A 124,542-nucleotide genomic window follows, 5' to 3' on the forward strand; every position below is an offset into this window, starting at 1 on the left:
TGGAGCTAATTAGAGCTTAAGCATGTCAAATTTATTTTTTTCTGCTGGTAAAAGATAAAAGATATTTAGAAGGATATAATAAATTATTTTCTAAAGAGAATAAAGTGTGTTAACTGAGGGAGATTTGCTCTCCTACGTCTCTGGCTCAATTAAGACTCAGGCTCAGCACTTCATGTTGTTTGATTCATAGAAATTCAGAAAGAATCCATCCATTAAGCCAAACAGAGGCTTGAGGCTACACCAGGATTATACCCAGGATTGTGATCTGATCATCAGGACAGAAGAGTAAGAATGTTAGACCCTGTGGGAGGATTGCTAGTTTGGGTTGCTTTGGCTTTTTATCCTTCTCTGTTTTAAATTAAAGAATTGCACTTTAATATAAAGTTGGGAATTTGTGCAAAGAGGCAAAACCTAGAAGTCCATAGATTGAGGCAGAATTAAATTATTTGGACTGCCTTTGTATACATGTATGATAATTGAAATGATTGAAAAGTTGGACCCTCACCACTTTGCGAAAACTCTATGTTCAGCCTGTAACATGTCAGACTGCCTACCTCAGAAATAAAATGCAGCTCTCTGGGGAAAAGAATGTGAATTTTAATATAATTAAAGTATTCTGCATAAAGTATTAAGCTTTCTGCAGCTTATGTTCTCACTCTGGGCTGTGAGTTTGCAATTGTACATGAAAGGCTGTCATTCTCATAACAGAGGACCATGCTTTGCTTAGAGGAAAGGTAGAAGAGCCCATCACTTGGAGCCAGGATTACAAGCAGTATTTCACTTCAAAATTACAATGAAAGATGTGTTTCAGCAGCCTGGCTCAGTTCTCCTGCAAACCGTGGAGAAGGGGGACACCTGGTGGCTACGGGTCTCTTGGACTTGTCAAGGATAACCTTGGGGTCTGCTGCGGAAAGCAGGGATGCATCCCGAAAGGATGAGACCAGCTGGTGTTGCTAATGAAAACTGCCACTGGTTTGGGAGTCAACAACAGCGGGGGAGGCCAGAAGCCCAATTTTTAAATGTATCTAAATTTTTATAATCATTATGGCAGGGCCCAGCCTCCTCCAGGACCTTGTGTGCTTTGTGTAGATATACAGTGCAGAAGAAAGTTTCTCATCCCAGACTTTCCAGTTAAGTGGGAAAGACACGAAGGATGAAGGGGAGGCCTTTTCTCTAGTTAGCACGCAAGACACTAAAAGCTCAGACTGTATGAGCAGCTTCCTTCCCACCACACACAATTTGTGGTAAGCCCAGGAAATGAGGCATTTCTCTTAAGTCACCCTAAACAACCTTAACCACCAAGGCTCTTCTCCTGCTCCTCCTCCTGCTCCTCTCAGCTTTACCCTTTCAAGTCCGCTGGCTTCAGAGGATCGTGTTGCAGAGGAAATGAAGCAAAATGCTTTCTTTTCAGAGAATGGGAGGGGTCTTAGGCTCCATGAAAGAGAGGCCTTTAGAGAATAGAAGGACAATGAGCCCAGGGAAAATTATGGTCTTGGGAATGGTGATTATTTGCTCCACAGAGAAGTTGCTCTCTGTGTATGATGCAGATTTACTTAGGACAGTCCTACTTCCCCTGATTCCAAACCACCTTGTTTTGGGTTATGGAGTGGAATATGGTGGAATATGGCTTTGCATCTCATCCTTCACCTGCACTAACCATTATTCAGTGTTGCTGCCAAAACTTTCCTTTTCCAAGCTGTAGTGAACATTTCTGATATTCCATATCAGAGTGAAAAAAGCCACAAAGAGATCAGTGTATGTAGCCCATGCAAAGTGACAGAACTCCAACTCCATCAAGAGACAAGAAAGACAAGGAAGACCAGTAGTGACTCCGTGCCCTGGCACAGACACACACAGACACAAAAAAAAAAAAAAAAAAAAAAAAAAAAAAAAAAAAAAAAAAAAAGAGAAGCTTCTGCTGCAACCTTCAGCTTCAGGCCTGTCAGAAGTGGAAGGGTGGAAAGGGAGCGGGAAGGGCAAGGGAATTGTTTTGAGAAATAGGAAAAGCCTCAAGGCAGCTGTGCACTGTTACACAAAGTTCTTTGAGGTTATCTGTGTTCTTCTATTTAAGCTTATTTGGGCTTATGGTTCATGGAAGGACCTGATGTGTTCTTGCTTTAATTCACATTTGTTCAGCATTTTAAACCCTCTCCCCAACTAAAAAAACAAAAAAATCTCTTGAAATGCAAGTGCTGAACTTTACCCAGCTTTTCACCATTTCCATGAAAAGAGGTTTTCCAGAGGTTTTCCAGATTTACCACGAGGGGGAGGCAGCTGAAAAATTATGAGTCATCTGTTCTTAGAACTCATTTTTAAATGAAAAAAACACTGGGACATCCACAAAAAGAGTGCAAGCAATTCTGTTTTCAGCCTTAAGGAAAATATTAACTTTTTTATGTCTCTTATCAATTCATATACTTTTGAGTAAAGTGGGGTTTTTTTTAAATCTTATTAACTGCAGTTAGGATAAATTTCAGCATTTCCCAGAGGAATGATATGTGCTAATGAAAATGATGCTTTTGCTTTTATATAGAAAGTGAAATAATAGAAATTACTTCTTCAGAACTGAAATGATCCCACAAACACATGCTGCATGATTCATATGAAGTAGATAAAAAAATCTGTCTAATTTTCACATCTTACACTTCACATTGAATTACACAATTCATGCTTGTGCTGAAAAAGCAGCTGTTTTCTCTTTCTAATAGAATATTCTACACACTCCAAATCCTTTCCTCAAGCTAATTAATTTCCCGTGTGTCTTAAACAGGATTTTTAAAGACATATCTATCAAAACCTAAGAACATGAAAAGTCTTAAAGTGATAACTAAGGTAATCAAAAGCCTTCCACTGCCCACAGCATGACCAGACAAGGCAGAGAAGAAAGCCAGATGAGGCAGAGAAAGGTCAGGTCTCCAGCAGATCAGTGGGAGATTTGAAATACAAGGGACTAGTAATGTGTCTCTTGGATGACTTTTCTTGTTGAAGTGATGAAAATAAAAGGAGGTTTCTCTCTCAGTTTCTCTGATGACTGTACTTCAACAGCCATGAAGAATTTGAAGTCCAAGGTCAATGTGAGCAAAGAGCTATGAAAAGCAGCTGGGGAACCCTTTGGGAACACTAATTATGAGCCTGTGAGAAATGGGTCTTTTCCCCTGTGTGAGTCATGAATCTGTCAAAGATTGGTATTCAATAGCAAGCCTTCAGAATAGGCCACCTTTGAAAGCTATAATGAATAACCTCGAAAGAAGCCCTTATAAAATCTTAAACATGCACAAGATACTAGCCAAGGGCTTAATAAAATACACAAGCCCTGCATGCAAAAAAACAGGCAAAACAAACAGAAAGCTATGGCAACTCCAAACATAACAAGATGGACCTTATAAGGAGGAATTAACAGCAAATCTCTCAATAACTTGCCTTTTGTGGCCAGAGGTCTGCTATCTCCCCAGGGTACAGAGCACAGAGAAACCAAATTAAACTGTGGTTATCTGATGTCTTTAGTGAGATTCACTTCGTCGCACGTCAGAGCTCAGTGGGTAGCTGAAGTCCAGGACCGGGAGTCAGAAAGTCTGTGTTTGGTTCCCAGCTCTGCCACAGGCTTGCTGTGTAGCACTGCTCTACTTACTCAGCCTTTGTTTGCCTCAGTTTCCATGGCAGAAAGAGACAGGGATTGCAACAGGGCTGCTGCACAGGGCAATGCTGCAAAGCCCAGAGCAGGGCTGCTTGCATACCACCACGTCAAGGGGGGTAACCACTGTCAAAATGTTAGTTTCTAGATGTTCAGCATCACATATTTTTGAGTTGTTAGGATTTCTGGCAAGGAAGGATGACTTTCAGACCAGCCTCACTCTATGGACAGTGGATTAAGTGAAGATGTGGCATTTCTTAATTGCAGGAGGTTAGTGTGCCCAGATGCTGAGCAGTGTGGTGAGGGGAGACCACACAGCAGTACCATGTCCCAGGAGCCCGAGGCCACATTGCACAGCACAGCACTAACAAGGCTGGAGATGGGCTGTGGTCTCTCAGAACCCTGCTGAGCTGCTGGACTCTGTTTGTCCAGACATTAGTGACCATGAGTTGCTCAAGATGTAGATATAGGAGCAGTCTGCTGAGCAACAGACAACTGAGACCATATCATATGGCAGTGATGATAGGGAACAACTGTGCAACCTTTGTAAAATGCCAGCACTGAAAAGGTGTCCTCATCCCCACAGTCACACGATACCATCTGCAGCAGAGCCAACACCAGACAATGCACATTTTTGGCCTCCTGTGATCCTTGCAGTTTATGCATAGTGTCTTATGGCCTGGGACAAACTCAGTTTCATAGAAAACAAACCTTGTAAGAAATTCTGAGACCCTGGTGCAGATCTATAGTGCCACTTGCAAGGTCTCATCCCACCATGCACAGTCATCTCCCATATTACCATGAAACAAGCATTCTGCATCCACCCTGGTTTCTGATGGAGAGAGAAGAATTTGCAGGAAGCCTGTGGGAAAAGAGAGCTGTAGCCAAAGGCAATGGGAATGCACTTGGAATGTAGGAACATGAGATAAGAGTGAGCTAGATCCTGGCACAACACTGGGATTTAGCCCAATGCTTATTCACTACACGTGGAAGAAAGACAACAGAACCTCTCTAATGCCAGGAGATCAGGCAACCAGCCTGCAAAAATGACTGCCACAAAAGGAAACATCTGAATTAAAAACTAAATCCATTTAAAAGAGAAAAAATAGTATTATTGCAAATTCAATCCTTCCCAGCCTAGAAATGTCACTAATAAAGCTGCCTGTGTGAGGTGTGATTCACACATGTTCCCTTATCAGACTCACTCTTTATCTGCTTAAGAGTTGAATCATTATCATCCTAAAAAGGTTTGTGTTAGAAGAGGCCTCAAAGATCAGGTTCCACCAGCCTTCCATTACAAGGTTTCTTGATGTCATGAATTATGAATTATATGATTAATCTCATTGTTCCAATCCCCACAGAACAAAGTAACCAGGACATCACATCTTACTTGGGATCTGTGGTCAAAGCAAGTACTGTGTGACCCAAGAGCCCACCTCTGAAGAGGCTGGGTGTGCTGGCTCTAGCAGCTGGAGGAGGATCCATGATGGCAAACCAAAATGACAGGGGCCAAGGCAGTAGGAGCTGATTTCCACTTGCAGACAGACAGGGAACTAAAATGTATGAGCCAAACAATCTAGGCTTACTCTGAAATAAGATTAAATCAGCCTGGCAGGAGTGGAATGGCTGCAGTGGAGATGTGCTTCTTGACTTCAGACCAAATATGGAAAGGTCAGTGGATGCTACAGCTGCCTTGGAGCATCACAGGAACACCAACCTCTAGGCATTTCTCTCTGCCAGATCCAGTTTGCACCTCCAACATCTTGACTTCCTATTAACCCTTAGAGGAAGGGTTAAAGGAAGCCAGTGAGTAACTAACTCATTTACAAAGTTCTTTTCATCATTCTCAACACAATATCCTTGTACACAGACCTTACCTGGTTCAAAGCACTTCAAGTTTCTACAGCTTTGAGACTTGTGTACTCTCGTGAGAGTATAAATTAAGGCTTGAATTTGTCCCTTTGGGAAAATAATTAATGAGTGAAGTAACTTCAGGCAGTTTTCTTTCATTTAAATAGCCAAAATTACTTTCAATTGTTAATTATTAAAATAGGCAGTGGTTATATGGACTGTAATCCACCAACTCGTGTCACGGGAACTGCTTTCTTTTTACATGTAACATCAGCCACATATTAGCTGCTATGATCCCTCAGATCCTCTTTTTACCCTCTTGTGGTTTTGACATGAGCTGCCATAGAAGCTTCCTGGGGCTTTGCTTTCACAAAGTCATTTTTAGCTGTTTCTGTATTTCAGATGAAAATGTCATTTGCATTTCACTTCTAGGAATAAAACAAGTATCAGAGTACAATAAGACAAGACAATACGATAAGACAATAGAAATACAATAATACAAGATAATACACTTCTGGGAAGCCAGAAGTGACAGAAATTTATTAATAAGTTATCTGTGTCATGACACAGCAGAAAAGATCCCAAAGATCACAGAAATCTTCATAAATTCTTCTATATGCATAATGGAGCTCTGCACAGGGGACAATTCTCATAAGTGACTTTGGCAGCTGAGATAGAGGCAGTGAGGACCAGTCCTCCAGCCTCCAGGGTTTTCTCTGTTGTGTGCCATTTGCAGGTCTCTGTTCCACTGTTTGAAGGTTTTGAAGTTGTTTCAAATTTGCATCCAGAAAATCATTACAAGAGAATTGTATCAAGATGTGTTTTAATAGACTTTATTTTTCCAGGCAGTCCTTCTATCCACCTCCCAAGTTTCAGAATTGTACTGAATACACAAATAAGAAACAGGGTTGTGAAATCACCTCCACTGTGATGCAGCCCAGGCCAAGGCTCAAAAGACTGTGTTGTTCAGCCTGACCTACATCAGAAGGAAACATAAAACCTGATTCCTGATGCCCTCACTGTGCTGTGGCAGTGAGCCAGTCTGAGCACAATCCTGTCACTGCATCTTACAATCTCTCTGCAGAGTGGTACTGCTTTTGATCTGCTTCCTTTAGGTCTTGAGAGATCTGAATAAAAGCCAAATTTACCAATATTTTTTTTTCATGTGAAAATCTCAGTATTTTAATTGTGATAAAGACAACAGCATGAAAAAAATCTATGTTCTCTTAAATTATACCTGTAATACATAGCCAAAAAAAGTTGCACAGCATCTCACAGGCTGCAATGACATTGCCACCAGGAGAAAATTGCCCCTAACAAGACCATGTAGCAGACACTTCTAAAGTTTGAACTATTTTGGCTCTGAGTTCTTCTGTTTCAGTTATGAATTTTACTGTTTCAGATAGAGAGGCAAGAAATATCAGATGGCACACACAAAGCACGTGCTTACCTAAAACAGAAATTGGAAGACTTAGAGCAAATGGTTTCTGACTAAGAGAAAGGTTAAAATCTCAGCATAAACTTTTCCCAGGTGTTTATAAGATACTTATATCACCACTTGGAAAGCAACCTAATTACATGTGCTTAGCATGATGGTGCTTGTACTTATAGCTCTGGTGCAATATAGATCATGATGAAATATAATAATAATAGATCCAATGTGGAATTAGCCTCCACACAAACACCTAGCTCTCTTGTAATTGGAATAGCACTTGTGCCTAGCAAACAGTAGCTGAGACTGTCCAGTATCTGGGAGTTTGAAAGTTGCAAAGCCATTCAGATCCAGCAAGAAAACCACTGTGTTTGGGCCAACCAAAGAGCATTCTGTTTCGGGGCAAATTAAAACAAGATCTTGGTCTACATGGGGAGTCCATACAAAGTGGTTTTCATACAGCCTTACTTTACTGTCCCTAAATGCTAGGACATGCCACTGTTTTTCTTGCAGGAAGGTGCAGATGCTCAGTGAGCCTGGCCCTGGCTTACATAGCACAGGGAGAGCCCCAGACATACCAGTCCTGGTCAGCCTACAGAGAGAGCAAAGCAGTACCGAGGGAGACTTGGGTTGCCTGGGGACTGGAGGAGCAGAAACAGGCTGAAACTTTATGGTACAGGATACAAAGCTATACATCTTGGGGATTAAGAGTATTTGGCAGAAACATGATATTGTGATTTGAGAACAACAGAAGAGGAGAATAACTGACATATATTACAGCTGCTACAGTGAGCCAGCCAGGCATACACATGTCATACAGAAGGATAAACATTTCTGTGGATACAAAATAAACCTGATATTCCAGGTTTTAATCAGTACAGGTAAAGGATTTTTGTTTGGAGGAACAGGATTTTATATGGATTTTTTCTTACATATCCATTTTCATTAAGGTTGACTTTACAGCTAGAGGAGCTATGAAGGAAACAGGCAACAGGAATGCCTGCCTTACAAGACAATATTAGAAGCATCTGTCTTAGCCTGGAGCAAACACTCGTGGAGAAAAAGCTATGATTACTCTCTATAAACACAAAGAAGTAGAAAAGCTCATTCAAGAGCATGTGGGCACAGGCTAGCAATGAAGTTTAGGCTGAAAGTTTACAATAGGGTCCCTAATGGAGAAAGCAGTATATTCTAGTAGGAAGGGGAAAAGCGCCAAACCAAATTTGTTTCTAGGACAGTGCTTGTTAAAAACCTCTGAACTTTCTGTTTTACTGCAATGGCAAAGGACTTGAATTTAAAGTTGGGTTACTTTACAGACCTAGGCATTGGAGAGTCCTGGCTGTGCACAGTCTTATCAAAAGAAGCAGCTGGAGACTTCACTGACACCTAAAATTAACTGGGATGCCAAAATTGGGATTTGCACCTCCTAAACTATTTCAGAGGTGCCAATTTTGGTGTGGGACCACCAGACAGCAGATTCTGGCACCTCTACACAGACAGTAACGATTCTGCTTTCCTTCAGGTGACAAGGGTAGGGGTGCTGCTCTCTCATGTGTTTTAGCTTTGCAATGAAGTGTGTTTAGCTTAGCAATCTGTCTGGGGAACACAGTATCAGCACCTGCTGGGAACTCACCCTGTTCTATGTTCAGTGGGGAATAAGTAAAGTAAGAGGAGGTCAGAAGTCTCTGGACAGATGGAACCATCCCTGCTGTTCCCGCTCCTGTCCCTGCTCTGTCATGTTACCAGGCATTGGATAAAATAATGAGGACAGCCCTGATAGTAGAGACTAGAGTCCAGGCCACTTCCTTGCCAGCTAGATGCCCTCTGCCCTGAACTGAAAGGTCATGTTTGTGTTCTTCCTCTCCTGCAAGGAATCCTACAGTTTTCCCAAGAACAATGCAGTTTACACAGTCCAGAGCAGTCTAGAGCTGGTCCCTAAAAAGCTGCTGTTTGAGGGAGCCATGGTTTTGAATGACAGACGCTGTTGTAATCACCAAAGTATGGGAGGAGAACCAGCCCTACACCCTGCATCTACCCAACTCCCACTTTTCTGAACAAATTGTGAAAAACATCCCTCTTCCTTTCCTCCCAAAATACTACAGGTTTTTGGACAAATACTTCTGATATGTGAATACAGTAGTGCATACGAAATGATGAGCTAAATAAATCATAAACTGGGAAGACAAGACCACGAAGAAACATTTATAATACTTCATAATACTCTTAATTTTAAAACTGACAAGCAGAGCAGGCAACACAGCTCCCAGCACATGAAAGGAAGGGACATGCTGTAACATTTAACTTCAAACAACATAACACAAATGGACTGTTGATCTTCATAATTGTTTAAGCCAGTGTTTTCAAACTTTTAGAGTAATGGGACCACCATTAATGCTAAGACCCTCTTGTGGACCACCATGTACCCTGTATCATCAAACTTTTAATTGAAAACACAACTGAAAGCTGTTCAGCTTGGTTCTGCAGCCCATCTGTGGACCACTTACCATAAGATTGTGGACCACCAGTGGTCTGCAAACCACAATTTTGTAATTATCAGTCCAACTGACTCAAGACCAGGCATGTGCCAGAAAAAGCAATGGGGGGGGGGGGGGGTACTAATGTCATTACAAAGATATTATGCATAACTAACCATATGGATACAGAGCTCTTTATACCACCCACAGCATTCCATGTGGGAACACTATTCCAGTTCCTGGTTGTCTTCTTGCTAATGTCTCCCATACAGTGTATTTTTTGCAGCATATCCTGGGATTTGTTTATCTGTATGAGCTTTGTGCCACAGCCAGTAGCTACAATTAAGGCATAATTATAAGTGGTAGGGAAGGGAGGAGAACTTGGCTACCAGTAAATTTCACAATCAATGGTTCTCCTGCTACTCATGAAAAAGTTTAATTGCTCCCTGTCTTGTTTGCTTCATTATTTAACTAGTTATGGGCCAGGCTGGTTTTTTAAAGTCTCTGAGTCTTGTGAGTCTATATTTAAAGTCCTGGTTCTCCTCCTCACTTACAGGAGGTGGAACAGTGCAAACCAGAGATCTCTAGCCACAAATGACTACTCCGAGTCTTGCCCAAATACAGTTTTCTTATATGTTTTGGGCATCCTTGAATTCTTGGTTTATGTTTTCAGGTTCATCCAAACTCTAATTACACACTGAATAGCAGATACTTGTTTAACCTGCTGTAATACATGTACACACACGTACTCACATACACAGAGGGTTTATCTACAGGACACAGTGAGGTGCTGTGCAGAAATGCCTTAACTATCTATAGATGACCTTGCTGAGGACTACACAGCACTGCACAGAGCCATACTCAGAAGCCCAGGGCACCTTAAAAGCCAACATTTTTGTTCAGGGTGTAGGTGGATACCACAAGGTAGAAAAGCCCAAGTTGTCTCCAAACAAGTTTACTCAGTACAAATAGTGTAGCCATGACCCCATGAAGCAGTGTAGGCATATTGTAGAGGACATATTCTTTAGTACTAACACACTTGAGGTTTCCATGGTGCCTTTGCACAGGAAAACTCTCATTCTGTCCTTACTTTCTAGTGGATGGATAAATAAATGCCAGGAAAGTCCCCAAGGCAGCAACAGGCTTAGTTCATGCAAAGACCTAAGAGGCAAGAAAGCAGGATTCTAAATGCCAGAAGGAGTAAGTGGGCCCCTTTGGGGCTTCTTGACCATCCCTAAGGTGAACTCTTGCAAAAGCATTTAAAAGCGCAGAAGAAATTGTATGTGAAATTAATCTTTGGCACTTTCCAATTTGGACTAGGTAAGGCCCTTTGGACAGCATTTGTAGCTGCTTGGGAAGCAAATGGCATGTTATTGTTTGGATACAGAAAGGTTGGGTCAGTTGCTCTAACTTGCACAGAAAATCAGTGGCAGGGCCAAAAACCAAAGCAAGGAGTAATGATTACACGTTTTGTTCTCTTAACCCTACGCCTCCATCCCAGTGCTGCAAAAGGCAGCTCACTTAGGCAAACGCAGAGAGGGAGGGAGCAAGGAAGAGTAAGATTAAAAACTCTGGAAAAGAGATTGCAGAGAGGAAGATATTGCATACCACCCCTAAAAAAATGACACATGGAAACAGCAGCAGTACTCCCAGGCCAAGCCTGTGGAGACAAATTTATCTCTTGTGCAACATTAATGAAGGGAAAAGACTAAGTTATTTCAAGAATGGACTTAAGCCAATAAACCAACTCAAATTTGCTGTGTTGTAGCAGAAATTTTTCTTATTCTTATCTTTGACCTCTTATTGGAAAAAAAATACAACTGAGTACAACTGAGTACAATATCTGTACTCTGGTAAGAAAAAGAAATCAGTAGCACGTGGCTTCATGGAATAGAAGAGCCATGGATGTGTTTTATTCAAGGAAGATCATGTAGATATACTTGGTTTACACAAACACTGAGCTGATGCTAATGCTTGCCCATGGCACTCCATGCAATGTGCTGCTCCAACACTGCTCGGTCTCCGTGTCTGAGAAATGAATGTGACATCTGATTAAACAATCCTAAGTCCCTCCAGGGGAAAAGAAAAAAAAAAAATTCTCTTATTTTGCTTCCAGTGCTTCAAAGTATGTGTGAACCAGTGATGTTCAGAGGCATTCACAGCCTGATCCCTTGCTCGGGCCCAGCCTGCAGGAAGCTGCTGGGGCAGACACTGAGCTTCCTTACACACGTGGCACACGTGGCACAGGAGTGTGTTCCTCACCACACACCAGCTCCCACAGCTGGGCTGGCACACCTCCACTGGGGTGAAGGCAAGGCAACTCAGCTCCCAGGGAGCCAATGGCTCCGTGTCCTTCTGCAGCCTTGCAGCTCTCTGAGAGGAGAGAGCCAGCTCTTATGTTCTTGACAGGGCTGTGTGTGTGAACAAGCATTTATACATTTTTTCAAAAATCTTTTTCTCAGATTGGTTTTGGAATATGGGAGCTTATGGGTCTGAAATAACACAAAGTCTGTTTTACTCATGATACCTCAGGTCCTGCTTGGAGGAAGTGCAGAAAGAAGACCGGGCCTAATCTCATTTTATTTCATCTTGGAAGCTCCTTGAGAAATTTAGAAAGCCTGTGAAAACTCAAAAATAGAGAAAGAAAAGAGAAAAACCTGGAAACAAAGAAATCCAACTTTATTTGAGTTCCTCCTAAATACGTTTGTCAACTGCACAGCACTGCTTACTGATGATATTTCCTCAGGTATCTTATGACTCACTGAGCTACATAAACTGTTTGCCAGTCTCTAGGACTCTTAAGTAGCTCATATTTAGTTCACCTCTATCCCCTTGCATTCTTCTTCTTATTTACTCTTCCCAGCTTCCTTCCATCTCTGACTATGCCCATTGTGACCCCTCAGATAAGCAGACTTACAAACTGTTTTTTGGGCTGTTTCAGGGCAGGTTTTGGGTGCATGTTTCTTTCTTCCAACTTGTCCCAGCAGCTGATTTGGTGTATGGTGGGGCCTCCCCACACTTTGTCCCCCACGAACAGTTCCTCTGAGGCCTGCCACAAATTTTCACAGTAGAAGCAATGGAACAAACTCCCAAGCTCCATTTAGTTTTCACTACACCAGAGACCTTAAAAGGAATTCTTATTTTAAAGTCCCTCTGAGGAACTTACTGTCCACATCAATGTAGGCAGGATCTTCAGATACCACTCCTGTCCCTAACACTAGAAGGTTAACTGATGTATTGCCATGCTTACACTGAGATCCTCCTGTGTCTTAAATTGCATAAATATCCTTGAGCTCATGTGTCCAAGAGGTGCTGCAGCTGAAGGACCACCTCAGGGATCTCTTGGACTGAGCCCACCAAACAAAGCTGTGGGCAGCAGCCCCAGGGCACTGGATCCCAGGCCACCCCAATCTCCTCGTGCTTGCCCTCACCTCGAGTGTGTGGCAGTCCAAGGCAGCAGGGAGGACCTTGACCCAGCACTCCATGTCTTTCCCAGAAACAGCAATGGTGGCCTGCCTGTCCATGCCAGGCAGAAAAATTCAGCAGCCCTGATTCTGCCAAGGTGGCTTGGTCAGGAGTCAGGGACTCAAGAGCCACAATTCAACCCCTGCAGCTGCTGTGGTTAAACAATCTTCTTAATTACACAGGAAAATGTGCTTGAAATCATGGGTTCCATCGGTTCAGTTCACCCTGCCTGAAACCAGAGTAAATGGGCAAAAGAAAATCATAGTTCAGAGCCAATTTTGCCTATTTGCACCAGCCCTATCAGGATGTGGGGACATTTGGAGACTGGGAACCAAGGGTTTTTCCTGAAACAGAGAGAGTCATAACCAAGACATTTCTTAAACCACACAGATTTTTTTTCACAGTTTGTTGTGGTTCATTTTAGTTGTTTAGGTGCTTTTTACCCCACTCTCTAAGAAGCTACTGGCACTGTGTTTAGCAAGCATTGAAGGTTTCTCTATCATATGCACAAACGATTTTTGTCATAGGTAGCTACGTCCAGAAATTTGGGACCAAGAACAAACTCCAAGACAGATCAACTTGCAACTCTAACAATTGCCCTTGCGGTGCAATGATGTTTAAACCATCCAAAATAATCTTTGCAAATGTAGGATACATTATTTCTGCAGCTGTGCTTTTGAAGATATTGTAGACTTACTGCAAGAAGACTGAAAATTACTTTCATCATACTGGAAAAAAAATTTTGGAAAAAATAGACAAACTTCAGGGATTACTAATAATGTGTAAATAAACCAAAGTGAGCATTCTGGGGAAGGAGTAAACAGCAGCAGTGCTTGAGATCCAAAATTGTGACCCAGGTAACAATACTGATCAATGCCTTCCCTGAGGAGGGAAAATTAGAGCGTGTAGAACTAGAGACACCATATAGTTTATAATTAAGAGAGCCTTAAGCTAAACAGAAGGAAACAACCTCATAAGGTTGTAAAGGGGCTTTTTGCTCAGCCTGTGCCATGCCTCCTTTCATTGTGCAAGGCTGTTATGAACTTTCATTAGTAACTCTTTTGGAATAAAATTTTTCTCCCATGAAACATGCAGATATTTATGGACCAAATTAAGATTATTAAATTAAAATCCTGGATGCTTGGCAGTGAAATGTGGCTGAGGAAAGAAGTCTGAAAGCACACAAGAAACAATCAAGTCCCTTGGCAAAAAGAATAAGCAAATACATACTTTGTAGCTGGATAAATGTTATGTTGCACTAGCTTTCAGGAATATCAGGGGCATAAGCTCACAACAGACACAGGAGAGCAAATTTAAATTCTCTTCTAACTCAGAGGCCACATGAGATGGGGTTTCATCTTTTCTTTAAAAACATGTCAATTTATTTTACTGAAGCATTCACTACATCTGGAACCCAAGACACGTAGCCACAACTACTAAGCTGTGGAATGCTTATTGCTTCCTCTCACTGCAGGAATCCTGCGGAAGGTAGCAGCATCATCAGGAGTACAGGAGATGTTCCAGACGTCTGCTCATACCATGAGAGCTGTTGTATGTGCCTGGAGAGAGGCACAGAGGAGTAGCAGACCTCCTCAAATGGAAGAGTGAACTGAACGTGGGTCTTCTCAATGCCTACAGCTGTCTCCACCACCAATTCACAGGGACAGGCTCCCACACTGACCCCTTTCCTGCTTCCTGTTGGCTCTGTCCTTCCAGACCACACTTCCTGTGGTTCTTTGTGATAGATGATCAAGAGGGGGTAGGAAGAAAATAAAAATTAAACCAGGTTAATGCATTAAAGCATAATGATGATATTAATCACTTTGGTGAGTCTCATGGCAGATCCCGCTCTCCTGCACCAAAAGGCTGTGCAAAGCTGGAGCTCTCTTATGAAAAGAAACAAGTCACAGTTTCTTTTACTTGTCCACAATTAGGCAAGGAGAAACACAAGGAGAAACATATGATGCTTGTATCCCCAGATGTCTGCTCTGTTTATGCTGGATTTTAAGTTCTGCAGCTTTACGACTGGTTCCAAGAGCAAAGCGGGGAGAAGAAGCGCGCAGCTTTTTTCAGAAACTGCACTCGTGCCCCACATCCTCCTCCCGGACTGTGTTGTCTGCAGCATGGACAGACAGCAGGACAGAGCTCTCCTTTGCTTTTTAGTTAGTTTTTTTTTTTTAGCTAGCTGAGGCAGAGATGTTCCCCAGACTGTAGCTTTTCTTTTTCTTGGAGCTGATTGGCCCTGCTGTGGACTGAAAACCCAGACAACCACCGGGAGCTCCCACCGGGGCTCAGGCCGCGGCATTTCCAGCACGGGAGGGACTGGTAAGAGACTGAGCGAGCTAAGCTGCACCCCATGAAAAGGACTTTTTGAGTTTGCCATCTCTTCAAAACAACAAGGGGTTTCATTGTTTAATATTATTCTCTTTTTTATGCTTGTGAATACTTTGCTTGTTAAATAAACAGTTTGTTTCCACTTTTCTCCAAGGAAATCTTTTCCCAAACCAGTAGGGGGAGGAGCCACTTGAATCTGCTTTCTAGAGGGTCCCCTATGGAAGTTTCCTCCCAAATTTGCCCTGAACCAGGACAAATATTAATTTGGCTTTTAACACAGATTTTTTTTCTCTTCTCTCAGTACTCTTTACTAGTAATGGAAAAAAAGCAGGCCACTTGATTATGGTAGAGAGCATCAAGAAACACCTTCAGCTTGAGAAGCAAGAAAGGGAATCCCCACAGACAAGAAGGAAAATACAGCATGGAGGACTAGAGAGCACACAGTTCCTACAGGAACAGGCATGTAACAAAACCTGCAGAAACTCTTACATAAGAAATACAGACCCAACTGGAGGCAGTACCAGCACTGGGGTTGTCTTGACAGTTACAAAGGAAGGAATTGGAGAAGCTGGTTTGCTTTAATTGCATGCAGACAGAATGAAATCCACACCAGCAATTCTATGTACTTAGTGCTTTCAAGAAGTCAAATTACACAAAGCTGAAAACAATTATGAGCCAAATTATTGCAGAGAAAGAATTTAAACAGGAAAAATGTGAGTGATAATTGGGAACTATTTAAACACAATTTACTAAGTGCCCCAAAAGGAACATTCTCACATTGCACAAAAGAGGTCAAGTGGAGTTAAAAACAAAAGCAAAGCAAAACAAAACAAAAGTACAAGCTGGCTTAGAGAGGAAATTAAATCAGCTTTTGTAAAAAACTCCACAAACAATCCCCCTTCACAATTCACCCAGCAACAAAATATTAAACAAACAAACCTCACATATATCATCATTAATAAGGAAGGAACTGCTGATAACAACTGTGTATCAGATACCAGCAAAGGCAGATGAAAGGAAACAATGGAATACAAAGAGGGGGGGAGGTTGCCCATTGAAATAATAGCAGAGAGGATCTTTTATTTTTTCTAAGCATATCAGAAGACAAAGGCTTCCTAAGAGTTGTAATTATTCACTGTTAGATGGTAAAAATGGAGGAATCTAGGAATTTTTTGTTTTGATAAAGGTCATAATATTTTCACTGTGTTCTTAAATCTCCATAAGGAGATTTTGATTTAGAACTGAAGAGTGGGGGGAAAGTAATGCAACAACAGAAATTCAGTTAGTTGTATGTTAAACGTATTTAGAAATGCTGATCCAAAGGAACACTGCAGTGCTTCTGAGGCAGGCAGCAGGGTCCAGGGGACAGTGCAGGTCAGGGAAGACATTAAACTGGACCTTCCTGGCTGCATGCACAGACCTGTTCAAACCACAGACCCCAAGTTGGGCATAGAGCGCTCCCATGGTCTCAGAGCATGCATGTGAGGAGGAAAAGGCCACATTGTCAGCTGTGCAAGGTGATGGAGATGCTCTGTAGGAGATCCCTCTCCCATGTCACAGAATTGCCAGCCTCTATGCACCATACCCACAGCAGCACAGATTTAGTTACAAAGCACCTCTGGGCACCTTGGGAGCCTAAAAATCACCACAAATATGACCTAACCAAGGCCATATGTGTTGAAAAATGAACTCAGGCCTCTGGACTGCATGCCAGTGCCTGGGTAGCAGTGGATCAGGCAGAGATGGGCCCTACATGGGGCCAGCACAAAGTGACTTTTACCCTTCACATCTGTCTCCCCAACTTGGCAGGACCTGGGACCTTACACAGACACCCTTGGGTTTTGTAGGCTTTCTGCCAGTTCATTTAGCCTCTAATGCAGCCTGATACCTCCCCCTTGAAAGACTATTGCCAACAGTGCTGGTGCCCTATGAGAGGCATCTTTTAAATGACTCTGAAGTCCAGACTGCTATGGTAACTTGATCAATGACACTTATGATGATTTCCAAGAAGTCAGGCCATGAGAGCAGTGGTTTTCAATTGCTGTGACAGATGCTATGTGCTTGGCTCACAGCTGGTCGAATGTGAATATGTTGCATCCATTTGAAAGGATTTGGCTGAACAACTGAGAGAAATGCTACCAGTTAGCCTTGTCCTGCTGTGCTGTGGATCAGGCAGAGTCATTTGTGGGAAAGGCAGATGGCAGGTGACATTTTCTCTGAAAATCCTGGGAGAAAACTGTGGGCAGGAGTATGTGGTGAGCAAAGGGAATATCCTCCCTTGGCAAAGCAGGAGCCCTTCAACAGAGCAGAAGGTGGAACATGCAGCCAGGTGCTTCTCCCAGATGCCAAAAGGGGACTGGCAAGGCTGGGTGCACCTGAAGAAACTGGTACAACATGGCAGGACTAAGCCTAGGCTTGAAGTAAAGGACCCTAAGGACCATGAGGACACAATGAGCAGGAGTGAGATTTTTTACAGACTTTTTAAATTGAATCCGAAATTTCCTTGAAACCTTCTTGTCATGATTTATCTTCCAGTAAAGCCTGGGCATGGAGTTCACAAGCTCCTCTGGCATCTGGATACATTTATTTTCAAAAAAAAAAGCACAGATCTTCCAAGAGCATATCAGCCACTCTTCTGACAGCCAACCTACCTCAAGACAAGGCTCAAAACCAGACCAAGGCCTTTTCACCCATTGCTGCAATTCCACCCTCTCCAGATAAGTTTCTTTTGCATTGAATATTACTCATAGATAAAGAAAAAAAAAAGAACTTTCACCTATGAGAAGCCTTAAAATAATATTTTCATGGCACATCCTCCTCAGGATCAAAAAAAACCCCAAAAATTAACAACCAAAGGACATTAAGATAGTTGCTGGCTAGAAAAGGAAGAAATGCAACCATAGAAGCATTTCTGCAAAACAGAGTTTTGCTGCCTGATTCTGCCACACTTAAAGGACAGCCCAGAGGGAAATAGTGGGAAATGACCGTTATGTTTGACACAATGATCTTAAAGGTCTTTTCCAACCTAAATAATTCTATGATTGTATGACCCCACAGAGCAAAGCTGAAGCTGTGCTTGAGGCTGTATCTGGCTGAAGCTCTTGCCCTGGTCCTTTACTGCCCTGGGCCAATAGTGGCCTGGAACTGTGGGTTTCCTACAGGCTGGATGCAAAATCCTTTTTTCGTTTTCTGTACAAGATGGGTTTTCCAAATTTTGGTAGAGAATCTGTAGAGAAAATTGGCAAACATGTACCCAAGCTTGGCTTGATCCAACTCCTCCCTGCCTTACTGCCCCACTGGCCCGGGAGTCGCTCCTGCTGCTGCCGCCCCAGCAGCTCCCAGGGGGACCCTTGGAAGGCACTTGGGAAAACTTCTCAGAGGGGCGTGCAAGCCCTGCAAACAAGAGGGTCTGGGTATATAGCCCTATTTTTATAAATTTCTACACAGAAATAGAGACTGGAGAACAAGCTCACCAAGCTTTTATTTGCAGCCAATGTGTTGCTCAAGGAGTGATGCTTCTGGTGGGGTCCACAGTAGGGGCTTCCCTGCTCTTGGGATTTTCTTCCCTTCTTATGACTGGTCTCTTCTGTGAGCTCTCTCATCTCAGCCTTGTAGTCTGCCAAGGTGGCTACAACAATATTTCCCAGAGGAAAACAAAGATATGTGGGAGCAAAGTAGTTGGGCATCTCTTTGGAAACTGTTCAGACATGCTTCCAGGTTTAAGTTCTGTCTAGGCATACAGTTATTTCTCACTCTAAGAATTATTTCAAGGAACATTACTAATGAAAACTTATTACTTTAAAATATACCTTGCATTGCTTAATAAAATTTTAGCTGTAGGACTTTCTCTACTAAAAAGTGTAGAAAAAAATAAGGATTTTAATGTGCTCAATTAATCTTCTGAGGTGAGAAACAAAAGGGACTTGATTTGAGCTTCTGCACTAAGAAAAAAAATCCCATGAGCTGCTGCATGATTTTTCATATTGTGAGGTCATCTTGTTTTCCCAACATATTATGTTTACTGGTACATTTGAACACAAAGGTCAAAAATAGTCTGAGCTGTATATGTAAAACAGATTAACAGGTATATGAAAAGATGTCAGCTTAATATTTATATCTTTGGCCTAGATGCTACTTAACATTTTACAACTTTACATATGTATTTTAATTTTTACCTCATTGAAAAGAGAGATGTTAACTTAACATTTAAAGATTATTTAAGAACTATTTTAAGTGTTAAGTGCTTAAAAATCTTCCAAGCTCAATATGTAAAGTTTCATTTATACTAAGAAATCAGCTGAGATAAAGGTACCACTTAAAATACAGGGTAAAACCATATTTTGTAAAGCACTTCCCAGTTAAATGTGTGGGTTTAGAACAGATAAAGAGGTTCTTTAACAAGCTTTGAAACCTTTGAGTTAAACCAGCACCAGCAAAAACACTACAGGGCAGTCAATGTCCCATATGAAGATAGGAATTAAAATGCCAAAATCTATTTTGCCCATTTCCTCCCTCCATCCTTACTTTGCAGAAACATTTTTTTTCAACCTCTGGGACCTCAGACCAAGGCACCTTATCTAACCAAAATAAAAGTCAATTTTTATATTGTTCAATAATTTGTAATACCAAAGATCCCATCAAGAGACAAAGATTGCTTCCTTTGTTTCTTACTCAAAGCTCACTACCTGGTAGAGCATGAACTGCTAAGTTCACTGACTATTAATCACTTCTACTTTGCAGGCAGTCCTAGAGATCCATCTTTGTTTTCTCATTTCCTTTTGTATGCTATTTTGGATAATCAGTGAATATAAGAATTTATTGCAGGTGAGTACACTTAAAGAACAAAACAAACAAACAAGAAACCCCATAAATTCATGCATTTGGAAATCAACTTAAGTTGATGGAGCAAAAATTACTATTCCAGCAAGCAGAAGTTATACAGAATGCAATGAGCAAGTATATAATTCATAGACAGACATAATACTTACATACAGAGATCAAGGTTATTTTCAGCTATGTATTACCATTCCTGGAAAATCAATCTACATTATTTTTAGCACAGGTTAGGAACTGGAGTAACGACTAAGTGATTTGCCAAGGACATGGTTAGACAGACTTGGAAAATGGGAAACAGTGATTTCTTTCCAAAGGGAACACGTAGTTTATAGTCACAGCTGGTATCACTATGTAGAAGAGTTCAGTCTTATAATCCATGGTGTAAGAGATCAAACAGATTTTAATACAAAGCCTCCTATTACCAGAGTAACAGGAATTATCTTACACTTCAGTCAGGTCTGGGATCCACTCTGAGGCTGCAATAAGACACAGCAGGCAACCCAAAGGATATGGAAGGATTCACAGTTTGTAAATACTTTTTCCTACACACCAGTGTACTTCTCCCCCAAAGGAAAACCCAATGTTGAAAAATACTTTGCAGCTTTAAACACATGATCAAGTGCCCTCAAAAATCAAAGGGATTTAAGTATAGCCATGTGAGATAAACACATATTTAAGTATCCTGTTGGATTACACACACACAAATTTGATATGACTGATGTAACACACATTCCAGTTACTGGAATATGTTTAAAGCTAAGGCTGTTGGTTGGTACAACATATCCATTGTGCAATACCCCAGTATTTTGCCAAGGAGTAGTTCTGTGAAGTGTTACGTGTCTATTAAAAAGATTTGGGGAAGAATAGAGATGATGAGAAGGGTTTTCTCATTTTCTAGCATCCAACTTTATCTAGAAAAACACTTCTTAATTTCACTATAATTAGATCTACTTAAGGTCATGTTTCCTCTTCTATTTTCAGCCGAGAAATTTGTCCAGGCAGCTTCCATACTACAGACTTGTTCTGTACTGCCCCTAGGTTCTGGCTTTCAGAGGCTCTGGGGCAGCTCAGGTCCCAGCAGATGGCAGATGTGCCGTGCGATGTACTTGTACTGGAGTGCTGCCGATGGCTTTGGCATGTTCAGAGAGTCACTGGGTGTGCCACAGCCAGTCTGTCTCTCACTGCACCCATCTTCTCAAATGCCAGGCTAATTCCAGGAGACTTTCCTGGAAATTAGAAGTATCAGATGAATAACATTACTGGTTCTTCCTCTTGATTCAACCAGCCTTTGAGACTCCAGAGTTTTGAATAACTGGCCAGGCCAAAAAGAACAAACTGTTATTTAATATGATTCAATTTGTTTTGCTGTCGCAATCAGAGATCATCTATCCTTGCAAAAAAATTATACTGTGTGACATTAAATACCCATCTTTCTTAGAAAGGTCTGGAGCACTGAAATTCCTTTTGGTTTAAAAGGAACTTCTTGGGACTGTTTTACACTTATAAATGTACTAATTTGTATGGCTTGGGTAACCAGGACAATGCCAAGTTTAAACCACAAGTAGGACCCAGTGTAAAACTAATCTTTTCCCCTCAATAAATTTGTTCATAAATGTCTTGACAATGTCAAATCCTTCCTAGATAGGAAGGACAAAAAATAATCACAGTGGAAAGAAATGATCTAGAGATGATTCAGCATAAGACCAGGATGAAAGGCAGGAAGAGATTAAGCACCTTTCAGAGGGAAATACTGCATTTTACATTGCAAATGGAGGGCATCAAAGAAAGCACAGATGACTCAGATAATAGCAGGAGCTTTTTCATTCAAATGTTAAAAACATTTTGAAGAAGATATCCTGAATACACTGACACTTGCAGTGAAGCACTGCAAAAATGGCTTCTGTTCTTTCAGCCTTAAAATATACCCACTGAAAAAGAAAAAAAAAAACAAAAGAAAAAAAAAGTGAACAGAAAAAAAAATGGCATTGCCTAAAATGGGTTTGTGAGGATTCAGTGAGAGGCTCCTCAGTTGGAAGCAGCAATGAAAATGTTTGATGCAGAAACAAAAGTTCCAAGAAGAGGCCTTTGGGAAAGGGGAACAAACTGCCAGTGAAGTGGTTAAACCAGCTTTTGGCTCACTTAAAGTGAAGTGAGAACAGGGGACATTTGCAAAGGCAAGAATAATCTAACAAGGATTTTCCATTAATAGTGTCTGGTGTGATGGAAGATGCAGAAACTGCATTTCTATCAGGCCCGCATCTCGTCAAGGCCGGATGTTTCCTTTCACAAAAGTGCCATATATAGGACTTACAAAAGCATAGAGATTTTTTGTCAAATATACACCCACCATTTGCATCTTCTGCTTTCTCCTGACTAGAAGGTCTATTGATGCATCTGTGCAGGTCCCTCCAAAAGAGAACACTGAGCAGAACATCACTTCTATTTATTGCACCTGTTGGGCCCAGATTTTCACCCAATGATTATATGAGTTGAAATAAGACCATGGAGACAAAGGCTGTTGAAGGTGGGAAATCACACAAATGATGCAATCACATCATTGGGTCAGAAATATGTGTCACTCCTGAGAAGAGTGTATTTTTCACACACAGAGCATTCCCAGCAGTTGCATTAAACAAATATCTGGACCTAGGAAGCTGCTAAAATGCTTTGCTGAACAGAGCTGTGCAGTGTCAGGATGTTATTTTCAGGCCTATGAGCAAGTAAGGAATTTTATTGGAGTCCAAAGAAACAGTCAGCACCATTAAAAATCAAGTCATGTGGCTAATTGAGCAATTAGGTATTCAGGCCACTGCCTTAAAATGATTATTTCAACACATGCAAAGTTCTCATGATTTGGACTGAAGCTCTCTTAAGCAAGAGAAAGTTAGAAACATAGAATCAAAGAATGGTTTGGGTTGGAAGGGAACTTTCGAGATCATCCCCCTGCAATGAGCAGGAACAGAGCTACTTAGAAGAAAGCACAGCAAAACAGAAAGTTTCTTAGCTCTGGCTCTGTTACTTAGCTCTGTTCTTAGCTCTGGCTAAGTTACTGCAACTGGTAACACATATCTGTAGAGAAATCCTCTACAGACACCCTCATTTCTACTTTTCATGAGAGGTTCACTTTGTTAACATCTGAGAGCCCCTCAGCTGAGCCCCCAGTCACCACTTTTGGGAGCAACCCCAGGATGAAGTGCCAGGGGATGGGCTGAGCTGAGAAGACACATGTGCCTAAGTGGTAAAGATGTACTTTTGGGTGGCAATGCATTGTTTAACAGACTCAGCTGTCTCATAGCACTACACGGCAAGCCTGTACCAATATGGGTAACTGAATTCGTTTGAAGCATTAGTAAAGGCTTCTTTGTGACTTAAACAGATAAGGGCTGTGAAGGATCACCTCAACTAATTCCATCTGTCTCAAATTAAAATATCTTTAGTCCCCACTAGATCATCTCAGTCACTCTATAACTGTCACTCTTTTTTGTTTTCTAACTAGGCATATTCTGTGTTACTTCCTAACCCATTTCCAAGTAAAATGAACCGCAGGAGTAGAATGCTAGCTTTTTAACCCTTTAGTGAAATAAACTGTTCCTTCTCCTCCTGGAATGGATTAGAGGGAAGCAATTCTGCAGCTACTGAGGAAGCAATAACTGAACTGGCTGAAGATACTGTCTCCTCTCTTGCCAGGAGAGGAGACCATATCTTCTTCAGCCAGTTCAGTGTAGCTGAGAGTCTGTGTCCAAAGCCCAGGGATATCACATTATGTGCCTCTGCCACACCAAGAAATTTAACCTTGGACTGGAGGTGGTGGCTTGTTAAATCACCCTAGGAAGTCCCCCAATACTATATCCTTAGGCAAAAACTAACACTAAATTATGTGGGGATGGACTGAGTAGCTGATGAATAATTATCTTCATGCAAGCTTTATTTGCTAGAGTACATTTAATTATGAGTGGAAAATACAGTCCTCTCTATGGCATCCATATTATGAAGCTAGAATTAAGCAAGGGCACCCAGGGCATAAATGTAGGCATGTGCTCACATAAATCTAAATCCGTAAGATAAATACAAATATTAATTGAGCCTCTTTTTTAAGGAATCAGTTTCAACAGCTTCTTTTCTTATTCAGAAGAGATGTGCTTGCAGATTTAAGAAAAAAACCAAAACAACCCAAAAAAAAGATCCCAACCAACTAAAAAAATATTTTGGAAAGGAGTGGTTGGATTATTTAAATACCAATGAGGAAGGAGAGCTTGTTAGGATAAGAATGATGTTGACACAAAAGGGATAAGAAGGATAAGAAGATATAATCTGACCATGAACACATTAAGACTTGCCATTTTTTTATAATTTCAGTTCTGGATTTAGTTTTTCACTTAGAGCAGAGAGGCCAACAGCTTAACCCCAAACGCTTGTTTCAATTCATACTAGAGGTTTCCTAGACCTTCTGTGATCTCAAAAACTCACTACTGAAATTATTTGTAAACTCTTTTGAGTGAAATTCAGAAATGCAACCTCTAAGACTATGGAGTTTAGGATACTTCTTTTTCTGTCAGGTAATGCTTATGGGAAAAACAAAGCTCAAAAAGCCCCATCCCTTGGGATAATTACACAGCGCATACTTGATGCTGAAATTTTGGGTGAATTCATGGGAAATTCATGGGATTTTCCATGAACCTCTTCAAATATATATCTTCAAATGTTTTAACAGTAGTGCAGCCTAGAAATTTCAAATCCTTTTCAAGCCCTTGTGGTATGTGCTGTGTTATCTTACAAATGACAAGCCTTGAAGTATTTACCCTCATGAATATCCAACTGCCTTTACAAATTCCTGGGCAGAGAGGGGCGAGCAGAGGCTCTCAGCCCTTCTCTGTCACTCTGGGTAGCAAATCCAGCATTTCCAATGGACCACGCTGGGATCTTCAATGCAGCCATGAGCAGCTGTGGTGAATGTGTGAGATAGCACAGCTGGGGGTGCTCTCCCCTTTAGTTATACAGCAGGAAAGAAACACTCAGCATTTGCCCCACAACAGGTAAAAGCAAAGGAGCTATTTCTCCTACTCCCCTTCCTCATTTTTACCTCACCCTTTCCTACTCCCTCATATACCTGCTCACGATTGCTGATGCTTTTGCTTCTCATGCACAATGAAACACTGTTGAAAAGGAAGCAATTGCCCATGTGGAAACAGAATTTTCCTGAGGAGCTCTACAAAGGCCACAAAATGAAGGAAATGTAACTTCAGCACAAGGTTCAAAATAAACACACCAAAGCCCTCAGAATCACATCTCCAGCAAGGAAGACAGTAAATTTGAAATTTGTGTTGATGAGATTATTTAATGCACAGCTGGAGGGTTCTGAGACAGACTGATGATGAGAGCCTGACTAGATCAGAGCAGAAAGGGAGAAGCCCACAAAGGACAGCAAACAGGGGAAGTAAGAAAGATGAAGTAATGGGCAGATTGTAGGCAATACTCCCCCCAACCTTGGAAAAGAGATGTGGACAGCATCAGATAGTGGCCAAGGGGAGTGAAATGTAATGAGATTGACCCATCAAAAACTCCAGAAACTATCTAAATTTTTTTCTTCCTTAACTGATTGAAGTTTTCTCAATGAATACTCCAAGGATAAAGTTTAAAATAGAATTGACTGCATCAGATTTTGGGTTACAATTGGAAGAATAGCTCATGATTTTGACCACAGGAGGGCTCCAAGGTTTCATTAATGCATATGGAAACCTTTTGAGAAAGGCTAGAATTAGATGAGGAGGCACAGAAGGTGAAAGCCATTGAACTCTTAGTTCAATGTAAAAGCCCAGCTGAGCATGCTGCATATAATGGCTTTTTTCTTAAACAAAGAAGAGAAACAAAAAGAATTATTTTTCTGCAAACTTCTTTTTTTCTCTACTGCCCTAAAAGGATCATAAAAATATCAGTTGTTAGATCCTCAAACATCAGTGTTTATTCTGCTGTTACCAGTAAGGAGAATCTTAGATTTTTTTTTTTTTTTCTAACAAAGAATGTGTGGGGGTTCAATGTTGATCACATGGGAAAAGACTGACCACATTTGCCCCAGCTGCAGCCCACATAGGTTAGATACAGCTCAGGAGAAGATAACACATCATCTGTAACCTGCTTCCTACTGTCTTTTTCTCTAGAGTCTGCAGAGGTGTACAGTAAGTGTACTACAGTCCTGAGTCCAGCAAGGGGCCTGTGGCCATGGGGCAGCAGGGACAACTGTTCATGTGGCACTACAATGGAGGAGGAAGAGGAGGATGCAGTTACTGTCAACCCAGAACACCATGCCCATGCACCCAAAACACATCCCAAAAGCCAACTAGGAACATGGAAAAGACTGCAAGTACAAACGACAACGTGCAACTATAGGTTGAAAACTATAGCCAGGTGAAACTATAGCCATCAGCAATGTCCTAGAGGTGAAAGTGGACCAATGAGCAGAGGTGATCTGTCACAGTCAGTGCTGAGATAGAACCTGAACTCTGGCTCATCTGGATTGAGTCTGAACTTTCTAGTCCCAGAAATGAAATACTGACATTATGAATAGTTAATTTTCTCTGTTGTTAGCAATGGCCTAGCCAGTCATGGCCTGGGTGGAGAAGTTCTGGTTGATTCATCACAGCTTTGGCATTCTACCCTCAGTGACATTAAACGCCTTCAGACAAAGACACATACCTGCATAAAGGCCACCAGATTAAATACTCTGAAGAGGGTTTTTATCTGCAAAACTGGCCCTGGGTTTTAAGTGCACTGGAAAAGAAAATGGGAATATATCAGGATCTTCCACATCCTCTTCTCTTCCGAAGAAGTGCATAAGACTTGACAGAGCTAAGAGCTGGTAGGCTAACACTAAAGCTATTTGCAGATGATTAACAGATCAAAGCTGAAATAAAGCAGGGAGGTCAGCAGAAAAAAAAATTGCTGTGTAAGGAGATAAGAGAAGTTTCCTATTTCAGGAGACAGAAGAGGTTGAACAGGTTGAAGGTCCAGGAGTTGCTGCCAGAAGGGGACTGGGGATGGAGATTTATTTGGTGGGTGTGCAAAGTTCCTGTTCCCTCTTCATCCAGCCTCTTCTGATATATCAATCCTCCCTGTAGAAAAGAAGAAATAATTCCCTACTTGCTGCACACAGCCAAGAAAAAAAAAATAAAGATGAAAATATCCCCTGAAAAGGATTTAATCCTTTTCTGTTGACAGTTTATGATGTCAAATAATCCCACGCTTTTCTAGTAAATTCCAGTTTTAGGGTCAATCAGTTACAGCTGTGCTAATCCACAGTTATAACTTCTTTGCCTGCTGGTGTCTCCATGGTGAAGCTCGCAGATGAAACCTGGGTGACCTCCCTCTGCCTTTCCCTACCGTGTTTAGAAAACAACACATAAGGTAACGCAGTAAGGTAAGGCTCCACAACAACTGTGCACACACCATGGATGCTGGAAGCAGGGCAGGGATTTTCCTTTGTGAGGGCAGGTCTGGATAAGTTACCTCCCAAAATTTGACTTGTAAAGGGAAAGAAACCGGTGGGTTTTTTTTCCCACAGCTGACTGTTAAAGCAATGCTGCTTTTTATGTCAACATACATCTTAGTAAATGTTAGTTTGTACTCTGTAGTGACAGGCTGTTTGCAGTAACCTTGGGAATACTGCTCTTATCTTGTATTTACACAACAAGTGCAAAGAAACGAGATTAGGTATTTTTCCACAATGTTTAAAAACCCCTTTTTTCTCCTCTTTTGAACAAGGGCTGAACTTTAAACATTTCAAACACATTTCCTTCATTTGGAAGATGTGCAGTTAACGTGGTATTACTCATTTACTGGCACATCTATCCTGGTCAGGTTATACTTATATTTTCATGACTATACCACATCTCTTCGGTCAAATGCAACAGTGGTCTGAGACTGCAGTAGGGGAAATTGAAACTAGTCAAAAACTGACCTTGACTAGGACCACATAAAGGATGGACAGACAAGTACTGTGGCATCTCTCTGGGATACAGAAGGACTCTGGTAAGGAACCAGGCCTCCAAAAGCATTTTGATGCATGGGATTGATAGAGAACCAATTCAGCATTATTTATTGCCCCCAAAGAAAGGGAGTTTTGCTTCTCTTGCCCTGTATTCAAATTTTATTTCAGCCACATGATTCTTTGGCTTTACAAAACTTACCTTGTGCTCTCCTGTCAGTGATAGCACTACCAGAAATTATTTCAAAATGTCACATACTAAGCCGTGCACAAGAGCGCTGTGAAAAGCTTTACATGCCATACTGTATGGATGCCCTTAAACAGACTATCCAACCTCTCCATGCCACAGTTTCCTCCAGGTCTGTGGTAACAGCAGCCTCCCAGATGTGTTGTGAAGTTTCATTTGTCTCTCTGTGCCAAACCAGCAGAATGAACCCGGCTGCCGTAAGTGCCAAACTCATTGGAAGAGCACCGTACTGGAGCAGAGAGGAAGTGGCAGCTCTGCAACACCACACCCTCCCCTGCTCTGGGAAAGCCCAGCTGTATCCCTCTCTCTCAAGGCAGAACAAGTCAATTTGCCCCTCTGTTGGTAAGGGCTTGCAGGTTTTCTAAAAAAAATGTGTAAAGGGGGAATTTACTCAATTGCACTGCAAGCAGTATCTCCTCTGTCTCCAGCAGAAAGGAGCCAAGGTAATCTGCACAAAAGTGTCATACAAATTTAAAGGTAGTTAAAGATGTTTGTTGTGGATGTGAGACTGAAGGGAAGGATTGCTGGAACATCAGTTCCTGCCGCTACAAACCTTTTTCTTTCAGTCAGGTCCTGCACTCTGTCCTCACTGTCCAAGACGGACGCTGCCCAAGTTCCTGTTTTCTCCTGCAACTAGCAACACCTTCAGAGGGAACCTTCTTCAGCTTTCCTGAAAAGGTTTTTGCTTCCTGGCTGTGTGCAGGAGAGCTATTTCACCATTAAAGAGCTATTTCAGCTGTTGTACCTGACAGACTGATGTATAGGAAGAAACCAAATGCAAGGGAAACAGGGGCTTCATAAACCTGCCATGCAAGTGTATTTTCATTTGTAAAGTCTTAAAAATCTTCAGACATTCAGCTGACCAACTGTTTGCATACACTGTGAAGCAAGGGATCATGGCAGGACTGCTATGGAGCAGCCTCCAGGGACACAGCAAGATTGGCCTAATTACACATGGTTATTACTCACACAAAATCCATGTGAATTCTGGAAAAACCTTCACAAGATGGCACAGACCTGACAATTAAACCTTTTAATTTTTTTGTTCATCTGGAGATGAAATTGCTTTATAACACAATCCAAACTCATCTGCTGTTACCAAACCAGAACCAACATTCAAAAAAGTGCAGAAACTGTTGAATATTATACCTAACCCCATAAAGAGGCTAAAGGCTGGACATGGAGAAGAGGGAAACAGCAAGTAGAAAGTCTCTAGTCAAACTGTTAGCTGACCAGGACAGAACATAATCAAAAGTCATTAAGTACTCTGGTACTGTCAGAACAGGACGAGGACTTTTGCTATAATTTCACTATCACAACCATTCTGTTGGTCAGGTTACTTAAACTGCTTTCAGTGCTTATCTATTAAGGATATGTGACTGTGGAAAAGGGGTTTAAAAAAGTAACAGTTTCCTGTAGTAAGGTTATTCTAATTGCATAACTACATCTGAAGGATTTTTGCCAGAGCAAAAGGACTTTTCCAGGTGTGCAGGACACCACAGCTTTTGTTGTTGTGGCAGTTGCTCAACTGAACTGCCTCTAACCCATTGAACATGCCTCAAGTTTACATCACCAAGTGCAAACAGTAATTACCCAAATCCTCAAAAATAGTGTTTGCTTGGCAGAAACATTCAGTGCTTGTTCTCCTCAATGGACTTCTTGCTGAAGCCAGAGAAATATCAAGAAAAAGCAATACGTAACAGAAACAAGTGGTATTTCATCTTTTCAAAATGGTCTAACAGGATTGGAAGGCAGAAGGGTTCCTTCCCTCTGCCCTAAGCTAACATTCACCCTGAAGACTTCCAGAGGCAAATTACAAATTTCCTTTAAAATACCTGTTGTTCCTGCAGAGCTCATGTTGCTCAGAGGGATTTACAAGGCTTTAGCGTTGCATTAGAACTTTTGTCTTGATAAGGCATCTTTCAATGGGAAAAGTACCCCATGCCACGTGCAGAAGTCACCACAAATATTTTTCAGCACAGTTATTTCTGCTAATGCAGTAAAATAAAACAGCAATACCATGCAAGAACGTGGAACCAAAGGTAAGAGAAGTAGGTAAGACAGAAATAAATTACTAGTATTTACTGTCAGAGTAAGAAATTTAGTCAAAAAATTGATGTTTCCCTACACAGTAAGCATCACTGTTTAGTGAAACCAAGAGTTAAATTGTCTCTCCCAACCATTTTCAATCACTAATTACATTTCAGAAGCAAACTTCTTGGAACACAATCTCATTTTTCAGAGCTTAAATGTTCCGTTGGTATAAATTTCATGTTATTTTGGGAGAAAATAAAAGAATTACATAATTTTTTCAATTTGATTAAAAACCCAAATAAACAGAGGAACAGATTAATGTGAAAGTAAAACAGCAGTGGTGGTCTTTAGTTTATGAACCACCACATTAAATCATTGCTAAACTTCATGTTGAAGGAATTAGGTCTTAAGAGAAAGTTCTTTTAAATCCAAAGGAAATACATGTAAGAAGATAAAGTTTATCATGGCAAGAAGCCCTGCTGAAAGCTTACAGGAAAATATTTCTGTGCTACCAGACAACCACAAGAGACAATTTTTAATTTGCAAGAATAGGATGTTTCCCGTAGCTTTGTGCAGTTATTAGAATTTCCATACTAATATTTTGGAGGGATTAAAAAGTATTCAAGTTTTGCACTTTACTAAATTAAACAGAATTAAGCAGATAGAAGATTAAATTTTTGTCTGGTCACAAGAGCTTTATTATCTATGTTAACATGATTAATCCCACTTTACAACTTTATCTTAGATGGATGCTACAGGGATGCAAGTTGCTGTTGAGTTAGATTAATTTACTTAGGAGACCCTGGCTACTCGTCTGTGTACATGGCTGAAATGCTTTCCAGCCCTTCCCTCTTCCCTTCAGCAGTTGCAATCCTCAAGGTAAAAATAGACACAAACAACTTTCATAGAGAGAGGGAAATGTGTAAATCCAAATGAAGGCTTTACAATACTGTCATTAGTGGGTTCAGCCTCAAAGGCATACTAAACAATAATTTCTCTTTTACATCATCTAGGTACACTAATGCTCCATAACATATGTGTTCTATAAAAAATCCTGTCCACAGTTCTGGAGCAGGGCCAAGTGGCATCAGGCATAGGGTACCCTGCTAGCTCATGACAGCAAGCATCCTCCTGTCCCAGCTCTCCCCCTGTAGCAAAACCTAACCAGTAATCACTGCTGTGGGTATCTATTTTTTGCTGAATACCAGGGCAGGACTCCTGGGCCCCTGGCAGCCTTCTTACCAGCAAACCTAAGCTCTTGAGAAGGGCTCTACCCAGTAAGAGATCTGTCAGCACTCAGCTGCCTGCAAGCCCCTCTGAACATCCCTGTGAAAGGAAATCAAAACACATTAAAAAAACTGAATGTGTGGTTTATTATATTTAAGATGCTATTTGTCTATAGTGTTTAAATATGTCTGTCACACAGTTATCAGTAAATGAGTGTAATTTTACATGTTCAGTATTTTGATACACAGTACAGGACTACAAGTGTGGTAAAGGAGCATGAGAAATTAATATTTCCTTGATGCACGCATCGAACCTTGCAGCACCACTTAAAAGCTCAGAGTAAGGACTCAAAATGCAGTATTACAAGCACTACTAAATCAACCAAGAGACATACCTATATTAAACATTAGAGAAACAAAACAAATGACACAAAGGTTTAATGTTTAAGATTTGATACAGGATTAAAATACTAATATTTTTAATGTCCTGGCTTCAAATTAATAAATATAAAAACAATATAAAAATATACACCAGTTGATAAAAGGATGCACTGAGTAAGTTTAGAAAGCTAAATTTCACTTTCAAACGTATGCAGGTATGTCTTTAGGGAGAGGATTTCTGTGTAGCTGCGACTGGTCTTTCGGAAGAAGTCCAAGCTAGTGAGCTGTTCGATGTCACGGACACGTGCAGTGTGCATCTTAAGAAGATCTTCAACCCACTTTGATTCATCCTCTGAGCTCTGGGCAAGAGAAAAAAAAGGTTTTATCACAAGTCTTGTCAAAAATCATCTTCAAAAGCAAATGCAACTTGTCTACACGTTTGTTTCAGATTTGAAGAATCTGTGTGCCTTATTCAAGAATGAATAAGGTAAATGAATTCCAAGAAAATAAATTTGACATTTAAGGTGCAAGATGAATCCTGCAGTTTTATTTCAGTACCCATTTTATGATGGGGTTGACACAAAGACCATAATCATCCAGAAAAACCTAGCCTCAAGTTGCAGGTGTTTCAGAAGAACAGCCATAGGTTTTTTTTGATCCACTGGTCAATCTATGGTTTTTTATCTCACAGAAAGAACTCCATATTAATCACTTTTGAATTACCAAAGCCCAAACTCTAGGCTGTTTGGCTTTGAATTCTACGCCTACACATTATTCTCAACTGACCTTCACGTCATCTAACACAGTAATATTTTAAGCTTTCCATTTTACTTCTAGGGGACCTTTACAACTAATTACACAGCTGGAACAATGGTTTATTATGTAGGTACCTAAAATCTCTTGTGATTGGAACATACATATTACTCACTGATAGAAAAAAGAATTTCACCAAGCATAATCAGGAAAGTTATGCTGCCAGAGTGTTTGGGGTCAGGTTGTGTTCTCTTAGGGGATAGCTGCTGCCTCATGCCTTGTGCCAGCACCAGCACATGTTGCAGTCATCCACAAACTAAGGTAACTTGCAAACACATCAGAAAATCAGCCCTGCAAAACACTGCAGTGACTGGCTGTTTGTGTGTCTTAACCAGGCCAGCAACATGTGCCACGAGCAATGCACCCAGGCCTGGGGACGGCACAACGGGGAGCAGACGTGGGAAAAGGACAAAGCAAACAGGACTCTTCCCCCTTTGGCCCCTCTGCCTGGTACCTGTACACCACTGCTGGGGAAGAAAGGAATGGTGGGTTCTATCTCAGGTATTCATGTGTGTGACTATTCCTGGAAATGAACCCTTTCCTGATTATATACTGAACTATTCATGACTCAGCAATGTCCCCCTACCAAATTATCCTCTCATGGATCACAACTCCAGCAATGCCAAAACCTATCCAGTGCAGTAGTTGAGCCACAGATCAGGAAGTGGGTCACCTGACAAAAGGCAGGAGGGTGAGGTGATCATTTGCAGAGAGGACACAAAGTCCCAGACAGATCACAGCTGGCTGCTCTAAAGCAAATGTCCATGACCCAGTCAGCACCTGTTTGGTTCAAAGCTCTCAGCCCCAAACCAGCTTTCCTGTCCATAGCACTAACAACCTGAGGACCAAAACCAGGTCTGGAACAAGAAAAGAAAGATGCAAATTAAGAGGGAAGAGGAGGGAGTGTGTCCTGCTCACTCCCCTTTGCCCGCAGTGCGTGCTCCAGGGATGCCACCTGGCAGCATGCGGCTGCAAACAGACCTCAGCAGGGCTGCCAGTGCAAATGCAGCCACTGTGATATTTTTGCTTTCTTCAAGCCTTTCTTCTGAGCAGGAAATCTGCAGAGCTCAAAAGGAAGTTATGAGCAAGCTACAAAGCTCACTTTTCTTGAATACAAGCAGTTTGCAAAGGATCTGCAACATGAATAAATCACAGGATGGGGAGGCTTGTTTAACCTAGTCCAGCAAGACAGCATTTTCATGACTCCAGAAAATCAATCAACTGATCTATGTTTTATTTTTTCCAGTCCACAACTGGCCCATGAATCCTCAGGCTCAGCAGCAAGGATTTTAAATAGTGATCAACTAACACAGTATTACTACATAACAATGAATGAAGTGTATACATTTAAAATGACATTTAAGTTTTCTCCAGCTTTAGTGCTTAGTCTCACCTCAAAAATAAGGAGAGTTTTGGAAGAAAAAAGTAACAATCGAAAACATGGGGATAAATAGGAAGAAGTGAACAATTAGGAGGCTAACACAAAATCCAGTGGAAAAAATACCAGATATTCTGCACAATAATCTCTCTGTATATCAATTAGAAAGCTGAACATGATGCATGTAGACAGGTGGGTGAGGAACTGACTTAAGAAAAGACATTTAAATGTTTTGCTGAAAGAGAAAACAGTGGCCTGGAGGAATTTTCTAGTAGTTTCTGGGTTCCTTCAACTTTGGTCTTAGAAAGGAGTTTTTGTAATGTTTGCACACTCGCTTCTTGTGCCAAGGTAATTCGTTGCTAGCAAAATCACCAAGAGTTGGGAGCTCCTGTCAATGCAGAGGAAGACTGGAATAGCATAGTGGAGGATGCAGATGCAGGAGCTCCCAGGATAGAATGAAGTTGGGTTATCCAAATTGACAGGCAGAAGAGAAGTGCTGAGTGTACCAGCTGTGCATGAATGTGAACCACCATTGTAACACAGCTATGGAAAAAGCAAATTATAAGTAGTATCAGAGGAGTTGTGTCCAGTGGAAAGAAAACCATTTTCATTTTGAGATCTAAGCTGCAGTACTTAATCTCATTCATGATCCAGGTGAAAAAACAGATTGGACTGGATGAGATGCATAGGAAGTCTATTTCTACCAACAGTCTCATTCTCTCTTATATGAGCAAAAAAGATCCCGGGTCTTCCATGAATAGAGAGAAGTTATTTGCCTTGAGAATCATCATAAATCATCTCTAGGGTGAATCCAAGAGAAGGGCTATTTAAGACATAGAAAAATGTTGACACAAGAATAAATGGGCATAACCTCACCATGAATAAACACTGTTTAGAAAAGGAACAAATTCAGATGAGAAGAGTGGTGGTGTTCTTCAACGGCTGTGAAGAGAATGTGTGTACAGCTAGAGCAGAGCAGAGGGAAAGCTAATATTTCTTCAAATCTTAAAAGAAAACGGTGGAGAGGTTAAGTAAAATTCTTATATTATGCCATGCATTTCATCCATGAAGTATGGTGAGGTTTTACGCAATTACTTCTTTGAACAAATAAGATGGAACAGCATATGCAAAAGTGAGGCTGATGATGGATTTCAATGGCAAAAATTTGCTTAACTGTATTTTCATTCAGGAGTGGTTCTTTGCTATATAAAAAGCATGGACCGATATCTGCTAATGACCTTGCAGAAGCACTGAAGATTCTCTCAAACTGTAAATACATACACCATATGTATTTACAAGTAGCATGACCTACAGAGAAAAGAAGCTTCATTTGAAATGTAAGAAATCAAAGACTGAAACAGACCATTATTGTAAAGAGCTCATAAAAAAGATTTCAGCAGTTTAAGAGAACTATGACACATGATATAAGGAGGAAAAAATAAATTACTTTGTTTTAAAATTACATATGGGCACAGTTACAGGGCAGAGACACTAATAACTACCAAAATAGTAATTTCCAGATCACTAACTGGATCTTGATTCAGAGAAAAGCAGTCCAGGAAAAAGTCACAATGCAATATATGTAGGACTCCCAGAGACTTCTGGTGAAAGACGCCTCTGCCCAAAACAGTTGAGATCCAAACAGAGCCAGACCCGCTCAAGAGAGAGGGATACTTCTCCAAAAGCATGGACCCTGAAAGTAAGCAATGTTTGATGAATGAAAAAGAATCAGTGTTCAAAGTCAATTGTGCTCAGAGTTGGAATAACTATTTCTGCTCGTAGCTGGAACAGGAGTCTTAACTGTTTTTGCCAATACAAAATTTATAACATTAATGCCTTCATTCAGGAAACGGTTGTTTGATGAGTGAGAAAGAAACAGTGTTCCAGGTGAATTGTGTACAGAGTTGAAATGACTATTTCTGCCTGTAGCTGGAATAGGAGTCATAACTTCTTTGCCAATACAAAATTCATAACAGTAATGTGTTCATTCAGGAAACAGTCTCCTGGCAGCCCATAGTGCAGTGTCTGTGTGCAGGAATCCACACAGCTGTGTAATGGGAGAACAAGTTCAGGCGGAAGGACAAGTCTAAATACAGCTGCCTGGGAACTCTGCTGTCCTCATGGAGTGCCAGAGCCCACGGGGGACCCAACACCCTCCTGCCACACAATCAGCTGCCAAGTGTGCACTTTCTGCAATGCAGGCCAGACCAAAGCCTTCATCAAGATTCTTACAGTAGAGGATCTTGTATCCTAATGGAAGATAGAAACGAAACCAGGAGGGTATTTTGCCATCTCTGTAATAAGAAGCCAAACTTTTCCCTTGAATCAAGGTGTTCTGGAAACAGCAAGAATTGGCACTCTACCCTTGGCAGGTTATAGCATATACTTTCAATACTGTGTGGGTTGGATCTAATCATGCTGACCGATGCATCCAGACTGCTGTAGCAGACAGATTGCATTGTATCTGCAAATGGAAACTGACCTCCATAAAAACATCAGGCTGGCTGCCAGCATAGTATGTTTATGCATACAGCCTCCCCGCAGACTGCTCTGAAGTTACACTGTAAAATGTAGAATCCTACAGGCAAAAAACAAGACTGCCAACCTCTTGTATGGCAGTCCTTCCAGACAATTTTAGGTGCAGTAATAATTCCATACTTTTGCTGCTGTCATGGAGGAGTGCATTTGTCTAATGAGCTAATGACACTTCAACAGAGGCACAACCCTGTGCTTCCCATTCAAGACATTACTGAACACTTGCCTCTGATAGTAATGGGTTTTCACATGTGTCAGGAACATGTTTACCACAGGGTTGCAGTAGTGCAACTAAACTTACATTGCAGCTCTCATCGTTGTCAGGCCGGTGGGGAAGTATGTATGAGAGAACAGAGAGTGGTCCATCACACTTGTCAGCTGGCTGAGTGAAATCTAAGCAGCTGGTGATGATGGCATAGTAATGCGTTGGAACAGGGATTGCACTGCCTTCCACAAACCTGGGGGAATACAGCAAATATTTATCCACAAAGGATGAACTTGTTTGGAAGAAGGTTACACAAACAACATGGTCTTTCCTCTCCTACGTGTGAGGACACATATACATTGTTGAAATGTGTTTGATTCCTGAACACTATTGAAAGTGAGGATCCAAATAGCTCACACTGTGCTGCTGAAATACCTCATGCAGTGCTGAAAGGCTTCTTCAGTTCAGAGACATAGAGAGAATGCACTACTGAATTAACAAAAGACTTGAGCCTGTAACTCAATAGCACAGCTCTTAAGTTCCTCCTCCTTCTTAAATTCTCCTTAAATAAGGAGAATTTTAGAGACAATAGACTATGTGGAACCAAAATGAACTTTGTCTGGAGGATGAAAACAATTTCGAAGTCAAGGTGAACAGCTAACTGCTGAATTGTAATTTCCTTATTTTTACCACTGTCCTACCTACATGGGCATTCAGTCCCAGTAACTTTAGGAAGAGCTAGAAAATTATGTCACCTCATAAAAAATTAAATAATGTGCAGGTAATTAATTGTTTAAGATAATGTCATCATAAAGAGAAGCAACAGCAAATCAATTTAAAGACAAACTCTTACTGTTTTATTTTGTCAGGTGTGTCATGTAAACCATCATAGTCATAGTCAAAGATTGGTCCACTTATAACATTGACTCCATTTCGTTCAGTGGCATATCTCTTCACCAAAACCCTTTGGAAATAGTTCCATACCTCTGTGGGGAAAAAAAAGAATCAAACCCAAACCAACCAATCAATCAAAAGTAATAAAAAAACCCAAAACAAACAGAAAAAACCCAACCAAACAAAAACCTCACAACACACCAACATTTGGATAAGTCAAAACATGTCAAGATTTTTTCTTCCTCAAGATAAAAATCCAGAGGATATTATTCATATGACAGTAGGGGAAATGAAGGACTAAGCATTACACAGTTACTGCAGCTTCATTCAGTTTTGTCAATAAAGCCTATTCAGACTTTGTTCTCTGTTGACTTTTTTCCCCCAACCACTGATAAAGGAAATACATGCTACCACTTCCAGGACAGCATTGCCATAGGCCTTGCACAGAGACTCTGCTGTTCCTTCAAGAAGCTGTAGAAGCAGCTATTCACAGGTTTTTGATATCTCTTTAAAGACTGCCTTTATCTTTGTTATCTGCTTACAGGGAACTGTGCTGGGGTGGCTGTTTAGGGGGTTTTATTAATCTTAAAAAGGATACAGTACTGCAATTACAAGCTAAAACCAAACATTTTAAAAGAAAGAAAAAGACAAATTCATTCAGTTAAATTCTCCTTCAATACAAAATGTTTAACTTTTAAATTAGGTGCCATAAAGGATGACCAAAGTCATGTCATTGCAGCAACCTTTGGGAAGAGCATGATACACTTTCTCCATGTGTATCCTCCTCAAAAAGTTAAGATTCTCACAGAGATGGGAAAGACACTGGAACCTCCAGTGATATAATTTCTTTTCTTCTTTTTCTTTTTATTTTAACTAACTGAAGTGTGGGTAAACAAAACGTCTCAGACTTGTAAGAGTTTAACTCTTGTTTTGCCAGCTCAGACCATTAAGTCCCTGGTTCCCTGGGGCTGGTGGTAAGACAGCCTTAGAAAACCCCCTTGAACACTTTGTTCTAGCACTGCTCAGTGCCACATGCAGAACCAGCTGGGGCTGATGCCCAGGCCCCACCAGCAGTGGTCTAACAAGAATCTCAGCCTAATCACTTGGCAATACCACTCCTCCAGCTGCTCACTCCTCCAGTGCATGTGCTTTATCAATAAAAACAGTTCAAAAAAGAAAGACTCCCTCTTGTACCACTGCCTCGAGTTTTGTATCTAAATCAGGTTGCAGCTCCACTTCCCACTGCAGCCACACACAGAGCAATGCCAGGGCAATGAGGGGCCAGCCCAGGGGTATGATTTTTGGAGCTCCAGCAAAGCAGGAACTGCTTAAGCCAGTCTCATTATGGAAAAAGTGGATACAGAATTATTGCCAGGGAGGATGGGACAGTGAATTATAAACACAAAGCAGAGGAGGGGGCCTCTGCAGCCAGCACTACCACCAAAGCCAGTGCAGCATAGCACTGCCACCTCCTATTTAACCTGTTATGGAAAAAGATCCATATAATGAGCTTATACTTGGCTCTCAGCAGTGCAACCTGTACACATGGAGTGGTTTGTAATTCCCCAGGAATGACATTAGTACCAGAATTTTTTTGTAAGGAATCTTTCACCCACATGTGATGAAGAAGGCCACTAAACAAAATGAGCTGCTAGAGGTGGGTTGTTCTCCTGTGATTAGCATTTCAGCCAAATACTTAGATTAACATTAACATTAAGAACATTTTTATGAAGTGATTCAGGAGTGGGAAATCCCCAATAATTTTTCACTCTTTAATCAGTCAAGTGATTTTCCTCAAATTTCCAGCAAACATCACCACTTGGTCCTACACAGAGGTTTTTCAGTTAAAAACACTCCTTCCTGGTTTTAAAAAGGAAAAGGCTCCCATAGGCTTTGATGTTTATCCAAACCTCTCTGGCCTAAAATCTGAATTGGAAATCTCACAACAGGCTCTTGAGATTCTTCCAAGTCTTGTCAATCCCTGCCAAGCCAAAAATGCCACCAGAATAGCCTGATGGTTTTCCTACCTCTTGGCAAGACTAGAGAGAAAAGGGATGTGCAGACAAAAGAAATTTTAGTAATATAACCCTGCAGCACTGAAAGTTTCAGACAGGTTTAAATCATCCCTCATTTCCAAAAAATGAGTTTTCTTCTCTCTTTTTTTTTTTTTTTAATTTTTTTTTTTTTTCCTTAATAGGTAATAAATATGTTCAGTCTCCCTCTAAGGACATGGATAGAAAAATAAAATGCAATCACTTGTCCCTGAACTACGAAATAACAAGGGCACACTCCCAGGCTCCAATTGTTGCCTAAGTATGTTCTGCACTAACTTCAGCTACAGACAAGAGAATCTGAATGGTCTTACAGAAAGTGAATTATTATGGCACAAAGCACAACTGGACCTACAGTGTGGCTGTGCCCTTACATTAACCCAGCACCAAGGAAAATAAACCTTTCTTAAAACTTAAGACTTTCTTGTGGTATTTTGCCTGCCATTACCTAGCACTATACAGGTGTCCACAGGTACTAGCTGCCAGCTACAGGTAACTGAATTTAATGTTCTAAACTTATCCTATCAATTCATTCCATAATCCAACACAAAGTAAAAAAAAAAAAAGCTTGCTGGTAAAGAGAAGCATAGTCATGGAAAGAGCACTTACTTTTGAAGGCAGGATACATTGGAATGATATTTGTTATTAGAAAAGCATCATATTTTGCTTCTGCAGAGGAACTTAATTCTGAAAACAGGGAAACAGAAAAAAATTAATAAGATTAAATATAAGAATTTCAGAGAATATAAAAATGTTTTGAAAATGGATTCAGAGATTAAACAAGGGGAATACCATAATCTAAACAGCAATCTGAGTGTTATATTCAGAAGTGCACACTACATGCACAAAATCTGTCTTTAATGTGACAGGTGAACATGGAAAGGAAGAATTTTATCTTTGCTTCAACTTCAATCAGTTCAAAATATTTTCATATAGCTTATCTATTTTTGCTGTCTTAAAAAGCAGAGAGCTCTGCAGGCTTTTATAAAAGACGTCAACAATTTCTTGGAAGAGGAGTGTGGGATTATCTTCTAGTTCTGAGTGAGCCTCTGCACCAGTAATTCCTTTTCAGAAATCCACCATAAAATATTTCAGCCACTGAGTGAGGAAGACAGAGCAATGAAGTTCTAAACTGTGAGACAGTTGTGCCCCTTCAACATTTACTAATCCCAGAAGATCATAGATCCAATACTGCAGCAAAGCAAGCACCTCAGGAGAATCGAGGATGCTTGTTTTACACAGGTTTTCTACTATCACTATTTCTATAGGATGGTAAAAACTTTTACAGTGTGCAAGAGTCTAATTTGGATTTATAAATTAAAAATATGTTTATCTTACTGGTTTTTGAAATCAAAATTAGTCTGTTTATATCTGATGTGGTTTGCCTGAAGTATGTTCACACCAAGGGTTTTCCCTAATAAAACAAGAAAATTACAAAATCCCTAGATACTAAAAAGCTATCTAAACTTACGAGGAGGAAAAAGGAATCCATAGGAGAGCTGTTTGTCTCCTCTGTAGGCGGCGCAGCTCTGGCTGTTTCCTGGAGAAATGCGGAGGTCAGGCCTCACACAGCTGGCCAGGTGCTCCGGGACACCTGATACCTCTGCCTGCATTGAGGAACATGGAGACAACAAAAAAATGTACTTTCAGCTTTTACAGAGAAAAGGAAAGTAGGTCATACCATTGACAGACTACACAGAAGGCCTTGCATGCAGCAAAATAAACCACTTGGCTGTACAACCAAATCCTGCTCCTGCATTGCTGCACCCCTTCTGCCCCTTCTTCAGGGAGCAGAAATCCCCATGGGAGAAAATTCAAATGAAGTCACTCATAATAAAACAAACCCCCGTTGAACAAAACTTAAAAATAAAATTAAAACAGGAGAAGAAATACACAACCCTTTCCCTTAAAGTTGTTCTCTCATGAGGAAATAAAAGAATTTGGGCATTGTTTACAATGATGCTTGACATAATTTCTGGTGGGAAAATTTCCCTGGGGAAGGGAAATTTTAGGACTTCAAGATTATAGGTACCAAAGAAATCTTCCCAAGATTTTTAAAGCACGTTTCAAGAGTAGAGAGAATACTAACCTGTTTGGAAATAGTGTAGGATGTCCACAGAGGCATCAGGAATGTTTCACTGTAGCCACTTTCAAAGTCGTGGTGATGCAAGATATTGTATTTTGTGCGGTATAGTACCGCAGGGCGTCCATATAAAAGATGCTTCTCTAAAAATCAAAAGAAATTACATTTATGTTGAAAATCTTAAGGATGAAAAAAAAAGGGGGAGGTTGGCTTTCCATCGGATGTTGATTTTTTCAGTGATCACTAATGGGATACTGACCCCGACTAACTAGTAAGGAAATCTTGACAGAGAGAGAACAAGAAGTCTTCAACTGTTCTGGCTGTGATCCCCATTCCAGGTTCACAAACACTCTTAGGGATTAAAAGTCCCTTTTACACTTGAAAGCTTGTTTTTGTCACAGGGTGGAGAGAGGATGTTTTTTCCAAAAGCTGGAGACTCTTTAACGATCTTTGTGTCCACGTGTCAGTTGCACATGAGGCGGTAAACACTTTCTTTTCATAGCTTTAAATCAGTCCCTAGTCTATCAATCCTGCCACTTTTCAGTGGACTTTCTCTCCTTCCTATGTCTTCTGTCTTCCTATGACTTCTGTCTTGTCTCAAAAGGGAGGCAAAAGTGGTCACTCACTCAAAGAGTAGTTTTTTCCCACTTGGCTGATACTAATTTGTTCTGAAGACTGATGTGCTATTTTGTGTCCGTAATATCAAAGAAACAAACTAAGAAAAAAACCCTCTTCCTAACTTTAGCTACCAAAAGATGCCTCCAGCTCTGTAAAAACAGCCCTTCTTTCTTGGTGATATGTTATGGTTAAATGTCCTCAGATAACTCTGACAAGCTTGCTTACAAAAAGATAAAAACATTTAAAGGGATAGAAGAAAAATAAATTTCCTGGATAATCTTGCATTGTCCTGTACAGTCCATTGAATTTGATAACCTTTTGGCAAACACACTTGGCTTGCTTTTGGAAATTAAAACATAGAAACAAGGAAAGTGGCCTAACACAGTTCCCAGATAGGCATTTAACCTGAAAGAAAAGGGCATGATTTATTAGTGCTTGAGTACAAACAGAGGATGTTTTCATAGGGCACAAGGAAAAAAGTAGGAAAGGACTAGTCTAAGGACAAAGATGATAAACTTGCTTTATTCAAGAAAAGCTCAAGTCATCTTTTCCTTCTGTCTGTGAATATTAACAAGGTGCACCATGTTGTAAAGTGCACCATGAAGGAAAGCATAACTTGCATGAAGCAGAACTGCTTAAGTAAGGACACGTCATGCCATTTAACAGAAAATTGACAAATGAGCAAGTACAACTGGTTTAAATGCTTACACCTTAAAATACACCCAAAATACTATTTTTATATTACTGCAGTGAAGAAGAATGAAAACCAGAAACCAAAATAGAGATGTTGAGATTTGAACAGTGAGAACAGTGTGGGTGTTTTTTCCTGATGCCATAAATTGCCACAGTGAGGAGTAGCTCTGCATTAATTGGGAAAATCAGTATAACAAGATGAAAGCTGCAGAAAGGCAATTTAACTCACAAAGAAGAGGACTAAGGTCACCTTTAGCAACTAAAGCATAGGCTGCATTGCCTGTTCACAACAGAGAAACTGAAAATACCTTCATAAGGGAATGAAAAGAAATCTCCTTAATCATCTGAACCATGCAATTTGAGGTACCTCAAAAAAATCTATGCCTAAACTGAAAGCTTCAGAATTTGCTATTTTGGACAATTGTTATGGTAAGGGAAATGCTGTGAATTGTTATGCTGAACTCGATCACCACTGTGAGAAGGAAAACTCTGCTTTGGTGAGCCTTTCAGTCAGTAGTGCTGCTCAGAAAAGCAGCTCCCATCCCCTCTCTGCTGCTCTTATTGCTCCACTTTACCCTGGACCATGGCCCTGATGCAGCTGAGAGCCCATCCACAAGTCAGTGCTGGCACACAGCAGGAACTGGCCAGGAGAGTGGGAATGCTTTCTCCTGGGAGTAACATTGACTCGAACACTAAAGAGGAACAGAATTGCACTGAGCAGCCGGAACTAGCAGAGCACTCGTTTCACTGTGCAACCTGCACCCTAAGAGCCAAGCATTAAGACTCATTCAGGGATTATCAAAGCAGCTGTAGCATCCTTTCTAGGTAAAATCTAAGCCTGGATAACTATGGTAAAACCCAGCCCACAAATACAGTCTGGTTTCTTCCCCATTTACAGCCTGCAGCTGAACAAAGTACTGCCTCATGCACCCTCTCCTCTTGTCTCTGCCTTCACATCTGGCTTAAAACTTCTAGAAGTGATGGAATGGAAGAGCTAAAACTCACATTGCTTTGAACAATACTTTAGTCTTGGTTCAGCAAAAGGTAGTGTGTACTTTCTCCAGTGTGCAGCACTTCACCTTGCCCACGAATCTCATGTGTGTCTGTGGGCTACCTTGACAGGTACTCAAAAAGACAGTTTACTACACATTAACTAAACCACACCAGGAGTTGCTCTAATATTAATGATGCAAAGTAATTTACAAAAGAAAAGTAAATCAGCTTTCATTAACTAAGGCACCAGGCTCTTACCTTCTGTTCCTTTGACATGAAAGCGCTTGTTGAGTTCATCCAGCTTGTTCTTCTCAAGAATAACAAAAAAAGGAATGAAATTAGGACCACTGGAACCCTCTGACATCTTATTTTACTAGCATCTAACAAAACAAAACTAGTGCTATGAGACAGGATTTTCCTGTCTCCTCTTTTACAAAAACCTGTAGTTTTTCCAAAGGGGCCCCAAAGGGGGCACAAAGATGTCACAGGAGGGACTTGGGGAAATCTTACAGACCAAAATCTCTCAAAACAAATAAAATGGTTACAACTTTACCAAAACTACCACTAATAGTGGAGGCTTCCACAGATCCTACACACCTACCTTATCATCACATGTACATCCTATATCAAAATCTGATGCAGAAGGTAGAGCTACAGGATACAGTGGTTTAGCAACTTCATCTGGCACAGTTGGTTTATAAACATTGGCTCTCAGCAGGTGATTTAAACTTCCATGGGTGCCATTATTGGGAGCAGGCTTTAATCCAAGCAGATCTATGAAAGCACCAAGGAAAAATTAATGGTGGTTACACTCCAAACATATATTCAAGCAACAACTCTATCGAGCCAACATGTTTCTTAGTAATACTGTTTACACCCACAGCATGTTAGTGAAAGCTTTTAATATAATAAAAACACTGATTTTTTCTTTTGTCCAAATCATAAAATTGTAAATGTCACATGAATAGTATCTTTGCCTTTATGACAAAATGTTAATTTGCATCAAGACACTGGAAAAGTTTAAAACTGGACAAAGTTTTATTATAACGACTCCTTCAGATTCCAGTGCAAGCCTACAGTCCATGTGCTGACCTCACACCAAACATCTGCAACACAGTGATTTCTAAATAAGGGCTAACTACCCCTTAGGTAGTTAAACATTACATGTTTGGGGAAAAAAAAGGTGAATTACATCTTTGAAACACCTTAAAGTTTTATTGTGAATTACACCTTGAAAGTTTCATTGTTCTAGAAAATCAGTACTAAAGAAAAGATCCTAATGAATATCTGCATACAGATATCATCAGATATCATCAGATATCTGTATGCAGATATTCTTCTTCTATGCATCAGATTCGTCTTCACAGTTTCAGTACAAATTTGGGAAACATAATCATACATGGAAATGCCATAGAAAACTAAGTGATCAACCTGAACTGCTGCATCAGACATGCAGATGCAGATGCAGAAGCAGTCTCTGAACAGAAATCTCCTTCCTAGACAGCTGAGATGTGGACACCACACATTGTAGAGGTGTCCATTTGATCTCTGTCAAACTGCAAACATCAAAACTATAGTAACCCACTTTGCTGGCCAGCTCCAGAGCAAACTGAGACCCCTGAGAAGTGCCTTCAGCCCTCCTGGCAAGTGCTTGGGAAAGGGGAACTAGGAAAAAAAAAACACTGAGAGGAAGTCAGGGCATAAGGTCATGGGTGCCTAAATTATGCCGTTAAAATAAGTTTGCTGCTTTTTCAATTTCTCAAGCAGGCAGCTTACCACACATGACGTTGTAAAGTTCAATGTTTTCAAAAGGAGGCACTTTGGTCTTGTACTTGAAGGTAGGGCCATAACCTATAAAGACAGTCTTAAAAAAAATGGAAAGACGAATATGAAATAAGAGCATTAAAATTTAGGGGTTTTTCACTGAATGTTTACATTTCAGAGACCTTCAATGACCCTCCCAGACATTGCTCATACCTGCATGCTGTTTATCTTGTTGTCATAGCCATGGTCTCCATGAAAGAAACATTTTCCCGTTGGTTTCTTGTAAACGTCCATGGCTTTCCTAAATTGAAGAAGTATTAGAAATTTTCCTCAAAGGTGGCTGACCTGACAATATCCTTCTGGGCAGGAAGGATAAGGTTACAGGACAATGCATTGTAATAATTTTTCTTTTGTGAGTAGCAGTAGTAGGGACTTCCAAGCTTATACAGCATCCGCAGGGTTTCTCCCTCTACTCCCACTCTAAGAAATAACTTATTATTGATAAAAACTTCAGTATTTCTCACATTTTCTCATATCACATAATCTCCTGCAGACTGGAGGTGTTGGACCTCCAGTCCAACAGAGGCTGCTCAGAAAGCACTTTTCTGATGTTATGGTGCTGCAAATGTTATAGGATGCTATAAAATGCTTTCATCTCTTTGCCTTCAGGCCAATAAACAAAAATGAGTAGCAGAAAAAAAGCTGAAAAAAGAAAGATCTTCATGAAGACAAATAGCTAGGATAATAAGTGTTGTACCATAGGAATGCAAATTACCAGCTTATTATTGACATAGGGTTTTTTACAAAGTATGTGGAAAAAGCAATCCCATCCATCCCAGTATAATTCTTAACACTAAAGCTTTTACAGACCTAAAATTCAGAGTGTGATTCTTTGAAATATAGATAACCCCAACCACGGGGCAGCCTGCCAGCAGCCAGTAGAGTTATGCAAGAAAGCAAATGGGGTTTCTCATTCACTGCTTCGGCAGAGTGATCCTTGCATAATTCATGGAGAGATAAGCACAGATGTCAAAAGGCACTTACAACACATTGTGTGTTTGCCTGGCAGCTCTATGGGCAAAAATATCCAACCATAATGTAAAGCTCATAACAGTCTACTATGAGCCAAAAGCTGTATCATCTTCCAAGAAGCACTGAGTCAGATACATGCAAAAAGACTCCCCCGTTCTCATACTGTAACGCACAACACGTGTCAAAGTATATTCAAATAGAAAGCTGTGCACCATCCATAAACAAAGGCTACTACTCTCCTGTTCACTCTATACATGTATGTGCCAACTGATTTTTCCTCATTCCATTTTTAGCTAACTAATAAACACTGCCCATATTCTATAACCAAAACTTCAGAGTCATTCAGAGTCATATGGCTAAGAGCAACCCAAACCAGAGTTTTTGCCTGAGCTAAAGCATCCTGGCTTTCTGTGGATTTGTTTTGAAACGCAATACACTGCCAGCACAGCACTTTGATGGCCACCCTGTCACATCCTTCCACATATTCTCAGACATTCACCCACTCTGCCAATACCTACATTTTCTTTCCATTCACGTACTGTGTCCACTCAAACTCTTGTTCCCTAACATCCCCTCACCACATAAGCCTGCCCATATTCCCTGCTCCCCTGTTGGACTAAGCTTGCACCTCATTAGAAAGATTTATCAGCTTCTACATTTGAGCTGATCAGTCAACACCACCAAGCTGCTTGAGCAAATCAGTCTGGGTTTCTACCTTTTATCCGGCAACTGATTTTCCCACACTTTAAAATATTTTGTGTTCTCAAAACTCCTCTTTCTCACAGGGTAGAGGAGCAGGATGCTAACAGACAGGGCAATCCTAAGTGTCCCATTTCCTCAGAAGAGAAGACTGAAAATCAGAACGGAAGTAAACACAAAGGTTTACCTTGCCACGTGCCATTTGCGATCCACCAGTAAATGGACATCCTCAATTCTTCGGTTGTTAGCATAGTGCAAGCGTTTAGGCAGGTGCTGTTTCAGGTAAGGCTTGAAGTGCTGGTCAGGCTTTCTACACTGAAAAATAAATGGTTACAAATAGCACGCTGTCAATTAGCTTAAGATGCACACAAAACCTTTGACTACAGAAATCAAGCTGTTGAGGTCATCACTGATGGTGTCTGGAAAACAAAGAGCACACCTAGAGTACTTAGTCCAGTCATTTCTGTGCAGTATTTACATGCAGCCAAGGTCCAGGGAGCCATTCAAATATGTATTTGGAAAGTTTCATTCTCGTGACAGTCTTTATGAAACCATGAAACAAAATATTACACATACTTAACTCACAGATGAAGAGTTTTATTCTAACTGGACCAAAGCTTAAATTTCAGTGGAAACCTGAATGCTCAAAAATACACCTCATCTGCAGATATATTTAAAGCCATCTGGTTACAAAACCGGGGGGTTTTGTTTTGTTTGTTTGTTTTTAATTTTAATTTTAAACACTTTTCTTCCACTAATGGCAAGGTTAGAGTTGAAGGCTATCAAAAGCACTTTTTCAGTGTCTTCAAAGTGCTAGTAAAATGTTTACCCTAAAAGATTACTTTCCAGTTCTGAAGCAATGAATAAATAGACTCAATTCAGGGAGTAAAGACAGTCCAGAAGATTCTGTCTCTGCACTGCCCAAAAAGGTTATAAAAGCTACTAGAGCAGCAAACAGTGGAAAACATGACAAACATTAATCTGTACTCATGAAGGGCAGCATTTAACATTCTTTATTTATAATAATGGTTGGTTGATTTTCCTGTCTAAAGAGTGAGAAAAGAAAACTGAATAATACCACAAATCAAGAAGTGAACAGTGAAGTATAGACAGATATGTCTCAGTCCTAAATACTTACTGTAAGGTTGGCAACAATCATTTTAGGGTCATCTGTTAAACAAAGGTAAAAAAAATTAGAAAATATTAAAAATTTCTGAAAGAAAACACAAGGTTTACATAAGCATACTTCCTAATACTTCCCTGACCTTTACTAAAAGTGCTTTGTATTTATCATAGAATTACAGAATCATTTGGGTTGGAAAAGACCTTTAAGATCAAGTCCAACCCTTAATCCAGCACTGCCAAGTCTATCACTAAACCATGTCCACAAGTGCCCCATCTTTTAAGTACCTCCAGGGATGGTGACTCTACCACTTCCCTGGGTGGCCTATTCCAGTGCTTGACCATCTTTTCCATAAAGAAATTTTTCCTAACATCCAATCTGAACCTCCCCTGGTGCAACTTGAGGACTTTTCTTCTTGTCCTGTCTTTTGTTACCTGGAGGAAGAGACTGACCCCCACCTGGCTACAGACTCCTTTCAGGGTGCTGTAGAGAGTGACACGGTCTCCCCTGAGCCTCCTTTTCTCCAGGCTAAACACCCCAGCTCCCTCAGCTGCTCCTCTCAGACTTGTGCTCCAGCCCCTTCCCCAGCTCTGTTGCCTTTCTCTGGACAAACGCCACTCCCTCAATGTCCTTTTTTGAGTGAACATGAACCCAAGATTTGAGGTGCGGCCACACCAGTGCCAAATGCAGACAATTACAGGACCAGGACAATCCCTGCCCAGGTCCTGCTGGCCACACTGTATCTGATCCAGGCCAGGATGCCATTGACCTTCTTGGCCATCTGGGCACACACTGGCTCATGTTCAGTCCCTGTTGACCAGCACCCCCAGGTCCTTTTCCAAGGGCACCTTTCCAGCCACTGTTCCCCAGCCTGTAGGACTGCATGGGGTTGTTGTGACCCAAGTGCAGGACGCAGCAACTTGGCCTTGTTGAATCTCACACCACTGGCCTTGGGCCACTGATCCAGCCTGCCCAGATCCCTCTGCAGAGCTCTCCTACCCTCCAGCAGATCAACACTCATGCCCAGCCTGGTGCTGTCTACAAACTGATTCAAGGTGTCCTTGATCCTCTCACTCAGATCATCAATGAAGACATTAAACAGAACTGGCCCTGATACTGAGCCCTGGGGAACACTCTGGGCACAGCCATCCAGACAGTTTTTTACCCACTGAAGGGTGCACCTGCCCAAGCCACAGGCTTGCAGTTTCTCCAAGAGAATGATGTAGGAGACAATATCAAAGACTCTACAAAAGTCCAGGTAAACATTATCCACAGGAGCAGGTCACTTTGCCATAGGAGACCATGTTGGTTAAGCAGGACCTGACTTTCCTAAACCCATGCTGGATGGGCCTGATCCCCTGGCTGTCCTGCATGTGCCATGTGATAGCTTGGTGACGTGCAGTTGCTTAGGTAGTGTTCTCACTGTTCTATAATCTGGGCCTTAGCTTAATTCTTATTTTGTTTTCTGCAAACACATGCTTTCAAAACTTTTGTCTGTTTTACTTTAAAATAAAAAATTATCCCCAAACACAATGACTTTCCTTCAAAAATTTTGAAAGCATACTTGAATGCAACGACGCACTATGTTAGAGGGAGTAAGATAAATATGTAGCATTTTTGGTCACTTTTAACATTTGACCGGTTTCATAGGCCACTGCTGAGTAAGTGAAAAATATTCTGGATTTGTTTTTGAGTTCTTAAAGGGATATGCAAGATGTAGAAAGCCCAAACCCAGTAACAGTCCATACTAACTATGTTCTTCTGTGGAGTGGGGGAAACATTTTTCAGTCATGAGAGGAAAAATAGGCTAAAAGAACATTTTGGGAAGTAAAAATCTGTTGTTCAAATACTGTTGTTTTGGTTGCTTAAGGCATCTTGCTGGGCTTGAAATGGGCTCTATAGCATTTCAAAACACAAGCTGCAGGCTTTTGCATTGCAAAGATGTGTTTGCAGTATTGAGACAGTATTATGGAACAATAAAGAATAAAGAATTTGGTAATTTGCCATTTAAGAAGGTAAACCCCAGTTCTAAAGGTAAGAAACATGCTTCTTTGTTCTACGTTCAAACTGCTGATTAACATGCAATTGCAAATATTCAAACTAGGAAGTTGCACACAGAGGGCAAAAGAGGAAAACATTATTGTGGGAAAGCCAGTGGTATGACTCAGAGGTCACAGAGACAAGCTGATCTTTTTGAAACATACTGCCATTCATTCTCTAAGGAAAACTTATTTTTCTCAGCAATTTGGAAAGACAAGGATTGAATGATCTTAAAAAAAAAAAAAAAGACTTCTCAGAACTGGAATTTGTTTTCAGTAGAATGTATAGTGTAGGAATTCAGTCTCATGATAGTCTACAAAATTTGAATAACATGTTCACTATTTTCAACAAATTTTTACACACTCATCATAAATATTCCTTGAGCATAAACACCCAAATACTTATTTGTGTATGCATTTATTTTACTATAAACTTTTTTACCACACAAGAAAAGTTTATAGTAAAAAATGCATACACAAATCAGTATTAAGGATGTTTTACCACATTCTTAAGATTTTTGCTATTATTCTGGAAGTATTTAATCTTCAAAGATGGATCTTTCTATGAAATTTGTCCTCACCCAGAGCATATTTGAAGTGTTGTGAGGGAACACTTGGCTATCCCAGATGTCAGATCTTCCCCTCTATCAAAAGTTGTCACTCTTGGAAACATATGGTGCAAAAAACACAGGTACTTATGGGTTATTTATGAGTTACACAGTTTACATGGTAGCTTAAACTGCTGGGAAAGCCAGGTTTGCCCTTGTACACTGAACCAGAGCAGTCAGGGTGCTGGCACAAAGCCCTGTCTTGGTACTGTGGCCCTGGAGGCAAAAGGAGGGCAGCTGGTCTGAAATGCTTGAAATTACAGAGTTAGTTTCACCAGAGGACTCCTGCCTGAGCCCTGAGACCTATTGTCAAGGATCATTTAATCTCAAACACTAAGTCAGGGTAAAATTCTAAAAGCATGGTTCAAAATAACAACAGGTTTTACTGACAGCATTGGCCTTCAACATCTCCAGTCTGTTGCTGTTTAGCAAACCACATGACTTCTCATCTATGCCAGAAGTATGATAAAACTACTGAATTCAAAATTAACAAGTCACTTGTTTCCTATTAGCTCATAAAATGTGCCAGATGCTTTTTTTTTTTTACATCCAAGCTGTGCAGTGCTGAGATCGCCCAAATACAGCTTTTGTTGACAGAGGAGAAAAGTACATTAACAAACTCACAATGACATGTAAGCTGGCATGTGAAACTGGCTTGGAGCTCCCATTCCTCCATGATATAAAAAAGTGGTATTTAACCCAGAACTTTTAAGCACTCCCCTGAACAGTTCTACCACTGTGGGGTCTGTGAAGTACAAACTGGAAAGGGAGCAAGCAGCTGTCTTCAGTGAGATTCCCTCTGAAATTCCTGCCAACACCCTGCAAATTTACACTCTGTGGACAGCATCACTTCAAGGAAGGAATAGAATCTAGTACTCAGGATATAAAAGGTACAATTAAATTAACTTACACTTCAGGTTATTGCTAGACCTAGGGCGAATTCGCCCTAAAGATCCAGGCAGCAAAATTATATCATCCACATTAGTCAGATAGTTGCTTAAAAATTCAGTTCTTTCACAAGTTGTGTCTTCCATCCCTGCAAAAAGGAAATGCAAAATTAATCCACCCTGAAAATAAACACATTTTCCAGAACAGTAAAAAAAAGAGACCCCAAATATCCTATGCATTATTTCCTTTTAAATGACTAATCTTGCTCTTTACATCTATCTAATTCCAACATAATACATTGGTGGGACTCAAAATAGGAGTGCTTATGTGAGAGACATACCAGTCTAGGCATCATAGGAACAGTAACCACATATAACATGTGTGCACTGACTCAACTCCAAATTAAACTCATGGAAAAATCAAAGTCTGTTTCTAGTTTAATGTACTACTTAGGGCATTATTTCTTTTTAAACAAATGATTTTAAGAGGAATAGCACACAAAAGGTATTGTCTGTTGGTGGTCTATTCTAAGGCAGCCGCAGATAAACAATTTTCTCTTGCAGATATTTGTGGTGGGGAGGAATGTACTGCCAGCCACAGGAGGTTCTCAGCACAAAACTGCCACCCCTGGAAATCCTTCCTGACTCTTACCCTCCTCTACCCACATCCAGAAACGAGGCATATGCCATTTTGTTGTTGATGTAGCAGTTCATGTGAGACTGTCAGGAATAAAGACCTAGAAAGAATAAGAGCTTTGGTGGCATTGCTAAAAAAGTTATGCAAACCCAGATTTTCCTTTAATAAAACTTTCTTTTTATCTTTGCTAATATTTACTATTTCCTATATTGCAAAGTTTACTCTAATGTTTGAAGGAATAAGACCTACCAAATAATATCTGCGCTTTTAGGTGACATCTGACCATGAAATATCTTTTTACCTTCTTTCTCCATTATTTTGATTACTTTTCCATCTAAGTGGGGCACAGTCTTATATTCCACAGATATAAGAAAGATATTCCAGTCTTTCTTCTAATAGGATAACTTGACCTACTAATTGCCATGGAAATGCCTCAATCTAAAGTCCTCTTCTTCACATGTACAGGAGAACAAGGCTATTAAATTTTTCATTCCCTAAAAACTGACAAGAAAATTACTCTAAGCAAATTATAGCCCTCCAATACATGCAAAAAGAGCTACACTTGGATGTGATATCAGAAACACCAAGATCTGAAAAGCTCTGAGTAAAGAAGTAAATATCCAGAACACTGTTATAAAAAAGAAGTCTCCTTCCATGACATTTAACAGGTGAGCTGAGTGGCCAGTCCACACCTACTGACTTCTTTTTGGGAGAGTTAAACTACCAGAAAAAAATATCAGCACAAAAATATCTTTAATGGAACTCTGATTTAGGTTACCTACTGTATTTACAGATACATTGCTTAGGCACTTATCTTCCAATAAATATTATGGTTTAAAATTTACCATGATCACCAACAAATATAACATTGACACATCGATGTAGTTTCAACTGTTTCAGTCCATCCATTAGTTGTCCTACTGTCTTGTCAATCTCTCTCAGGGGATTCACCATCATCTGTATAAAGATTCAAAATGAAAAAAAAAAAGTTAATTCTGTCATTGCAATTTTCCTACTTCTACAAATGGGGGTCCTTTGGCAAAAATGGGAAAATCATCCAGGTCAAGAGGCAAAGCCTTGGCTGAGCTGTTACTCCTACAATTATTGTACCATTTCCTTTTGTATATCCACACCATGATTTCATTGTGAGAAAGCCTTGCTGAGATGCTGACACAAGACAGCAAAAGGTCTTTATGGCTGATCCTAGGCCTCCCATGAACATGTGCACAGTTGGTAAAACAATGTGTAGGTAGTAGAAAAACACATGTGACTTTGGGGTTCAGTTTGTTTCTTATAGATAGAAAGCCGTGTTTTTAAGAGAAAACAGTATTTCATGTGAATGGTTTAGTCAAAAAATGAGCGTGAAATGAAGCTTTAGACTTGGGATTCACATGCCAAGGCACTTAATGAAATTGACTTCAAAGAATATCTGATACTAGGATGACAACATGCACATCACTTGAGTAGCACATGGGGTTCAGAGTAAGCGTTCTTCAGCTTCAAAGCCAAGAGTTTCCAACAGCTCAAATGACAGTTCTGGCAAAATTGTTAGCAGGCTCCAGAGGATACAGATTCTGTACTGTGATTTCTTCATTAAAGTTTCTTTTTCATTAAAAAACAAAACAATACAAAATAAAAAATGAAACAAAACAAAACAAAAAAAAGACCCAAAAACCAGAAAAAAGCAAGACACAGGACAATGTTTTCAGCCTTAAGAAAATGAAAATTATTTTACCAGATGGCACAGAGAGGGGGAAAAGTAAGATTTTAGGCAGAAGACTCAATTTTGTTTGGATTTTGAAAAGAAAACATTTGTTGTCACTATATGGCAACTTCTTCCTCACTTGTCTGTTTGATTTGGCTGGTTCAAATATGCACAATAAAAAATCCTTCCAATGACAAACAGAATGATAACAAATTCTGGATGAGAAAAAACTAGATTTCAGAAGAATTTTCTAAAATAAACACCATGCTAGTGTGACCCAGAAAGAGATGGTTCAGAAATTCTCCCTCTGCCTGAGTCATTAAGGAATAGATGTTAAACGAGTCTGCTAGACAGGAAATGTCAACTCCCATGTGGCACTATAAATACAGAGGGAAGGGACTTACAGGAGAAGGAATCATGGTGGGGAATAGGAGGAACAATTTCTGCAACATATGCAAATGGTTCAGACAAAGGGTGAAATTTTGAAATATTTTAATTCAGGAAAGCCTAAGTAATCATTTAAGTTAAAACTTTGAAATCTTCAAGTTCGAAAAAAAGAGAAAATTGTCTGTTTCAGCATTCTTTCACTCTCCAATACAAAGGGTTTCTTCTACAAATGGGAATTCCATTTTTATGAAAGTCTATTTATATTGTGTCAATCATATAAGGAAATACAACTTGTACTCAGAATCCAAAATGTATTATTCAAGGAAGCTGGAAATCCAGACAGATTTCCCATTAATGTTTACTTTTATCAGCAAGCTCGAGTCTTCTTTTAAAAAATAATAATGATGATAAACAGCAACAATAATTCAAGGATTTCAAGTGATAGTTCTGTTTAGCTACCCTCTTCAGCAATCTGACCTCCTCTTACAGCTCCTCCCAGATGTAACTTTCAAAAATTTATTGGCAAACAAATAAAGCTCTTGCATAAACCTTTATTCACCTATTATCAAGACTTTGAAAGACTGTACAGAACCATTTTATCTTTCAAGATACATGAATTTCTAGGATGGTGCTACAATAAAGAGTTTTGTAGCATTCTGAAACATTGTAGCATTGTAGCTGGTGTGGTATCTGAAACATAAAAAGGCAGCTGGATTCTCCCACAAGTTTATCGATAGAGGAAGTCTGATTAGAAGGAAGAAAGAAAGAAAGAATCTTACTTTTAATTTTTTTTTATAATTGGTAGGATCCATCCTGTACTGCATTTCATTGCTGTCAAAGAGCATCAAAAGATGAATGTGCAGCTATGATGGTAACTATTACATAACAATAGGGGTTTTTTTCCTGAAATAATGGTGTCAAATCTTCACAGCTGACTTATAAGAAAAAGTTCTTTAGGGGTAAGTTTGGATGACCTTTTCATTCAGAGAAAGAAAGTCAAAAAAAAGAGCAACATATGTTCACATCACTAGGAATATTATTTCTACTCTATTTCATAATTCTAATTTGCCATTCCATAGCTTGGAATGACAAATTAGCGAGTCATAGCAATATCATCCATAGTAGCTATTAGTTCTCCTTTCAAATAAATCTTAAAATGTTAAAAGTTCTCTGGAAAATTCCTGGGGTTTTATACGTGATTTTTTTTTGCATGTCCCTGTCTGCCAAGTTTTTACAGTTAAATAATGTGTCTCAAAATAACTCTTTAAAGTTGAATTATGCAACAAGTCAAAAAACATTCCCGCAAAAAATCTCTTGAGAAGAATGTTTATAGCCTCTTGTAGGATACTGTGGAGTGTAAAGGCTTTTGTTTCTAGCTTAAAGGAGAAATACATAGATTGTTAATTCCAGGTGGATAAAGACAGTACACTAAGGAATACTCCTTTCATCCACTTGCACTTTTTCCTAATAAAGCAATTTCTATTTGATGTTTTCCTTGTCAAAACAGACTTACACACCACCTCTTGCAAATACACCATTCGGAAATCCTGCAAGAAAAACTCCTTGCCCTCCAAAGTCACAAAATGATTTTAAAATCTGTATTTTTAAAACAAATGCTCTTTTCCTTTTAGATTTTATTAGTCACATTTTCAGGACATTTCCACAACCAATGATGACTAGACACAAAACCTCAAATAATCATCATGTTCCCATGAGCTGGGAGTTACAGAGGCTACAACATATTGCAGAAATTGTAATAGTTCAGAAGGTTTAGCAGCAGTGGTAGTGTCTTCCCACAGATTTTTCTGACATTGCCTCCAGCTGATCGCTGGATTTAAAAAAACAAAGAGATTATAAAGATAACTTTCCCTAATGCAAACAAGTCTGAAACAAGAAAAACACAGCTCCTAGAAGGCTTGGTCTGGTTTGGCTGCTCTCCTTTGGGCCCTTCAGTAAATTTATAAAGGTTTTGGCTGCAAAATCCCAACCTGAAGAATGAAGCAAACTCCCAAATTGAAAAAAATAAAGACAGCGTAGTGCCTAAAAAGTGGCACTTCCATCATAAATTTTTGGAACTTACTTTCTTCCGACGAGTTTCCGTAGAATATTGATCCACTCTATGTACTTTTCTTCTTTTCTTTGGAGCTGCAACTGGTCTTTCCTGTCTCCTCTTAGGAGGAAGCTTTCTCTTAGGTCTCTTAGGCGGAGTAAGAGGGGAGCCATAACTACTCTCCTGTACTGGCAGGGAGAGATGTCTGGACTCAGAAAAAAAGCCTGTCTCAACTCACATCAGATAGTAAAGCTACCTGTGCCAGATAATCCTGAAGCATAAATGCTATGGCCTTATCAAATATTTAGGCTTTTGGACAATTTAGGATCTACCCCTTTTTAAGGAGAAATTCACCAAATTGTACTGAAAGCGGAACAGCAGTTACAAGAGCAGACAGCATAAAAGCAAATTAAACTGGTGTTTCTAAAGATAGGTGGGGTTTCTGTGTTTGAAAAGACATAGTTATATAGGGGTATTAGTTATCAAATATTAATCCATTAATATTACTGAGATTTAAGTTAATTTCAATTACAGCAAAATTCACTGCCTACAACTTAATGAGTGTCCAGGGTAGAGTATTGGTGGAAATGCAACATTTCACTTGAACAACAGTTCAGATATGAGTATTAGAGGCTGTCCAGTCTCAATGGCTTCTGCAAGGTTTCCCACACCAATGTTTTGGCTGAATTAGTGAAATCAAGTACCCTCATCCATAGCACTAGCAGGTACCACTATTTTGTGCCACACCCTGCACCTCACTGAAATCACCAGAACTGCATTTGCCACTATTTGGGGTCTGCAGATCAGAACTATGCAAGTGAGATTCAGTTAACATGGAGCTTCAAATTAGCTGCATGGGGCACATTAGTGGCAGTGCATGAGAAATCTGTGCTGCTACCTGCCTTATTACCAGCTTTATGGGCATTTTGAGAATTTAACTTCCTAGCAGTTTCAGAGTGTCATCTCATTGGGTAATAGTATTGTTCCTAAATGCACAATACCTAGGATAGACTTATGGAAGGAAAAAAAAAATGTAGATGGAAAAAACCCCTTAAGATCTAGCTAGAATAAACTACTCTCCCATTAATCAACTTGCTTGTAATTTTAAACTGTTCCACTCTTGCTGACTGTCACACAACCCGCAGGCTCTTGGCACTGCTTGAGATGGTGTGAGAAGAGCTGACAGGTGACACCTACCAGGAGATAAACCACAATCTGCAATGGAGCACACTGAGTAGGCTGGGGGAGAGTTGGAGATCTGTGATGGTAATTAAGTTCTATGTGCTTAGGTAGCTTCTCCCAGTTCTTGAGTTACAGAGCTCCATAGACAGGGAAGGGGAAGAAGGGGATGTTACCATCTGCCATGCTGTTTCATTGCTTCCAACGCAAGCAGCTGGAAAGGAGATTCTAGTCCAGTCTCATTCGTCTTTCTCCAGAAAAGCATTTTAATAAAGCAGCACCAGAGTTTTCTGTTTCTAAAACACTTCAAGCTTTGTGCAGTCCTGATGAGAGGAGCGGCAGGGAAAGGAAGGATTCTCATTTTACTGTCTCTGAATCGGCTCTGACAGAGCTCCACAATGCCAGAAACACGTGAGCGCGGGAGACCGCGGTCTGAACACTGAGGTGACTGTCTCAAGACAGCATGTTAGAGGAGCAGCAGAAACGGCTTAGCACTGCCAGATTTTGGTGTATTTCAGAGCTCTTATGGTAATATATTTCTAGAATATTTTACATAAAAAAAAAAAAGTTAGCTAGGAAAAAAAAAAAAGCCAAGTTCTTATTAACCAGCCAATTCTTAGTCTTGTTTGAGAAAAGTCAGAATAGAGTTATGGAGGAGGGAACTGAATCCCTCCCCGCTTACAGAAGGAAACTGTAACATCACAAGGGTAACCAGCCAGCCAAAGCTTTGCTTCTTGACCTGGATGGACCAACCTACCAGAGTTCAACTGCAGAAGCACAGAGGGAAAGAAAAAAAAAAGGCAGAAGTAAATCAAAAGCAAGCATATTATTTTATAACTCCCACAACTGCTCCTGGAAACATAATACAACCCACTGAAATACCTCCTAAAATGTTTTTAAAGAAAAAAACCATAAAACACTCCCACCCCAAAGCAAAAAACCCAAACAAAACAACAAAAAAAACCCCACCAAACCCCAAAACCTAGACAACCAACCCATTTACACTGAAATTCATGTTAGTGAATATGCAAAGTTATACTTGTGGAGACTAGCTATAATATCAATTCCATTTATATAAAAAAACACTGGCAATTCAACAATAAATTTTAGGTATATCTAAGTCCCTTTGCTTCTTGCTTTAAGACACTGCACATAGGCTGCTGTGCATGTCCTGGGAAGATCTAAGAGCCATCTGGATGCCATTAAACCTCTAAGATTATACATTTTAAATAAATTTAGAATATTATTTGGTATAATAGGCTCAAATAAAAATTCCCTTTATTCTAATAAAGATTTGGAGGTTTTAAAGGTAAATAACTATTCCTCAAACTACTAACTGCAGTAAGAAAAATCAGCATGAAATATTCACTCTTCAAAAGAAGAAATAAGAAGCCCATTGTAAACATAACACAGACTTGTTATAAGCTTGTTTTCAAACTTTATTGTTTGGTTGATCTGTCTTTGCATGAAGAAAAATGGTCAGTAATATTCCAGATGTCTAACTGCTGCCAGCTGTATACAAGAAAAAAGATTTCACAGGGAAGTCATGCTCTTGGTATCAAGGAATTACCTAAAAGGGATCCTTTTGAGGACTTTCTTCCAGATGATATAAATTTCATAGCTTCTAAAAATTATACTGAAACCAATGTTAAGAGAAACAATATAAAATACTTCCTCTAGCTCTTCTGTCCTGAAACCAGGCCCCTAGCAAATCTCAGCATCTGTGTACTTACACAGCTGTATTCGTTTACTTAAGTTTCCATTCACAAAGTTTGGTCCACTGTTTGAACTGCAAACCCATACGTGCTCTTCTGCTAACTCATCTGTTCTCAATTTGCTAAAAATCTATTTCATGGTCTTCTTGTGTTTAATACAAATGACATGAAACTATCTATTTGCAAAATTCTCATAAGCTATTAATTCACACTTATTAAGAGCCGAAGCTTTGCCTTGCAATTAGAGATCAACCTTCAGATAACGATCCACAAGAACTCCCCTACATGAAGAGCCTTTGGGGGCTTTTTGCTTTTATAATGACTTTTCCTATTATGAACACTTTGCTATACTTCACTTTTTTAGACTCTTATAATTAACGTGAAACTAGATTGCCACATTGGATGCTAAGCAGATTTTTTAAACGCCACAACTGAAGGAACATTTTCAATGTCATCATCTTAATGTTCCCCTTTTAAGTCCATAGGAAAAGCTCCACAATTCTGTTCAGAAGGAAGTGGCTGTATCCAGATAAATAAAATTAAAGTTTTCAATCATAAGGCACATATAGGAATTGTAACATTTCCTAAGACGAACTATAAAGTATTATTAAGAAATACATTATTAAATCAGAGAGCTCTCATTACCTTGCCTGACTGAATCAGACACAACTCCAGAGCCAAATGACAACATGGACACATATCCATGTCTGTCAATTTAGCAAGTGTTGGCAGATCTTAACCCCTGTTTATCCAGAAAAAGGACTGCTTCTCTCCATCCAACATGCTGCTTCAGTGCTGAATAATTCCTCACACCCACTGCTTTAGGACCATGGCTCAAACTGCTCCAACAGGGCTGCTACCCACAGCAACTTCATAACCACTGCAAACTGTTTAAACAGCCCAAATAACTCAACTATACTACAAAATATTAATGCTGCTTCTCTTTGCTCTCTTCTACTGTCAAGAACAGTCAACAGATGTACACCAAACAAATATAAAACTACTGCTGGGTACCTGGCTGCTCAAGGAGATTGGTATTCCTTCCAGAGGGTAGGTATCTGATACACTCCTCACTTTTTGAAGACTGCAAACATTTGTTTACCGTTTGAAAATCTTCAATATGAACTCCTGTAGTCTTGTGATGGGAATCTGCAGGCATGCATTTGCACTGAAACTAAGGGACCTTTGCAAGATGTCAGACATCATTGGAAATGCCAGATCCCAGCTACTCAAAGCAGGATATTTGGGTAGAGCATTTACTTTCCTTCCCCACATATCCCAGACAAGTGCATTATCTCTAAGTTCTTGTCACCTGGACAGTGTTGTCAGGGGAAACAATATCCATTGGTCCCAGCCAGCTACACAAAGTCAAACAAGGGGTTAAACTGCTGCAGCATGTTGCACATAATTTTCATTTAAATGCCTTATGGTGCTTTAAAACTTTTTCCAAACTCAATAATATGGTCCTGGGAGAACAGTATTGGAAAAGCTTTCTGAACCCCTGTAGGGCCTATATGAAACTGGAACTAGCAGCTTTTTACATTTCCTGACTGACTGGAATTATTACTTTGGCTACTGCTGGCTGTCAGCTTTAAAGAAAGCTTTTTTCTTCTCTACATTTTATCTCAATATTTTCAGTATTATATTTTAATTACTTTTCAGAAGGATAAACTGTTAGAAGAAAAGTTATGTTGTTGCACACAAATATATTCCTGTCTTTGCCAAATAAATCTTTCCATTTGCATTATCTTATCACACTAAGAAATATACTCCTGAAAGGCACAGGCAGTTCCTTCTCCCAGAAGTGAATTTTACATCATAAATCCTTTAGAAGACAATTCTGTTTTCTCTGGCAGAGGGGAAGCATACCGCAGAAACAGCTGAAAACAAAGTTGCTAAAAATGTTACTCCTCAGCAGCATCAATATTTTGGGGGCAAAAAAAGAAATATTAGAGACACCTGCTTTTTCTGTAGAAAAAAAAAAAATCTGTGCTAACCTCTGAGTTGAAAGGACCATATCTGTGGCCAGCTGCATCTGGTTGCTCAGAGTAGAAGGCATAAACATATGGCCTAAAAGAAAGAAAGGTCTTGTTCAGGTTAGCTTTCCTTTGACAATATCACAAAAACACAGGCTAGCCAGACCAAGTCAAATCGAGTCAACTTTCCCATGAGACTTAGCTCTATGGAAAAAGAGCTGTTTCTCAGTCATAGAATCCTACAATTATTTAGCAGTTTTCTGTTTCCATGGCATGATAAGTTGTTTTGCAGCTTTATTAAATTCAAGAACACATGCAAGGAGGCACATGGGGTACCATCTGAGGACACATGCTCATTCTAAATCTTGTAGGAGAAATCCCAACAGCAGCTCACCTAAGCCTTGCAGCAGCATGTGAGAAGGAACTTGTGTAGTAAAACCCACTCCTAATTAAAATCTTAACATTTTCCTAGAGCTCGGTGTCCAGTTCTACAACTGCCATTGCCTGTAAGGCTGTTAAACCATATTCGGTTCAGTAGGATAAGAACAATGCAAGTTAATCCATGTAATTACATGCTTCTTGATAAGAAATAAATTCATACCATACATTAATTTGGAAGTATCAAACTTCTGATGGTTAAAAGCTGATATGAAAAAAACCCAAAAAAACGCAAACCAACAAACCAAAAAAACCCCAAATCCCAAAGAACTCACACTAAACACAAAAGCCAAACAAATCCTTAAATCAGTGATGGCTTGTAACAGACAAAAATAAATTTCAGAATTAAATTTTTGCTTGCTCTTCCAGCTACTTATAAAGAGAAGACAAACTAGCAGTTATTCAACAGCAAGATAACAAGTGAATTACCTTTCATTGTCTGGAAGGGTTAACCACTGAAGTATTGTTAATATTCTGCGCTCATGGGGGATGACACTGGACCACAAAATACAAAGATATACCTTGTTATCAGAGAATACAAAAAGCATCAACCAAATGCTTGCTGTGAACTGAATTTAGTATTAATGTAATGTATCATAATAGCATAATTTGTTTTTAGCATGCTGTATCTTCTTTGTTGCTTAATACTGACTCTTAATTTGCAAACAGAATCACATTAGACCTCCTGAATGTCTACATACTCCAAAAGAAAGATGATTAAAAGTTAATTTTCTTTTAGCATGCTGTATCTTCTTTGTTGCTTAATACTGATTCTTAATTTGCAAACAGAATCACATTAGACCTCCTGAATGTCTACATACTCCAAAAGAAAGGTGATTAAAAGTTTGCAAATGTAGTCAGAACTCAAAGCAATAAATCTATGTCTTCTACACAGGAGTTAATAAAAGATCCATTCTGGTGGCTTTAACCCAGATGAAATTTTTTGTATGCTGCCATTGGATGGCTGGCATAGGTAAAATCCACTATATTGCTCACATCAGTACAGGTTTATAAAACCACCCTGCTCTGGTAGTACTACTTTTCCCTGTTTCCAGACACTGGAAAAATTTCCATTGCCTTAACAGTAGCCACTGAGGGCTAGGCTGGTGTGAATCAGAACAGAACCATCTGAAACACCAGGCCAGCAACACATGGACTTGAACCATGACAGCTTCTTACTCTGCAGAACAAACCCATCTTTACTGTTTGCACAGTGGTTGCCATTCTCACTTGGCTGCTGAGGCCAAGTTCATGCTATGAGAATGACTAACCTTAGAAACAGCTGTTAAAGTTCCAAATATCTCATCTTAGGAAAGCTCTGCAGAGCTTTCAGTGACCACACAGTCATTTTAATACAATGGCACAGTCAGTCCAGAATCCATTAGCTCAATAGCAGAATCCCTAGGCAGGAATCATCAGTCACCATAATGAACTGAATTCACCACTCTTTGGAAACCTCTGGCAGAAAAATAGAGATGGCAGCAGCCATTTGCAAATACCTTCGTTTTTAATGCCTTGCAAACAAACAGTAGTCCTCAGTCTCCAGCTACATGGAGAACTTTGGGTTGTAAAAAACCATAAAAATGAGAATTTATACTAAAATTTGCAAATAAGGCAAAATTTCAAGCTGGAATAATAATTTTGGATACTGTCCAACTTTTATGTTTTTATTGCTTGTGCAATATGAAAAAAAGAAAAACCGTTAGTTCAATTAACTCACTTCTGATTAAAATATTTTGAAACTTCTCTTTTCCTGAAAGAGTCTGCTTGAAAATTCTCCCAAAAATATTCTATGTACCAAATGAAATAAAGCAGTTTTAAGACATATATTTTTCAATTATACATAAATTGGCTGCCTCACTAGTGCCATTCATACAACCTGTCCTTTGCTACCTTTTCTACATTCTGTATCTCCAAGCATGCATTGGCCAGGTGTTTATGTAGACTATGTAGCTATAGTTTAGTTTGTAGAGCACCAGAGTGGAGCTCTGTGAGACTTCATCTTGCAAGCCTAAACCTATTATCAGCTTATGGTGTGTTTTATTATTCCCTCCATGTGCTTTATGATATTTAGAACAGTAAAATGTATTAATTCTAAAGGAATCACAAAAAATAGTCAAATCCCCTTATTACTTCAGTCTTGTAGCTTAAACATTTTCTTTGCTTCTGCAATCCTGCCAGAAGCTGTAATAGAAAGACTGATCTTCATTAATTCCTCAAAAATTATCAAAATTCATTTATTTTTCATTGTAAAGATACATTTTAGTGGGAACAAGGGAAAATAAGTTGGAATCATTAAACAAGAGAACAAACAGCAGAGATCCTCAAGGCTGTCACTTAGGAAAGGGAAATTTGGTATCTTGCTGAAAGGACAGACTGTATAGTAAAATGAATGAATCAAACCTTTAAGTCAATTAGACTGGTGATGTCAATTAACAGAAGAGGACAATAAGAGTCTTCCACACTCAGAGGAACTAAGAGGACTAAGAAACATTACTAGCAATACTAAGGAAGCAAAAAAACACACTTTGAAATGAAAGACAGTAATTCTTCACATAGGCACATATCTTTTCTTTAGGCAACTGTTAAAAGTCAGTGCATGAATCTAAAGCAGAAAACTGTAGCATCAGCTTTAGTTATCAGAAACATTGCACAAATGAAACAATAGAGGGTTATAGGTAGTGTCTCCAAGCTAACAAATGATTAGAGAAAGGAAAACAACTTAATAAACACTTAGATTGAATTAATTCTGAATTACTAGTTAAAAATCTCCAGAAAACAGAAAGTACTTACATAGACCAGAAGAACGTGCCAGCTTTCACCCCTTGCTTGGCTGCAGTAATCCAAATCTAATGAGGAAAATATAAGAGGATTAGAATGTGTTCAGATCTCTAATGACTCTCTGAAATCAAAAGAAAATGTTTTCAGGACACATTCTTCTACCCTGAGCCTAGAAGTGAAAACTGCAGTTTACAGCCTCGGCCCTAATTTGAAAACGAGGAGTGACAAACCTATGCAAACTCTGTAGCAGCGGGTCAGCTGCTGTGCTGTAGACTTTCACCCCTAAATCTCTATGTTGCTTTAATTAAAAGCACTAAGTTTCATGGCCAGGAATTCCTCCAGTATTTAATTTCATTTTCAAAACCCAGCCACTACTCACCTGACACTTTCAGCATTCGGGTTTTGGAGGATACTCAGTTAGAAAGGAACATACCATAACACTAATCAGTGCCTGCAAAAATGTCCCTCTTCTCAGAATCCTACAATCAGTAGCCATCAACAGAAGATGTGTTAGCAGAGAGCACACAAAAAAGGCCACAGAAAGTGACACAGAGATGTTAAGACTGCAGGGAGGGACACCATCCTACACAGATGTTTAAGAACTTGAGCTCACGCGATGGGGTGATTGATGAGAATGACCGAAAAATCTCCATGAAATTTTCAAACCCTTTTTTCAATCCTTCAAATACCTTGTATTTTTCTAGCTGTAAATCAGTTAGCAGCAGAAAGTTCTGCAACATAGTCACACACTCTGTGAGTGTATTTTTAATATTGCTTGGTTTAAAACCTGCTGGTTTTCAGTGGGGTTAGGGTACCATTCTCATACTTCAAAATAGATTATTAATCCTTTCTCTTCCCATTTCTATACAGCATTCATGATATTCCCCTCTATTCATTCCTTTTCAAACACAGGTTTGTTTGATCTTTTTCTAATGAAAGCTATACCATACTCCTGTTATCCTTACCACTCTCTTTCTCTCTTCTATCCTATGACTCTACACAAGGCAGGGGAATGAGAATGCTGGGGAATCAGAAAGGTTCACAATCAAGGAAAGCAAACAATGTTTGTAGCTCTACAGAACTAAATTTCTCTTGCAAGGAACTACCCAAATTATCTCAATATTATTTCAAAAGTGGCACTGTGTGTAGAGCTAGATTATTTCCTCCCATTATTTATGCATACTGCAATGTATACACTTCATGAAGCATTAAGACAAAATGTAGCTCACGTACATAATAATTGCAGGTTTTTTTTACTTTAAATTAACTCTTTAAAAATTCAAAATCCCTGTACCTTGCTCAAACAGGCACTTATAAACTGTCATCTGAACATGCATCATTCAAATGACATGCCTGAATTATTCACACATCAGTCTTAATTGAAATTGATTTGGCACCGTAATGAAATATCATTTGCACAATGAGGCTATAGTTAACAGCAATTAGATTTGGATATTGTAACATTATTGATGGGAAAATTGGTCATATTTGCATTTGCATTGCCCTGGACACAACCTTTACCTCTCATCTTCTATTCTACCAGATCTGCCTGGACTCAGCCCAACTAAATTAAAATTACAGCTATAAAAGGTCATTTGTTTTCATTTTATTCTAACTTTTTAATAGTGATAGAAACCTCTTTTCCAGTGAAAACTACATCCAGAGTAACACTATAGAAATGATGTTTTAATAAATACGTGCAGAAAGATCAGGAGCAGAATGGCCACGGGTTTGGAACCCACTCTTTGTTTTCAGGTGCTTCTCCTGAAGAATCTGATTTCAGGCTTGGTTCCTATTTACAAACACTCAAGCTACCACCAAACAGGGAATCACCCAAACATCTCCCCCAGCCTCTGCAGCCCCAGCCTTCCACCAACACCACATTTTGCATGGTGACAATGATCACAAAATTATGTGGCTGCACAGTAACTGCCAAAAAAAAAAATTGCTTGAATTTATATTGGAATTTGGGGGTTACAGTTGAATAATGGCAATATTGTTTTCAATATCACAGGATACTAGCTCTGACAGGATGGGCCAGAAGGATGCAAGTGAACAAGAAAGGGAGCGTGCCTACATCCCAGTGACCATGTCGCTCAGCCCACACACTGCAGTCAGGAGTATGATTGCAATGCAAGGCTGCTGGTTTGGGCCACATCCAGCACAGTCAGGGTATATAACCAGCCTAGATACTGTCTAATTAAGGCAGTCATTCATTACATATTCATTAGTGCATCATGGTATTCACAGGTGAAAAAAGGCCCACACTTAAAGCAATTTCCTTTGCATTGCAGATTTATTCATAGAGAAAAACCCAGTCATGGCAGAGAAAGGAGGTTGACAACACATTCAGCATGAAATGTGTGTCAACTCCCACTGTTGTTATGCTCTGTCTTGCTCTACTTGGGGAACCATTGTCCCCACAGCAGATTTATTTTTCTTTGAAAATGTTTGTGCTCCAGCAAATTCTAAATAATTTTGGGAAGGTACCAACAAACTAAGTCCAGGGAATTCTGTGTTTGGATTTTACTATCTGCAAACTCTAGTTTGACTTCCTAGTGCTTTGACCCACACAGGCCCAAACTGGTCCAATCTGCCTGGCTGTCTAAAGGAGACCAGCCAATTTCTATCCTGAGCAGCCGAAGATGTCCTGTGCTGCTCCTGTCTTATACAGCTGAATTCATCTCTGAACCTGTGTATTTTAGGTGGTGATTTTAAACACATGCCATAAGACACTCTCCCTCCAGCCAGGCAAGTAAAACACTTGTCATCCTGACAGATGAGTAACTGGATCATTGGGATATTGCCAAGGTAGCCAGCACATCTGTGAGAAAGTGGTCGCTATATTTTCCTTCTTGTTGAGCTTAGTGTGTGCTTCATGAAAACAGCATGCGCTGGGGTAATGCACATAAGTGGAGATCACTCCCAGTTGTGCAGTCCTAAGAGCAGGAAGTGCAGCCTAAAGGCATTCAGACTGGCTTCAGAGAGGGAAAAGCTGCACCTGCCAGTACTTCACCTCAGGAATGCAGCCATTTACATTGGTATTAGCAGTTTAGATGAGTACAGGTGTCTGCTGCACTTGAAATAAGATGAATCGCTAAGACAAGGATCTGTTGAAGTCTAAAATCAGCAAATCAAAGGGCCCCTGTCTGTCTACAACATCTGAGTGAGTCTCAAAGACTCCATCCTGACTTTGTCAGGCAGAGCCTGATTCAACTCAAGCTTACAACAAATCACTACTAGACCTCTGCTCTCCTTTGTTTTTTAAGGGGAAGGGAAAAAAAAAAAAAACCAGCCAGCCCTTTGATTTATTTAAATCCAAATCAAGAAAAATTAACACTATCACCATGATACCTAAAACTGCTACTCAGCAATACACTTGTGGATGTCTTTCAGCATATGCAGAGAAGCAGCCATATCGAGGTGGAATAATTTCTGTTTGCATTTATCAAGCTCTAAATAAAATACTCAGCATGTTTCAGAGCTGAGACACTGCTGATAAATCTAGCGGTAGCTGTTTCTACTAGAGATATCCTTTGTTACCCAGACCCCTTAGTGGATAGGCAAAATCAGACAACAGACTGGAGCAACTGATGGGAGCACACAAGTTTATTTAGTACTTTGGCTATAGGATAATAACTTCAGTAGAAATGTTGGCAGCAAACTCTTACTGCAGTCTTATCACCAGTGAACACCTCTCACTGTCTTTAAGTAAATTCATTGCCTTTCAAGGCAGTCTACAAGTAGTGCAGCAGGGTGGGATAGAAAAAAAGTTATCAGATGCCCTCTCAACCTTGTCCATTCAAACCAGTTGAAATTAAGAAGCAAATAAAGGTTATTGTTCTGCAAGGTCAGCACCATTTATGAGCTTATGCAATTTATTTGCCATACATAATTTTGTTGGGTGTAACTGTTAATATGTTAGAATTTTATAATCAGCGGTTTATGTCAAATGTCCACTCCTGGTTTGCATATGGGACAAGACTAATTGTATTGCAAACTATATAAAGGACATATTTCTGAATTAATTTGCTTAAGCAGAGAGAAGGGGAATAAATATTTAAAAAATAATGAGAGATCAACCACTCTATCTTCCTACCATGCCACAGAAAACCAACAATATCTAGCTTTTCCAATACAGAAAGACCTATTAAATTATGCAATCACAGATTCAAACCTAGTAAACTGGCATGTGTCCTGAAAAATAGTATACATGCTTTCCTAGCCATATGTTAAACATATCCTGTAAGTTTAATTACTTTTATATCCTCTGTGTTGAATGACTACAATTCTTCTCCATTACTGATGGATGAAAGGAGATGAGGCTAAGCAATCAGTTAGGTGTCAATGTCATATGGAACATGGAAGTCCCAGGTTCTCCCCTTCTTCTTACTGCTAGACACACTTGCACACAGGTGTGCAAGTACTTAATTCAGAGTTATTCAAGATAGCTGTGGAATTTTCTTTGAAAACCTGCACAGAAAGTGAGATACCTCCCTGGTTTTAATCTTCCATGAATAAACAAGAGTCCACAATTTCACAAAGGCTGACACATATTTGACATGTCAGATGCATCAAAGGCTGATGTAGCAATGAGAAATCCCTTCCACATCTAGGCAAAGGTGGGAAGGAGGAAATCACAGCATTTCCAAGTAAAGAAATGTGTACAAGACTGGTGCAAGCATGTAGAATTAATACCACTCCTGCACCATTTGCAATTTGTTTTGCAACAAGGTAAAATGTGGAGTAGCCCCTTCCACACTTCTTACATTACAGAAATGTTCTCCCAGACTTGGCAACTAAGCATTGCCTTCTTGCCCAGACAGAAGATTTTTAGACAAGAACTCTATTAAATAAATAGACAAATAAATAGAGTCCTGTTGCTTGTTCATGGCTCAAAGCTGGATAAAAAGAAGTACGTATAAAATAGAATTACAGACATCTTTCCTTCTGCTTCCCCTACCAATCAACAAAGTGATTGCAAGACCTGTTCAGGATGGAAAGGCATATGACAACTTTCTGAAGCTCCTTCTGTAATTATTAGACAGACAAAATCAACAAAATTCCAATAATGCTTTTATTCTAAATACTGAGATATAAATTTGGATGAATCAGGAATATCAAGTTAAGATGCAGGGTGATGATAGCTAATGTCCTTGAAGACTACAAAGGCAGCTTCACAACATGCTGTCTGATAACTAGGAATGTCATGGCCATGTTTAAGGATTAACATCTCAAGACAGTCCTTTTTTGGGGGTTGTAGTATTTAAAAGGTTGATAGTGAATTTAAAGCTACATACAAGGCACCCTAAACATCCATCAATACTTTTAAAATTATGATATTTCTGAAGTGAAAGACATCTTTTGGACTCAACTTCAGATCCAAACCAGGTTACCTTGTGAAGGAGCCTCTCTGTCCCATTAACCAGCAGTTGTATACCTTGCCTTTTCTGACCTTGGAGAGGCCAATGGGTTATTTCTAAAGATCATGGAAGATCACTTAAAAAAAAAAAAACCCAATGTAGTGTAAGCTTAAACTCACTACATCAAACCAAGACATGGAAAACTAGTGCTTACCAGAAGCCAAAGACAGCTGGAGCCTAAATTTAGTACCTAAAGTTACTTGGGATGAAAACAAGAATGTCAGTGTCATGAAAAATGAGCAGTAAACTTTGTTTCCCCCATGGGCACTGATGCTCACCATTGCTGTGAGATGCTGTTGCAGTATGAGGAGTGGTTTTATGGTTGTTTCCTATGAAACACTTTTGTTTTGAAAACAAGGTTGTTTTAAGCTTATATAATAAATCAACATTGTATACTAAATCAGGAAGTCCCATAACCAGCTACAGCACCCTGAAACACTTCCAAGCTACTTTCTCCCCACTTCTCCCTTTCCTAATGCTATTAATTTCTCATAATTCCTGGAGTAAAAACATTCAGATACTCATCTGCCAAATCCCACTGATGTCTGGGATAATCTGGCTGTTTTTCAGCAAAAGACTGAGTATTAGAACAACTAAAGAAAGAAAGAAGGAAAGACCACCAAACCCCGCCACATTTTCATAGATCCATATACAGTAGGTCTGTTTCCAGGAGCAAGAAAGTATTCCAGAAATTATCAACGTTAAATTACATCCTCTTCTAGGCATTTTAGCCGTAATACAAAGCTGGGAATCTCAGATACTTTTTCTGCCTTCTTGCATAGAAAAATAATAATTTCCAATCCTGTGCAAACCATATCCCATTCTGCTGGTTTTGAGTACTTCAGTTTGAGACCCAGGATCTAAAAAGAGCCAGTTGAATATATGATATGACAGACAGGATTCCTTTAATACACAGGTCAGATATCCCTTTCTACCTCCTTAACTGAACTGGCTCATCTTTCAATACCCAGCTATTTTGGGCAGTCTATGTCAATGTCATATTTAAAGAAAATTATAAAAAGGCGTTAGATACTGACTGTATCTAACCAATACAGACAGAGGTAACTTCTCTTATAAAAATCTGCAGTTCTCTTATCAAATGTGCAATTCTTGCACATGGAGAGAGAGTATAATTTATATTTCTGCAAGAGATCTATCACCTCGTTATCCAGCTATTGTGGCCACTCTATCAGGTTTGCCCAATTTATGTGTTTCCCTCATATTATGTGTATGGGAATTGAATTTCAGTCCTTCCTCTGTGCATTTGCTTCCAATTTTCCAAAGACATGTCCAGTTTATTACATGATTAGTGTGTTTCCTTTTTAACAATTCTTCAGAACAACTGGTTTATTTTATCATCCCTATTTGGGTATTCAACATTCCCACACACACACACCCCATCCTCTGAGGATTTCATCCAGCATAAGGTCACCCACTATTGCTTAACTTTCTCAAACTCTTCTCAGATGACATTTTTCATCCAGAAAATATTTTATTCCCTGGAGTAGCATAGGTGTGGGAATTAACAATGTTCCCCACAGAACACAGCAGGTGATGAAGTATTCATAGACTTATATCGTACTTCTAAAATATCATAGTTTAAAAGTAGAGACATTTGTACAAGCCCCAACGATTAGTTCTCCACTAACTCCTACCTAACCATGATTAAGGTAAGATGCAGAATTAAATTTGCAATGCATAATTAAATTCCAGCTGCCTAATGAGTTGTCACACAGTTGAGCCACAGGATTATCGATGAACTCAACTCCAGACTGGAGCAGGTTTTAACTGTGTGGCTCTGGCTGTAGCTGAGATAAAGAGGTTACACACTGCTGCTCTTTCACTGCTGTTTGGATCCTGATTCTTTGCTTCCATCTGGAAAGGTAATAGCTATGTTCCTCACCACCCATGCCAAAAGCTAACCCAGGACACAGCTAGCCAAGGGAGTGCCTACACTCACTGACAGACTTTACAACAGCACAAATACCTCATTCTGGCTCAGCTACAGCCAGACACATCTGCCTGCAGCTCTAAATTGCCTTGTCTCACATTTGTTGTGGACTAAACGACTTGCAGACAGCACACACACTTGCTAAGCCTATAGCTGTCAGAGTAACTCCCTTTAGCCTCTTGGGATATTTCTGTCTTAAGAGATTTGGGGGATGATATGGATCAAATTAGCAAACAGAAATGACAGATTATGGGGTCCCAAACCCCTTCCAATTTCCTTACCTCTACCATCTCACTCTTTTGAGAGGTTAATTCATCAGAGACCATTTAAACCATAGTTCCCTAAGCAATCAGTGCAATGACATGTGCATGCACCTTGGCTTCCTGCACCTAAAACTTACTGGTTTTATTTTTGTTGTCAAAGAAAGCCACCACAGCATGCACTAACAGGGGAAAGTGCAGCAGAAGCAAAGGGACTGTCTTAGCTGTAGTAATACAGAATACTTGGAAGGACTCCATCTCCTTGTCTAGAATAAGGGCTCAGACCGAGACAAATCAAGTCCAACACTAATCCAAGAGACTGGACATAGTTCAGCCTCTGCTGCTGTGCTCAAGGCAGACATTAATTCTCAAGTTTCCATGGCCTCTGCAGTAAATCAGGTAACAGTGATTACTTGTGGACTTTAATAATAATTATGAAATTATGCTGTGCTATGCTGACAAAATATTTATACTAAAACTTCTCAAGAACATTACTAGGACAAAAACCTAAGAAACTCATCATGAAAAGGAAACATTATGCCATAGTAACAAAATCACAGTGTTACACTGCTGCCTCAAGTGAAGGTTTTATCCTAGCTGTGTCTAATTTATACTTATCAGTGCAAACACCTTTTCATAGTCAATGGATTTATTATTCTGAAAAGCAAAAGCCAACTCAAAACATTACATTAAACTGATAGACAGAGGGCCAGCTGTGGGGGAGGGGGTAGGGATTAGGTACAAATTGTTCACATATGGTTTTTTTAATTATTATTATTGGCTATGTTCCACAGCACAGGGGGAGGGGAGAAAAGAGAGGAAGAAAAAAGTAGGAGGGAATTTGAAACTTACTGGTTGACCTCCCCACCATCTGTGATTGAATTTCTCTCGCCCTCGAAGACTGAAGCTGGCATCAAACACTGGGTCATACATTGAATTGCCAACAATCCCATGTGATTCAGGATAGAGTCCCTTTGTGCAGAAGTAGATTAATTAGTACAACCCTAATGCACACAAAACCAGTGCTTCATAGCTATCTGAAAGTACCACTAAATTATTTTAAAATAAGTATCTTTGTAACTACATACCAGAAAATATTTTTACTTTCAGATAAGCATATTTAAATCTGGCTGTAGTAATGAAAGCAGTAAGAGATGATTGAATTGTACTAAAAAGAATAAAAACTCATGTTAGTTTCAAGTTTTTCACACTGTTTAAAATTTAGTTTGAGGTCATAAAGAAAAAGCATAAATGTATAAAAACAAGATCGATTTGTACTTTCAGTTCCTCTTCATGAATGCCCTTTCTGGACACAATAATTCATTCTCTGGTTGCAACAGTAACACTTAGCATTTCCATTTCCTACTATTTTTATCTTCATGACTGCTTGTGTTAGTTACATTATTTCCAAGAAAAAAAAAAAAAAAAAAAAAAAAAAAAAAAAAAAAAAAAAAAAAAAAAGGCAGGTCACCCAAAGCTATGGCTTTATATCACAATTTGTCCTGCAGTAAAAGCAATTCAGGGAGAAGAGCAGAAAATTCCTTTCTCTGGGCCTTCTCCCAACCTATTCTTTCTCCGTATGCTCCTGTCTCATCCATTTAATCATTTGTGCAGTGGCTGCACAAAAAAAAGAAGGGGAAAAAATTGCAGCTGCAGGTGGACAGTCCCTTATGGCAGTTTTGGGAGCACTATCAGTATCACACAGGTGTGGGGACAGCCTGGCTGCCAGCCCTGCCGCCACAGCACAGCGATGGCTCCTCTCACCACAGGGCCAGCACAGCGTCCAGACACACTCAGCAGCTGCACACTGCCCCACTGACTTTGGCTGCTCCAGCAGAGAAACAACTGCTGGTTGTACTCAGGGCAGCATTTCAGGGGTGTTTTTTTTCCCCTAGGAAAACTTTGACCTGTAATTATGCAGCAGTACAAATAACTGCAAAAGCAGGCATAAGCATAGGAAAGCTGTGATAGTGTATAATGGTGTGATACAATCCAATTCACCACTTAAAAATAAAAGAAAATACTTAAATACTTTTTCTTCAAAATGAAGAAAATACTTAACATAAATAAATACCAAAAAGGATGGACAATAAAGCAGTTATACATATGTACATATATATAATGTTTTTTTTTTTTAAAAAAAACCTTGCTTCCCATAACACACATTTCTACTCCAGTGCAACATTTTAGCATGAAAAAATCCTTCCCAGGGACTTACAGTAGCAAGGGTGTACAAGTTGGGGAATGTTTTTGTAGGGTAAACAGGTCGCATGTAAGGAGAATGTGTTCCACAAGATCCTGAAAAATCAAATGCAAATGTGAAAAAGCAAATCTCTTAAGACATGGAAAACAAAACCAGAGAAACTAATTTCTATGAATCAAAATGATGCAGAAACTAGTTAAATTTTAACTAATTTAAATGAACTTTCTGCTGCTTAACAGCAGTCAGCAGTAAGGGCAGTAGTAAATCTACTCAAGCACTCTTTGTACTTCTCAACTGACAACTGAAATAATGCCTCCAGATGACTACAGAACCAGTTATATTCCCATAGACTGTTGTTTTTTTTTTTTTTTTTTTCCTGAGCTAGTCTCCATCTGGAGTCGTTGGAAGTGTCTTGTTAAGTAAAACAACATGAGAAAACACAGGTTTATTTTAAGTAATAAATACACCAAAGCTGCAGTTTCACACTGGGCTTTGTGGCCTCAGCCTCCCCATCATCAAATCATTTAGGCTGGAAAAGACTTTCAAGATCATTGAACCCAACTATAGTTGACTACACAAATATGAGGGCCAGCGTATGCTGGGGATACACAGGGGATAAAAACCCAACACATTTCAAGGGTACAGGCATACACAAATTACCATGGAATACAGAGAGGCTCAAATACTCAGTGCACCCAGTCCTCCACAAACCCAAGAGGATGCCCATTCCCAGGAGGATGAGTGCACAGCCTGTTTTCAGCCAGTTACCAGGCATCCAAGTACAGCTTCTGTAGCCACTTATCCACACCTCTGACATTTCTGAATCAAGAGGAAAATTTTGTGGGAACCTCCCAACTAGCCTGTAAGCATGTATGATATGTATCATGTATGAAAGATGAATATCTTTGCTGACAAAACCACATGAAGGTCACTGATTCTGAGCAGCACTTCCCAAAGCAGCAGCTGTGTGCTGCATTATTCAGGGTACTTTCAAGTCACAAGTTGGTATCACCTAATTTAAAGGGGACTTCTGCCATTTCATCTCCATGCTGACTCTTCTGTTGCTCAATGAACAACGAAAGCAATTGGGCTGCAGAAGCCTGTCTTTCATTAATTGACAGAAAATAGATGTACTCACTCAGTTTTTCAATATTGGGCATGACCTTGTTCCCTTTCTTCATATATGATGCACGGAAACCATCAACAGAAAAGATGATCAAAGGAGGACGAACAAAGCTAAAGGCAAAAGGAGCAGGAATATAAAGCAGCATTTCAAAATTTTAGGTTTTTTAATTTCCACTTGCTCACTGAGCCTCTAGGAAATCCAGAAGTTCAGTTACTGTATAAACTATATACCTTTAGTCTTTTATATACTTAACAGACCATGAGAAATTGATAATCCTCACACTTAGTAACAGCCAGTGTTCACTCACAGTCAGTGAAAGGGCTGATAGCCAACATAAAAGACATCTTCCCTGAGCTTAAAACATATAACCCATAAAGGCAAATGCTTATAAAAGGTGATGGAGAAGGAAATTTACCATGCACAAGTACCCAGCCCAGCACACAATCTCTAGTTAAAAACCACATATCTCATGACAGTTGGTCTTCTTCCTCAAACAGAAGTCCATGGAGCATTTGGAGCATGCTCTGTGAGGCACAGTTCATTCTAACATAGTAAAGATGACAGTATTTCTTGTTACTTTATTACTTTTTGAATTTACTACTACTACTGAAAGTCAAGTCCAAGCAGGCAGATACATGCCATGGGTGGACACACCTGGGCTTTTAATGTCATCTGCTTGCAAGGGTTAGCAGCTGTCACTGTCACCAGGAGAAGCATCTCCAAACTATCCTCCTAACAGCACAAGCTGAGGTGCAACCCAACACAGCACCTGAGCAGATGCTTATCTTTAGGGATAAGAGTGAGACAAATGGTTTCAAAAGTTACTTACTTTCTCCAGTTACTTCCTTTCGCCACCTTACTCATGTGCTCAAATTCCTCACTAAGTAAGCCTATACCCCACTGCATTTCAGAAATCCTTTCATTTAAGAGCATAATGCTGAAAGGACAAAATTCCACTTAAAAAACCAAATGACCTGAACTGTGTTCACATATGGCTTAACCTGAATTTTGCTGCAAGCAGAACAACTTAGATCTTTCCACGACTTCAGAGGAGTTTAGCTACCTTCCCTATGCATGTAAGTGAAGCAAGCAAACCCAGCAGCAGGTGATTGAAGACCAAGAGTTCAAACCCAAATATCATCCACCACTACTCATCCAACAGCTCAAAGGCAAATGCATTGCAATATTATGAGCCTAAATAAAGGCAAATGCATTACAATATTACGAGCCTAACTTTAGAAAGGGTGAAGCCCAGGAAAGCATCCAACCCACGATTATTCAGCCTGCACGACAGAACCAGTGCAGAAATGTGATGGGTAGAGGTGTAAGGCAGAGCTAGGGACCAATGGCTTTGCTGCATTTGCCTTTCCAGATACAGGCAAAACACTTACCCTGCTGGACATTCAGGAGTCTTTATCTCTTCACAGTCATCATCCACCCAGTGGGTTTCTCCTACCAGAAAAGTCACATTGGAGTTACAAAAAATTAAAAAATACAAAATCTGTGGATACAGCTACAGGTTTCACAGAAAATACACATAAAAAAAATAAAGCCTAGCTCCAATGAATGGACTGACTTGTCATACTTCCCATGAATAATAAGAATGTATTTTCACAAAGCTGAACAAGTGATCTGGTTATATTCTATTTAACAAAAATATCCAAACTAGCACTTCTACAAGCAGCTCTTAAAACTGGAATTAAAAGTATCCTTTTGACCGCAGGAGACAGTGGTAATGCTTTAGACACAGTGGTCATCTATTTTAATTTTTTTTATTTTTGATCTGTCAAAAACAGGTAGTGCTGCTTCTGGCTGTGAATTCCCACCCTCCTACCATCAGTTCTCATGGCTCCATGAGCTGATTCAGCTGGCTAAAGGCACAAAACAAAATTCATTCTGGGAAAGAGAAACAACTCTAAATAGTTTCCAGCTGGCTTAGAGAGGTGATCAGCTCATGGATCAGGTGAGACTCAAGCTAAAAAAAAGCATTAAATACTCTTTCAGAGCTACATTAGTTAAAATTACTTTGTGTAATCAACTATTTTCTTAAGGTTTTCACTGCTGAATGTTGTCTATAGAGTGGCTCATGATTTACACTTTTACAGATCAATTGAAAAAAAACCAAATTATTTACCAATGACCCTACTTTCTGAATCTGGTGCTATTAAAGGAACTGCAATTCAATTAAAAGAACAAAACAAAAAACATCATAGAAAAGACCTGCAGGAAATGTGTGCTGCAGCAATTCCAACTGACCATGACAGAAGGTGGGTGGACAATTTCCAAGGGAAAAAAAAAAAAACAACACACTATCCTCAGATAGGCAAAGGCATGAATAAAGAGGGAACACTGTTCTCACATAAAGCTTAGTCATGTCTGAGTTCCAGGGTCATTGAGATAGTTTGCTATTAACCAATAAAATGAAGATTATGTACATTAAAGCTAGAGACATATGAATTCCTCTGTCTTGACACTTGTGAGAGGAATCTCACCAAAATGGCAGGAACTAGAAACTATACCAGCATTTAAGTGGTCTCAGCTTCTGGTTTCTTTGGGAAGGGGAAGGACAATCTACAGGGATTTGCTGGAAAATACACATTCCACTTGGCTTCCCAACAGCAAAACCCAAGTAAACAAAAAGGCCCATTTTTCAGTGTATGGATGGATCTGGACTATTATAATTTTGTGAACATATGCATTTGTTCAAAATGGTGAAACAATTTCAAACTGCAACCCTTGCCCCCATAAAATTAATAACTGAAAAAACTAAGACCTAGGTGAGACACAAAAGCAAAAACCTGTAGAGCTCATTACCAAAGACCAGAAGACCTGCATGGCAGGTCACAGACCTGTCGAATGGCAGACACATTAGACAGGCATCCATGCTCTAAAAGAGCAGAGCAGTGGATGAACATAAAGTCTTCAAAGCCCATCCACCCGCCAGGCAGCGCAGGCTGTTCTGCAGCCATGGTGGGTCAGCTGAAGCCCATGCCACCCACCTTCAAGTAACAGCCCTTGCATTCTTGCAACTCCTCTTCCACAAGAAACAAAGCCTACAGGTCTTAGACCAAGTAGTTTGAGCAGGAACTTTTGTGGTGAGGGTGGAGAGAGGTCCTTGGGACAGAGAAAACATATCTAGGAATGCTCCGTTCCTTCTGGGATCATTAGAGATCCCTTCCCTCCCTGTGATGCAGACAAATGCATCTGAACACTTTAAAGCTTTGCTCTAAACTCTTCTTCATCCACCTCCATCTCTTCTCTTTCTATCATTACCTCTACAGGCAAAGATAACATCCTTCAATATATTATTTACCCCTGCTAGTGCCCAGAAATTTACAAATGCAATTCCCCACTTCCCCCACCTCTTAAAAAAAAAAAAAAAAAAAAATTCAAAGCAAAACAAGGAGAGTTCCTCTTTTGGATGAAAACTCTTTACCATGCCTTCTATTTGATTTAGAAAGATAAGAGGTAGAAAGACCAAAGACCTACCTTTGCAAACGACTTGGTAATTAGTACAGCAATCTCCTCTACTTAAGCAGTCTTCAGAGCAGTGACAAGCATTGTCATCATTCCTGGTTTCTCCACAGCGATCTTTAGTACACTCCCAGCCCCGAGCTAAAATATTCACAATGTAAGCAAGAATGAGAGATTGTAATCAAAACAAAAAACATTCAATCACACTATAATGAAAACACACTAGTCGTTAAACTAGATATGTCAACCAGAAACAAAAAGGATCCTTGTCACTTGCAAGTGCAGGAGGGCTCCTCCACAAATACGTGTGTGAGTATTTCTGTTACCCTCATGTGTTGTACTCCAGCCTTTGTACAATCTGAATGCTAGAAAAAGTGTGGAAAGGAAAAGACAAAAAAGGATGTTCACAGATAAATGGTGGAACCTAATGCACAAACCACGAATTTCCGGTGTTTCTTGGGTAATCTTTGCTTTTCCTCACAATTACTACAGTCCCCTGCTCAATCAGTAGAAATAAGAAAGTATAAAAGAGACTACATCGATGCAAAGTGATGCCTTGCTCCCACCATCAATTCCTCCCCCATAGGGCAGATCCAGCACCAACCTCAAAGATATAAAAAAACAAGAGCTGTTCTTCAAGAAAAAGCATGGCATGGCTGCTGTGAGAATTCCATCTTCTCTCATCTTGCAAATGAATTTAAGATCTGGCCTGTCTAAATGAGGTGCTCTCTCAAGGGTAGTACATTGCTTTGGAACAGGGCCTATGGTTTTAAACCTATGGTTTTCCACAATAATACCCACAGAGAAACTACAAAAATCACTTTAGACAACATGCACCCAGTAAAAAACCACACATCAGAGAAATGTCTTTTACCCCCCTTTTCTGCTTTGTTTTTCCTATAAGTGTGTAATACTTACAGATCACACATGTGATAATTGCTTGAATAAATGCCTGTGGGAGTATATGACTGATAGCATAACAGCCCCAGGGGCCATACAGGTATCCATCCATATGCATATGTGAACATGTGTGTCTGTTGTGGACAGGAGGGTGAGGAACTGGAATTCTGCCCTTTAGACAGACATTTTTCTGAAAGTCTTCAAAAAGAGACTCTCATTCTCTAGCCATTTACAGCAGGGGCAGAATAGCATCAGCCTAAAATTCAGACATTTTTGGCCTGGAACCAAACTTGTTTTTCATACTAGATTACCTCACTCTTTTTTGGTACCAGTCTATGAAAATTATATAATCACAAACAGAACTGAAGAAGTCAGGACTTTCAAGCATGGCACATCCATGGGCAATGATATTTTTAATCATTACACTTTTCTTCTGGCTGCTTAGTAAGTATAATACTTCAATAAAGCAAGAACAACTTCAATGGCAAAAATAAAAGGCACCTGTGTCAACTCTGACCACTGTGCAAACACTGAAGGAGATGGGTACAACTAATAATTTAAATGCACTATGCTAAGAAATAAAATATAACTCATGTCCCTCTTTGAAGTTTTCCTTGACTGTGACTCATGGAAAAAAAAAAGGCAAGAAAAGAAAGTGAACCTATTGCTATATTTCTGTCCCCCAGGATCCAATGAATTGAAGTCAAATGTTTCTACCAGTGCAGTAACATGTATCCTAACACCTGGAAATCAGGGTCTGAGGCATGGGGAGCAAGCCCTGGCTGTCCCCTGCTCCAAGAGGACCTGTACCCCTTCAATGATCCCAGCTTCCAAGGCACCCTCTTAAGTGAGCCTGAATTGCTCCAATATTAAGTTAGCAGTTGGGATTTAAAAGGATGGCTGACACAAAATGACCAGTGTCCAGTTTTTACTATGGCTTTTGATTGTAAACTAGAGGTCAGATGGGTGCCTGAACACTATTATTGCTTTTAATTTAGTATCAGAAGATCTGATTTTCAGAGTGATATGAAGAGTACCCTGCTTTTTCTGCCCCCCACAGAAAGGAGCAATAGGTGCACATTCCTACTGCTCCTTGCAAGGAAACACAGGCTGCATTTTGGGCTGAGCTGAGCCTGGCCAGCCAAGGCAAGGTGAGGAGGAGCTGCAGGTTATGCCAAGGAGTGCTGGTTTATCCAGCAGGTCCTGACCACTGGCAGAACCCAGGTGTCAGCAGGACCTGGCAGTGCAGGACAGGAGACCTATCATACCTGTCTTTAAGCACAGCTCATCAAAGTCGAAGCAGCAGCTGTTGTAGCTCTTGCACAGGTTGTCACAGCGGCAGCCAGGAGGCTCTGCCTCTTGAAGTTCAAAGCATCTGTTTTTGCAGGAGCCAGAAGTATTGATCCAGGGGGAATCTGACAGGACTGTGTGGAACAAGAAACAGGGCAACATCTGTCAGGCTGGCAAGCAATAGGACAGGCAGCTCAGCCCTGAGCCACTCGAATGAGCTAGACCTTGGATGCTTGGTCTGGGAAAGGGAAGGGAGAGCAGAAGAATTGCTTGAAGAAACAAAACAAAAAAAGAACAAATTCAAAAAAAGTTGTTCTTTTGGGGAAAATAAAAGGAACCAGCATGCTGTGATAACATCCTGCAAAGAAAGAGCCCTGGCTTTACCTCTGTAACAATCAAGAGATCATTAGCAGAAATGTATTGAAGTCTCCAAGGCCCCATTCCAGGAGCTGCAGCTATTCCACAGAAGCAGGCCTTTGTTTTCAGAAACCAAGTGACATTTTCATGGCTGGCTGGACAGTTTACATAGGAAAGGACTCCAATTAATCTACATGCAGACAGCAGGACTTGGTCTGCTACACTGGAAGGTGTCAAATCAATGTGAAGCGTGAAAGAAAACTTCAAAATGCTCTATAAATTAATGAAGAAATAAAGCAAGGCTTTTTGATGGGCTTCTGCAAAACACTAAACTGTAAAAACTTTAAAAAATACAGAAGTATTTAAGAAATTAATAATTATTATGTATATAAGTAAATGGAGGGCTGCCAGTCTGCAAATCATGAATAATGCATTAGACTTCAATAATCTATTTATTAGTAAGGGCCTTTAATGTCAAAGCTGATATATGTCTGCTCTTTTCTCAAAACTTACTATTTTATACACTTTATATATAGGAGAATCCTACATAACAGCTTATGTGAAGCAGGAAAATTGTGTGCTGTTCTTTAGGGTTAATTGTATCTTATGAAATGAAGTAAGGAGAATGTATGTTATCCTTTAAATATAGAGGTGTTCCAAGGAAAATTTCACAATGCCTTTTGTTCCTTGAGAGACCTATTAAAATTAAGTATTTGAAATTGTCTTGTGCTTTGTTTTCTTTTAGGCTATGGTTTGGTTTTGGGTTTGGCAAACCTCACCAGGATTAGAAGTATGACTTTTAGAGCACTGACGCAATGGCACTTTTGGGAAATAGTTGCTCTGATATTTTCTTATGTATTTTTCCCCCTACACTTTAACATAGCAGAGAGTTTAGTTTCCACATAAACTGAAGGGAAATCTCTTCCCAAATAAGATGGCATTAACTGAACACTGTGAGAATGGATTGAAAAGATGATGAAGGAAGAGTTTGGAGGTGACATTGTAGCAGCTGATGTCTCACCAGCTCTCATCCCATGCACTACTGCTCCACCACTTCCATTGGAGGGGCACTGACTGGACACCAGCACAAACCACTTCAGGGAGCAAACCTGTCAGAAAATCAGTGCTACAGCAAGATCACAGGTAAGAAACCCAAATGTGCCACAGTTGCAGTTGTGGCTCAGAGCAGCATCAAGGCACACTCCTGTAACTGCTGGAAAAGTTCAGCAGTTCAATCAGTTCATCAGTGCTCAGGGTGAGTAGCATCATACACACAGTGAAGTTTCACTCTATAGGTACATACCCTCCAAGCATGCTCTTAGTGAGCCATTAATATTTTGGCCATCTGAAATTCCAAGGAGATAAAAGAGTGTGCATCTATGCTGGCAATACACAGATCAGTATTTCCTTTGCTTACATAAGTAGGTCACAAAGCTATGCTAGAAATCAATCATATGAGAATTGTTTCAAATCATGTTAACACTCAAATTTTCAGAGCTATGAAGCTGTGGTCCTTATTTTTGATGGCAGCTCCTTCCTATCAAATGCTTCTGAAAATCTATTACCAAAAAATATTTTCATGTTATTTAATCTCTTCCACTACTTTCTTTTTTGGAAGGTAGATAATATATAATCACAGATTCAGTAAGCTGCAAATCAAAGGTATTAGAAACTTGAAGGTATTACATACCAGCATATAAACCTTACCCTGGACATTACTCTTTTCATTTCAAAGGGCTGAGAGGGAGACCTTTTCAGAAGGCCAAAAAAAAACCCAAAACCAACACATCAACATGTGTTTAGGAAAGAGAAGGTGTAAATTTGACTGCAGATTACATAAGAGATGGTTAACTGCAGCTCAAGGAATGCCTATCTCTTGTAAAGAACAGCTCATTTATACCAGGAAACCACCCCCACAGAAGCTGTGCAATCTCAGAGCTTGAAGATTTTGAACAAGGGCTGGGGATCTAGAAGATCTAGAAGTCAGAAGTACTTCAGTTACAGCTGACCAGGTCTTGGGATATGAAGGTCTACATGGCTGTTCAAAATCCCTTCTACCTCCATCTTCTATAACTGCAAGTAGGGTATCCATTTCATGTAAGAAAGGTTTAGCCTACCTTGTCTAATTTTTTCACATCTCTTGACAACCACTTCATTAGTGATGTAGTGAATTATCCCAAATCACTTAGCAAATTCAAGTCACATGTCCTGAGTCAATCTAGGACACTTTCCATATCGCAGCACAAAAGAGAACTTGCTGAATTTCTCCAAATACATTAAGATCACTCTTTTGTTTCTCATGCTTGACCTTGTCTTTACAGCCAAACCATGATTTTCAGGTCATGCACAATGCCATGGCACAGGTACTGGTGCATGCAAAATACTTTGAAAATATGTCATTAGGAGCTCTCTCCCTGGTGAGCACTTTCAAATTAACAGAAACCCCTGTAGACAATTTAAAATTCTTTTCAAAATTCATGCATCCCTCCACAGATCCTACAGTCAGATGGTGCAGCAGGCACAGGAACCTCAGCCTGAAGATCCTTACTTCAGTATTTCATACATAAAGCTTTTCACACTGGTTTCCATACATTCCTTTTATTGCCATTAAGTTCAAAACGGCATTGTCTTCTATGTCACAGGTTAGAAAGGGAAGCTAAACAGGGCAATAGCGCCTTTGTGATTCAGTTCAAGGAAGATGTTACATTTCCACTTTAAATGTGTTATATTTATCTTAGACAGTGCCATATCGAACTATTTCTTTTGATTCTGTCTGATAAAAGGTTTAAAAATAATGAAAACAATTTATTTTCAGTAGTGTTTAAAACAGGACTACACAATATAGGTATGCTTACAGAGCCACTGTAAGAAAGAGACAACCCAGTAAAAATTCACCACTTTGGATCCCATATGGAACCTATATGGAACAACAAAATACTTAAAACATCTGGAGTGCTAGTTCTGCTAGATGATACTCCTATTATGAACTTGCTTTTCATCTTTGCAATGAGGTAAATCCAAATGGAAAGCCAGATAAGGGTAAAAATAACAAGTGTTCCAACAGAAGAAAAGCATTATTCCATTTTTAATTCCATGCTTAAAACTGCAGTAAGAAGAGATAGAAAAACTACAGTGTTTCTCCTTCCAGAGCATTGAGTTATCCTACAGTGATCAAGAATCATGCTTCAAGAGATTACTAAGGCCATTTTCCCTGAAGGTGCTTTAAAAGATGGCTAAGAAATTCATAAAGCAAGTAACTTGCAAAGGCAATGTTAAGGAAAAATGTGAGCTTTGGTTCTCTACTGTATCTTAAAATTTTGAGTAAAACATTTATTTCATTTAAATAATTTGTTGCCTACAAATATTCAACATCTCAAGTGTATAAAGACATACACCTGTACACTGTAAAAAGAGAACAAGAAGGGTGTTTTAGCCACTGTGGTGGTACTTTGGAGTGCATTTGCAAGGGACTAGGAAACAAACATGATGTTTTTGACTCACAGCAGAGTTCTATGCTAAATGAAAATTTGCTTACAATCACGGCATACCTCTGGAGAAATAACAAACTGGTTTCTACAATAATGCTTTCTACAATAATTCTCAATGTCAAGGCACTTGGGAGCAAATAAGCTAAAGAACAGTGAAGCTGAAAAAGAATTTATACCAATGTTTTCTTCTGGATATTTTGTTGGATTGCTCTTCTAATTAAGTATAATTGGAAGTCATGCAATTAAGAGTGACTAAGGTTCTTTCATCACAGTGCTTTCAGTTTGCTAAAAAACCCTGTACATCTCCAGTGTAACTTTTTACTGTCTATACTTTGCTGTGACTATATTTCTTTATGCTTTGCTATCATTTTTTTTCTCCCGCAATAAAAGTAACCAAGCTACATAAACACAGAATGGACAAAATCCTCCATTACTTCTGTCTCTCATTACTGCACCCTTGACTGGACTACTTCAATAGTAGTCAGTCAGTCCCATCTGTAAACAAATTTTCAATAGATTTCCAAAAGTACCCCATCTCCTACCCTTTTCAAGAGATCCAGTGTTTCTTCTTACTTTCTGGAATGCTGAGCTAATCCTCCTGCTATTGTAAGGAGCACACAGCTACTGTTCCCAGCCCTGGAGGTGTTGAACAGTGCTGGCAGGCTCAGCAGCCAATGGACCCCAATATCAGATGTCTGGGTCTTCTGGAAAAACCATCTGAGCCCTGCCCTAAACAGTCACTAGTGAAAGTAAAACAACTGGCACTCAGGTATTGAACACTTGAAATGCAAATCCTCCCCGTCCCTATTACACACACTACACATCTGTTCTACAGTTAACATCCTAGAAGATATTTTATTTTTCAAACAATTTTTCTTTTACTGCTATAAAGATCAAAAGCAACAGCCACTATCTTTTTGATTACCTAAAATGCCTCTACTCAGTGACCAGCAGCCCTGATAGTGGCTGTGATTAGACAACAATTCCTCAAAGAGAGAGGACAGCAGGACACAGATATGCTACCAGGAATACAACAAACTCTGGCCACGGCAAACAATTTTATAATTAAACTTCACAGGCTATCATTACAGACGGGCACTGCAAATGAAACCCTTTCACTTCAGTTACGTTAACCAGCTCTAAGTCAATGACCACAAGTTTCCTTTCTCCTGCCAAAGGAACAGAGACACAACTCAAGCCTGCTTTTTCTTGAATAAAACAAGGACTAGTTGTCTGGTTTATACATTTTTCCATTTAGACTATGCTTGAGCTCCCAGAGCCCTATACTGCCCCACAACATAAATAACAGTTCCTCCTGTGGCATGTTCTTGCTGTCTTCCAAAGAAAAAAAGTAGTAAGCGTAAGAAAAGCAGAGGATCTCGGTGACAGCACATCTGCACGAACACCTGCTCTGCTCTCCCAGCCCTCTCCGCCGTCAGATGTCTGCCGTCTACTGTTCACAAACTAGCATGACCTCAGGAGCCACAGAAATCCCAAAAGCTTTTCTCACCAGTGCCTCTTGAAAGCACTAAAAGTTTCTAGAAACCGCTTCAATGCTAGCAAAATAAATCCACCACCCTTAAAGCCATCAGGGAGTTTTCTCTTAGCACTAGAAGGAAGCCATGCAGAGTACAAAACACTGCAAACACTTCAGGAGCTGAGGAGCCCAGTCTCTGTGAGACTGACAGTGCTCAGTCCTAAAATAAGCTAAATTTTCCATAGTCACATGCACACAGAGCAAAAGTTTAAGTAAATAGGAGACCTATAGGTGAGTCCCAAAGGTCAACTGACTTGGGTTCAGCAAGTTATTTATTCTTCTCCATATCCTAGAGGGAAAAGGAACAAGCAAACTACTGTTAAAGAGTAGGAATGGTTTCTAACCGCAGTCTATAACATAAGGGTATATGGTGATGTACAATTTATGTCTGTTACTGTACCTGAGACCGGGCCCTCATCCCATTCTTCAGATCTCCTAAATCGATTTGTTGTAAATCCCATGCAGACATTTACTCCAAAGGCAAAAGCAAATAAGGATATAACCTGCAAAAGTAAAACAGCAAAGTAAGCAAACTGTGCAAGAAGCAGGACTTTTGCACTAAGAGCATTATGCATAAAGGGCAGAGATGATCCTCAGTACATTGGAGCTCCCTAGTACTGCAGTTCCCATCACCGGAGCAGCAGCTGACAGCGTCACCGTTGGAGAGTAACACAAACCAGAAGGGGTTTATGAATAAAACATCTCTTTCTAGAGCTGAAACGCTCCTTTTTGTAGGAACTTATTCAGGAGAGACGGGCTATTCCTCCTCTAAAAGCAAACACGCTCCTCTCCTCTCCTACCTGGTGCGAGTGGACGCAGCCCTGCTTAGCCATACCAGGGAATTCTTGAAAAGCCTGTGCCGCACTGTCGCCTTTTTTTATAGTGAGCGCAGAGCTCTGTTTGCTCGGGGAGTTCAGGCTATTAGCTACAAGTAATCCCACCTGGTGAGGTTGACAGGCTCGTGTGATTTGTCCAGGGGGTGATTTCATCATGTTTCACTCACAAATCGCAGCTCCGAGTGCAAGAAGCTCCAGGCATCATCGCTCGCTACGCCCTCCCCCCAAACGCACACCCGCGCTCTTTTATGTGGTTTCCTCTGGCAGAGCAGGGCTCGCTTGTGCCGCTGCGGCCAAGAGCTGTTCCTGCTCGTTTTATTCTCCTCACAAAAGTAACATGCTTAAAAGAGAAACCAAATGCGGCTCCATCTGGCTCAGAGAAGAAGCAGGGGGAAGCTCGCTGGGGGCTGCCAAATGCAGATCTCCCGCTGCCACCCCCGAAAGTGGCCCGGCCGGTGTCAGGTGTAGCACCCCGGGGGTTCGGCCCGGGGCGCGCCCGCAGCCGCTGCCCTCGCACGGCCGGGCGGGTTTGGGGAGCGCCGGCTCCTTCTCCGCGGGTGCTCCCCAAGTTCCTCACTGGCTACCGAGCAGAGGCCTCTGGAAACTGCCGACACCTTCAGAGCAGGGGGCAGGGGGGCATTTTTCAACAGTGTTCTCCCGTGCTGCTGTGGCAGGGCAAGGCTCGTATCGATGGAAACAAAAGCAGTTTCATCTGAATAGCTGGAAACCCCAGACTTCCAGAAAGGAAGGGAAGTGACACGTTCCCTCTGCCCCACATTTCCCCATTTTCATCAACAGAAAACTTGGCTGTTTGGATAAGCACTTTTATTTACAAAGCAAATGATAATGCTGAACAGAATTACGGTTCAAATCAGTGGCTTAAATATTATTTGCCAAGGCAAATTATTTACCACTGTAGTTTGCCACTTTTTTTTTTTTTCTCTGATGAAAGCTTCTTTCATGAAAGTGTTTACTAACAATTACATTTAAAGGGACAGAGTCAAGGTTTGTAAGCCCTCGGGTGGACTGAGCTTCCCTTGGGACCTGTCCCATATTCTATACTAGCATTGAAAGACACAGTTCAGTTTTCTTTAAAATATTTTGCAGTATTAAACACATACAATTTTGAACTTTGTTTAGAGGTAACTTTTACCTGCTGAAATAACTCCCCTACCATGCAGCTTTACAGGAGAATCTAAAAATCCCTTCTCTTTGCCGCCCAAGTGTCAGCCTGCCAGCCTTTTCTAGGACCTGATCCTTTTTTATGCAGTTTCTTAACCAAAAGTGGCTCCATTGTGCAGCTGCAACTTTGCATTGCAAGGCTCAAGGCAATGTAATTAGCTTGAAAATTCCTACACGAGGACATTGTATTCGTTTTCCTTGCACAAACTGAGACTATGTATTCAAGACCCATCTTCTAATGTTCACTTTATCACTAGCTGGGCTGAAAAAAAAAAAAAAAGGTTGCAATAGGCACTATTTTTCCAGCAAAAAGCTGTGCATAGAGGTCTAAAGAAAAGTAATCATCAAAGGTTTTACTAGCTGTTCCTATAAAACTCTTCACCCTTAGCCTCTGGTATATCCTGTGGTTAAACAACTTCATCCCCAAACACTAGGTAAGTACAGCAGTGTATGTCCACAGCAGAAGGGAAACCTAAAGTGTCACAAATGAAATTGCTCAAAGGTGTTGCCTATGTATCTTAGCTAATGAAGTTCATGGTTTCAGAGCAAAGTATGGGAATCAGCAGCCTCAAACTCTCCTCCAGTCTAGGACCTTTGGATCACAAAGGGACTCAGGCAAAACGCAATGGACTTTTCAAATCAGGTGGCCAATTTTGCGTGCTCAAACCAATACATGAAGTCTCTGAGATGCTCTCCATTTCAGAGCCTTTGCTGTTCCTGTATATCTTCCTAACACACAGGTCCTCTGTTTTTTTGAAAGTTCCTACATATGTTAAAAATGGCCATTCAGAAAAAAAACCCTTAACAAATAAAACAAAACAAAACAAAAAAAAAATACAGCATTATGAATGACTTCTACTAATTTAAACATACATACATATTTCATTCTTCCATTCATATAACATCTCTGGAACTTGCAAACTGCACAATTGTACATAAATAGAAGAGCTTATTTTATGTTTCCTAGTCCATGTTACAAGTATATTAAATTAATTAAGCTCCTTTGTAATGTCCTTTAGAACCATAGATGATTACTCTGAAACGGCTAATCTTTTTCATCTTTGTTATGTAAGACATTTTCTAGTAGCTCTGAACTGAATGTAGTCAGACGCACAATGTTCTTTTTGTCACAAGGATTGTGCCTGAAGCTATCCCACAGATTCAAAAGGAGCTTATTAGCATAAACAAGATCTAATGATTTTGTTCAGGAAAAATTTCACTGTTTGAATCAGTGGCAACTAATTTTTCAGCAACCAACTGCTATTTTACTAATCAGAAAAGAAAGGATTAAAGCTGAAATAATGTATTCCTGGCCCACTGAATTCAACAATTCAGTGGAAGTTTTAAGGCTTAAATGAAACACGTTAAAAAGGAATTTTAACAAGATCATCAGGATATGAAATGTCTCTTCCTCAGTTTTCGTGCATAAAAATTGGCCTTTGACTTTTCAGGCTTGTATGATTACACTGATTATTTAACACGGGATGCAAAGCTTACAACGAGGCACCAGATGGCGCCTCACAGGAGACGTTCGTGCTGTACCATTTCCAGTTACAAACATTCACAGAGTCACAGAATCGTTTAGATTGGAAAAAAACATTAAGATCACTGAGTCCAAACCCATGTCCACCACTAAACCACGTCCCTAAGTGCCACACCTAAACGTCTTTTAAATACCTCCAGGGATAGTGACTCCACCAGCTTCCCTGGGCAGTTTGACAACAATTTCTGTGAAGAAAATTTTCCTAATATCCAGTCTAAACCTCCCTTGCTACAAGCTGAGGCCATTTTGTATCATCCTATTATGTGTTACTTGGAAGAAGAGAACAAACTCCACCTGGCTGCAGCCTCCTTTCAGGCAGTTGTAAATAGTGATAAGGTCTTCCCTGAACCTCCTTTTCTCCAGGCTAAACACACCCAGCTCCCTCAGTTTCTCCTCATCTGTGCTCCAGACCCTCCTCCAGCTCTGTTTCCCTCCTCTGGACATGCTCCAGCTCCTCAATGTCCTTTTTGAAGTGAGGGGCTTAGAAGTGAACTCAGGCTTCAAGGTGCAACCTCCCCAGCACCAGGTCACTGCCCTGCTGGCCACACTATTTCTGATCCAGGCCAGGATGACGTTGGCTGCCTTGGCTACCTGGGCACACAATGGCTCATGTTCAGCCACTGTTGATCAGCTCTCCCAGGCCCTTTTCTGCTGGGCAACAAACTGACTGAGGGTGCCCTCAAGCCCCTTGTCCAGGTCGTCATTAAAGATATTAAACATAACTGACCCCAGTACTGAGCCTTGGTGACTGGACACCAACTGGATTTAACTCTCTGGGCCCAGCCATCCAGCCAGTTTTTTAATCCAGTGAAGAGGCTACCCACCCAGCTCATGAATAGCCAATTTCTCCAGAAGAATGCTATGGGAAGTGGATTCAAAGGCTATTCCAGAGAGTTAATATAAGCAAGGCAGTCTTACATAAACTAGTTTTTCTTGAGCAGTTTTTTTTATGAGAAAAGGAATGCAGAGAAATCAAGAATACTGGCTGAGTCAGAGGTTGGGGATGGAGTGGACTCCAATAAAATGAGCCTTTTTAGCTACTCCTGTCAACTTTGCACTGGATTCTGGATGCATGGGGTGACTGGGGGACCAGGGTGAAAGCCTCCAGTAGGGTTGACAGCGACATGAAAGACAGAAAGGTGAAGGATTTCTCTCTCTCTCTGTAGTGCCTCAGAGCTGTCATCCTCCCAAACACAGCATCCACGTATAGTTGTGGCCAAGAAAAACAGTCAGTTGAGTGCAAAAAATAGCAATTTCAAGGAACAAAACCTTTGGACAAACCATAGAAATTCAAGTTGTATCCACATCACTCATACTCAAGTACAAGCACTGGGAAACCAAATGAATTTCCAACAGCCAGAGTGGACATGGGAAGAGTTGAGTACCTTACTGAAGACACCCTGAGTCTTAACAATGTCAGAGGCACAACATATCAAGTAGAGCTGATTCCTGTGTATAAAGGACTTTAAACCACATTTTTATTACAGACTCAGAGAATGATTAAAGTTGTAAGGGACCACTGGAGGTCATCTCGTCCAACCTCCCTAATCAAACAGGATTCCCTAGAGCACATTTCTAAGGATGGTGAATATATCCAGAGAAGGAGATTCCACAGCCTCTCTGGGCAGCTTGTTCCAGCTTGCTCCAGTCACTCTCACAGTAAGTTCTTCCTCACATTCAGGTGGAACTTCAGAAGACACAGGACTGACTGCCAAGGAGCTGCACCACTATGCCCTCTGCTACCCCATGAGCCTGGGGAGACCCACAAACCAGGCTGTGCTCACATGAAAGCACACCCTCCTCACCACAGTTTCTCAAAACACCACCAGTCTTAAATTATCTGTCTGCTCATCACTGCCCCGAGGGGAATGGTATGCAAATGATAGTGCCTGGTGCCCTGGAGGGCTGTGCTGAGGATGACTTTCTTGGCCAAGAAGGCCCATAAAGCAGTGCCAGACCCTCAGGGACAATCGTGGACAAATTAAAGTCTTCAAAATTGCAGTTTGCTGCAGCCCAACCCCTGAAGCATGAAGTGCCTTAGGCACATATAGGCCCATCAACATTTCTGGGCATCCTATTATAAGGCCTGCAGGGTTCACAGGGCTGGGGGGAGAGCACCCATATACAGCCAAAACTCACTGAGTACCACCAGCACAGCACATCGACCTGCAAAGCATATTGCACCCCTCCTCACCTCACCTCACCTCACCCTCGTGTACGTGTCCTGCTCAAAACACAGGGACAGTGGGTTCACGCCTGGCTGAAACTGAGTTCTGTCTACCCAGAGACAGAAGAGGAACCACTTCTGGCCAGGGGAGGACTCGAGTCCCTGTCTCTGCTTTACTTTTGTAAAACATTTGTATACTCACTGGGATAATGACTGAAACGCTGGTGAGCAGCCTGGTGAGAAAAAGGAGGACATAATGCAGTAGAGAAATAAATTTTCTCACACCCCACATCAGATACAACAACTTCAGCAGTTCAGTGAGGACCGTGGATTTGGTGACAGCACTGCAGCTCCAGAAGCTGCCTATGATGCCTGTGGAGGGGTCTTAGCCCAAGTGCACCCTCCACACACAATCACCATTTGTGGTGGCATACAGGCAGAATAAGGTTTACAAGTGAGGTTATGTCTTTTAGCAGGAGAGTCAGGTCAGCTGGAAAGAGGAGAGGAGTTTTCAGTGACCTGGAGAAACCTTTGGGTGCTTGAATGCTTGTCTCTCTCCCAGCAGTACCACAACTAATACACCACCCACTCCAAGGCAGGGTATTACACCTCTCACTGTGAGCCATACACCACAGCAGCAACATTTACACCAGTCCCATATCTCATCTTCAAAGAAACTAACATATACCCAATTCAGTTTCTGGACAATATCACTATTATGAAGCAGCTCAAGCACTTCACTAAAATGCACTGACTATGTGTTATTATTATTATATTAAATGTATTTCTTAAGATAGTCATATATAAAAATTCTAGCAACAGCAGAATAAAAATTGTTCTGTGATGAAACAGGGAGAATATGAAGGAGTGAAACATGGAGCCACAGGGCCCATATGTGTTTTTAGCACAGCCCATAAAAGCTGTGTATTCAAGTCCTCACTCTTGTTTTCCAGTGCTTGATATGGGTGTCACAGGAACCCATTAACAGCTTTACAGCGGTCTTTTTCAAAGAGCTGTAGATTTCAGTGGTGTGGAATCCCCCCCGCCTACCCCCAAGACAGCAGTCTGGAGGTTTCAAGGGCCTTGCATGGTACCTTGCATATGCCACACACAATCACTGTTAATTTATTTGAATTTTACAAGTGATACAACCTATTACATCCCACAAAAAACATAGCCCCTTTAAAATAATGAATTGAAGCTAAATAAAAAAAAAAACAAAAAAAAAAACAACCGAAACAAAAATTAACAAACAGCAGTGAAAAAAGCTTAAAAAAAAAACAACAAAAACAAACAAACAAAAAAAAAACCACAAGGATGGGAAAGCTACTTAAAGATGTAAAAAGCAGGTTTTCTAGACTTCAAATAATATTTCCAGTTTCTTTTTCTAATTTCTATGTACATTCTTTACCATGTTCAAACCTTTCTCAGTAGAATATTAGCTTTGAATCTCCTGGGTATATAAAACTTCTTGTGGGGACTTCTACAATAACCCTGTAACAAATCTCTCTGACTTGATTACATTTACCCTCAGCTCAAACTCTATTTTGGCACATTTTCAAGGTCAAGGTTTGGATATGATTAAAAAATTTCCAAGTGCTAGTCTCTCCCCTACAAATAAAATGTGGATATAATTAATACTGTTTACTTTGTTTTCTTTGCAAACAAGAGTTTCTGTTTATTTGAAGTATTTTTTCATGTTTTCAGTACTTGGATCAAAAAAGAAATATTTTAATTAATATCTTTCTCCTACTTAATCTTAAAAAAAACCCACACTGATATTTTCAAAACAGCAAAATCCTATTTGATTTGAGTTTAAAGAGATATGTCACAAGAAATATTGTTCTCAACTTGCCTGCAGCTGAGGCTTTTTTTGCAGCATCAGTACTTCTCCAGAAAGATCAAAGTGGGGTCAGGCTGGAAACAGGATTCCCACACAAGTAGGGACATGCCTTCAGGTGGTCACATTTTCCTCCTGGTTCTACGTATAACAGGCATCTAAGGCTGAAGAATTGGCTGCTGTTATGGTGATGTGTGTTTCCACCTAAAGCTTTTTTTTGGCATGGTAAATAAATGCATGAACATAGAACAGACCGTGGCAGTGTTACAGTTAAGACAACTAAATAAAAAAAAAGGCTGAGGGCCTTCTGGGGTTTGAACCTACTTCACATGAGCATGAGCCTGACTCAAGCAGATCTATTTAATTTGCATAAGGACTGCAGGTCTACACCACTAAATCAGTCCAATACAAAGAGAAGGAAATCGTGAAGAAATTAGGACAGCTGATGAAGAAGAGATGTCCTCTTAAAGAGAAAAACAACAATTATTAAACGCTGCCTAAACTGCCTGATCTGATTCACTGGCCACATGAACATTTATGTGGCAGAAGATACAACAGGAACTGTCCAGGCTTTTGTTCATAGAAAATTGCATAAAATGGGGACACAGCTAACATGTTAATAAACTTAATCCCATCTGCAGCCCTTTTTTTGATGTACTGATTTATCTCATACTTGAAAGACACATCTTTTAAAGCTATCCCTAGCTGTTGAGAGGGGTGAGATATTTCCACACCTTGGAAATAACTGGCTTTTCTGGCCATTTCCTTCAGAACAGAAATAAACCCAGCAAATAGAATCCAGATACCTCATGTCTATCTACCTCCAGTCCTAGCAGACTGGCAACTCTTCCATCCTCTCACCCCAACCATTTCTAGAGATACACTGCAAATCAAAACAGGTTAAAAACTTCCCTTCCTTTGCCAGGTTTTACAGTTGGATGAGTTTCCTGCCCAGGTCTTCAGCCCTGGCAGCAGTGAGACACAGTGAGCTGCAAACTGCTGCTGCTTCTGAGCCCTGAGCTGGGCCTAGTAACTGAGAAGCATCCAGCATCTGTGAGCAGGGGAGCAGGGAGGGGGCAGGGACAAGCTCTGCTGTCCCCTCACTCCCTCTGCTCCCAGAGGAATGGTGTCACCGCAGCATTCACTAAACACTCTGCATTTCTTAATAGGCATCTGCTGCTGCCTGCTATAATGGCAAAGCACAAAAGTGTAAAACAATTGCATCTTGCTTTTTGGGTCATTTCGGACAGATGGGCCACTTTCCAAGCATCACAAATTTTCCTAAGTTGAAACATGTCACCACAAGTTCAGTTGAAGGTCACATTTTTTTTTTCTGATTTTAGCTGAGTGCAAAGATGACAAATGTAAGTACAAAGGGAAAAACATCCTGTTGGAACAGTACTCCCTGTTTTCTACGGGTGAAAAAAGTATAGGCAACATTTCAACAACTAAACAATGTGATCCATTGCTGAATGATTGTTTTTAAAACCCATATCATAATGTGTAACTGAATAAATTTCAAAGTCGGCAGGAATGCAATATAAAAATAATGAAGAAAAATGCTAGTAATCAAAACTATGCAACTCTGCATTGGTTTGCATAAGGATTACCAGGGGGTTTTAGGCAAATACTTTTTTCACTTTCTCAGCATAAAACTTTGGAAAGGAATAAAGTATTTTTTCTCATGCATTAAACAAGTAAACTGCAGGGAAATGCAGGTCACTTAAATATTAATAGATTTCTTCATTATTTTAAAGCAAATAATCTTACTGAGTTAAGCTTTGTTTAACTCATATTTCGCCTTTTTATTTAGCAAAACAAGACTTTCAGAAAGAAATAATTCATTGGTTTAGTGATTGCTGACTGCTGTAGTCCAACAGCAGCTCTGCTCTGCTCTGCTTAGCCTTCAGAGAAGGCTCCCCACCCTGGTAAATGTCCTTTTCACAGCAGACAAGACTGAAACCAGTTTAAAATTATACTTGTTGAAGATTTCCATGGCAGAGACAGATGTTCCTGGGCATCCACAGAAAGCCTGCAAAACTATTTAATTTATTATCTTTTCATTGTCCATGGCTAACCCTTCTCCAAGACACTGAAACCAAACAATTTTGATAGCAACACATGATCCAACCCATGTAAAAAAGACTTGAGTAAACTACTGCTGTGGTGAAGAGAGCAGGGACATCTCCTTCACCAGCTGCAGGGAGGGCCTCCAGTGCCTGCTGTCCCTGCTCAGATGTGGAAGCCATTGTATAAGGGCAGGTGGAAATACAGTCAGACCGCAGGACAGAAGGCACAGGGCAGAGGCACAGGAAACTTTCTGAGAAGTGGCAGATTCAACACACAAACCAGACTCGATGCTGCCAACAGCAACTGCTAGGACAGCACAATAGATGAAGGGTACCCAATATCCAGTGCTGTCACAGCTGTCTCCTGCCATCTGTGGGAAATGCTGGGCTGGCTTGGCAGAGCAATGGGAGGGCAGAAAAGACATCTTAGTGTTGAGGGTGAAAAGAGACAAAATATATTAGGAAAACAGAGCTTTGGAGACTCCAAAAGGGATTCTCCTTCTTGTTCCTGCTGTTGTGGGGATTGGAAGGAGAAAAACATCCTTGTGATCTCTGCCTTATTGCTAATGCTCTTTCAGTTGTACTTTACTGCACAAGTCCATTATATGTTAGAGAATGTCAAAACGTAGAGCATCTTTAGGTGCACTGAATTTATGTAGTCAAGCAGAAATGTCCTGGGTCAGTGCTTTTGGACTTGGCAACAGGCTGAGACTGGGACCCTTCAGGTTGTTTCCTGTAAGTGAGGACTTAGATTCTCTGGTACAATCCTGTCATTTACAAGGAAGATACAAAGAAATGCTGTTCCCCTGAGCAGGGAAAGGAATCCTATTATTCTGGATATCCCAAAGGCACTTAAGGGCTTCTTACATTTCTCCTAGATGACGGGTCATCAGCACCAAGGGAATTTCACTTCATCTTACAGCATTCCCTCTGTCCAAGCTGGAGGGGTGACCTTTTCTGGGATTTGCCTATTGTCTTCACTGCCACTTTAGCTGCTCAGCCTCAGCATGGAAAGAAACGAAAACAGGCATTTATGGGTGATGGCAACTTAATTATTTACAAAATATTGTTTCATCAGTACATTTTATCTTACCCTCATAATGACCATATTTTCATCCACCGGATGCTCAGTTTACAGACATGTTTATGTTCATGTTCATGTTTATGGGTGTTTATGATTGTCCCAGCCAAAATTCATTGTGGGTGTGCGAAGAGCTTTTGAGGAATGCCTGAAATGATTGAGGAAGCCGTTCCTCTCTTCTAGTGTCACCTGGTGCAGGTACCAGATTGCAGCCACAAACTCATACTCTTCTTTCTCCAAAGATGGTTGAACCAAGCCATAATTTCTCTTTATACAGCCTGTGAACTCTCTAAATATTTCACTGACCATCCTTCACTGGTCCTGATACAGATGGGTGCCAGTTCCCACCATCCCACTCACATCTGAGGCCAATGCTGACACACCAAATCATGGGCTGGTGCAGCTGGAGGGGCACTGATTTGTTACAGTCCTTGCAGTTGCAATCACAGTTTCCCTGTCCCCTTTGGTAGCTCCAGCATTAAATTTGGTGCAAGGCTGGTCCCCCTTTGCTGCTGCCACAACACAGGTTCCTCACCACCATCCTGTCCAAAAACCCTTGTCCCATTCCCCCTTTCTCCTGCCACTGGCCAGAAAAGGTTTTCAAGCTGTCACATTCATCAACAGCACCAGGGACATACAGCTAATGCTACTTAAAATATTTTTCAGCAGGGTGAAATACACAGCAATAGGTTCAAATCCACAAATGTGCTATGGATAGTAACTCCTACCTTGGAATTCACTTCAGCGTCTTTGTCCTTTTTTCTTGCTATTTGTCATGAATGCTGGTGCATCCTGCTGCACCAAAGTCTCCTGCCTCAAGGACTAAATTAAGCAGTCTGGGGCAATTCTGCAGAGCCCAGTTGCTGTAATCAACTAATTGAAAATTCAGGGTTTGGGATGAGGTGTCCCTGGGCTGTCATTCCTCCCCTCTACTTTGTTATGCTGTTTGCAAAACAGCTGAGGGAAGTGTTCCAAACTTGTCCCAGGTTTGCACAGGGCTCTCTGTAAAATTTGGAGTGATTCCCTGGATGGATGTGTCTGGGAACTAGTGGGCTAGTGCTGGCTAGTGCATGTGTAGCCTGGCAGCCTTAGCAGCTCATCCTGCCATGTCCCGGCAGCCACATGTGCCAATGCAGAGCCAGAAGCTTGAAATTTGGCATAGACCAAGAAGCCTGCATGAACAAAGCATTATTACCCAGGAGAATCCATATATCCCAAGTTCTTTGAGCACCACAGATATGAAAGGCAGGACTTCAGCTGAACATGGCATTAACAACAAGCAGCAGGGAACAGAAATCTGTGAAGGGAATAAAACGTGACATTTCAGTGAGGGGGATGGGAGGCGGGTGCTGCAGGAGGGAGGACTTCAGGAAAAGAATGGCAGGAACAACCCTGGCCATGTCCCACCAGTGGTGTTTCTGCAGATTTCTACATCAGATGACATGGAAAGAAAAAAAAAATAGGTTATAGACAAGGTGAGGTTTCCAAGAACACTTCAAAATAAAAAAAGGAAGATAAAACTGGTGAAGAGCTAAGTGACAGCAAAGCCAGAGACGTCTTCAAAACTAGAAGGCTTTCAGGTTAAAATCTTTAACCAAAAAAATACATGGAAGCAGAAGAACAGAGGGTGAGAATCCAGAAACACGTGCAGTAGTGCCTTATGTGGGGAGGCCGGGGCTGCCATGGACCGGTCCCAGCACAGGACGGGCTGAGGCCCTCACAGCCCCTCGTGAGGCCAAGATGGCGGCGCCCCGGGTAGAACAAAGCAGGAGAGGGTAAACAGCGCTCTGCAGGTAGTGGTGAGTGAGGGGGAAAGTAAGAGAAACAGCTCTGCAGGCACCAAGGTCACCAAGGAAGGAGGGGAGGAGGTGCTCCAGGCACCAGAGCAGGGATTCTCCTGCAGCCACCAGAAAATACCTTCGAGAAGCAGGTTTGTCCTGAATGACCCCACAGTGGGGCAGGGAGATGTGTGAGCAGGAGGGAGCAGCAGAGAGGGACTTATGGACTGGTCATCCCCCCAGTGCTGTCTGGGATGGTGGGGAGGTGGAGGAACAAGGAATGAAGAACTGGGAAAAGCTGAAAGAATGGTGCTGTTTCAATTTTTTTATTTGCTTCCCACTACCTAAATCTATTTTAGATGGCAAAAAATTGAATTCATTTTTACCAAGTTGAGTCTGTTTTGCCCATGACACTAATTGGGTAAGTCATCTCCCTGTCTTTATATCAATTCATGAGCTTTTCCATCTTATTTTCTCCCCCTGCCCTGTTGAGGAGGGGGAATGAGAGAGGGCATCTGGCAGCCAGACAAGGCCAACCCAACACAGCTTCCTAGTAAAAATCTCTACAAGAAATGATGAAGTTAGATAAACAAAGGAGAAAGCTTTTGGACAAGACTTCTGAGTTACTTCACAAGAAAAACAGTATGGAAGGAGGACATGAAGCCCCACAAAGAAATGAAAAGAAAATGGCTGGCTAGGAACTGTATTAGAGGAGCAGGTATCTGAGGACACAATCTCCCAGCCATGGATGTAATCCAGCTGCAATAGGAAAAAAGTTCTATCTGGCTTAGGGCAAGAGGACAGGAGCTGGGCATACCTATTATTATCTGGTATTTGTAATCTCTTTTCATCCAGTTTTTCACATACAGCACTATCAACTAGAACTTCTACGCAATTCATCACTTCAGTGCTTTGAAACATGAAGCCTTCTAGGACAAAAGACCATTTACCATGCATCTTTCTCATGGAATTTAAACAACTGTACACAATAGGAAAATAGTTCCCCAAAAGTAATAGAGCCAATATGCATTTATTTCAATATTTATGGGTTTTTTTGTGTACTAAAGCAACAGTGACCCTGTTCTGTTTTATTCTGTGTGGAGCACACAGAGTTTCCTGAGTTTTGAGACAAAGAAAGTCTGTGAGATCATTTGGTCTGGCTCCCTACAAACACAGTTGTCATCTCACCCAGTGATGAGCACAGGGGAGGGTGCATCCCAGCTGGGCTGGTGTGGGTGGCATGGGGAGACCTGTGCTGGGAGGCTCAAAACCCCTCATCCAGCAAGGTGTGGCATAGGTCAAGGATGATGTCAGATTTGTGAGCACCTGTAAAACAGTTTGTGCTACTGGTGTGTCAGCAATATCAGGTTTTGATGTGTTTCCATAAATGATCCATTAATCTGGGGAAGTGCCATAAATGAGCATTTCCAATAGCCCATGGGAATTTGGACAAGCCAGTGCTAGCCTCAGCACTGCCAGGAGCAGTCTCATGCACCACTTCATTAATCTCTCACAAATATTCATTACCTCCACCTCCAGTTCAGCTAATATCAAAGGATTCATTTGGCATCCTTTTGGTAAAGGCTGCAGTGCAGGCACTGCTCTGAACAGCTCCAGCTTTCAATAATGATGCTAACATACCTTTAGCTGCCTGGCATTCAAACTCAGCTGGCATCTTTGATGAATAATTGGAAATGTCCTTGCTGCAGTGACATTAAACTTATAGTTTAACCTTCATATTATAACCTCTGAAATAAGCTAAGATTTTGTAGAATAAATATTACTACACAAATGGAGCACTATTTCGTTTTCTTAACATCTTATACAGGCCAGCCTCCTAGGAGGAAACATTTCTCCAGCCTTGCACTTCATGAGAAGCTCTTAATCTAAAAATGTCTCTATCTGTCCCTGAGCAGGTACAGTAGGTCCTCTGTGGGCATCCAATCTTAGGGGCACAGTCACCTTTACTTTCTTTTACGTACAGGCAACCCCCCAGTATCTCTCCCTATCCAACAGGCACAGCCACTGCTCTCTGCCAGCCCCCACCCACCTCCCCACAGGTCCAGTGGGGGGAGAGCTGAAGCACTTATCTAAACTTCAGGCAGAACTGACACCCTTGAAATGCCCTATTTCCCTGTTTTGTTTCTCATGGACAATTCAGTGTCCCAATTCCACTTGCAGAGCTCAGAGTTTCCATCACAGATGTGGTGGCAATAAGGAACAGCGTGCACAGCACTGACACATGCTGACAGGAAGCTTGCATAGATCAACAGAAATTAGAAGCAATCAAAATCTAAGCAAATCAGAAGCAAAAGAAACTTGAAAGAAGGACCCAAGACTAATATTTCAAAATCAGAATAATCAAAATCATCATGAGTCCATTATGAGTAGAGAAACTGTGAGGCATGCAGTGTTTCATTGCTCCTTATCCAATTTGTCTCTCTAATCAGCACTCTACAGTTACACAGGGAGTTATGGGAAAAAAATACAGATACTTGAAGTGTTAGTACCCTAATTAAAGAAATCCATATAGTTCCCCTGGAGAAAAAGGCTTAGGGAGAGGTACCTGTAACAGGAACTTTATTGAGACAGATTGCCTTCAAGCCCAGAACTTTACCAGTGAAGCTCCAGACACTGGAAATTTTAATATAAATCAAAAGCCAAGTGATGTAGGAGTTCTAAACTCATATTTATGTACTTGTATAATATTAATACTGTAGGAGGTAAATGTAAACAAAACACAAGCTATTTTGCTCATGTCTGTGCTGGATGCCAATTTTGATATTGCTATAAGGTAAGAACATATATGAAAAGCAGTTTATATTAAATAGGCTAAGAGAGGAGATATCTTCAGGAGGCAAAACAAGCTATACAAGAACTACTATGGTTTCTAAAATACATTTTCTTCTCTGTGCATTAAATAATATTTTCTCTTTTATTATGAATCAGGGGACTTTCAACATCATCCCTGAATGCATTTTGGAAGGACTTCCTACTTGCCAAATCCCAATCCAAGCTGCATTCTGCAAAACCACATTCATGCTACTTCATTAGCTGACTTTGCTTGTAAATTATATTTATTTAAGGATACTTTGGCAAGCGAGGAAAACACGCAGGGCATAAGGGGAGTGCAGATGCTCCTACCGTACCAGCGGGTCTTTTTTCTCCATGTCTGAAGCTCGGCGTGGAAACCGCTTGGCTCTGGCGCTGGAGCGGCTCCGGCAGATGCGCTGGGCCGGGAATGTCCCGGGGAGGTCGCGGGCTGCCCCGGCCCCGGGCCGGCTCCGGGGGCTGCCCCGCGGCCCGGCCCCGGTGCGGCGTGGCTGAAGTCAGGGTGCCAGCTGCCCCGGCAGGACAATGGCTCCATTGGGAGATAGCTGGGGGACAAAGGCGCTGCTTTCAGGAATGATTTTATATGCATACATGTGACCTTTGCCTGAAATGGTTCTTTGGAAAGTGTCCCTGTCCTGAAGCTCTGCTTTCAAATGCAGAACTCTCCGGCCCTTGCTTAATCTGTCCTTTTTATTTCCTATTTTATTTTGTGTCGCAGATGCCTCAGGAGAGGTCATGTGCAGATAACAAGGTGGTGCTGAGCTTTTTCTCATCCTTTAATAGAGCTATTCAGTAAAGGATAGGACTACTTTCTTCACTTTGCAAAGTCCTTCACCAGGATCTATCTGGAGTGCTTTTTCTGCTTTTAGGAATTTAATTACAGAGTACTCCAAAAGCAGAGTACCCCAGTTTCCAATCCCGTGCCTTGAGCCAGCCTCCACTGGCTAGCACTTCCAAACACATCCAAGCTTAGGCCACCTTTGCTAGTGTGCATATAATTTTAATTCTGTGCATTCAGATAACAACAGCAGGGCCTTTGGGTTTTTAATGTATTGGAATGGCTTTTATTAAATGTATTACATTTTATTAAATTAATTTATTATAAATAAATTTATTAAAATTTTGTTTATTTTAACTGTGATTTTAAAGTATTTTGAAAGCTTCTTACTTGAATGGGTATAAAATAGTGGCTGTCAATACACAGCATGCATGAAGTCTAAATATTGTGCTAGCTGGGCTGGAGGTGGAAGGGTGAAGACAGAATTTATCACCTTTGCCTTGGGATATGGCAGTGAATGCTGCAGGTGAAGTGATGGGCCCTCAGAGTGTTTATTTATTACGTTACTGGGAAAGTTAATAGCAGTGTGACTCTCAGGTTAGCCAAATTTTCCTTTATAAGACCTTGATTTTTGCTGTTTATTGCTCTGACAAACTTATATTTGCACTGATATTTTTGTGCTGAAAAGAGTTGGGAGTTTTTAATCTATTTTTAGTTTTCAGCAAAATACACTGAACATTTTTGAGATTAAAACAAAGAATGTGTTCTTTTCTATACAAATGTTAACCAAAATTATCTATCCTTTCCATAAACAGATCTCAGGCTTACATACCCTGGAGCAACAGACCAGATCCTGGGGACCAGGGAAGAATGGCCTTTGTCAAATGAATACATTCATTCATTGCTACCAAATTCCATACAAATTTTGCCAAGTTATAAATCTCTAAGAGATCTATGTGTATGCTGAGCACTGTGTGCAATTTGCTCACACTTAATAGCTGAGCTCTTTGGAGATCATCTTGTCTGGATGTCTTTGAGGCCTTCTCTGACCATGGGTCACACTGCAGGTTTATTTCAAAGGAAAGGAATTTTAAAAGGTGCTCACAGTCCCAGCCAGGTCCAGGAGTGTTGTCGTGGCTCTCTGTCATACACCACTCCCTCAGCACAGTTGCACACACAGCCTGCATCTCTCCCATAAAAAGTGTGGTGTTGAGCATGCTGGGAATGCAAATTTCTTGTGCTGAAATAAATTTCAGCCCAATCCCCCAAAAACCCCAAACCCCACTGTGAAATCTACCCAACCATCCTCCCTACTCCCTACAGCCCCTTCCTTCAATATCAGTCTTTCATGAGAGGGAACATTGAAAAGGAGGATAAAATTAAAGCTTTGAGGAGCTATTGCATAGATCCTGTCATAAATGAAACAGGGCTTCTGTTGGAAAGACAGCACAGAGCACCTGATAATGCACAGAGAACACAGAGGCAGACAGATTTCAAGTGTTTGAGGAATATTAAAATTTCAAGAATTTTAGATACAAATCCAGTTAAGAGTACTACAAGTAACGAATGCAAGCAAATTAAAATATACATATATTCTGCAATGTCTAAACACAAAAGATCTGAGCAAAGGGAGCAAAAAAGTACTAGAGAAGAAGAAACAAACTAGCAAATGCACAGATCTCCACCTCATAGCAGGCTGTTCCCAACACTCTGCTTCCTAATACTTGCTTGAATCCCATGGTGAAAAAAGATGCCTCTCACTAGCCTTAGAAGATAATGTGCAGCCTGCCATGCCATTGCCAACCTTTTAGCCCCATCTCACTTAAATATAATTTCCATTTTTTTTCATTGATTTTAGCTTGTCTCTTTTAATTATTTGTTACACCATGAAAAAGAATCTGTTCTACAGCAGAGGGGCTTAAACTTATTGTTACAAGTGTTCTGCTGAATAAAGACATGTCTACATTATAAATTAAATTATTTCTCCACATTTACAGAGTTAATATATACTTGTATTTGGAGACAAGCACAAGCTTCCCTACTTAGTCTCCCTTCAGCGTGGTTTGCAGGAACTGGCAAGATTTAGCATTTCCCAATATATTCATTGCACTCTTAAAATATTTTGGTCAATCTTTACATCAGCCTAACGCCACAACATTCTTGGTCACACAGCTACTCACTTTTGAGTCATACTCAATTAAAATAAATCTTAGGCAACTCTCACTCTGTATAAACACATTCAGGCTATTTAGTAAAACAGATGCTGTTGTCCCTAGGTGTCATGAGGAGCAGTGGGCATTGCTTTAGGTAATGCTTCCTCAGAATTGGCTACCTCAGTTCAAGCAGGAGCCGTGACCTGGGGCAGAGGGACACACAGTGATGGAAGTGGAAGCCAGTGCCTGTTCTGAAGGGCTTTGGGAATGGATTTCTACCCAAATCAACATAATTTTGAAATGTGTGTGTGTATAAAGAGTTATTTAGGATCCCTAAAAGGTGATCTGTGCAGCACCACCACCACTCTTTTACAGGCTATGGCCATCACTGCATTTCACTGAATCATAGAATGGTTTAGGTCAGAAAGGACTTTAAAACTCGTCTAGTGAGAAATTCCTTCCTAATATCCAATCTGCACCTGCCCTCTTTCCGTTTGAAGCCATTTCTCCCTGCCCTATCACTATATGCCCTTGTGAAAATATCAAAGAGCCTCTCCCTGCAGCATACCCTCAGTGAGCTGTGATCAGAGATGTTGCATCTGCTTTCTGGACTTGGCTTTAGGCAGCAGCAAGGCACAAGTTGCTCAGATCAGGGCAGGGCTGCAATTGCACAGGTATAGGTGCAAGCAAGACATTTCAGACACCAAGGTCCTATTTTGATCTTGAAAACATCCAAAGTAATGAAAACAAAAGTGGTAACTTCCCTGGCACACTGGGTTCGGATACTGGAATTCAGGAATTTGATTTTACAACGAATGCATTGAGGAGAGTACTCACTGTAAGGGGCATAGGGTCATGCTTTCATGTGTAGCAAAGGTTTAATGAAAAGGATAAAAAATATTATTTATTTTTCAATATTCAGAACACATAGGAGAAAAGATTGTACAAGCTCAGCTTTAAAGCAGCTGTTCTCATCAGAATCAGAAATCTGAACATCTCTTGATCTTGTGCAATCAGAGGGAATAGCTATATAATTAAATCAGGCCACACATTGAGCAACTATATATGGATTTCTGGAGTTAACATTAAGATCCTCTTTTTAAAAGCTGTGTTTACAGATAAACCAGATGGTTAGAAATTAAGATTTTTAAACATAACTTCTTTTAATCCCTGCACTTACTGCATTCATTTTAAACAGTATTGATGCAAATAAATTAATCAGAAAATTATACTGGCAGCTTAATATGCCATGGGTGTTACAGCACTAAAATCAACCATAAAAACCAGTGCTTCAAAAAAATTGCACTGCAGATAGTCATGAATAAAAGAAGATTGTGACTTACAAGAAATATACAACCCCTCCTCCTGTTAATCTGTTCCATATTTGATCACTGAGCTTGCGTTGCAGTTGAAAAATATCCTGGGGGACTACTTAGTGTACTGCCTAATCCAGCCATCCTGCTGTACAACCTCATGCGATTTTGTTTCATTATGAGTTTCTCTGCAGCTCCAATAACCCAGCTCAGTTTCACCTCCAGCAAACAGGTCTGAGCATGAAGAAATAGCTTCTGTGGCCAGAACTGTGCAGAAATATGTCATTCTGTACCAGCATAATTGTGCGAGCTGAGCTAATGGAAAAAACATACTTTGTCCAGTTACCTTCTAGGCATGGCTGGAGTTACTCCGTCTGCAATCTGAATGGATTATGTGGTCTTGTATCTCTGACTTTGCTTAGGCATATTTTCTTGTTCTTAACCCTTCATTGGCAGTATTACAGCTACATAAAAGCTTTGTTCAAACTCCAAAAGTTTACCACTTCTGTTAAACAATGTTTTTCCTGCCATTAAATGTTTTTTATTTCCACTAGACTTTGCCCACCAGTGGGGATGTTACAGTATCCTTCATCCTCAGTTAAAACAAAAATATGTCTTCCCTCTGAAAAGTCATCAGACCCAGAGCTTCTAAAAATCATCTGTCAAAATATTAATCCTCTTTTCCTGGGCTCTGTTAATCACAGTATACCAGGCTACAAGCAGTTATAAAAATATCACAGCTTTACAAACCTGCACCAACAGGATCCACCTCTGTGAGGGTGTCTTCCCTGGGGAGTTTAGGATGGAAAAGAAATGGCCATAAACTGTAGCCAGGGGTAAACGTGTGAGGGGAGACGAAGTTTGGATGTTTGAAGAATCATAAAGATTGTAAACTAAACTTAGTTCTCCCTGAACAACGTGAAAAGTCTCTGCATGGGCTGCAGTTTTCCTCTGAGAGAGTAAGCTAGAACCAGCTGAGGTAGCTCACAGCTTTATCACTTTGGCCATCATGCAGGGCACTCCAAGCCCTGGATAAGGCCAGCAAAGAGCCACAGGGAAGAGGAGAGCATTACCAGCATCAGCCAAGATCCTGTTCCGTGGCTTGAGCGCTGACAGCATGGCTCCTTATCTACCTGCCTTATCACTAAGACATTGCTCTCTACACCTTCAATACTTCTACTGGTTTTCTTGTCCCAAAGACAATCCCTTATGCCCTATCCCAAACAACATCTCTTTAATCTAACACAATTACAGCTCCACCTAATTTTGAATACCTAGTCTTGCACAGTTGTCTTGCACAAGTGAAGACAAATTCTACATCCTGAACAAGATGTACAGATTTCTTAAATTAAACAGTAACTCACAAATTGTAACTAGGGACCAAGTTAGTAAAATCCCTAAAGAAGGGAGCACAACAAATTCAAGACTGCTCTTACCTGCTACAGAAAATCCAGTGTTGAAACCTGACTATAAAGGCCTGACAAGAGATGCTGCACTAGGAATGAGGGTTATGAAGGTTAAATAAAAAATAATAAAATGATTACACACTCCCAGATGGTAACACTAATCCATAGGTGACAGTAGTCAACAAACATAGCAACAAATACATTCAACATACCCTAGAGAACAGAGAAGTAAAGAAGGTCCAGACAAGGCTTATAGAGGAAAGACTGATGACTTCCAAGGGTCCCACTACAGGGCAGGTGTTGAAAATACACATGGATTTGCAGATGATACACCAAGACCAGCCTTTGGAGCACAGTCAGGAATTTTGACCACCTACCATCTACTGTGCTAGCAAGAAGCTGTTGGTCCAAGCTGTGACATGACCTGGGTTGTAGATGCAGCTTTTGTAATTCAAGATCAGTGGATTGGCCACCATTACTATAGTGCTTGGATTTTCATCTTCCTGAAAAGAAAGTTGAATCTCCAGAGAACATAAACATCACAATCTTTTTGGGGCAGGTGAAATGGGATAAATTCTTAAGAAGTAAATAATAATAAGAAGAAGAATATATTTCTTATTTCTTATCATCTCCAGTTGGGGTGTAAAAGCTGTTTCAATTGATTGAACAACTCGTCCTTGTTGTGTGAAAATCCATTGTGAGAGGAAGCCCAACTGCAACATGGATTAGGGCCTTACAAGTGCTCGACTGAGCAGGTATCAATCACAGTGACAGCTGCTCCTGCACTGAAATGTACTCGATTCTGGGGGAAAAAACCCCAGGAGTGAACTGGCTTATTTAGCTTTGGATGCTGCAGAGAGGAATGACTGTGCAGTGAAGGTTTTTGGGCTGCACAAGTCAATTTTACATACAACTACTTGAGAATTCTAAAAGGACTTGTTTGTTCACAAAGCTTAGTTTATATTTCTGCTTACAATTTATACTTCTGTTTTTGATTTCTCACAACGTTTGTGTCCTTTTTCCAGACCCCCCTGCAAGTCTTTATTCACTAAAGCTTTCAGAGTTTTGTTTTTGTTCTAACGTTTTTGCCTTCTAAGTTGTTTTTGTTATGATGTACCACACTGAGTGTATAACAGCCTGTGAGGGATAGTTTCTAAGAAGAATAAATTATGGGCATTAATACAACAAAGCACAGAGCTTTTGAACATTTGGTTTCAACGTGGAAAGATTCTCTTTCATATGAGAATCATGTTGAGGATTTATTTCTAGAGGACTTTTTTCTGCTATGAAGATCTAACGAAGCAGTATTCTACTGAAGGCTTGTTTTTTTCCTTGCACATGCAGTCATGGTTATTGCAGAGCTCTTCTGCTGTTTCTCATTTCACTGCAAGGTACCTATGTGCATATGAAAGGTACACTGTGCAGGGTTTGCTTTCAAGTTTTCCATTAAGTGGGGGGAAGGAGGGTATGGAGATTTTGTTTGAGCTTCTTTTGTGGAGAGAGATTAAGGGAAGGATACAGAAACCAGGGGCAAAGTAGTTTTTTAAATAAATCCAGATCTCCCCTCTATAAACATATGTCAACCAAATATACAAATTATAGCAAATTGGTTGTCTGTATTCACCACTGGGCTCATGCTAAAAACTAAGAACACTGTAAGCATGAGTTAGAACATTTATTTGGACCCCCTTGAAAAGTCTTCCTTTCAGTAGGTTCAATCCTGCAACATAAGTAATTTAGCTCTCATGAGTAGTCCCATTGACTAAAAGCTGGGCCTGGATTTACAGGGTCACCTAAACCAACAGAGGAATTTTGAATGCAACATTTTCCCATAAGTCACTTCCCATTATACACTTTTGCCACCTGGACTCCATCTCCTTAAATCTGCTTTATTGGTCCCATATGCCTTTACTCCATGAAGTGCTTGAGCTTTGATGGAATAGCAGGGACACAAGCAAGCACCGAGCAGCTTTCCTGAGCCAGTGCTGCAGCCGCGCTCCCAATTAATGCCTCTATTCATAGAGCTGTGTCCCCACACTGCAGGCAGGGAACAGCCTCCCACTTGTAGTGGCCAAACATGCTGGCTTTCTCTTCCAAATCTGCTCACAAAATCCACTGCGTCATGGCTGCCTCCAGCTTGCAGCTCTGTGCCCATGTCCTTTACACAATGGATTTGCCTTTTGCTGAGTACTGCTGAGTGCTGGACACCAAGTGCTTCAACTCCCATGGGGTTTGTTCCCTCCTAGTGCCCAAGAGCAGGATCTCACCTGCAGCCCTGCAGGTCTGGAAACTGACAGCCCCCAGCTGGCACCACTGCCTCCTTCTTGTACCATCTATGGCTTCCACTTGGGTCCCAGGGGATTTAATTTAGTTCTTCAAAAGGCACAAAATAGTTTCCCCCCCCCCCCCGATTTTGGATCTGTTTTCTGGCTGTTTAGCAAACTGACTCACCAGATCCAGCTGAGCCTCTGGGCTGATTCTCAGGAATCCTCAGAAATGGAGTGGGAGGAGGACAGGACCACCACATCTAGAAGGCCTGTATTAACTAATTGCAGAATCATACACAAATTAGGGAAGAGAAAGACCTGGCTCCATCTATCCTTCTGGCTGCATACCTCCATGCACCTTCTCCTTTTTGTCTGTGTTTTGTAATACAAAAAATGTAAGAAAATATTTTAGTGACGATATCCTGAAAACAATGACAGTTTTTGGACCTGAACAGATTTTTAGCAGTACCTAAATGTATTTCAAAGCTGGCATGTTAGCTATACACCTACTTTTAAGGTAAAGATGCCAACAGTTTTATTATATCATGCTCCAGGTCAAAAAGTGGGGGGTGGGAACCACAAACTTTGCAATGTTTGACTTGAACTCAAGTGAAAACATCTGAAGTCTTTTGTGGGTGTTTGAACTTTTCAGTGACAGGAATCAAGGTAAAAGCAACTTGATTGTTTGTTTTTATCACTTTCCAGCTTTGGTAAAAAACCAGGAATTCGTTAATTACTTCAGACACCAGTGGTGTTGGATTGGCAGCAGCAAGGAGCTCCGAGCTTTTTCCTTGTAACTGCTGTGCTGAAAAACTCCTGTGTGATTCCTTCCTCACAACATGTCTCACAAAGAGATTTACGGCTGTGTCTTAACCACGTGTCAGTGAGCCAATGCATCAAGATTTACAGCAGAAAATTTGGAGACTTATCTTCTGCTGAAATTTCCCAGTGATAGCTATTATAATTTATAATAAGTGTTTGTATATTTAATTAGCTGTGTGGTGAGTTTAAATACTAGACAAAAGTGGCCTAGATGAAGGAAGCAAGTCAATGGCACTGTATCACTTCCTATCCCTGCAAAGGGTAAGCAGGACCTGAGTAATGAGATCAGATTTTTTAGCTACACCATGCTGCTCACCAGCAGCAGCAAGTTAGCGTATAGGAATACCAAGAAATGGATATTTATTTGCATGTCCTGAGGTTTTGCTTTAGTTCTTGCAGGATCTCTTACCATCAATGCTACTTCTGTCAATTTGTTTTCAGCTGGACTCCCAAACATCCCAGCAGAGACAAGGACCCATACAGTAAATTTAAAGTGGTGATTACTTGCTTAGCCACCTTTCACTAAACTAAGAATTTAAAAGCCATTTCTCCAGGGTTGATTGGTTTTGTTTTGATTTTGGTTCCTTTTTTGATTTTGGCAGTCCACATGTACAGGGCAGGGGTCTGTGAGACTGGAACAGAGAGAGGCAATGCACTTGTGAGGGGGTGACAAGGAAGAGGCATGGGCAGGTTGAAGGCTGAATGCCTCTATTTTCTTTACATCTCCTAGCACTGTATTTCTTGACAACTCTCAGCTGCTTTCATGACATGGATGCCTGGGAATGAACAGCACAGCAAGGAGTCCCTGTAGGTGGCCTAAGCAGCACAATTTGCTGTTACAGAGATGTACTTTTTTTCTCAGACCTGTTTTCAGCCAACAAAAGCTCAAATCCAGCTAAGGTGATGTCAGCTCCTCCCTCTCATTTTCTGGCTCATGCCCAGAGTATAATCTTGCTCAACATTTCAAATATGAAACCTTTCATTAGGGCTTTGAGCATTTCCAGTTTAAGTTGTTGCAACCTCTTCCATGTAGCCAGAAGAGCATATAAAACTAAGACAGCCCAGCAACTTGCCAAGTTGTGTTCAGCTGAGTTTTTTGCTTCCATTTGGAGTTAGCTGTTATGGATCACAGTATTGAAATAAACATATGTCAGACTGCATTAATGAAGAGCTGTTGAGCTTAGAAAACTCCAAAAAGCTCATCACAGCCTAATTTCAGGTTTCAGATTTTTTTGTTTAATCTCAAAATTCCAGATCCATTATTCTCAGTACCACTGCTGATTCTTATCACCACTTTTGACTCAAAAGGTGAAAACACCTCCAGATTCAGCCTGCTATGCCTCTTGCTATCATCCCACCCCTAAGTCCATTACCTCAGAGAAAAACATTTAGTAGAACAAGCCTAGAGAAGACTGGCAAAAATTAACAGGTGACAGCACCCGTCCTTCTTCCACTTTTTCTACTTGCCTCACTGACAGTAATTTCCACATAATTTTTGCGTATAAACGTCTTTCTGCAAAAACATATTTTACCTTTCACAAGATAGCACCTTCAGAAAACACATAATCATTACTGAAGTAGAATTTTGCTGTTTGAACTGTCAGTCTTCACACATCTTCCAGGGGACCAATAAGAATTTCAAAAGTAAAATTAAGCCCAAATATACTTTAAGAGATGACTTTTTAAGGTGTCTTCCTCCATTTTAAAGGATTTATAGAGTACAATCCCATCTTGTTTCCTTCCCAAGTTACCTGCAAGACATGCAGGAATTCTTGATGCACAATAAAAAGCCGATTTAGGTATAAATGTAATACATGCATAGTAGAAATAAAACAAGTAATAATTTTAAAAATTTAATTATTGGAGCATGTACTCTTCAGCAAAGTTTCACCCATCTATTAATTCAGCTCATACTTTACCAATAGGTAAAACTAGCAGGATTAATGTGGAACTATACAAATAAATAACACCAATAATACAACATCAAGAGGGTTCCAAGGGTGCCTCTCTCTTGCAAAGCAACAGTCTACTCTCTCTGATCCCTTACGCTTTTGCCATTCATCTCAGGTTGGACGTAAGATGAAATTGTTAAATCAGAGGCTGGAGAGGATGCCAGACTTCCAAACCCAGGCTGTGAAAGGCCCCCTCTGTCCATTGCAGAGTTTCACAGGGACTGCAGACAGCAGATCTGAGACAGCCTTTCAGGCCTGTCTTTATCAGTCAAATCTCCTCCTGTGCTCTGGAGGAACCCCTGGAGAGACTTCAGCCCCCAGGGTGTGCTGGTGCGAGGGGTTTGGCTGTGTGCACCCCCAGGCTGCCAAACTTTCCCTTTACACAGGCCAGCTCTCAAGCAGCACCAGCCTACCTCTGCTTGCAGGACTTCTGGTTCTTGAAAAAGTTTTTGATATACAGAAAAATAAGATACTTGTCAGGAGGAGAAATTAAGCCCCTTTCAGTTTTATTACATTCCTTCTATTTTATAGGTAGGATTTTTCTTTTTTTGTTTGTTTTTTTTTTGCTTTGCAAAATACATTATAATATAGTAATCAGCCATTGGAAGGAGTTTGCTTTTGATTGTTTTGGATGAACTGCCTTAGATAGACTCTGTCTGAAGTAGAAAAGATTAGTCCTGTATTTACTAACATGCCACAGGCTCAGGGAGAAAACGGGGGAGTAATCCCTCAAAAAGGGCTGTTTGTTATAAAACCCACCACAAGTAATCAATATACCCCAAAAGAGCAAAGGCAGTGATGGAGCAAACCCTTAATGTGAACCAGACCGAGTAACACACAACAATCAGCTTGATGGGTGAAGTAGTGATTTGGCAAATGTTCTGACATTTCTTGCCATGGGATTTCCGGACAGTCATGGTGAAAGTAAGTAAACATGCCTCCTCAGAAATAACATTAGCAACAGCCCCAACAGTAACACACAGCTGGGCTGTTCATTCAGAGCAGGGATTCCTTCCTTTACCTGATACTAAATCTTACCCTCCACATGGGCCTACAAAGTAGCTTGGATATGAATTTTATATCAAATTTCACTTCCATCAAAATACATTTGAGCTGGAAGTGCAACTACGTGATTGCCAAGTTCACCCTTCATGACAAAACCAAGAGGTTGCCTGAGTTAATCCATATCCATTGCGAATGTTTGAGAAAACAATCCAGGAGCTGCCACTTTCTGTCTCCCCAGCTCATGTACTTTCCATTCCATTTCCACACAAAGAAACTGTATATTTCAGCAACAGGATTACCCAGGTTTTTCTGAGGAATTCTAAGCCAAAACAATTTCCTCGCTTAGAAAACAAGAATGAGAGGGTTAAACCATTAACAATATTAAAGGTTTAAAACATAGAAAATACTAATTGCTATTCCCGTGTAGCAACTGAATCTTGACTTTTTTGTTTGTATTTCATTGAAGGAACTCCTCCCATCCCTGGGGAGCATGAACTGTGCAGAATGGAGAGAAGCAGAAAAGAGATGTCTCATTTTGTCAAGAGATGCATTCAGTCACTCGAAAAAGAATATAATATATAAAATAACTTAATAAATCTTCAGCTCAAGAGCTACTAATCAAGGGTTCTTTCAGTGCCTACAAACTCAGATGATCTCCTAATGCCCAGCCCTTCTTTCTGATTACCTGCAAAGAGATGTGAGCTTTTTTGGTGACACCAAATTTGGGGGGGAGTTCAAGACAGTCCCTTGGAGACTGGAAATCAACAGCAGCAATTGTATACAAAGTTTGAGACTCTTGGGTAAAACATCAGGGCCCATGGGGAACATTCCTGCATTAAAGTCAGTGTTTGATTCCAAAATTTGCTATCTCCAAGATGGTAAGAGAGATTTAAAGAAAACAAGACCATCACTCAAAGCATGACAGAGGCTGTTACAACATCACCTCCAACAGGCATTAACACTGAGTTTTAAACAATGAGTGCTGGGGTTTGATGCAGCTCCAGGAAAGTGCTATGCTAAGCTTTGGAGAAGATGTACTAAATTTGGAATGTTGTCCAAAGAGAAAACCAGTCCATCTAATGTTTTACAATGACCCTAAAACAGGCAGATTTAACAAGGGATGGCAAGTAGCCACTGATTTGACTCGAAGGTCACTTGTCAAATACAAACAGTGATCATGTACTGAGAAGCCACACAGTGTTCAACAAGCAGCACAAGGCTGAAGGGAGCTTGAAGTGTGGCTGAGGGCAACCTCATGCCTAATGCAGAAGGAGCTCCCAGCTGGTTGTGTGCTTCTCTGCTACTGAGGACCTGATCAAGATAGCAACCAATTCTGTGTTGTAGAGGACATCCAATGTAGGCCAACAATTCTCCGGCACTTTTTAGTATATTCATATCTCTGCAACAACCAGCTTTAAGATGCCCTTAGGGTATCAGCATTAACACCTAAATTCGAAATATGTCACCCAGGTCACTCAGACTAGGATAGATTTCCACTGACACTCAATCTGTCCTCTGGTCAGACACTCATTCATGTCTGTTGCTCTGGCTCATATATGTCCTGTTCAGGTGCTTTCTGTACAGGTCTTGGTGCTGTAGACCCTTGTTTAAAGCAACATCAACCACAGCAACAAACAGATGTTCTTACACCCTTGCTTCATCTGCTTCCCACATGAACACCACATAGCAAACCCAGGCAGAGAGCTGTTCCAGATTAGAAATGTTGAACCAGCTTGCTCTCAGACACATCCATTTAGCAATGCTAAATGCTGCTGAAAAGAAAGGGGCACAGAACACACTCTTGCTGTTCAAATGCTACAGAGCTGCACATCAGGGCTGTAGGACCAGCTGAATCTTCCAGGTGCTGCCAGTGATAACTGACAGCAGCTCAGCAGCTCAGCACAGTCACTGCATACAAATTCCTGACTTTTTATTGTGGAGCACCATTCAAAGCTTCTCTATGGACAAGATGATAAAGAAATGTCTGTGCAGTGGTGTCCAAGCAGCTTCCAAAATATCTTGACAGCATTCCTTTGAGGTAAAGGCAGCATCACTTGCAGATGAGACACAGGGACATTAACAAACTATTTCTACTACATTTAAGAGCCTATCTTAAGACTTCAAGAATGCCAGTTTCAAGAATGCACAGCTTTGTAAAGCACTACTACCACAGTCTGTAATAGGCACTACCAGAGACTGGCTGTACTGGATGTGTGCAGCACAGACTTGATACCTTCACATGAACCCATCAAGACTCAGCAGTTCTCCTAATCAGAGCTGGGCCCTGCTGAGTGCTCAACAGAGAAGTTAAAAAATGACCTTTTCTAAAAAATTATAGCTGAAAAGACCTGGCAGCATCTCATAATTATTGTATCTATGGAGACACAGAAACAGGATCCAGCTCTCCAGAAAAAGATTGAGCTGATCTGAGCATGACCAGATTTCTCCTGCAGCCCCATTCAAGACACTGTGTTGAGATTGTCTCATCATACTTGAATGCCAAGGTACTGCATAAAGTTGCCCAAATGGTCTTCAAATGGACCATATTCATATTCTCCAAAGGGAGTGCTTTGTAGCTTTTTTTAAAAAATTATTTTAAAAGACTGAATTGAAAGAAGAGCAATTCCTAGTGTGCTGATGATGTGCTGCCTCCTTCATGGTTCAAGAGCAGTAGTGGAACATGTCCGGCTCGCATGAGGTAAGAGATTGGCAACCACGGCTGTTGTAGGCTGTTATCCCTTTGGTAACTCATACCTACAGAGGAATAAAACACATGTTTTAAGCAAATGGATATGAAACCTGTTGGCCAGGAGCAGTGAGACTCCTGAACCTCTGGCTACAGCCCAGTGGATCGTGGCTCTAAATTATTCTGTCTAGTCATCTTTCTCCATTGATCCTTGATGCCCAGCTTTTCTTCCTGGTTCCTATTGCCTCTCAGATTTTCCTTTGACTTTATGGTCTGTCACTGGTTCCCTTACACAGTTCTTGATCCATTCACTTAGCTCCCTTACTTCTGCTGTCTCTGCCCTGGTGGCAGTGATTATGTGAACTGCTTCAGCCTTGTATCAAGGTACTAACTCAGAGAAATTCACAAGGCTTTGGTTGCACCATGCTGGAGTCTCTTCTGGAAATCAGGCAAGGACTTCTAAATCACGTGAATGTTTTGGCCAGTTTTACCTCTCACGTCCACTGAAAAATGTGAGTTTTTCAGTATTTCAGGCAGATGTTAGTGGATGATTCAGGGAGCAGATACACATGGTTGCCAGCCATTGAGTTGAAGAAGCCCCAGAGAGAGTCAAGAGATTATAAAGTTGAGCAAAACTGAGAGTTAATCCAAAGCTTGTAACTTGCTTTCAGCTCCCCTGGGAACACACAACACACACTGAGCAGTGGATTCCAAAATATTAAGAAATAAGCTAGCGTGTAAGAAAAATAAGGATCTCCTGTTGAATTAAAGAGCTAGGTCATTAATGCTTGTTCATATTACATTACTCACACTTGAGAGACAAATAACTATCTGTTGCCTCACTAACCCACATATTTATTTGAACAAATATTTCCTAAGAAGTAGGGAGAGAGAACCATTTCAACAGAAAAGTTCTATATTATGGTCTTATCATAACAAGCCACTTCACAGTATGCTGATGTGTATCGTATACAAGCATCCATTGTGAAAATCTATAAAGTGTATCTCATTTTACAGTGCTGACATCTTGGTTCCTTCACAGAGGTCATTAGCTCACAATGGGGCCTCTCATTTCCCTATGCCTTTCTAAGGTTTTGCTATATTTCAGAATCAAACCTTAGTATGAGCATTGTTAACTAAAAGGGGCATGACTGGTGCCATATAAAGTCAGTTTATATAGAAATCCTGTAAGTATTCAAAAAAAAAAAAAATTATTTACATATATAGAAGGAAAACTACAGTCTCTGAATGGAAAGGACATAGTACATGATTAGGTCAATTTCATATGCTTAAGATGTTTAACAGAGTAGCCTTCCAAAAAGGAAAAAATACCCAATCCTAAACAAAACTACCTATTTTCCTCTAGGCTGAAAATGCTGCTTAGTCACCTGTTCCCAGGCCAACCTGTAAACAGTGCTGGCCATGAGCAGTGTGTGGAGGAGAATTGCTGCCTGTATTTTGATCAAACAGATCTCTGATTGCTGCTGGAGCACCAGCATGACCCCCAGTCCAGAAAGGAGAGACATGCCAGGCACTGGTGCTGTTCCCTGTCCCCAGGCACTCCAGCAGCCCAGAGCTGTGCCAAGGGCAGAACACTGAATCATCCTGTAGAAAACACTAGAGACAGTCAAAACCTCTGAAAAAGCAAAACAACAAGTCTGGGGAGTAGACAGTGGCAAATGACCAGAGTACCCTCACCTGCACACTGCATATGCAGTTTTTACCATCTCTGTAACTGTCTCAAGGCCACAAGAGACTACTTGGTGGCATGTACTGATGCCCTAGGCATAAATGTACTTCCATATTCTGGTTAAGCTCTTCATCTCAATGCGATTTGAAATCATGTCTGAGCTGGGGAAACAATAGTAGAAGAAAAGAAAATGGAGAGAAAGAAGAGGGGAGACAGAAGAGGAGATGATGGGGCTGGGGAGAAGAGGAGCTTGAGAGCTGATGGGGTGCAAGGTAGCCTTATCTCTGCACTGTATGCAACCCATGAGAGATACACAGTGGCTCACCTTCCAGCCCATCCCCTCCCCTCCTCTGTCTGGCAAGCTGCTGGTACAGCATGTGCTGCCACATGAAATGTCCAAAACAGCTCATTTGTGTGGTTGATGAACATTTCAGTCACAATGCAGAATGTGGGCTGGAGAAAAAGTCCTGGCACTTGTGACTGCAGCTTGGGTGCCTGCAAGTGCTTTTTTACCCTCCTGAAAGGGCAGAGAAGTAATTAGTATGTAAATAGAGGACCTGAGAAGTAATTTGAAAGGAAGAGGGAGATGCTGCCTTCACAGCGATGAACTCTGTGGATACAAAAAGAAACAAAAAAATTTTTAATTATACCAGGATCCAAAAAGCTGGGATAGTCATGTCCCACCAATGAATGTCAAAGGCCTGAGAATATTAAATATTACACATGCAACAACTCACCACCTGGACTTTCTTTTAACAGTAATATAGCATTGTGGATGCCTTATACTAATTAATCTTTACATTAAATATCAGTTACCAAAAAACACTATAGGATTTACAGCTTCCCTCTTTTCTGTAGCAGAGAAGTAACTGCCAGGGGTTGCTTCAGGAACATGGAGCAGGATCACCTCAGCCTGCCCTCCCATCATCCTCGGGTGGAGCCTCCATTGTATTTAAGTACAAGAAAGGTAGATGAATGAGAAAAACCGGCACTCAAGCTGAGGAAGCTGGAAGGGGCTCTCAGTGGCATTGTAATATCTGCTTCAAATGGTGGCACTGATTACCCAAAATCATCTCAGACTCTAGGGAAAGGAAAGGTACAAGTCATCGCCTTAACTCTCAGCCACAATCAGAAATACATACTGATAAAAACACAGCTCAAAGGCTAATTCCCAACTGTGTTTCTGTGCAGCCCAAGTATACATTACATACATTATTACAGAACAGGTAAATCAGGCTCAAAGTGTATTTGATTTTTGTAAAACAGCTGTAAATCACATATTTAGAAGCTTTCTCTATTCCTGATAGCACAAATCACTAAAGGAAAATGAAAAGTGAACTGCCAAGCTGTTAGTTTCTGTTGAATGACAGATATTCAGTCATGATATGCTGCTTGACTCTGAGAAAGAAATGGGGCTCTTGCTAGGTTCTCAGTTAAGGAATACAGCACTCAAGGAAAATGGTCAAAAATTAAGCAGCTGTTGTACATTATATACATTACTACTTTCTTGTTTTCATTTCACAAATTATTTTATCTCCAATTATTTTTTAAACTTTTTTTGCAAAAAGAGTACTCTTATCAGCTGCCCTCTCCACACTATTTTACTCTGAGGTTTTCATATCTCTTCATCATAGCCATAGTCAACAACCAATTCCTGGATGTCCTTTATCAGTTCTCCTACAGTGTAATTGTGTTTCTCTTCCATTAAGAGATATGCAAAAAGCTTTTGTTCTCTCTCCTCCTTCGTGTCTTCATCCTACTTATTAAGTGCTGAGTGTTTCATAGAGCACCTGGAAGATTTTCAGTGCTGTTAAAAAAAAGTCTCTGTAAAAATCTGACTCTCAAAATAAAAGCAACAAAAAGTGTTCAGTATTTTGAAATTAGTCAACTACTCAATAACAAATATAAGAATTCCAACATTATAAAATGACATTTGAGATGAAGAAGCATTTTTTATACATACTGCTCCAAACACAAGCAAGATGCTTGCACAGACTCTGGAATTGTGAAATGTCCACAAGGGACAAGGAATGTCTGTGTTTGGTTCTCAGAGAGGAGAAATAAGCTGTAGTAGCCTGCTGGCCACAGAGCTGACCATGAAAAGCCATGACAAGACTCAAATCCCCAAGAGCAGGGCATCAACCTGCTCCTAAGCAGCTTAAACCCCCTGCTTTAGAGGATGTTTTTGAGTGATCTGTCTTTCTAGAAGCTTGGACATCCCTCTGACATCTATTACTTTGATAAACTGGAAGAAGACTTGAAGGCAAAGAAATAGTCGAGGAAAACAAGTGATGACAGCAGCAGCTTCATAATACTTAAAAGCAGCAGAAGCTGCCTTAGGAGGGTGAGTGACAAAGATGATGGGAGACCTTTAATCTCTCCAAGTCTCTCCTCCCTGAGCTAACAGACCATCCCAGACCCTTCTCTTCCTCCCTATCTCAAGTTTTTCACTGTACAGAAAAACCAGGAATTAAGTGACTAAAACTAGCAAGACAATAATGTATTGTGAGAAACTTCCATGACCTCTGTATCAACTTGAAAAGTTGTAGTCAAATAGTTTCAAAACTTCTAAGAAACCTTCTTCCCCCATATGCTTTGATTCAGCTCCTGAGTGGGGAATGAGATACAAAACATGTAAGTTTCAAAAGAGACATTTTTCCCCCAGAAATATGGTTTTGAAAAGGGGAAGAATCAATCAGGTCTTGCAATATACTTTCATTTGTACCCCACTTTCAAACTCTGCCTTTTTTAAGGGAATTTTTAAATTTAGAGATTTAACCAGTTACTTACACTTCACAGTATCCTTTATTTACAAAATATAGGAATATTTAGAACATGAAAAGTGCATTTTCAGAATGAATTGCTTCAGATTAACTCTTGTGGAATCCAATTCTGTGGATTAAAACATTTACAATAATATTAATATTAATATTAATATTAATATTAATAAAAAGAACAAAAGTAATTAATAAAACTCTATTTGACCTGAAATGACTTTTGGAGTAATTTCTGAAGTGAGTTTCTTTTCCACTCTATCGTTGAGACCAATTTTTTTTTAACACAGCAAATTAAAAAAAGTAACTGCCAGTCACATAAGCTCATCTCACTCCAGCCTTCCAAAATGTCCAAAGTGAATCTGATTCAAAACAATCACTCAACCAATTCACAACAAAATTATGACTCCCAAAGAGGCACAGATGTGAAAACTTGAATTCTCCCTATTGTATGACTTTCTCGGAGCAAAGTCCCAAGAAGCAGTGGAGCCAAATGAACTGGCTGCTTCTGCCAAAGAGGGTTTTGTTCCTGCTCACACCTCCCTCCCTCCCTCTTCCCACTCCACCCCTGACTTCACAAGCCAGGCATGAACCTTGCTGCCTACTCAGCCTCTGCCCAAAAGTTCCAGCTCACTAACAGTGCAAGAATAACCCCAATTTTATTCATGGATTAGAGAGTTGTATCAGGCCACAGAAGAGCCCAGTTAGCAAAAAAATCCTACATGTGACTGTGAGGTCAGGAGCTGTGGGGGACAAAGAGCTTCTTGCTGCAGGAGGGACAAGCTGTTAAACCAGCCCAAACCATACCCACTTAGCTTCACTTTCATTCAGAGGTTAAGGAAATCCAGCTCAATATGCTTTCATTTGCTCTGTCACTTTATGGTGGTTACCACAACCTAAGCGCCATACTAACTGAAGGATTTTTCAGTAAAATGCAAAGTCTTTCAAATGAAATCCTGACTCTTCTACATCTACAAAGATTGCTAACATTGCAGATTGATCAGGACAAAAATAATAGTAAAAGAAAGCCTTAGAAATGTGTTTAGAATACCTGTATTTATGGTATCAGGTAACTATGGAATAATGTGGACTTTAAATATTAGTTGCTGTGACGATTCATATGCAAACACTCATATATTACTGTCATTTAAAATTATAAATTCAGAAAGTGAACATATATTTTAGAATAGATATTTTAATGAATATATAAAAATTGAAACATACAGAAGTATTTAAATCTCATCTGAAACATTTTTACTTACCTTGTGTAATTTAAGGGCTGCTGTTTAAGACCGATGCTCCATTAAAATCTGGGTTCTTAAGTTCTGAGAATAAACAATCATAAAGAACTGAAAATAATGACAGAATTAAAAATTTATTGTATTAGAATTTGAAAAAAATTCTATTTCTATGAATATGAAATCAACTAAAACTAAGAAGCTTTTATATTCCCAAAAGCTGAACAGTGTAAGACACTAATTTTCATTGAGAGGAGCCCTCGTGTCAGCCCTCATGCTTTATGGACAGCAGAGCTTATTGATACAGAGATGTTATGAGCTCACCCAAGGACTCCATGAAGGTGCATCCTGCTGTCCCTCCCTCCACAGCACTGGGACACTCCTGAAACTCCTCCTTACTTGGACACCTAAGGAGAGGAACTATGTTCTCATTAGATGCTTCAGCATGCCTACAAATTTAAGAGATGCAGTACTTACTTTGTGGACATTTTATTCTATAATTATACTGAAAAATAAAGAAAAAATGAATGAAAAATCTGCATTAGCAATGCATACAGATATTTTAACATTACGTATTTACTCTACATTTACATGTGTTCTAATGTTTATATTGAACAAAATAAAGAAGTTAATGTTAAAAGCTGATTTACTGAAATAAATTCTTCAGACGTTGACTGCTTTGCTTATTTTCAACAACACATTAATTTCTGCTCATATGTGTAATGTGCATTCTTGCAGTATTTGGATAACACCCCACTCAAATGAAATAATTTTTCTTTTGTTTTAAGAAGAGTGCACTATTAAAACAGAAGTTTTAACCAGAAATGATAACGCAGACCAAAAGCAACTGCATAGGTTACAGGCAACCTATGAGGTTTGAAGGTGGAGAGAACAGAGAGATTAATCCACCGTCCAAATATCAAATTTTAACTTGAATTGATGTCAGGTTATAACTTTGAAATAGTCATCAGTTTTTCAGCAGAAGAAAAACTCAAGCTAAACCACAATTGGTGAGATCTCTGGCAGGCAAAGACCTCAGTTTCCTAAACCTTCTGCAAGTGCTGGTCACATCCAGGGAGGCACCACAAGACCTTCACTGACAAAATCGAAGATTAAAGAAACCAAGAAAACAACCATAGCAGTGAGGTCCCTGCACTGTGGTGGGGTGAAGCATCCCATAAGCATCCCCTCCAGACATTTGCCAATCTGCTGCTTAAAAGCCTACAAGAAATGAGTTTTCACATCATCACTGGGTGCCTGTTGGAATGCTTTTCATCTTAATATTCAACAAAAATATTTTTTCTTGTGAACAAAGCTAATATCTCCCTTCCCAAAGGAAATATCAAGAACAACTGATAAACATTTTTTGTTGTAGCAGTATTTTAGGTATGTGAAGGGCGAATTCCTCCCTCAGACTTCATTTATTCTAGACCACGAATACTCCGTATTTTCTTATATGCAATGCTACCTCTTGTTTCCATCTGCCCACTTATTTCTTAAAATATTTTGCCCCAAATCACTGGCACTCAATAGAACAATTACTTTCACATCTTAAATTTAAAATTTCCTGTTAATCCTTAAGTGACTTTTACTTTTGCAATAGTATCAAACTGCTCACCTCTGTTCAAGCAGATTTTTTTCTTCCACTGCACCATACTAGATGGGGAGAATGGCTTGCTTTCATACACTTCCTTTTCCCTGGAGTTCAGTATTTCACATTCATTCCTTGTGAATTTCAATTTGCTTTTTTTGAATCACCTGTGCAATCTGCCAAATTATTCTGATTTCTGAGCACACTTACCAGTTTTGTGAACATAGCCTGTCCATGTTGCACCACCTGCAGACCTCAAACTTTGTATTCCATCAAATACACTAATGGATATTCTGAACCAGGAACATGATGTAACCTCATAAACTGCATTAGAAAAAGTCTTCAGATTCTCCCCCTC

General features: G+C 40.3%; 1 protein-coding gene and 1 long non-coding RNA gene across 2 annotated transcripts; both read right to left on the minus strand.

Moving 5' to 3' along the window:
* Positions 1–31,636: 31,636 nt before the first annotated feature.
* Positions 31,637–103,059, minus strand: ENPP2 (ectonucleotide pyrophosphatase/phosphodiesterase 2). The gene is given in 26 exon segments (XM_053984672.1): positions 31,637–32,248; positions 36,917–37,073; positions 37,674–37,806; positions 40,375–40,452; positions 41,237–41,372; positions 41,855–41,991; positions 44,411–44,462; positions 44,754–44,926; positions 45,929–46,016; positions 46,130–46,217; positions 47,835–47,962; positions 48,786–48,817; positions 52,328–52,453; positions 53,787–53,898; positions 61,975–62,047; positions 62,821–62,886; positions 65,185–65,240; positions 73,659–73,778; positions 75,025–75,104; positions 76,148–76,245; positions 77,527–77,587; positions 79,625–79,750; positions 81,778–81,933; positions 87,582–87,684; positions 102,822–102,977; positions 102,979–103,059. Coding segments are annotated over 26 exon segments (2,772 nt in total). The 5' UTR covers positions 103,045–103,059; the 3' UTR covers positions 31,637–32,077.
* Positions 96,611–98,891, minus strand: LOC128811239 (uncharacterized). Its single transcript, XR_008438271.1, has 3 exons — positions 98,628–98,891; positions 97,686–97,819; positions 96,611–96,781 (listed from the first exon to the last, which is right to left on the minus strand). It is a non-coding gene; the product is annotated as an uncharacterized LOC128811239 (long non-coding RNA).
* Positions 103,060–124,542: the final 21,483 nt, after the last annotated feature.

This window comes from Vidua macroura, chromosome 1, assembly GCF_024509145.1.
Source record: "Vidua macroura isolate BioBank_ID:100142 chromosome 1, ASM2450914v1, whole genome shotgun sequence".
NCBI classification, from domain to species: Eukaryota; Metazoa; Chordata; class Aves; order Passeriformes; family Viduidae; genus Vidua; species Vidua macroura.